The following is a 139,161-nucleotide window of genomic DNA, read 5'->3' on the forward strand; positions in this document are numbered from 1 at the left end:
TTTAAGTAAACAGTGCATGGAAAACACATGCTACACTTCTCAAAGTCAGCCAAACACTTATCAGGGCAAAAAAACATCTGTTTTTTATGTGTGTCAAGGAGAATATCCCTATCATTTCATATAACACTGAAATCATAACGTTGCAATTTTTAGACCTGAAGGGAGCAGCCTTACAAAACCAGTCTATCATATTTTGTGTGGCAGGAGAAGGATGAATGGAGGTAATTAAACATAAACAGGTAACACCACCAGCTTCTCCTCAACCACAGCCTCTAATTGTGTTTTCACCAACTATTCTAATACACAATGGTTATGCAGTGACGCACAATCTCAGATATCACAGAGCTATTCCCATCACTTACTGTTTAGTCATCTTTAGTATCTCTTTAAACCAGTAGATGGCAGAAAAGGATCCCCGATGATGAGAAGATGTGTGTGTGTGTGTGTGTGTGTGTGTGTGTGTGTGTGTGTGTGTGTGTCAAGAAAAGCAGTTGGGGCAAAAAGTAGAGGGTCATAGTCAGGGTTAATCGAGAACACAAGTGAATAATAAATAAAAATGCATGTTTGATGAAAGATGATGACGGATCTCAGCGGAGAAATGTCTGAAACACTAAATTTGTGTAAATGATTTGGTGAAAGACAGCCGACCGCCGTGACCAATTAGTCCCTGGTGCTTTTTAAAAGATTAGACACAGTCGGTGCTGGACGCCAGTGTGCGGCTTTAAATTATGTAAATGTCCATCATGCATTTAAACAACTGGCAGACACGCTAACGTGACTGAGGTTGGGCAGCAGCTGCTGGTGGTGGCAGCTCGTGTCAGGTGGCATCGCCGCCTGGGCAGCCTGGCACGGCGGCCGGCGGGGGGCAGGGGGAGATGCCAAAGATAGCTGGGACTGTTCAGATCACCTACCCATGTTTGTTGGCATGCCCGCACTCCTGTGTGTGTGTGTCATCGTTGGCCTCAGTAAGTGATTATTAAAAGGAGCAGCGGCAGATGCCTGCCACGAGACCCCTGGCCTTTACCTCAATGCAGGGGACGTCTCTTGGGCCAAGTCTATGTCCTCATCTCCCTCTCACTTGCCTCCCTTGACGTCAAGATGGGAAGATTTGGATTTTGGTGCCAACTTTTTTTACTAAATTTGGAAAATCCAGGTTTTCCATTATGCACCTGCAGCCCGGAAGAGCAGAACAATCTAATCCTAGAATTTAAGTTTTTAATCTCACCATATTATACTGCTAGCTGTTCTTCTTTCAGTTGATTCGTTAAATATTTGTAGACTTATTTACTTGAATTAAAAGTTTATGTTGTATATTTTTTCCCAAGGCTTTTACTTTTGCTCCTGTTTTTACCATTTTGCTTATTTTACTGTTTCCTATTCTGTAAACTGCTGTATTGCAAATTAGGCTTCTTGTAATCCCAAGTTATAATAAAGGTTGAATGAAGGAACTAATGAATTGTGTGTATCTTGAATTAAAGATTTGAGTTTCTTTCTACCTTAATAAATCCAATGGCTGAGTGATTCTTCCTCTGTCGTCTTCATGCTTAGCGATCTGTATTTTGACGTCAGCTGCAAATGTAACATTATACAGACATTAAAGTTTGATCAATCTTCTAATGAAAAAGGATTCCTTTAATCGTGTAAACTTGCCATTTATATTCACTGATTTTTGTGGAAATTCACCTCAAAAGCCATCGGATGTAACTTTTTTTAAACAAGCCGTTTCCAGCCATGAAATCCAGAAAATGTCCTCATACAAAGTTCAGGAGGCATGTCCTCATCACCGAAAGCTCTTGAATATCTTTCCAAAGTTGAAGCAATCGACTGTGTCTTCTACTCTACTCTAAGATATTTGTTTCTTCGTTTAGTTTTTCAGGTTTTTATCTGACACGTGTCCTGCTGGACATTTTATGCGGGGGTTGGTAGGAAAAGTTACGGAATATGGCGGGAGCAACTGACTAAGACATTTGTGTTCTCATGTACAGCCCTTACAGACAGTTACAGGAAAATGTGGAGACTTCAGTGCATGAAAGCAGCAGTAAATTACTGCAACCGCTAAATGTGTAAAAGTGATGTCACAGCCCGTCTCTCATCGCAGACACATCAAAGCTCAGACAACACGACTCACAAACACCTATATGTCAGGCGGACAAGTAGAACAGATTAATTCTCACTCCACCCTGCCTGGGTGCTGTCATCCATCCTCCTCCTCTTGAGCCAATACAGCACACAGGAGTGAAAAACAATACATTTCACATGCGAAAAACCAAACACAAGCTCAGAGAGGCGTTTGTGTCTCTTGCCTTGAAGTCCACACACAGATTTATGTCGCTTACAGTACTTTAAATTCAGCAGACTGTGAAGGAATTTGACCCCAACAAGGTGGCTGTCAGCTCGGGCCCTGGCGATTATGTTACAATAAATAAAATCAATATCTATGGACTCTGAGATTGCACTTAGAGTGGAGAAGACGTTTTTATCTGATGTCTGGGAGACTAAGGATGGATGGTTGATTTTTATTGCAGCTGCCTGGTTGGTTGTTGGAGCGGCATAAAGAAAAACAGTAAATTCCTTGAAAGCCTTAGACTGGTAGGCGTATAAAATATAGCATTGTAATTGGATGGTTTGGGGCTTAGGGGTGTTAATAGTCCAATGCAATTTGGGATTAAAAAACAAGAAGAGGGCAAAGGAGGTCTCTTACACACACACACACACACACACACACACACACACGTATCCATGCTGTAAGAGCAGTGTTAGTAGAAGGAAGGGGCGCCTGACTAAATGATGTTTTCCCAGGTGGGCACAATTACCTACGTGTGGAGTATGTGTGTTTCCGAGCGTGCGTGCCCAAAAAGCCTCAGTACCTGTGTTTAAGTGTGTAAGTGTGTGTGTGTCTGTGTGTGCACAAGAATTATCCTTGTGTTGTTTTTAGAGGATTCAGGTCTATTACAATTAGGAAGACATGAATCAAAGTCCAGCTCCCGCAGTCCCTCTCCGCAGACCACTCACAGGTAAAGAGAGAAACCGTCTGCGGATCAGCTGAGAGGCAGACGGCTTCCCGATGCCTTTTTCTTAATATTACCACTTAAAATAATACTGCGCAGACAACTGTGATACCCCAGCAGCGTTCTGGGTTTATTTAACAAGTGGCCATTCATTCCTGGTTGGAGCCGAGCACTCACAAAGCCAGAGGGAGCAGGATGATGATGGGTCACTGCATAGGGGAGCAGAACACAAGCTCTCACTGTTGAGTCCTGGAGTTTATGAGAAGCCGTAGCTAATCCTTGGTTGGTGTGTGTGTTTGTGTGTGTGTGTGTGTGTGTGTGTGTGTGTGTGTGTGTGTGTGTGTGAGTATGGGAGTGATAAGAACACCTGCTTTAGTGCTTATCGAATTGGGCCGGTTGAGTTTGTTGAGTGTGTGTGTGTGTGTGTGTGTGTGTGTGTGTGTGTGTGTGTTTGTGTATGTGTGTGTGTGCATGGGCAAGTGGGGGCCTCGTGCGCATGTTCCATCAAGCGAGCATGCGTCTCATTATAAGCTGAAATCATTCACAGGTGACTTTTTGTTTATTTGATCTCAATTAGGCCTCCGCCTCTTCCCACATGGAAATCTGACCAAGACTTAAAAAAGGGAAAAATCCCCCTCTTCTATTAATTCCAAGCAACGATCCAAGGGTTGCGGTGAAGAAAAGAGGAGGAGTAGAAGAAGAGGAGAAGAAGAAGAGGAGGAGGAGAGGCTCAGAAGAGGAGGAGAAGGAGGAGGAAGTAGAAAAAAATGGATTTGAAAAAACTGCGCCTGCCCCAATGGCTGTAACAACATGCCATTTTTTATCCACCAGAATGGGAACACCCCGGAATACCAAGCACACATGGGTTCAATTATTAGCCGATGGAATTCCGCAAAAAAGTAAAGTCGGCAATAAGGAAAATATTCCTCTAATTTGGGGTCTTCCTCAAGCTGGGTGTGAAGGAAATTTAGGGGGTCCCCATTTTAATTGGGACCAGATTTGACCACCCTATTGAAATGGTGCTCGGACAGGTTTTTTTTCAAGCAGGGTTATTTTGATGAAGAAAAGGGACTATTTTGGTTGTAGGTGAATAGATGCCTGATTTTTCGGAGGGGGTTTCTGCGAACCAGATCGGACTGCCTCGGTGTTATAAGAAGCAGATGGACGGGACCGAGTAAAGAAAACATTGGGTCCCAAAAGAGAGGAAGAGAGAGGGTGAAATATTGAAAGAATCAGCCTCAGGAACTTATGGATATGAGAGAGAAGATAACACGTTTTAAGGTTTAACCTGATAGATGAAAATATGTGAATGTGAGAGATTCACAGTATGATCACCCACTGTCTTAATGAGTTGCACACACCAGCGCAGACACACACACACACACACACACACACACTTGTATTTCGACAGGTGTAATTGGTGAGCAGAGTGACGCAGCTCTCATCGGCCCTGACAGCTCTGAGAGGTGGAAACTGCTGCACACAGACAGACTGACAGGTACAGGGACTAGGAACGACTCAAATCTTTGAGTCCCCTGCTTTAAAACGGGGAAATATCGCAGACCACACAACACTAAGGCCTGAAAAACGTGCATGTTCGACGGAGAGCAGAGGGAATTAAGTCCAGTTGAATTTAGTTCAACTCAAACCTTATGTTTCCCATATTCCCCGATATTTATAGCTGCCCACCGACTCCCGTGCCTGCTCCTTTATGACAGAATATCAGCCAGGTTCTCGGCTTTGAGCACAAAGTCGACAGTGCATAGTCATAGTACAAATATTTTTGTTGACTTGGCTCAGACTAAAGGCTCGTGCACGGCATCAGGAAATAGCAGATTCACTTATCACATGACACGTGGAGTTCCACCTTGGTGAATTAAAATCTGAACATTTCTTCCAAGTAACGTCAAGTCAGTTCATTCGGTGGTTTGTAGAGAGTATTAAATCAGGAGGCATGTTAGAAATACGTTTTTGCATAATCTCTGTGATAATAATACACTATTTGAAAAAAAATAACTGAATAGAAAAAGTTTATCCCTGCTTGCTCTGTGCCATTATGTGTGGAAATTACATGTTCCCCCCGTGTCTCTGTGGGTTTTCCGTGGATATTCAGTCGGTGGGTGTGAATGTGATGGTGAATGGTTGATTCTTTGTCTCTGTATGTCGGCCCAGCTAACTCCCGGCAACCCTCAGAGGATAAGCAGTACAGCTAATGGAAAAACTGATGGATAGATATATTGCTGTATAGCCAGGATACATTTCTGCACTCCCAATGATTCTCTATTAAATAAAATGATGAAGAATCATGCAAGAATTCTTCCCTGTCATTACCTGTTGTGACCACGACTAAGAGGACAACTCATTGGTGAGATAGCAGGACAAAAACATGTTTTATGAGAGAGAAACAACCCAAAGGGAATTCCTAACTAAATAAAGTAGCCCAGTGTGACACTTCCTCTATTGTCCGTGCCTTTAATTCAAACTGTGATACGTCTTTCGTTTCAGGGTTTGAATTTATTTGTATCCGCGCGTCATCGGGGAAAGAGAAAGAGGCACTTTCACCAGACCCCGAAAGTTGAGTGTTTCCTCGGCAAGTTTGGAGTGAGTTCCCTGGGTGGGCAGGCCTTACCCACCATGTCCACCCGTTCACCTCACCATCGCTGTGCCTCTCCATCCCGTCCCTTCTTCTCTGGATGCCATTTGTCCACCTTGGTACTCCGATGCCCTTCCGGAGAGAGACGCGGATCGGCTTTCTTCCCCCCGCGGCCCCCAGTTCCCTCCACCATGCATTTTTAATGGACACACTCGTGCAGCGGACAAATGATTTTTATTTTTGACAGGGGAGGGTTGGCTCTGGTTACATAGGGATGGAGAGAAGAGGGAGCCAGCGAGCATGTACCCGGGGTGAGCACGGCTAAGAATGCACACACATACACACACACATACACACAAATACACACTATGGATGCAACTGAGAAAGTCAAGAATGACCCCCTCGTTACCATAAGACCAGATCTGTCCGAGAAATGATATGGACAATCTTGATATATCATGTATTGTATGTTATTTGCCACATGCTTTTCAAAACATACAAACACACACAGAGCACCTCCCTACACACACCCCCTCCACTTATCCTAAAGTGGTTGATTAATTCACCACTTGGATTAGGATGGGCCGCAGTCCAGGACGATGAAAGAGGCAAGCAGCCCACCAAGGCCTTCATTAAACCAGGATTAGAGCCAGTCTAAACCCATTAACTCTGGCTTAAAACCACTTTAATTCCAATCAAATCAGAATTAAAATTCACACTGTGAGACTATGTGCATCCTACACATTGTGATGGCAGCCTGCTGTGTCTAGTCCTGTGTGTGTGTGACTGGTGTCATCCATTAACTGAGGGAAGAGGGGTATTACTGAGTATTCTTAATAGAAAATATAGTATTACCAATAAAGGGATCTTCCCTTTAGTATTAGCAGGGTGGAGGGACAGAGGAGTGATGAGTGAGTGAGTTAAAACTTAGGCTAGATGTATTCATCTCTGTACATAATACTGTACTCGCTCACTGGACTCAGCTGTGGCTCGGGGGGTAGAGAGGGTCATTTATTTATTTATTATTTATTCACCAGGGGTTCAGTGGTTCAATCTCCGAATCCTCCTGCCCACAATCCAAAGTGCCCTTGGGCAAGATGCTTAACCCCCAAACTGCCTCTGGCAGCTGCGCAACAGTCTGGTGTGTGATGGAAAGAAGCTGAGTGGTGTAAGAATGTGTGTTTGACTTAGAGTGTGTATACTCAACCCAATCCTGTCGGGGTCGGACTGGTTTCGGACAAAGAATTTAAATAATGTTCGGGTCAGGTTTGGTCACTTTACTGCAGTATACTGCATGTGCCTGGAAAACCTCAGGCTCTGGTCGGGTTCGTGTTGGGCTTGGTATCATTTCTTCTTAGGATTGGTACAGAAACGTTGTGAGTGTTCCAAAAGGCCTCCACCCCTAAAACAGCATTTAACTGTATTTAAGCTGATTAAACAAACCAAATATAATGTGTTAATTTGTGAGCGCTAGAAATGCTGGTAGCCAGGATCTAATATTTACTTTAATGACTTGGTGGTGTCAATATTCTAATCAAACTCTTGGCAAGAAGTCAAAAACTTTAAAAAAACTAAAACTCATGAGCTTATAATGAGAATCAAATTATGTACAAGGTTTTATTTGAGTAAGTTTTTACTGAAAAGACAAGTGGAATTTCATCTCAAGCTGTCACAGGCATATTTTATGTATGTCCTTCCATTCATTATCTGTAACGATTATCCTTTGAGGGTCGCGAAGGGATAACTGGAGCTAATCCCAGCTGACACAGGCGAGAGGTGGGGTACAGCGTGGACAGGTCACCAGTGGATCACAGGGCCGACACAAAGAGACAAACAACCATTCTGACACTTTAGAGTCTCCATTTAGCTCAAAGCAAAACCCAGAGAAGGGATGAACATGCATTTTCCACACATAAAGGCTCAGGTCAAGCTGGGATGTATCTACACTGTAGATTCTAAAGTGTATCTATTATTATTAAGATTCCTTTATCGAAAACTCTTTATTATTCAAATTGTATTTCTTGGGGGAAATTACTAGTATTTTTTAATTCTATCAAAAAGCTGTCAAAGTTTGCAATCGTGATTTTTGACAAGTCAATTTATTTAAAAATCAACTTACTCAGAAATGACAGGACTCACTCGGTTTGCTCATTCCTGAAGCCAAGCTCTGCCTTAAAGTAAACACCAAGTAAACTCAAGGTAATTTGTTACTTTCCACCTCTGGAGAAAGGAAATGATGAAGAGAGCGAAAACGCTAGGCAGGTCAGCTGAAAGAGCATTCCCAGGTGTGACCACAGCATTCCCTCCATGCACTTCAACAAACCACTGTGTGTACGTACGCATGAGTGTGTGTGTCTGTGTGTGTGTGTGTGTGTGTGTGTTTGTGCGTCTGAGGTTTGCAGCTCGTAGCCAAACTGGAGCTGAACTTGAGTCCCGCAGCCAATAACAACAACCTCCTCCAACTCAAGCACATCGTGGACACACACACTAAGACATGGTTAAACACATTTGCACTGAGAGAGGTGACAAGTGACGATAAAATGATTTTCTTTTGAACGCACAGTTTTCTGATGAAAAGGTCACTTAATCCAGGGTGACAAAATTACTGCGTCCTTCAAATAACTTTGTCAGGGAGCATTGTTGGCAGGCGCGAGTGTGTGTTTTGGGGTTGTGCGAGCAGTGGATGTGTGTGAGGCCTTGCAGCTCTGGTGGACATTAGCTCAGTTTCACTTTTTCCCCCCTTTGCTTAATCCTCTCTCTCAATTTGGAGACGGCAGTGAAGAGGCTTGGCTTAATATCTACTGAGTGTTTGTGTGTGTGACCGTGTGCGTATCATATGAGCGTGTGTTTTTGCATGTCTAAATATCGAGCGTGTGTATCTGTATGGGCCTGTGTGTTTAATATGTGAATGAGTGCATTTGTTTGTGCATGTGTGTGTGCTAGTGTGTGTGTGTGTGTGTGTGTGTGTGTGTAACATGAGCCCCTTTGTGACGAAGCAGTTGGCAGATAGAGGGGACTGAGTTACTCAAGCTCCCTTGGGGCATCCACATTGTGGAGGGCTGTCTGGGGCACCGCAGTGGTATGTATAGGTGGGTGTGTGTGCGTGTGTGTGTGTGTTTGTTAACCGAGGGCATTAAAGAGTGAGGAGATGATGGGGAGGGAGATTAAGAAGGTTAGAGAGAAGGAACAATAACACAATGTGTCAAATAGAAAAAAAGATGAGATGGACACAGAGAAGCTGATGAAAAGAAATAGGAAAACACAAAACTCCAGACTTCAGTAAGACAGTGTTCTAGTCCCTCTGTACATGTGTGCGCCTTTGCAGATGTCAAAATGAATTCACGGTAGGAAAGGTTGCTGGATACGACCAGAGCACCGGCTTCTCTAAAATGCTTTTAAATATTCTGAGCCATTATAAGGAGAGCCAATTCAAACTGTTCACAGAAATGCGGAACGTGAATTTTCTGACCTCCGCGTGCTCCAGCTGCCAAGGTGAAGATTTCTTTTTTTTCATTTGGCAGTTTACGAGCCAAAGAAACCAACTTACTTTATATACACACATTGATTTCTTTGTGAGGATAATTTGAGTTGTTTCAAGAAAACGGATATTTAAAGTATATGATCTTGGAAAAGTGTCCATAAATATAAACCTAATACAGCTATGTATCACTTTTAAGCTGTACCAATCATAACTATTATTATAACAATGGTTAAAATGACTGTGTGCAGTGTGCAAAACGTTTTTCAAAGTGATTTACCCTCAGCATTATCACCTGACTGCAGTTTCCCTCAGCCGTAGCTTTCTTTCAGCACATTGTTTTGGTTTTTGCTGCCCACTAGTCCAATTTCTCTTACCACTTTCATCAATCTCATTTCAAAACAGCAGTGAGCAGCTGTTTTCAGTGGAAAACCAGAGGAACCTGCCACATGCTGTAGCTGCCCAGCACCACACGGAAGAAAGACAGAGCTCGGGAGGAGCTGGAGTCCAGAAAGCATAGAGCAGCTGAAGAGGCACAGAGGAGTTGGTGGGGACCATAAACAGAGTCAAAGGAAACAAAAATTGCCCAAAAAAACTTACTTTCACATCTACCTTGTTTGGTCCGGACCTTTGGACTTTACAGTTTAATTGAACCAATGTAACAAGTGTGAACGGTGCCTCGGACCACGGCTTGGAAAAGCTATCCTGACCAAACTAGGTGGTCTTGACCCAGATCAAATACAAACCATGGTGGATCCGTTTGGTGTGACAACAATTGTTTGGATGGTTCAGACTTTCGTATTAGTTGCAGAAAGTCGAGACAGCGTCAAACAATAGAAGAAGAAAAAAAGCAGAAGCAGCTCACAGAATTTCTCTCTATGTTCGGGCAACTTTTATGTTTACACCGGGAATCAGGGAGAAACAGCCATTCATACCTGGCTATGTCCTGCACATGTGGCAGAATTGACAACAAAGGATGACTTTGACTTGACTTTGACGAGTCTTCAGCACCGACAATGAAATGCTTGCATTACAAGGACGTTCATTTTGCTTGTAGTAAAATAATGAAATTTAAATTACGGAATTAATGTAGTGACAACTTCTTTTGGTGCGCTTTGTTAAAAAAAGTTATCTTATACCTTTTAATACACAATTTACAAAAAGTAAATTGAATTAGAAATGTTGCTTACTGGCGACGCTAAGTAGGACAGCTGCTGGATGTAGCCAAACAGATGGCACAGGTATAGTACTACACACACACACACAAAGACACAGACACACACCACTTGCCTGATGAAATGCATCACATATGTACACCTTACCTATTGGTGGGATATATGAATGGACAGGATTAGATATAATGGCTGCTATACATACACATTACCTCCTCTCCATCCTCTCCCTCAGTCTTGTTCTCTCTCTCTCTCTCTCTCTCTGCCTCCCCTCTCCCTGCCAGCTCCATTCAGCTCGAGCTTGTTGTTTGAATGAGAGGAGCGGACCACCCTGGGGAGAAATGGGGACGATCACATTACCCCCAAAAATGTAGAGGGCCTACAAAAGGGCCATGAGACATCAGGGTGAGGGAGAGAGGGCGGCGGGGAGAGAGGGAGAAATAGGAGAGCACATGAAAGAGTGCATTAGCGGGGGGGAGGGAGAGATTGATTGGGATGGAGAGATGAGGGAATGGATAAAGAGAGGTGGAGGTGAGAGAGGGCAGGGTGGAGCAGGGGAAAACACTTTCTTCTCTTTTTCTAATTATCACGCTCTTGTATTCAGCTTTTTAGCAACAGTTACACCTGCCTCCTCCACCTCTTCCTCTTCTTATCGATTGAAGGGAAATTTCTGTTTCATACAACGTGAGTCTTATTGCTGTGGTTTCATTTCTTTCATTAACATGTATGATGCGCTCGCTAAATGATTTGCTGAGACCTGAGAATGTATATGCGGCTACACCAAAGTCAGACAAGAAATGAAACCCAATAATTCAGACGGTCCAAGTAGCCATGCTGAATCTATTCCCAAAAGTGTCCACTGTAAACCACATTCACAGTTTGCAGATGCTATTTGTGGTCAACCCTGTCTCCTTAAATGATGTTTATCTCAGACATCTACATCTGTTTTACACATTTTAATTGAAACAACCCTTTTCGGTGGATATCTAACAATTGGGGTAAAGGAGACTCGGTGCAGGGGCGGATCCAGGAGTAGGGCTGGGGAGGGCACCAGCCCCAGCTGAAATGTGATTGGCCCCTAGAGTGCTTCTGTTCTGTCCAGAAAGGTCGACAAAGTTCATGATTTGGCCCTAACTTGGTTTTAATTGGGAAAAAGAGAGTGGGTACTGGCTTGAAGTATAAGATAAAAACGTATTTACTTTTAGAGTATCATTTAAAGGTCTTAATCCCTCAGTCTACAAAGTCATTAGCACTTTGTCATTAGCACTTTGTCTGTCCTCCATCCTCCTCGATAGCGTCCGGACAAACTCTGTGAAGCTGGACTGAAAGCCAAACGGTTGGACATAATCTGGGCAGCAGTTCCTCCAGAATGTAATTCTTAGCAGACAGGGTTGTTGTAGTTCAAAATTGACATGACATTTCATTAAGGAATATTGTAGTCCTTAACTGTGGGGTCAGGATAACTTTTGTTAACCACCCTTTTAAAATAAGCATATAACTGTATAATTGAAACACAGCAGAGGCAGATAATGGAAGAGGGGATATGTGGTAAAGTGCCTCTTGTAAATAATTAAGTCAAAAGCGAGTGATGCATTGCTTTTCAGTAACAACATCTTCAATATCTGGCTGAAGTAAATCCTTCCTTCACTTCACTGCAGCTACAGTTTCTAATAGGTGTCCTTAGGGGGCGCTGTGAGTCAGGGCTTTGGGACTTATCTGCAGTGTCCAGCTCTTCCTATTGCCTTCATTGACATTTAATGATAATTATAACTTGGGTCACACCGGGGGCATATGTACGCACACACTCACACACTCACACACACACAGAGAGAGAGACACACACACTGCCTGGTTAAAAACATGAAGACATTAGAGGTAACCTGATGCTGAGTGAGTATTGATCTACTCTCAGGGGGCTTGGCGAGTGAGAGAACACCAGACAGCACTTTATCACAGCACCTGACCATCGAGGATGTGTGTGTGTGTGTGTGTTTGTGTGTGTGTGTGTGTATGTGTGTGTGTGTAGAGTAAAAGGGAGCTGTAACTGCTTTGTTATGTGTAGATATTTGGTCAAAAACTAAAACGGGCCTTACGTGTAAAACCAATCTTTCAAGTTCAGCTTAATTTTTCACATTTTCAACGGCGGGGGTTTCATTCATTTCTAAGAAACACATTTCCTTTTTTCCGTCTTTTCTTTCCTTCATCCATCCATCCTTCCTTCCTTCAACATTTCTCCCAATATCCCAGCATCCTCCTGTGAGGTCCTGACTGACACGTCCAATCTGCATCTATAACTTTATAAAGACCAGACTGAGTGGTAATCAGGCCTCTGTGTGAGTGTGTGTGTATATGTGTGTGTGTGAGAGAGAGAGAGAGAGAGAGAGAGAGAGAGAGAGAGAGAGAGAGAGAGAAAGAGAGAGAGAGAGACAGAGCAGGAGGGATTACTTGATTATGATTGCCGAGGACACGTGTTCCTCAAATTCTTCAATGATTGCCTCCAAACGAAACATAAATGCCAAACAAAATAATAAAGCGAGAGAGAGAATGAGAAAGAGAGAATGACAGAGAGTGAGAGAGAGAGAGAGAGAGAGAGATGACAGCATCATACCCATGGAGTCCTGTTTCTTGAAGATATCCAGACCTCAATAACATGAGCAAAAACTGACCAAAGGGACCAGAAAACAAGGAGCAGATGGAAAAACAACCACATTAAAGTGCATGTGTGTGTTGGTGTGTGTGTCTCAGTGCATGCTCTCTTGTATCTATACATTATGCTGTGTACACTGACGGCACTGATTTGGCAAAAAACTTATAGCGGCCTTGTCTACAATCTGTTATGCTCATTATTCATTCACATTCACGTGTCTGCATTTGCAAATTACAACTCAACACACACACACAAATTAACACTGATACAGATACACACACACACACACACACACACACACACACACACACACACACACACACGTCTTCTCCTCAGAAGCGGAGCCAAGTCATAGGTGCTGGACAGAGTAAACGTACATTATGTCTTGTGTATCAAACCCTCAGGCGATTGGCACCTCTCCCCCTTCCTTCTGTTTGTGTCTTGTTTTCTTTCATTTCTAACTTGATATCGTCCTACTGTTCTGGCTCCACTTCAGAACCATGTTGTCATTCTCCTCCGCTTTTGATCTCCCTTGTCGTGATTCAATCAGTCTCCTCCTTCATGTTGCACACGCATGATTTATGAGTTTCACGCTCCCACACACTCACACACAAGATCCCCCCATGTAAAGAAGATACATACACTCACAATTTGCTTTTGTATTTGGACTTTTAGCTCATTGGAGTGAAATAATTCATGTTCCACGTGATTGATTATCTTTGTAATGTTTTCGGACAAAACTAATTTCCCGCCCAGCAGCAAAAATAGTGCCCAGCTCTTTGAAATTCCTCAGAAATAACGTGTTTATTTCAGCCGATTGGTAGAAAAATGGCACTTAAGAAAAGTAAAAATAACATCTGACGTATTCACCTCTGTGGCTCGCTGGTGCTCTGTGGTCAACAGCCCATGATGGATCATTCAAAGGGGATTGGGCTGGATACACTGGTTTGCTGTCATTCCTTTGCGATAAAGCAACAGTTTAAACAGGAAAGACTGATGATATGCAGGCAGAGGGGTAAATAAATAAAACGGGGGAAAAGCTTTTATTCTACAACCTGAAATCTAACAGATTGTTCCTAAGTTAAACTCAAGTTTCCACATTTATGGAACCCATTAAAGATTCCTACTTATAAAATAATGTATATGTCATTCAGCCAAATTCTCCCTATATGTTCTAGAATTAAATTATGGGTAAAGGAATGAAAAGAAAGTGCAATTCTAAATGTCAAATTGGAAAAATACACTTTGCCTAATTAAACGAATGGGAGAGTAATCACTCAAAGTGACACTTCTTCTCTTCCAGCTTTCTCCTAAGACAGACTTATGAAGTTTGAAATTTATCTTGGGTAATCTGGGGGAGAAAGAAAATCCCCTTAAGACCACATTTGAGCAGATGTTGTGTCAGTCAAGCCCTGATCCCCAACTTTCATTAGCCCTGAGAAAACTGGCCTCAGAAACACTCATCATGTAAAACATGCAGCGGCATACATATTGAACGAGAGGCCGTATGAGGGCCCATGCATGCTCCCTCGATTTCCTCTTCTCCTGCAGTGTTTTCTTGTCTCGACCCCTTTTCTCTTTTAATTTGGCCCCTCTGTTTGTTTTCCTTCATTCTTTCATTAGTAGAAAAAACATAGCAGGCATTCCAGCTGTAATACCACCGAGATTCAGTATCAGTGTGGAGATTCAGACACACACACACACTGCGAGAGAGAGAGAGAGAGAGAGCGGAGATGGCAGTGCACTAGAGACATTATGTATTGCCTCACAATGATTCATCATCATGCTATTTGTGCACGTAGGCAGACACACTGGGACCTTATGGGGATAGTGGGAGATTCCCAAAGAAGACATTCAGACTGGCTCAGAGCTGCATATTGTTTATTTGTTTGATTTTCTCTTTCTTAAACCTATTCAATATTTTTAAGTATATTTTATTTCCAACAGATAGACAACCAACGAGGCAGGAAAACCCAAAGTAAATGAGACATGTACATGATATATGTCATTGGATTAGTCTTCAGACCAAAATAAAAAATGTAAACCAAATGTTACTTCAAAAACTCAAACCTCAAGCAGATTAATATATTTAGCCGTATTTTTCATCACACAGTTGTATGAGGACTAACATACAGTCATTGTCATGTTCATAAAACAGGTTTGAAGCGACTTCTGCTTTGTGACATGCATCATGTTTGAAACATTGACTGTACATTTAAATGGTTCAGGAAGGGAAGCCAACATGCAAGTAACCGAAACTTGTCCACTAGAGGGCGACTCGACTGGTTGCACAAAACGTGTTTCTAAAAAAAAAGTCTATGAGAAAATGACTTTACTTCTCACCTGATATATAGCGTCAGTTAACAATCTCAGAAGGAAGTCAGGGTCTCAAATGCACAGTGGCCAAATGGGCTAAATAGCTAAAACGACACCGAAAATGTTTCCAGGGGACCAAAAAAAGTGATGAACCTGTCTGTAGTTCAAAGCTTTGTGAAATTCCATCACCACTGACCAATATCAGACTTTAATAATGTCACTAATCGAATGCCTTTCTGTATTTTTATAGGTTGTGACCTCTCGGCATCTATACAATTGCTATCTTCATGTCCTCTTCGATGCAGCAAAATGTTCATTCGGTAAAATACTGTCCCCTTTTAGAGTAAAGTAGCCGATAAATCAAAGTATGCATTAAAGCATGGATACTGTATGATTGTCAGCTTGTTGGTGTCCATCCTACACTGACTCACTTTGGGTCCCTCAGGTTCATGCTTTGCCTCAGCAGAAATCCAGATTTATCAGACCGAGCTATGTTATTCAGGTTGTGACCCTAGCATGGTCTTCTTCTGCTGTAGCCAGTCCATCTCAAAGTTGAGATGCTTTCCTCCACACCACACACATATAGAGTGGTTCTCTGAGGTAGCATAGCCTCCTCTGTTAGCTCCAACCAGTCCGACCATCAGAACCGCTGGGTCGAACACCATCTCTGGAGGTTTTTAGTTTTTCGCAGTTTTCTAAGTAAACCCAACACGTGTGTGAAAGTCCAAGGAGATGGGTTTTGGAAATACTCAAACAAGCAGCCTGTCTGGCACCAACAATCACCCCCCAGTCAAGCTCACTGAGATCAGATTTGTTCTGATGTTTGCTGTGAACATAAACTGAAGCTTCTTATTGCAGACTATTATGCACTGCACTGCTGCCACTTGGCTGACTGGACAATTGCGTTATAACGCAGTAAATAAGTTTTATCAATACATACTTATATCACTTTCTTAATGAGCAAAATAAGGGTCTGTATTGACTTCCTGTTTGTCGATTTTGTAGGAGAGGCATCAATCATCAGGGTTGTCCTCACCTCAGCTGGAAGGATTTTCACAGTCCCTTGAAAATATAGAAAAAGCTTCTCTCTGGAAGAGAGCGACATGACGTGTATACATTTTTCCCTGTCAAGGTCGAAAAATGAAACTGTTCTATGGACTAAATCTAGCCTCACTTTGATATTTTTGGGTAATACATCTGTTGAAATGGAATCTATTCTTTTGTCAGTAATAAGGTCAAACAATGGTCCTTCAGGACCATCTGTATAAATGCCCAAGATTGGTTCAAGGGTTGCATGCTTGGTTTTAACAGCCACACCAACAGCCCAACAACCATTCACCTCCACACTCCAGCTGGGTCTCCCAACTGTAAATCCTTCAAAGCCGAGAACAATGCGAGGGCCTTTTCTCTCTGGGTTGTCGGGAAGCTGCTTAGCCGCCTTACTTTCTGACACATGAGTCAGATTCTCTGATAGAATCAGTTGTGTGCCACTGGTGTTTGGGTCCAGAGTTACAGGGGCTGGATGGAAACATGAATACAGACGTTTATGGGACGGATTTTAAGGCATTTCTTTCTCAATAATTTAAAACCTCAAAATATGGTATGCCAGAAACAACAAGGCATTGCTTACTGTATTTGATTATATTCTTCATCTGGTCCCACACTCTGAACAGCAGGTTCCCGACATGTTCAGCCTCATCGATCAGGCCTCCTGGTGGAGTCTCTGGCTCTTGCACGTCGCACTCTGATCTGAAAGAATATTAGGCACCCGGAGAATAACCAGTGAAATATTCTGAAATAATATGTAAAGATAGTATTTTAGTTTGGAGCAATGTACTCATGAAACAACGACAAAAGATGTCACTGTGGTGAGCTGATATTTGCCTCCCAAGGTCAGTTAGGACAAAAGGCGTGGGGACAAAGTGGATAACACAAAATGTATAAATATACAATATATTGCTTGTTGCAGCTTTCTAATATAGATGTCAGAATGATAGTTTTTGGTGCCACGATTATGGTCAGAGGAAATATCAGTTTCACAGATTTCAGGATTATCGATACTATAAAAGGAAAAAGAGACACAACAAGCAATATATAGCTAATAATATAGGTAATGAATAAACAAGGATTTCTCCCCTCGCTTTGAACTCCTCTGACCGACTTTTTTGTAAAGCGCTGGTGGAAATAAGGCTGTTACTTCAGTTCCCTTTTGACAAGTTATTTTTCAGTGGCTCGCGCACACAAGCGCACCGCACGCACACACACAAATCACTGGACACGCGAGAGGCAGGACACCATAGTAAGATATTGTAGCTTTTACAATTATTTCAGTTATGAAACCTAGGTGTTATGAAACCGGTGTTATCGTAAAATCGGTTAATCGCCAAATCCCTACTGTCTACTATGGAGTGAAAAAAGGCTAAGATAGACAAAGAAGCCACTTACCGCTCCAAGGTGGACTTGACATTCTGTCAAAAAGAAAAAAAAAAGACAACACATCAATACCCATAAATTTGTTAGATATTCAATATTACAATCACAAGAAACACATGTGACCACTAATTACCAGCATGAATGCCAGGTTCTCAGGTTTAAGCTCCTGATGAATAGTTTCAATCCTGTCTGTGAGCAAAGCGATCTCTTCATTCACACGAACAATCCTGTTGTGCAGTCTGTCACTTTTGAGCGCCGCCTCCTTGGTACATGGTAATCTGTGGCTCAGTTTGAAGCAATGCAAATTTGGGCATACTGCGCTGATTTTTAACTGTACGTGAACATTGCACTGATGTCATGGTTGTTTCATTCTTGTTTTTACTTGTGATTTGACTTTGGCCCTCGTGAACGAATGAAAGTTGTTTCGAATTTGAATTCAGACATCTTTTGCAGCCTCTAACCTGGACATTTGCTCTCTCACACTCTGGATAATGTCAGGACATTATCCGGAGTTCAGTGCATGTCCGAAAGCAGCATTACCACAAGCCAAGCCAACAGCCCATTCCACACAGGGACGTATAGAATGAGCACTACACTAGTTTTGTAGTGTTTGTACACTTGTTGCTGGCACGATGCACAACATTATAAAAAAATTATATTGGGACAAAATTGTATTATTGCCCCGCCATATAGGGAGAATCATTGATAAACATTTCTTAACAACTTCACACTTTTAAGATAACAAATCAAGCAGTACACAGCTGCTCACCCTGTGCTCCTCTGCTGCTTCATTGATGGGGGCAAAGTTGTGCGTCTCGTGTTTTTGTGCATATCTACAAACCAGACAGATGAGCTGCTGATCGTCCCGACAGAAGAGCTTGAGCTTCTCGTTGTGCACCTTTACACATCCGGAGCTGCTGACGTCGCTCTCTGACTCGCCTCCTGCCTCACGATGTCTGACAGGTCCCTCAGCTCAAAATTACGCGCGGGCCGAGCCATCGTCAAGATCTCCATGCAGACCGGACACCTCTGGACCACGCTCTGTCTCCACCACTCCTGAAGACAGGGCTCACAGAAGCTGTGTCCACACGGCAGGATCACGGGGTCTTGGAATATGTCCCTGCACACCGGGCAAGTGCAAGCCTCCTCAGACTTTGATACGTTAGCAGCCATATTGACTCTGTCTGTCACTTTCCTTTCTGGTGCGCACTCTCAGGCGCTTCACTTTCGTTTTCAGGTCTATTAGTTCAGCCAGTTCTCAGATTAATATCAATAGTCTCCTTTGAACTCTAAACTTTACATGCAACTTACAAACATGCGCGTCAAATTCCTTGATTTCTCCAGAAAGAGGGAGAAGCTTCAAGACGCTGACTTCCACTCACTCTTTCTAATTTGGAAGAATATCTGTATGGAAGATTATCGGTGCCACTCATTAAAAAAAATAAGGGGAGGAAGATTTTATTTTACATTCGTATTTTGAAAATAATGAAGTTGTGAAAGTCTTAATGTTACAAGAATAATTTCGGAAGTTGTAATATTACAAGAAAAAAAGGCGTAATTTTGCAAGAAAAGACTGAACAGTCCTATTATTACAAGCATAACATTGTAATTCATAATCTTCTGGCTGATCAGCACCATATTATCATAATTATCAGGACTTTGAAAATGCATGGCAGATGAAGATGTTTGTAATGTGGATAGTATTTTATCTTTGTAACCGATGGAATATACATTTAACTATTATTTCCATGTAGTTGTCTTTGTAATTAATGAATAACACCAGACTAACAACTTTCTCTCTCCCTCTCTCTCTCCATCTCTCTCTCTAGCACATGTGCACACAAGCTCCGTGCATCAGATTCTCAGCAGTGAAAATCACAAACGATTTGCCCCTTGACCGCCGCAGCAATAGCTATCAAAGGCTAACTGTTTTAACATGACAGGACACATGTGGCCAGCTCCCTCTCTCTTCTCTCTCTCTTCTCTCTCTCTCTCTCTCTCTCTCTCTCTCTCTCTCTCTCTCTCTCTCTCTCTCCCTTGCCTTTTCTAAACCAGATTTAGTTAATCTGTTAAATCTGGATCAACTGTTTCTCCAGTTCCGTGCAAAGTATTTTGACAGATTAGGATACAACTGTTGGCTGAATAAGTACTTATAAGAAAAATTCTAGGATATTTACCTTGAGAGAGAGCAAAAGGTTTTGCAGTTTTTCTGCAAAGTTGTCATTTTTCAGACGTGTGCTCTCGAAGTACATTAAAAACAGTAAAATATTAAAGTGTTTTTTGGCCAAACGCTTTAACTATAGGTTGCCAAACTTCTGCCTCAGTCATTTTTGCTTCAGTTTGGTTTGATATGATTTGTCACTGTCTGAAAACCTCCACCGTCAGTATAGGGGTCAGTGATCAGCCCATCCATCTTTCTCACAGAGGAAACAGTGAATAGTGTGCGCTCGGTTACATAACCTCGCGATAATGTCTCTCACACGGCCATATGCCCTTTTCCCACTGCCTCTCCTCGGCTGGTGTAATTATTAGGCCTGAGGATAGTGGGGCGGGGGTGGATTCTTGCGAGACTGTTCCTATACTTAATATTATGTCTATAACCATAAAACATTCAATCCACATAAAGCCAAGTGTTCTGGATCTGGCCACAGTAGCTTCCCCAGGGTGGCGCAGTAAAAACCGCCCCGAGCTGCCATTAGGTGGAGGGAGCTGGAAGAAATAGTGGACAGAGGCTGGGACCAAGAGCACAGCTGATGGTAAACTAATTTGCCCCCCCCCCCCCCCCACACACACACAAACACACACACAGTGCATCTTGCATTCTTACACACGTACACATTTATTTGGCACACACACTCTGTATTGTATTATACTCTCTCTAAGGAATCTCGAAATGGGACAAAATCGCACACACTCTCTCTCTCTTTCTCTCTCTCTCTCTCTCTCTTTCTCTTCTCTCTGGCTCTTTCCATTTTTCCCCCTCCACCGCTCTCAAACACACTTTTGATCACCATCTCGCCGAGTTAGACATATGCTCCATCATTTGCCTTGAGGGATAAAAGGCCGGGAAGGAATTCAGCGAGACGCTGCAGCGCCGCTCGGCAGACTCTTGGAGAGAAGTGCCATATTTGTGTGTATTAACAGAATTCACCCACGCAGCTTTCCTGTCTGTGTAACACTATACACGTCTAAATCTGGACTTGATATTCAACGTACACTATTTTCGAATGAGGAGAAGAAGACATTACTCATGTCCTTAAGATAATATGTAGTTCCAATTATGGCTGGAGCTGCATGTTAATACCAGCAATCATTCTGCAAGGGCATATGTCTTCATTCAAATGTTTTATGTCTCCATTTAGGATTGAAACTGCTTTTCCTTCCACATGGAAGTGAAAAGCTTGTGAGACAATCTGCTGCTATGATGCAAATTGAAAATTAATTGTTTACAGGAGACCACACACACGATTAAACAATTGCAGAAAGAGCCGAATTGATATCTTGTTTTCATTTACCGCCCAAAGTGTGTCTCTGTTTGTGACTGGACACTCGTAAAGAGAGGGTGAAAAATAAAACAAGATGTAGACCAAGCGTAAACGTCATGGCCGAACATTAGAGGAATTTACGATGTGTTAACTGTTCCCTTTGTTCCTCCCCGTGGCAGCTCGCTCCGGCAATTATGGAAGGCAGCGGCCTGTGATGAGCTCATTACATGCCTTCACCCCTCGTTCTCTTCCTCCCACTCATCTAACATCCTTTTTGAGTGGAAGTAATTGATTGATTGAGTGATTGATTGACACCTCCTGCAATAAGTCATGATGTATTTCCAGCCAATCTGCATCACGTTTTCATGGTCATAAAAAATAAAGCTTTCACTCGCATCTTTGTCACATTGTCAGAAACATTAAACCAACATGCATTTGTCCTCACGCACCACCATCTTCGTATTAATTCAATATTGCGCCTGTTTTCTTTCAATGTCAACGTCAAATCTGAAATCCAACTATGGTTCTGTGCCAAAGTCTCCCCCCCCCCCTCCCCATGTACTCGGCCCCCTGAAATAAACCCCATGCACCATTACATTTAGAAAACCAATTTAGGATGGAGGGTGGGGGCAGGAAAGGGAGATGTATAGGTTAGCTGTAGTAATAATCATAAATCACCTCTGAAATGCTGCCATGTCACATGCCAGACTGCGCCACTAATGACCAGCCCCATCTTTCACCGGGTATTTTTATCTGTGTGCCCTGACACTCGACTTCTGGAAGCGTCCTCTCGTTTTACTTCGTCAGCACCTCGGCCCGGGCTGAGCACAAGTTCCTTGCATATCTATAAATACCAGCCAGCTAAATGGCATTTTCTCTCACCCACCCCCAGCTTGGCAAGAACCCGGAGCTCTGTGACTTGGCAAAGGGCCCCGCAGTCCTACGCCACTAAACATCTTGGGGCTAAGCCCCCCCACCCACCCAAGCGTCACCCTCCGGAGAACAGCTGGACAAAAAAATAGATCCATCTGCCACTGTCTTCAAATTCCAAAGTGGTTTCAGTGTAATTAAACAAGTAGAAACTGGTTTTCACTTGATCTAGTACGAAGTAATAAACATTAATGCATGTGGATCTGTTAAAAGAAATACATGTAGGACGGAGTTTTTGCATTAGATGTAGTTAAAGCATTAACATACAACAGAGCTGGTCGACTCATAGCAATATGCTCACACACACAATATACAGGCCAGAAAAACAAACACACACACCTGTACATGCTTCCTCTGTGCAGAATGTTCTGCCAAGTTTTTTAAGCTCGCTGACATGTGGCACTAGAGACTGCAGGTCAGCGACAGCTTCCTGCTATTTTGGGCTCTGTCAGAGCTTGAGGTTTTAATTTATTCTGCCAGAATGTGTCGATCACTGAGTTGGGTTCAGGCCTGTGTCTGCTGCGGGGAAGGAGGAGGAGGAGGAGGAGGAGGAGGACGAGGAGGAGGAGGAGGAGGAGGAGGAGGAGGAGGAGGAGGAGGAGGAGGAGGAGGAGGAGGAGGAGGAGGAGAAGGACAGAGGAGGAGGCGGACACCAGGGGTTAGGCCTTACTTTTACTGAAGGATTACACTGATATTAATATCATATCATTCCAACCCTTACTCACCATGCCCACTCTCAACACACACACAACATGTCATAAGGTTTTTGGTTTAGTGTATATATTCACAAGCAAGAAATTAGTTATTTTAAATAAGGTGGGAAGCACGGGAAGGATCTTCTGCTTCACACTGTTTTTGCTCTACCTACTATTTGGAATGGGCACCTGTGGAGCGAGGTGTATTCCATGTCATTTTTCCTAGGGAAGCTCATCAATGTAATTGCAGGAGAAAAGTAATGACTGAGGTATCATGTGTCTGCAGCCCTAAAAACAGACTAACGGCACAGGGAGATATACTGTATATACTATAAAAACACTATTTATACTATATATATTCCAAAGCAGACGCAGACTAAGACAGCAGATTTACTGCATAGACGGTTTTAGTTACATGCATTTCACTGTGCATGTAAAATCAAGTGCCAATAGGTTGCCAGAGGTAGGCCATTAAGTGCATATGAATATGTGTATTGAGCCTAGGAGTTAAAGGACTGCAGAGATTAAGTTTTGGTCTTTGTTTCATGATATATTCCTGAACATATCTGTAAGCGTGGACACACATACATGCACAATGAGCATCTGAGGCCATTAACCACGTGCAATGCTTACAATGTATAATGAACATTGCACTAATGTGCAAGATGGCTGTGTTCCTATCAGTGACATTTTGGCTTCTTTCTGTAAAGTGGAAGGAAGTGAAGACACCTGCTCCATCTTAATATACCGTCTATGGTTAGAGTGATTAGTTGCATTGGAAAATAGATGCCACGATTTTCATAATGGAAGTTGTTCATCTTGAGGTTGATCATTATAGATTAACGTTCACCTGAATTTCATGGATTCCTGAACACTCTGTGTCCCTACAAACCCATAGTGAAGAGAAACTTACTTCCAATGGGGTGGGAAGCCAGTTTGGGATTATGCCCTGGTCACTGCACTCTTTCGAGAAACATTGCAGTTGAACGCGAGAGACCTCTGTTCCCCTTCCCGTTTCCAACCGACAGTCCATACTTCTCTTTTTTAAAGCGTGACCACAATCAATCCTGGAACTCAACCACATATTCATTTAATTGCAACCATGATGACGAAGCTCGACTAAAGCTAACCACAATGTTTCCCTGACCTTAACAAAGTAATTATTCTAACCAAAGTATGATCTTTCCCTTAACACAACCAAGTCGTTTCATGGCATCGTCACTTCATAAATTTGATTTATTCTTCAACAGTTATTTGCCGTGGTTTGGACGGGCACAGACTCATGATGTCTGCCTGATGTACAGAGGTGTTGTAACAGAATCATCATCTATGCATAGTCCTACAGACAGCACGGACTAACAAGGTATTTATTGTTTCTTATGGAGGAGATCCAAGCACAATGGAATTTATTCCCTTCTCACAATTGACAAGACAGTGAAGAGGGATTAATCCGAAGCTTGGTTTTCAACCATTGACGTGTGGGTCACGTCGCTAATACTGAATCCATGTTCTCCTGCGGCCTGCTGCCGGGACCCGCTCCAGGGACCAGTGAAACAGACAAATGGAAAAGGAAAATGAAGGGATGAAAAGGATGAAAAGTGGTGAGGATAAACAGAAAATGAACAAGTCAGCTGCCTCTTCTCTCTGCTCCCTCTGTTTTTTATTTTGCTTTGGAAATGCAAAGCGAGGGACTTTCTATTTCTCTCTCTAGGCCTGCCAGCCAATGCCACAAAGGACATCAGTCTTTTTTCTCTGTGTTTGTGTACAGAGGACGATGCCAGGGAAACTTAAGCTCTTTTCATTCTCCACAATATTACATTGAAAAGTCTTTGCATAAACAAATAAATTGCATTTGTGTGCATGAGAGAGACAGAGAAATGTACTTGTGTGTGTGTGTGTGTGTCAGAATCATCTATAAAACAACAATCGCGGATCAGTCAGAGACACTGCTGACATCATCATCCCAAATAAATGACAGCATGGTGAAAGAGCGCTGGGCCGAGGCCAGCGGGATCCGAAAGTCACAGAATCCACAAGCCATAACAAACATACAATTTTTTCAAATAAACTTAACTCTGAGGCCAAACCCGTCATCTGCTTTTTGGAGGGGGTGACACGGAGGAGCAGTGGTGTCTGATCTTCCCCTCATAAGATTTATGTTTTGTACATTCAGCATGTTTTCTGGATGGTGTGTAATTGTTTCCTGTTTAATCTGTAAACATATTATCTGTATGGTCTCTCTCTGTCTGTGGGATTGTCATGTCTCCCCTTATATTGAGTCTTTCAGTGGCTGTCTCATCCCTTCAACTCAGAAGCCGTCCGTGTCACAAGCTGTACATTCAGATGGACGACACGTCCCCACTTCCTCACATTATCCAAAGATGAAGCCTAAATATTATGGATTTGAACGCTGCCATAGAGTCCATAGGGAAGAAGCCACAGTAGCGACGTCCTGTGGAAGCATACGCTTGACCAATCAGAATCAGTTTCGGCTGTCAATCATGACATTTCCCCCTGTTTTTACAGCATCAAATGACAAATTTTCTTACTTGAAAAATGAACACTTGGACAAACAGAAGCGTGATAAAGAACTACATAAAACCATCTGACTTTTTAGTTTGGTTCCATCCACTAACATGGAGGAGGCAGGGATTATAACCTGCGATGCAGCCGGCCACCAGGGGGAGATTGACACGATTTGGCTTCACTCTTGGGGAGCTGGTCCATCCCTGTAATCAGTCTATGGTCTGCATCCACCACAGTGCAGTGTTGTATTAGTAGGACACACACCCTAGTGTTTATTAAACATCTAAAGACTGTACATATATTTTCTACATTAGATATAATATAACCTAAAAAGTAATAAATATTCTGACTTGATCGTTTATTTCATTTTCATTTTTAATAGGCCATTCTTAGGAAAAACATAAACTAAATTGAATCAAATATCTAAATCAAATTAAAAACATTTATATAGACATGAGAGGCGGTGGTCTAGTGGCAGAAACTTGGACTATGGGCAGAGAAGGTCTCTGGTTCGTCTCTGGTTCGACTCCATGGAGAGACAACAAAAAGACAAACCTGGATTGATCTGTCCAAACATCCAAGAGTCTCCCTACCCTGTCTAGTGCCCCTGAGCAAGGCACCTTACTCCCCCAACATCTGCTCCCTGAGCCGTACATGGTCGCTCACTGCTCTGTGTGTCCTGCACCAGATGGGTCAAAAGCAGAGATTAAATTTCCCTACCTGCATGAGTGTGCCTTTGCATGTTTGTGCATGTGTTTGGGACTAATAAAATGCATCTTAATCTTAATATATGCTGATATTCATACACAATCCTTAAATACATCTGCATACATGCACAAGCCTCTGAAGAATGAATCTACTGACTCTTAATTGACATTAACTTAAACGTTACTAAGTGAGTATGGGAGTAGGAAAAAGCAACATGCTTATCCTGCCCACATCTTGTCTATACCACTTATATCAATGTGGTATGCTCCAGTGTGTATTATACCCAACAGAAATAATTGCATGTACATAGAAATAAACGATAGATAGAAAGATAGATAGATAGATAGATAAATCACCCTCCCTCCACCCCTTCCCATCCTTTGGTCACTTGCCCAATAGCGTCCACATGGCAGCTGTGCGCATGCGCAGCGCCTCCGGTCTCCAGTAATGAAGTTGAGTGTAATGCCTGTGAACAGCCTGCTGCTCCAACTTGGCCGCGGACTGAAAATAATGGTGTTCCCAGCAGTAGTGAGCGGATCTCGGTTCACCGACACCGAGGCCCGGGACGTGCGCGTATTGACTTTGTAATTTTTGTTTTGTTTAGACAAGTTCGAGTTGCTGCTCCGGCTCGTGAGTGTGTGTGTTTTTATACATATTTGAGTGTGTTTGTGTCTGGCCGGTCATGGGCAGCAGTGCGTGAGGCGCCTCGGTCCAGTCAGTGACAGGCTGCAGACAGCAGGGAGAGCTGTGCGCGCACACACACACACGCGCACACACACAGACGAACACGCACACGCACACACACACACGCGCACACACTGCATTTGATCATGATAGCGTCCAAGAAGTGAAGGAAATCTGGGAGCTGGTTTCTCGCTGGGACGGACGTCATTTGGATACAGGTACAGTCACTTCTCTTTTTATTTATTTTCTCTTTAATTATTTATTTACACTCCTGTAGTTCTACTCGGACAAATATCAGGTCCGTGTCTGAGCTTTGTGGATGATAACTTGACAACTGACACAGGGATTGCCTATTTTATTTATTTTTTAATATGGCTCTTATATTAAAATTTTAAATATGGCATAGAATAACAAATACATTAATGTCCAAACAACGAAATTGCAAATAGTTAAAATTTCACAATGATAATGTTATTATATATTTCTTTAGGTGAGTTGTTGTTTTAATAAAGTGACATACCTGGTAATAAATCAAAGGATGTGTTATTTAATGGAGTCGATAGGATGGAGCCCATAGCCTGCTTCATCCAGGTTAAACACGCTTCAGGTGATATATAATTTTTAATTTCAGATAAACCTCTTTTAACATTAACACTACATCAATCAGAATTGTATCAACCTCATTACACCTGTAGAAACTTTTATTATAAGGTAAACATTTTAAAATCCATTGATAAACAAATTGAATAGCTTTTTAATATGATAATTATTTTCCAGCTGAAGGTCAGTGTCACTGCGTCATCATCTTGTCCAGATTTCATCAGTGGACTGATAGAGGGCTTCACTCTTCCCACTGGGTCCAGTCCACTGGGTCTTTTCTCCCCATCGTCCCCGTGCACCTCTGCTCCCACGTGGAGTTTGTGTTTATATTTGATATGTGGGAAATAGGAATCTTATACCTACTTGGCGCTCGGGGGCTTGAGTTGCCTCTGGCCATTGGCCGGTCCCTAACAACATGACAAGTTACGCGTTGACTCAAAATCTGATAGGGCCTGCTGCGCCGTAATCCACACAGGTCGGGTTTCACATTAAGGACTCATACTTAATCAACGCGCAATAATGCGTGAGAGGAGGAGAGGTGGAGATTTGGAGAAATTCATAAAAGTCCGGCAGACGTAGAGCACAACAAATAAAAATGAATATCAGGCCTTTTTTAATTTAAATTCAATTACTATTTAGTATAAAGTTTTAACAAGAAACTGTGCGTGATTTTTTGCTGAACAAAACTACTGTGGACTGTCCTATTAGAACATGTTTAAAAATGTTCGAAAACAATATTGTAAATTTATGATTTTTCGATCCAAAATCATTTGTCTTTATGTCATATTTATTTTACACTTTTTTTGCTTCTTTTTGCTATTTACTTATATTATTTTATTATCGCTGTTATACACCTCCACTTCATTAATTTAAAAATAATTTCAATATAAGACTTGATAAACATCTCTGTACAATTTGACGCATTAACACTGCATTTAACCAATTCAAAAAATGTCTCTTGATTTATTTTGCCATGTTTCTGGCATTTTATAGTTTTCCTGTAGTAACCTAGTAATAAGACATATATTTTTTAACGACAGGCACAATTGCTCCCACAGCTCTTTCTAATTAAAGATGTGAGTGAAGAAGTGTGTCTACATCCTTCATGTTAACTGTAAAGACATTTGTGATGATTATTCCTCTGACCGTGCCATATTAAAAATAATGAAAAAGAAGCGATTGGTGCGTAAAAAGCGATGAAGTCAATAAACGTTGAGTCGAATGTGATACGTGGCTGACTCTCCACTCCAACCTGTCCGTGCAGCCGGCAGCAGGCTGCGGTCTGTCCTGCATGCGCCTCTCCTCGGCTTTTACGGCGTGAAATTACCGCAGTACAGGCCCGTTCCAGTGCAGAACATTCTAGCCCCCCCCCCCCCCCCCCCCCCCCCCTCTGCTCCTGCGCACTCCCCATGCGTGTCTCTTAAGTCGCTGTCAATAACCATAGTGAGAAATATAATTCTCTCTGCTGGGACCCAGAAGGAAATGGCAGGCATTATTGATTCCCTGTGCAGTGTCAGGTAACCGCTGGCTGGTTGTACAGGGCCGTGTGAGGCATTCGTGTGCAGTGGGACACATGCACTTATACAAGGTGGTGGGCATCAAACCATGGAGGCTGTCAGCAACTCACACTAGTTCATTTTTTAAAAGCACCAGCTATTATATACGTGTTTTTTTTATTTAAGAAGGGCAATCAAAATCTGCTCACTCCTTTATATGGCCCAGGCGTGTTACATTTAATTTATAGTATGTGAATTAAACTTGCCTATAAATTTATAGTAGCCTGTATAAGTTAAACACTTTAATGTTCCTCTGGGTGGTTTACGTGCGCTCACGGTTCACTACCCGCTCCAGGAGAATATAAGGGGAGAGTGAAAGGCGACCAGATAGAGAGCTGATTCTGCCCTCCACAAAGGTGAGAGAGAGAGGGATGGAGAGAGAGAGAGAGGGAGGGGGGGGTAGGAGAGGAGGAAGAGGAGGGAGGGGGTGAGGTTGGTGGGTCAAGGGAGGCTTGGGCGCAAATCAATTCACCTGAGAGACGCATTATTGTCTTCGGTTTCAGGCGAGGAGGAGCTGAACGCTATGAAAAATTAAAAGGATGCCAGTGAGTTTAAAGGATCGAGCCAGAAAAGTCCACACAGGCGCACACACATACACAGACACACACACAAACACACACACACACACGCGCACACACACACAGACACTAAAGTAACTGAAAAAAGTCAAATAATCCTCGGATTTAATGTTTGCAACCCATGTTTTTAGAGACAAGCCATCCTTACCAGTGATTATTAAAGAGTAAAACATTCCTTTATCCCTCATGTTCTTTTAGTGTGAATGCAACATCATACACATACTAGTGGTTTGAATTGTATGATATATAGTTTCATTATACCTGCACCCGCTGAGCACACCTCATAGCACTTTTCAGTCTGTGAAAGTGCAGGTGCAGAAAAAATATTTATTCACTTTAGCTGAGGTGAAATAGATCAAATGCATAAAGATGTGGTTTTCTTAGGGGGGAAAACTGGAAATGGTTCAGTCCCGCTCTTACCACACTTTGTGGGAACCGCAGCTCTAATGACAGGGAAGGACTTTTGTGTTTTCATGCGAGTGTGTGTATTTGCAGCCCACTCTTTTGTTTGACCGTCAAACGCTCCTTGCGGCCTTTGCACGATTAAGCCGAGAGGAGCCATTTTGGGCCGATCTGTTGGGATGATTGTTTTCCCATTGTTTTCAGGCTTTTGTTGCAACGTCACAATGTCACTTCGGCAAAAAAAAATTCTCATTGCAACATCTGACCCTGGCAGAAAACGATCACCTCGGCCCCTGTGTCGCTCCAGACTCAGGCACCAACCTGTCTGTTGTCTAGTATTAATAGGGTCACCCGCCGTCTATGTACACTAACCAGCCACTGTGTCTGTGGTCCTGAGCCAGCCAGGCAGCCGTATCGTTTACACTTCTCCATTTTCATTGTTGATATTTACTTCTGCAATTATCTCTCCACTTCACCCTCGGCCGAAGATGATATGCTGAAGTTATAGCTGCTGCTTCCCTCCTCCAGTCTCCTGTTGCTCACACATAAACACACTGACAGACGGCCTGACCGACAGATGCTCACAGACGTGAAAACAAATATATGCAGTATGATTGGTTTTGACATCCAAAATGGGAGGATGAGTGACCAAATTTGACAGTGAGACCCAGCCGGTTGTTTTTAAAATCCTCTTTTCACCAGAGTCCCTGCAGAGCAGTTAGTACAGGTGCTCATATAGGCGTGTGCATCAGTAAATAAAATATGCTACTTGTGATTTCTATCCACTCACCAACATTACATTTCTTCATCTCGGCCCCTCAGGTCTGCAGTGGATCACAACCAGAGGAGCCATGGAGGCCTCACAGGACCTCAACGAACAGATGGTGAGTTAAAGGCTACTGTATGCATGTGAGTGTGTGTGTGTGGGGGGGGGGGGGTGGTTGAGTTTACCTTGTATCGGCCACACAAGTCTGAGGAATGAGTGCAGTGGAGGGATGCATGTCTGTCCATGTGTGTGTGTGTGTGTGTGTGTGTGTGTGTGTGTGTGTGTGTGTGTGTGTGTGTGTGTGTGTGTGTGCGCTAACAAACAGCAGATGTGGTTCACCGAGGCCACAGTAACCATATGGCAGCAGTCGGTGTGAGTGAGACTCGGACATATACATCAATTTAGGAACCTTGGGTGAGCTTGCACAAACGTGTGCGTGTAATTCAAGACAATTCGTGATTACAACATTTTCAAAAGTTGGGTTTATTTTGTGTCACTCCCATATCTTTTTAAAACTCAATCATTCACACGCGCACACATGCAAACAAACACACATGGCCCGGGGCTTGGTTAGTGTCACAGCTCAGCACGCCGTCTCTGCGTCAGCACAGCGTCCCAGTTCTGCTTGTTTAAAGATCAGGCCGTATTGTTGGGAAAATGATTTTGGCGGCGAGCGAGGTCCACTCGCATTTCAAAGTCGTTAGTCAGCCACCAGAACAGGTGTAATTTCATCTCCTCCTCCTCCTCCTCCTCCATCAAGCCTGGTTCTCTCTCTCTCTCTCTCTCTCTCCCTCACTCCCTCTCTCCGCTCTCTCTGACCTGCCAGCCTCGGCAGTAATAATAGCACGAAGTGGGACAGAGCACATGAAGTATGTTGTTTTTCTCCAACTTTTTTTGTGTTGCTCCGTCAGACTCGCCCCGGGTTGGATTACGTGCTGACCCCGGTGGAGAACTGTCACTCACACGGAACTGTACAATGCACGAGCGCGGCAACGCAAACACTAGCAGTGAATTATTAAGACACAAAGCCGGAGAGAAAGAAGATGAGGAGAGGAGCATCCATCTTGTCCTGCTGCCATCCACAGATCAAATATTGATGTCCATATTCCACAATTACTTCACCTGCTTTAAATAGGGCAGTGATATCATTTATAATGTGAATCTGAGCTGCGGCTCAAAGACATTGATTAATTGTTCAGGTTGGAAATGAGACCTCAGAGCAAGGGCAGATTTTAATCATATACCCCACAGGCCTATACGATGATCGAGCTGAGATTTCTGTCTGGTAAAAATATTCAAATTTACCACATAAAGCCGATATTTAGTCGGTTAAATTTGATAAGTTGTTGTGAATTAATCTTTAAATCAGTATCATCAGTACAATAAACCCACAGTTTCCAGTTTTTCATTCGTAAACAAAAAGTTGTTTTAGAACGATAATAAGATATATTTCAATAATAAACAAAACCACAATGTAAACACTGGGGAGGTCATCATTGTGTGTAAAGTTATGCAAAGCAGGGAGATGAAGTGTATAAGAAAACTAGACGGGCAGTGCCAAGATCCAACAGTGAGAAACCACACTTAAATTCTCTGGATCTGGATTTAAATTTTGATCTGCTCCAAATTGCAATACAAATATTATTCATCAACATCCATCAATTATTCTCTGAGAAATCAACAAAAAAGAGAAACAATGAAAAACACCCTATATCACAATGTTAAAGAATGTTACTTCATCCTTCCACCAAGGTTCACAGTGATCCGGCCAGTAGCTTTTGCACAATCTATAAACAAACAGACAGACAGACAGGAGAGAAAACTCATTGGCCGAGGTAATAAAGCAGTCATGATGACAGCTGCTATGTAAGGCTGCATCTAACAATTTTGATGATCAATTTGCAGAATGGTCAGACAGTAGTAAAACATGCACATAACTCATTCCTCAAGCCTGAGCTGATAAATTGAAATGTCTTGTTTTGTCCCATTGACACTCCACAACACAGAGCATCTGAGCTCCAAAGTCGACTTTAACTGATTAACTATATCAGAGAAGTTGACAGTCAATCGTCATACGGAATTATACGACAGCTTACACTCATTCACTTCAACCTCAACTGAAAATGAATGTTGTAATTTGTAAATTAATTCCTGCGGTTTCAATTAATTTCCTTTCAGTGTTTCCCTCTTGTCAAATATTTAAACTGAAAGTAGTCCATTCTCTGCCACTTCATTGAAGCAGGCGTCTCTCGAGTGACAAAGAAAACCGCGCAGACCTCACACACCAAGTTTCGGGGAGTTGTCTGTTGATACCTGATACCCCCCTACCCCTCCCCTCTACCCTTTATAGTCAACCCCGTCCGTATATTTCCTCCACCCCGCCCTTTTCCCCCACCCCATCCGTCGCACATCATCTGGGTTACGGTCAGGCGTCCTATCTGGCCGCCTGCTTGCCGAAGGCCAGCCTGCCGTCTGGGGTCCTAGGGGAGCTCTTGGAAGAAGCCCAGGGCAGGGCCAACGGTGGTTAACCCTGTAATGCTACTTTTAGCCCCTTTAAGTGTCTCACTCCACCTGTTGTCACATACTTGTTTAGCTTCGGAGGAAAAGTGATAACTGTTTTGTTGACGTCGTTGTATTGGGGTGATGCTCGGCGGGTTCAGACGAGAGTGATTCAGCTTGGATCAAATGTTCGATTATGAAGTTAAGTGAAATCATTGGTATTCATTTCTAGCAGAAGAAACATAGAGCAGCAGAAGTCCAAATACCCACGAACTCCAAACACGGTCCCTCAATGACTCTTGATCCCGACAGAGGCCTGATTGAAGTCACCAGTCTCTTGGCTTGTGGAGGAAGCAGTGAAAGATGGGGTGGGGGGAGAGGCAGCGTATGTTGATCCCGGGGAGCCTTGCAGGATTTAAACGTATGACCATCAGAGGAAAAAAAGAGAGCGAGAGATGAAGCAAGGGGGGGTGATATGATGAAAAAAAGGGGGAAAAGGGCCCTTTTAGGTCATAGCCTTTTTCCTCTGGTGGACTGGGAGAGGCCCTGAGTATGGCAGCTGTCCCAGTGTGTGTGTTTGCGTGCATGTGTGTGTATGTATGTGTGTGTATGTGTGTGTGTGTATGACGGAAAGAGAGCGAGAGGGAGAGTTAGAGGAGGAAAAGGGGTCGGGTTGCACCCCTCTTTCACCCCTACAACCCCATACAGACACATTCACACAAAGTTACATGCAGCAGCAGTAGCTAAATACGAGCACAGCCCAACCCCGATTGCCAAGATTGCATTGGCGTCATGGACAGTCTGCCCGGCGACAAGGCATGTGCACGGACCACAGGAGTGTGGAGTGTAACAGCTACCCACTGGCATCCCTCTAGTAGGCTGGCATCCTGGTTGTGGCACCGAGGCGCACTTCAATTTCAGCTTAGTGTACAGTGATTCTTTTAAGATTTATGTTTAGTTGACAGCTGAGCGTTGCTGGGAGGGCCTGACGTTCAGACTCCTGGTCACCTCCGTCTGAGCCGCAGCACGGGAAGGAAATATATAGGACATTTAATATTGTCATGAAATAAAAGCTATGATTCTTGATTTTTTTATAGGGCAAAGCAGGAGATGAAGTCAAAGAGAAGCGTGTAAAAAAAGAGAAAAGCGGAGTGTTTAAAAACTGTTTATCCTATGATATCCCTTGTTTTTTTTTCCTCTGACATACTTACAGACGGCTGTTCATGCAGATCCCCAACTGTATTTATACTGTTTGTACCGAAGTTATTTACAGTATCTGTAATATTTAATCAAGTCATATAGTGACAAATGGAATCTAAAACTGAATAAAGTGAAATCACTGAAATTTCAAAATAAATGCTGATGCCTCTGCTGTCAAGACTCGAGCTGATGTTGACAGGATGCTGTGTTGGTTTTTGAGGATGGAGAACCTAACTCATATCGCATCCTTTCACCAAGACTCGTAAAAAGCCTTTCGGTAGTTTAAGCTAGCGTTAAGAATAAAATCAGGGTCGAACAGCTAGCATGGTTCTGTGAAATGCTGACAAATCCACCACTTATTCGCACCTCTAAACCTCAGCACTCAACATTTGTACATTTGTTTTCATTCGCTAGAGTATCTCTCGGCAGAGGCTGTAGTAACTCAATTAAAAAGGCTATAGAGGTGGTGGTCGGATGGTTTTATTACCTTTGGATAGAACCAGTGGCTAAAAGTTTCCCCATGCTTCTGCTCTTTATGCTAAGCTAAGCTAAACAGCTGCTGATTGTAGGAGCTTTCTATAACATTCATTAGGACAGCTTTTGAACGCATTTCCCAACTTGATTCATTATTTCTTCAATATTTCTATATATTTATATTCCATACACAATATTCTAATACAGTGTATGTTCTCTGGTTTATTAGAATTTCAAAAAAAAGTATTAAATTCACCCATGTAGGGAACTGGTGAATGTTAGAGTTTTGTGACAGCCCAGGTGAATACCATAGATAAATAATCCCACTTTCATGAAAAGCCTTTATTTTGACATTACGTTTATTGAAGGTGCATGAAACAGTTGAAACATCTGTCTTCCACTGGGAACTATTCTGTCTCGTCTAGGTTCAGGTCATCTATAACTCATATTTGAGAGTTGAGAGCGAGTCTGGTCGTCCTGGGAAAGCCAGCTAGGTGTGAGGTCAGCGGGTCACAGACGGCCTGTGAGCCGATCACCGTCTGACAGAGTCCAAACCCCCCCAAACAGACTGGAGAATCCATCTAGGAAGCCAGAGCAACCGGCGTGGGCTTTCTAGAGGAACGCACCAGACAGGAAACCACATGATATGTGTGCTTGAGTGTCTGCGGTGTGTTTGTGTGAGAGCATATATGTGTGTGTGTGTGTGCGTGTGTGTGTGTGTGTAGGTGTTTCTTGCTCTGTTTTACACATATTCTTTCTGTGGTGTGGGACAGCTGAGGTCATCTGAGTGGAGAGTGCAGGTTGTCTCATATCGTGACCCCGCTTGCTTAACGGCAGCCAATCAGAGCTCATCGTTTCACGCCAACATTCCTAGCTTTATTGATCACATTATTGCCAGATGTTCCACTTCTCTCGGTTTTAACACGATGAAGTCGATTCTTAAAGAGCGTGATGACACTGATTTCCGACCGTTGAAAAAATTAGATGAGCAGAAGTTGTTCCTCGTAAAAACATTTCAATCTCCGTTCCCAGTAACTTCCACTAATAGAGCCCCTGATAGCACAGCCCACCTTTTGTTCACTCGCTCTACTCATCTGCCAGTGGTTACCAAAAAAAAGGAGCATATTTCCTCATTTTGCTGGGAAGGAAATGAAATTGCAACAATTGTGCTTTGGTTACGGAGGAACCTGCCTGCTACGCCTGCCGCGAGAACTTCCTCTGCCGCTGTGCTGGGAGATTGGATTTCTCTCTCAGCATCTGAGAGGTAGCGGAGGGTTCGCTGAGGCCAGATGGGCTGTAACCGGGTCTCTGTAAGGACTGACCTAATACCATCAGTTTTAAACTAATTTGAGCTTTTAATTATTTCTGTTCTACATACATATACTTTATTTTTTCAAATGTATGTATTTGCCTTATCAAGCAAAATGGTCTTCTGGATGATGAAATTACAGAATTTCAATTAAATTTCTTGTTTTGTCTCAAATTGAATTGATTAATTTACAATTAGTACCGTAGACCTATATAAAATCTCACTACCGGAGAAATGACTTGGTTGAATTTGTCACGAATCTGCTTGTTCATGCACCAATCCAACTGTTATTCTTTCTATAAAAACATCAATTTATGATAGCATCTGATCCCCATGCTCTCTTCTCCCCAAATTTGTAATCTTTATTTTTACATATTGTCATATGAGGCCATGGACTGCTGTGGTACCAAAAAGAAGAGCCATTATGTGGTTCATTGTATCCTGTAAATCAGATCAATGCATTGCTAATCTGACATGTAACATTAACCCATAAAGGTAGAGGGTTGTTAATTAGGTTCAATCTTGTTTGCTGAAGTACTCTGCACATCCCAAAAGTCCTCAATATATAATGTTGAGGACAAATCCAGTGTCTGCAGGCGTCTCAGGACTGAAATAAACAGACCAAACCAATCATTCAAAATGTGTGCAATAATTTGTGCAGCCAAAACTCCCAGTCCCGCTATAGACAAAGACTTCCACTGCAAAACAAAGCAAGAAAAGAAAGACCGGTTTCTGTTCGGCCTGTTTTGGGGGCACAGTTTTGCTCCGAGGGCCAACGGGAGGGGGGTGGGATGTATCAGTTGCGTATTTTCAAAGTTCAGCCTTCTCTTCTCGGGGATTACCAACCCTGGCTTTAGAAAAAATCATTAGACCCTTAAGAAGAAATTGCTGAATCATTTGATGATGATTATTTTGGAATTAAGTCTGTAGGACAGTTAAGCATGAACGGGAAGAAGACATTATATTTTTATTTCAATGCTCTGCTGTGCTTTGTATCTGGCTTGATTTTTCAACTGCAACTGGAACCATAGTTGGTAAAAGGTGAAGATCTACAGGACAGTCTGAGGTGTCACAGAGAGAACAACCTTTTAAAGCTTATTAGTCGATTAAGACTAGCAGGATTTTTGTTTTCATGTTTTCATGAGTTCCTCATGAATCACCTTCTTCCTTGTGACCATGTTTGAACTGGATCTATCAGCATCAATGTCCAGAGAGACACATTCTACCTTCCCTGTCCCGGATTCCTTCTTTTTGTCCGTCTCCCTGTCTCTCTGTCTACCCGTCCCCACCTTCCTCTCCTTCTCCGCCGGCCCCGCCCGCCTCGTCGTCTCTCCCTGCGCGTCTCTCGCTGGAGTGATGATTCAGGGCCTATTGTGAAGTCGGCAATCCGATACAGAGCCAGGCCCGAGAGCAGGGGGGAGGGAGGGAGGGAGGGAGGGATGGAGCGACAGGGAGAGCAGAGCGGAGGGAGGGGGGGGGGGAAGTGAGAAACAGAAGGGATTATGAGTTTTCTCATAGCCAGGTCCACACTGTCTGGAGGCCCGGGGCGCTTTGGCACCCTTTACCTGTCCTCTGCTTTACCTGTTGCTCTCATTCTCGAATTTGGCCCATGGTCTCCCTCTCTTTGTCTTTGTCCTTTATCTTTATCTCTCTCACAGCCCCGAGCTCTTCGCTGTCCCCGTCATGGACTCCCGCGCCCCTTGCCTGCCTTTTCTTTGCCACTGCTCTCCCTCTTCGAAGACATATGGTATTGTGAGTGATTTTATTAGGAAGACGATATGAAGTGTTTCGGGGCCTGGTATGACCGAACAGCTTGCGACTTCTCAGACACTCAACTCCGGCCTGCTCTCGTCGGCGCGCGGGGCAGCGGCGACTTCTAACAATCGGCTGCATATTGGATCTGAGAGCAGATGGCATGTGTGTGATGGGAGAGCGCACCTCTCTGTCTCTGTCTTAATGTGTCTCCCTATGTGTTTTGTCTTAAGGACATCTACCTTATGTTGTAGCCCTCGCATGCACACATACACACACACTCTGTGATGTCATGAGCAGCATTATTTAACAGGCAGCTGGGAGGCCATTCATCATTTAATTAAAAGCGTCTGAAAGGGATCTGAGGCCCTAATGAGATTAGCTTTAATTATTGATGCTGCTGCTGCTGCCATAGACACGCACTTACACACACAGGCTCACAAACACACACACACATTTTGACCACCATGTACACTCAGACTTTCTTAGACCCGATCTTAACACACAAAACGCTCGCAAGCGCACTTTTTGCTTTTTAGTCCTCTGCTCTCTTACATGATTCTTTTCCTGATGCACACACACACACACACTAACACACACCAGCACACACACCTCATTGATTTCTCTCCACGATGGGATGTAGAGGTGCCCAGGGGTCGGTGCATTCAGAGGGGGAAGGCTGCGGTATGGATGGGGGACCGAGCCGGGGGGGGGGTGGGTGGGGTGCGGTAGCTGCGGTCGGGTTCGGGGACGGGGACAGGGGTGGGTGGGGGCGGGGGGGGCTGCAGGAGGACGGTGTTGTGTTTCTTCAGGTCTCACACAGCAGCAGCAGAGAGGAGCTCCCACTGTTCTAGTAAGAGGACATGGAGTCCACATGAATACCAGTGGATGTATTTCGAAACCCTTCTGTTTCAGTGTGAGTTCTTACTCAACCCTTCAACATCCTGTTTTAATTCACCTTCAGAATTTGTCCTTGTCCTGTGATTAATAGATACAACAAAATGAAGCTCATGGTAGTGTATACAGCATGTCGCTCAGGACAGACTGTAATTCCTAAACTTGTATATATAGAGCAGAGCACATTGGAGGCCTGAAAAGATACAAAACATCCTTTTCTACCTAAGCCAAGGAGATAAATCAGAAATCAGAAAAACTGATACAACGTTAGTGTGGATCCGGGTCAGTTGGCGGATTCAGTGATCTCACTTCCTTTAACATTGCAAGAACATTTCCCCTGATTTATTATTCTAATTGATGGATATAGGATTACAAAATTTGACTATGTTAAGGGGGAATGGTATTTATGAGTGCAATATGTGCAAATCCAAATCCAGATCTAGTGAATTTAAATGTGGTTTCATAAGGGTGACAGATGGGCCTTTGGCAGAGGTACAGTATGTCCTCCACTGAGAGCCATAGTGTCCCAAGTGTTTTGTTGCTGGGCCAGATGATAAAGACACAGGCCAGAAAAGATGTTTAACCTTCTTTTCAAACTTGAAGTTTCACTAAAAAGTAGAACATCCATTTCCCCCCCTTTAAATAGCTGGAAGATTTCTAACACTAGCTTCTTCCGGTTGCAATATTTCATCATTTTATCAAATATAAAACCTCCATATGTCTTATTTATCATTTTATATCAATTTCCCCAGAATTCTGTCTGACATCTTTATTTGCGACCCTCGTGAGCTGCGCTACTATTAGAAAAAAAGTTTGGCTTCACAGCAAGAATTTGTACTGACTCCCCTCTCAGTGAGCTACTTTAAAATAGATTAAAGATAGATTTGTTCAGTGGCACCGGTGCTACCAGGTGAGCTTGTGGGTGCGTGTTTAATGCGTGTCTCCCCAAATGTTCACACTTGCTTGTCAATCAAGGTGAGCCTGTAGGAAAAAAACACCTTAACTTAAATTACCACTGTGACCAAACAGGTATGAGTCAATTGAATGAGGATGTATATGTAAGGTTATATCTTTTAGACTGTGACAGCTTCTACCTTTGAGACTAATCCCTGCCCTGACTGCTGTGACTCATACACATGCCACATGGAGTCATCTATTGACCTGTGCATTGAGTCATTCAGATCAATTATTTAGTGCAGCTGAGGTCATTGATTCATTATTTTGTCAATAAAGAAAATGAACAGGTAATCAACTTATTATTACAGTTGTTCACTCTACACCAAGACGTTCTACTCATGTGCATTGTGTCTTTAGACATTGCACGTTGTGTGTTCTTGAGTGTGTTTCTGTACAACTGCGTGATGGCCAGTGTGTGTGCTTGCGTGCGTGTGTGTGTGTGCGTGTGTGTGTGTGTGTCTGGTCAGCCGTGGACTGGTTTAGGTTTCCCCCAGTTGTTTTTTTAATCACTCTCATCAGATTAGCTGAGCAGGGGCAGTCGAGGCCAAACGCTTCACAATTAACAGTGCAGAACCGGCCTGCACGCTCGCATGCACACGCACGTGCACGTACACACAAACACACACCATACACACACACACACACACACACACACACACACACACACACATACACACACATCCATCAGTGACTTTTCATTTGTCTCCTCGGAGTAAAGCTGCATTAAATCATGTCTGTGATCCCCTCACTCTTCTAGACAATGAGGAGCCAATTTAAAGGGCAGCTATGAAGACCACCAGGATGGAGAGGAGGCTTTTACTTACTGTTCTCCTTTACTGCTTCTCCTCCCTGAACGTGTATTCACAGCATGTCCGTTGAATAAAGAATAGAAAATGTCTCTGGGGCTAAGGTGCACTGACCCCCCCTGCTCTGTTTTACTTTATCATTTTCATTATTATTTACAAGCTTGTAATTTCGCCAGAGGAAATTCGTCACGTAGTGCAAAGAGCTGAAAGTTTAAATTTGGAAATTCATCCACGAACAATATTCTGTAGTTACCATGGTAGCATATGTAGGATAGTGGCTGACCATTGGTCCAGTGTAGACAGCCCACGCGTTTTTATTAGTCCATACACTGTCTTGTGTCGGCAGCGTGGGGAAGCGACGCATTCCTCGTTAATGCATTCGAGTAATATGATTATTTTTTCAGGGGGAAGTAGTGTAATGAGTGATTAGTAGAATAATATAGGCCTAATTACCTATTTGTATGACTAATGTGTAATTGATTACAGTGTACAGAGTAACTTGCTCAGCAATGGTCATCAGCAAGTTTTCTTTAGAGATTCTAAAATTGATTTCATGAAGAAGAGGCTTCAGGATTTTTACTTTCTTTTCCCCCCTAATGTCTCAGTTTGTATGTAGCCTTTACATTATCTATTTGTATCTATAAATTCAACATAGACCGCTCTCTTGACAAAGGCTCTGACAGGGGTACATGCTTGCAAAGATTGTTACACAAGGGTTCACAAGTAAGGTTTAACTGAGAAACCATTGTCTTTTCTGAACAGGAGACTGCACATGGGCACAAGCACAGGAAAAAGAGGAAACAGTCAATCAAATGCAAATTATGAAATGCAAAAATGACACATGGGGGTTTTATATGTCTATTTAAATATGTCCATTTCTCGGCAGTTCCATCCCCAGTCACTCCACCTTTAACACGATGAGTGTGATTGGAGAATGTTGAGAGATATTTTTCTTGATTGATCTTTGCAGTTAGATTTATTCACTTATTTATTTATTTGAGATGATTTCAAAGTTATTTTAGACTGAAAACTCATTTCTTGTTTTCGACGCGGGCCATGTTAACTGGAAAGAACGTGGTCCTGTTTTTAAGCTGCATGAGCTCACGTTCCCAATAAGCCTTTCTTGAATGATATAACATCTCTGTGCTGTATAGCTCGGAGCGCTGCATGTTGTTCCCTCACTTCTCAGATTGTTCATATGGTCTCCTGGGTTCAACGTAGAGGCGCAGCGTGTAGCTTTTGCTCTATTTTCGTCCTGTTTCTTTACCCCCCCCTCCCAGGCGAAGGTTCAAATCCACGTGATACCTGAGGTACAGAAACTTTCATTTCCGTGTCATCAAATCATGAGCAACAACAAGTCTGGCTCTTGGCAATTTCATGTGAGCATAGGTAGAGATACTGCTAGAAAAAGAGGCAGAGCGAGGGAGAGAGAGAGATCGAGATAGAGAGAGAGAGAGAGGGAGAGAGAGAGACAGAGAGAGAGAGAGAGAGAAGGGTAGATGTTTTTGGAGAGTACCTTCTCAACCAAACACCTCCCTCCTCCCTCTCCTCCTCCCCCACCTCTTCCCTGCTCCACAGACTCACCCTGTTCTTCCCTTTCACTCCCTCACTTCTTCTTTTTTCCCCTTTCTTTTATAACTTCCTACTACACCTGAAAAAGGGGCATTTTTGGAGGCATAAAGAGAGGGATAGTTTTACACCTCCCCGGGCTGGGGGGGGGGGGGGGGGACCGGGGGTGGAGGTGGAGGAGGAGTGGTGGAGGGTGGGAGGAGGCTCAGCACAATGTATTTTACATGAAAGGAAGGGGATTGAGTTACCACACCGATAACCACTCATACAAATGGGTAGAGAGGAGAGCTTTGAACAGGGAGGGAGGGGGGATGCAGGTAATCGGGTGAGACTAGGTGCGCGTGTGTGTGTGTGTGTGTGTGTGTGTGTGTGTGTGAAAGAGAGAAAGAGGGAGAGAGAGAAAAAAAATGAGAGAATGTGGAGAAGAGAAAGAGATGGAGGATGTGTTTGTGTGGTGAGTACCATCCTTCATGAGTGTGTTCTGTGGTCGACACATAGCAGCCGATGTCAGTGGCCGGAAGAGGGTTGGGGGGGGGGCTGGATGATCACATTGCACAGGTGTGTGTGTGGCTGACTATGTACGTGTGTGTGTGGTTTGTTTATGTGGCTGTAAATTGGATTTTGTACAGGTTAACATTTTTAGAAAATAGTTTTTTAATGACCAAAGATCATTAACACTCTTGTGTATGATCAGACTTGAAGCCACAGCCAGCAGCTACTTAGCTTAGCATAATACATGGAAGAATCTTGAATTATCTAGACATAAAAAAAAAATTGAAATTAGTGAGTGTGAAGAACCTCATACTCGAGAATCGTATGTCCTAACGTAGATATGATTTTTCTTCCCTATGGCGTCAAAATAATCCTAAAAAGGAGTTCCTGACTGGGAAAATTCACAAGGACGCCATCTCAGCTTTTTAGTAGACAAGTTGCTGATACAGGCTTTAAAAGGTAGCTCTTAATATCACGTATCTCTCCCAAGAAACAATCGTTTTTTTTGCTTAATTTTCAAAATTAAATTTGCACTTAAAGAATGGAATGAAATACATTCAAACCACATGAGTATGAGACGAAGTGGATCGGAGTGTGTCCCGCTGTCCATTGACGGGAAGAAGAAGTGCTGTTGTTGCTGTTAAAGAACAAAGTTGTTCTCGAGGGCCTCTTAAAGGGGAGCGAGGCCCCTCTGTCAGACACTTTTAAAACACTCCTAAAGTCAACAAAAACCAAAGCCGGCCCCTGTCATTTAGCTGTCTAATATACTACCTGCTTTCTTGGCACACTTCACTGCTCTGCTGTGCCCATACCACGCTACGGTTTTGTTTTCCTTTTCTCCCCTTTTCTTTTTTTTTGTGTATTTCATCAGGCGTTCTTCGGGACGCCTCCCTCGCTCCCCGTCTCCGCTTGCTGTGAAAATATTTCATCGGGGGGATGTTTTTGGACGACCCCCTCCCGACGGGGTCCTGCCTGGCTAATAATAAAGTGCTTGAGTTGTCAAGCGCTTCGGCAACACCCTAATCTGTTCTGACAGCTCGTCCTGCGCGTGCACCCAGACGTCCGGCGCACGCACACGGACGCATGTGGACATGCACGTACGGCAACAGATAGATGTGTGCGCCGGTCCACAGGCAGTCTATCAATCAACGTCTTTATTGAGAGTTTGGGGGATACGTGCTGTGGGGCGGGGCCCGCTCGCTGCCACCCTGGTGACCGAGCTAAAGGTGGCCGGTTCACAGTTGGAGACAGTGGCCCTGTTCCAAATTGGTCTCTGGGCCTGTTTTCATTTGTCACCCCTCTCAGCTGTTTTTTTTCTGTTGCCTTGTACATGTACAGTAACATTAACAAGGGTCACTTCACCCACATTCAAATCCCCACCTAATTACAGTTTTGTGAGCAGAGGCTGTAAATTATAGCTGCACAACCCCTGCTGTCTGTTAGAATTCATTCATACATATTTAGTGTATTTTCAGATGGTAGGTTTTAAACCCTAAACCCATATTTTCCTCTCCACTCATTATACGTGACTTTTCATCTGGTTGACACACGGCAGTTGGATAAGATTTCAATCATCCGAGGCGTTAGTCGTCCTGCTGCTACCACAGGCTCTGCTCCCACCCGGCCCTTTCCTGCATCTGTCTCCATTTCACGGTTACTGTCCAGGCAGCAGAGGGAAATTTTTACTTTTAAAAATTACTAAGTTTAACTCAGTGGGATTACCGCAGCCACTAAATGGAATAGAGACAACCAAGTTGGACCAAGAGTACCTGAGTGCTGCATTTAAAAAGATACAATAAACTAACCTTATTAGACTATGAAGCACTGCCAAGTAAAAATTTGCTGAATCACACGTAAAATGTTTATTCTAATGTACATTTAAAATCAGAAAATCTTAGAGTAGAGTCAGCTGTAAGACACTAACCGTACACAGGGGGATTCTCTTTAACATTATGATCCACCCACCCTATAAAGACACAATACAAATGCTATGTTACGCATTTGTGAAAGTCTGACTGAAAGCTGTTTTCATAGGCGAGGGGTAGCTCCAGTGACAACTGTTCATAGGTCATAGAGAGCTCTGTAGATTTACTTGATCAACTCTGACTATTCTTGTTAAGACTTGCTGCTGCTCATTACTTTAATGCTAAGTTTTAATGTATGAGTCCAACAAGTGAAAATGAAGTCATTACTACTCGTATTGGGTGGAGGCAGAAATGCTCTGCCTGAATTAATGGAACGCAAGATGAGCCAACTGACACTTTGAAATGTTTTTAGTGAGGTGAAGTTCTGGTGAAGTTTTGAAGAGGAGGCAGAATTTGACGCATAAGTGTGTGGTTGTTTCACATCGTTTCCCATAGTGTGTGTGTATATGTTGGTGTGTGTTTGTTTGTGTGCGCGACTGTATGTGTGTACGTGTGTGTGTGTGTGTGTGTACTTAAGTACCTTTTCCAGGACCAGTAACTGACCTCAAAAGATCATAATGAGGAAAAACATCTTTTCTTCTGGTTAAGTTTAGGGGTCCGATGTGACTTGGGGTTAGGTGAAAGTTAGGGTTAGGGAATTCTTCATGTTTAAGGTAATAGATGAGGTTTTGGTTATAGCCAAACAATAAATGGAAGTCAATGCAAAGTCCTAATAAGCATAACTGTGCTAACTTATGTGTGTGTGTTTGACCTTATAGATAGATAGATAGATAGACGGATACTTTATTAATCCCGTTGGAAATTCAGAAACCTCCCCTGATGAACACGTCGACAGCGATAGTGAAAGAGTGCCATCTTCAGAGCAAGTCAGCTGGGAAAATTGAGTGTGTTTGTGCACCTAGTTGACGCTGCACCCCCCAGTTTCACACTTCCACCCCCTCCTGTCCCTCCGAACACGGCTAACCTTCCCATATGACCCACACGTGCAGCCCGTGTGGTTCCAATTAACACAGATTGGATGTGTATGTTAAGGTTTACGTGTGCGATGACTTGAGGGTGTGTGTGTGTGAGTGTGTTTGTGTGGAGGGGGGGGGGGGGTCAGTTGCATGGTGTGAAGTTTATGGTGTGGCATGTACTTTCTACTGCACAGCCAGACGTCAACATTACATCCTCCCCACGTGGCTGTTTACCGTTCAAACTCGGTGGAGGTAACCACGCGAGAGCAGCATACACACGCGTGTTTTTGATTTTAGGGGCCCCCAGCTTGTTTCAGCCTTCCATGTGAAATTCATCATTGTTTTATTTCTCATACACAATCTACAATCACAAAGTGGAGTGGAGTTTATTTGTGTCTATTTGAGGATTGACTCACACAAACACACAAAGCAATGAGTCACATTTTACATATTTAAACAGGGCTTTGGTTTTAGCGCGAGTGAGTGTGTAGTGAGTGACAGCCGAGAGAGGGAGAGAGAGAGAGAGAGAGAGAGAGAGAGAGAGGGGGGAGGAGGAGAAGAGAAAAAGAAGGGGAGGAGGCAGAGGTGGAAGGAAACAGGACGAGTGAAATGTTCCCCATTACTCGAAGAAGACAGGAGCTGTGTGTAGATTGACCTCAGAGGCAGAGAATCAGACGCAGAGGAGGAGTGTTGTTAAAATGCCGTCTCTCTCTTTTTCCTAAACCCTGCAGAGTGAAGGAGACAGAGAGAAAAGAATAGATTAGAGCAAAAAAACAAAACAAAACAAGAGGAACGTGGCACCATAAGTGCAAAGTGAGAGGCAGGTAGATAGAGAGGAGCAGAGGTGTGTTTGTGTTGGAGACGCACGCGTGTGTCTGTGTGTGTGAGACCAGGGGGACTGTGTGTGACGGGAAGCTGGTGGGATCGTACAGCTCTGTAATGCTTTGTGGAAGTATAGGACTCCTAATTGACCCGATTACACCCTGAGGTAAGAATGGATCTTTAACTCTGTATGTGTGTTTGTCTGTGTGTGTGTGTGTGTGAGAGAGAGCTTAAGAGAGAGAGAAAGAGAGATAGTGTGTGTGAATGGGTTTTATACTCAAACTCATTTTATTTTTTAAATAAGGCATTTGTAGTGTTTTCTGTACTTTGAGTGTATTTAATATTATATTTTTATGCCACCTGACTGAATAAATACTCCTATATGTAAAGAATGACACATAATGTTATTGATTTCTGTTTTAATATTATTTTGGAAAAAAATGGTTTAGTAGATTATGGTGACAGCACTGTCATTGTACTATTATTAATTCAAGTTAAATTAATTAACACTTCTTTTTATTTTTTAAAAGAATATATATTTGTTTTGCCTTTATCCGATAGAGGTAAGGTTCTGAATACTATACATTGTTATAACTAGTATTATTCATGAGATGTTTGTAATTAATTAATATTCTTAATTTACGTTTTCCGAATTTTTGAAGTTATGTAGGATTATAGGAACGTATCTTATTTATCTGGCGTCTTTTTTTTTTTTTTTCCTGATCGTGTAAATTGGTTCACGATTCATGTCCAAGCGCGACGATTTTAAATGACAGTATTTTTTTATATAACTCAAGATTATTTGGAGAAAAAAATGATTTGGTTATGAAACAAGCAGAGTGAAACTAATACAACAGACTGTCTTCAAGCCGACATATTTCAATTGTGTGTGCGTCTCTCGCTCTCTCTCTCACTCTCTCTATTTCTTTGTGTGTGTGCAACTCTATGCATGGTATCAGATGTCCCGTTGCAGATGGGTTGGGTTATTACCAGAAACACATCGCACTTTTCGCAGTTTGCCAGAAACAATGACACAAACGGTGTCGATGCACTTTTTTTATTTTCGCTACTAAACTTACTAAAAACTAAAAAAAGGGGGACAACAAGGAACCTAGAGCTAGAACTGCTTTTGCTTATCTCTGACCCACACCTACTGTTTTCCACCGCCTTTTAGGGTCACATTATTTCAACATCCATTAGATGATAAATGTCATTAGCAAGTAACAACACAAACATATCAGTGTGTAGGTCCCTTGAATAAATCATTGTTATTAGTGCTAATTACCGCGGGTACCTGTATTTATCCCTCAGGGAGTCCCAGTGGCAGGCGGGCTGTGTTCTAGTCCGGTCACCCGGCCAACCAGGTCAAAGGTCGCCTATTTAAATGGCTCGGGTGACACAAGTGGGTACTTCAGGCATTGTGGCCACCTCAGAGCATACTAAGAGGCCCTTCATTTTGTTGCTGGAGATGAAATTGCGCTTGTTTGACTGAGAGATATTGAAAGAGGAATATAAACGCTGAGCATATGAATGCAGAGCTCCTTCTTTTCTAAAGCTCCAGTAGGAAGAGTTGGATTTGTGTAGCTTTATCATTGGACGACAGGTTTTTCCTGTAGCTCAATCCGTGTGGTGCAGATCGAATAGGTCCCAACTGGATCATAAACACAATGTAGCGGATGAAGTAAAAGTTTTGTTTAATGAAATGAAAAACAGGTTTAGGTGCATGACAGAATATTTATTTTTTAAATAATATGTTATACAGAAGTTCTCCAGCAAAAAGAAAAAGTTAAATGAATTAAATGTATATATATTCTCTTTTTGAAAATGCGGAACAAGTATTTGTGATAGGGACAAAAGAGGTGAGACGCTCCGAGATGTCATCAGTGAGAGAAAGTGTGCAAAGGATGAAGCACAATGATAAAAGCTTTTCAGGATCAAAGCCTGCGTGTGCTTGTGTTTTCACAGAGCATGTTGAGACAGAAACAGCCGGGCATGTGTGTTTCTGTGTGTGTGTGTGTGTGTGCGAACATGCGGGCTGTGCACACACACACGCGTTTTGTACGCAGCTCTCTGTGCGCGTTACATGTGGATTGCTGTTTCTCACGGCCATGCTGTTGATGCCGTGACTGACAGCCCTGTTAAATTTCGGCAAAGCATGAAACATGACATGAAAGTGGCTTTTGTGTGTGTCTGTGACTTTGTGTGTGCGTACGTGTATGTGTGTGTGTGTAAAGTGATCCATACAAGGGCACCGACTAACCTTTGAACCCTGTCTTAAACAGCTAAGTGCTGCTTCTTATTCGCTCTCAGCAGGATCCTCTAATCAGAACCATAACTCCATACACACACACACATATGCACACGCACAGACACACACACACACACACACTCACACAAAAATGTCCTAGTTTCCACCAACCTGCAGTTAAGTGTCTGCTTGGCAGTGCACTTTCTCTGTATACTTACCTGTGATTGCGATAATGTGTAGATGGCTTGAATATATGCCGCCTGGGTGAATTGGACCGTGTGTGTGTGTGTGTGTGTGTGTGTGTGTGTGTTTGTATGTGGGTTTTCATGTGTGGTGTGTGTGTGTTTGGCACCTCGCGCGTGCCCTACACCTCGACAGTGTGTTGACACAGTGATTACGGGGCAGCTGGTACACATTGGCCCTCGCTCCGCCCTGCATTTACTGTTCTAATTAGTTCCTGTTCCAAATAAGAGAGAGGAATTTTAATAGGGAACCGCTGGTCCGTTGTCTCGCTCCGCGTACCCTCACATGCAGCCACACACCGTTAATGTTTGAAAAAAAGAAGCCTGTGTGTCAGTGTGGCCCGCGCACTCCGGGGTGGTGAGGCACCGGGGCTGAAGGCTGAAGTGTGTTTTCTCAATTCTTTTTTTCCTCGTGTGTGAGTGTGATGAAGGAAAAGCCCCGGCGCTCGAGTGATTGACACGACCAAATGTCTCGGTTACCCCCCCAAAGTCGAGGCTCGATTTAGTGTCGACGTTGACCCGTTTAAGGGTGAAGAGTGAGCACGGTGACCTGACGTGACCCCGCCGTGACCTCCCGACTCTTTGAGGGTTGAGGAAGGGGCTGGGGCTCGGGGTGGAGCAGGGTCAGAGTTGAACAAGGGAAAGTTAATATCTGTCGTTTAGATGCCCGTTAGCACTTCAGCGGTGGGTCCTGAGTTGTGGTGTGTTTCCAAAGTCGAGTCCGACCTGCTCTGATGTGTCCTCTATTGATGTGTTTCAAGATCGGATTTTAGTTTGATCCATTATTTCTCCTTTCTTTCTAAGAAGTGTTCACAGCGATATATTAAAATAATTTGTCATAAATACTTGTTATATGAAGCCAGTGTATGACCCACTAACACTGCATGTTATTGTGTGTATGTAATACGTGGGGTGGTGTGCGTGTGTGTGTGTGCATGTTTCGTAACATTTCCTCTGCTTTGGTTTCTCTGCAGGTGAAGAAATCACACAGTGAATCTCATGTTCCAGACCCTTCAGACGCCAGGTACGCTCACATGTGGTCGTTTACGTAATACGACAATATCAGGAGTTTTAAGAAAGTCACGTGTGTATGGATACACAATATGTATGTGTGTGTGTGTGTGTGTGCTTGGGTACGGTGTGTGTGTACCAGCTCTCTCTGCTCATGGTGCAGAGAGGTGAGGTTTCACTGCAGTTGCGACTAGTGATGAGGTCATCAACACTTTCCCAAGACTTCAGTGCACACACACATACACACACACACACACACACACACACGCACACACATACACACACACACACACATATATACTGATCGAATATAAGGACAAGATGAGGTAGTATGGAGCACATGCAGTAATTCATTTATATTGATTATTTACTGCTGAATTGATAAATTGATCATCAGAGAAATAATACCTGCAGCTATTTTATTATATTTATTTTTAGAAAGAAAATTACAAATTTATAATTATTAAAACTTGTAATTAATAATAAATAGGATCCAGCCTCTGAAATCAGATGATTTGCAGCCTTACAGTACATGACTGTAAAATGATTATCTTACGGTTTTGGACACATTTTATTTGACATTTCATATATTAAAAGATGTATTGATTATTTGACACAGATTAACCAGTATTGACAATAAGGCTTATTTACGGGTGCATCACAATTTATTCATACACGATCAATAGTTAATTCTTATGGGGTGCCGCATACTTTTTCAATGAGCAGACATGATGTGAAAACCAGAGACGAGTTTATGAAACACCAACGCCTGCCATCGCCTCCCAAGAGGAGCGAGAGAGTAAAGAGGGGGTGGGGGGGGGGGAAATAGACTAGGAGCAGAGACAGAATCCTTTCCTGCTGTTGACTGATGAAAAAGAAAATGATGGAAGAAGAGTGTTGAAGCACTCGAGCGCGAGGGATGAATAAAAAGGAGGAGTGGAGGCACAATCTGTAAAAGTTCTTAACTTTTATTGCCATGTACGGCCGGGATATTTTAGGACATCATGTTTGAAGTTACAGGGCTTGGCTCGATAATCTCAATAAAGCGCTGTTGATATTAAAACAGGGATCAGTGTTTTTAGTCTACAGCCGAGCACAATGGATGTTTAGCTGTAAATAGAAAAAAAAAAAGAGTGCACGGAGAGAGTTGATTTATAGTGTTTATCTTTTGTGCGTTCCCTCTTTTGCGCCAGCTCGCCTCGTCTCTCGCTCGTCCGCTGAAAGCTATATGTTTATACCTGTCAGTCTGACTGCGGGTTGCAGTCATGTGTGGCGATGCTATCTGCCCATAGCATTTACATGGACCGCTTCCAGACCGCCACACAGATGTGCACTCTCTCTTTTTTGCTCACATACACACACACACAAACACACACACAAACACATGTGTACACGCACACAGTGGTGAGACCGGCAGCCCGCATTTGTTTAATTCACCCTCAATCTCTGTCATTTCTCGCTTTGATGTCTCACACAAGAGCAAGAGTGTGACCAACCTGTGGGCAGCCTGAGTCAGGGCCCTCACACACAAACACACACAAACACACACACACACGAGGCACTGTTCGTACACAGACACACATACACACACACTGACTCAACATTAAACTGTCTTTCACCAAAGAACACGTCAGAGTGTGGGTTTGCGGCAGCAGTGATGAAGAGTCATGAGCGGGTGTTTTAGGTGGATTTTTTTTTCCCTGTGCACATGCATGAAAATGAATTGAAAACATTCACACCTCTCGCTGGCCATTAGTTGTTGCCACGGTCATAACCAAGAGAGATCGAATCAACAGCAAACATAGATATATAAAAAGGTAGAGTACTACATGAACACTTTAAACACGTACCTTCATCCTGTTCCTTTCTATATTTACTTTGACTTGCGGCCAATCACCCTCACACACTCTCAGGTTATTACACACTCACTCTCACTTTATCATTACCACCTTGTGTGCTGGTTGGTCCCAGTCATGCATGTGGAACACATTGTAAAAGTAAAGCATGCTGGCAGGCTGTGTGTTTGTATTGGAGCCCAGAAGTGACACACACACTCACAAACACACGTATACATATACAGACACACACTCTATAAAAGTGCAAACAGGCCCGCAGACAATGTCTAGCCGCCCCTGAGCACATGCCCATGTAAGCTAAGTGGCACGGAGAAGCTTGAAGTTTATGACTCAGTGTGTGTGTTTGTCACAGTGTCAGCGCGTGTCACCCAATGTGTTCATCCTCACGTCATAAATGGAGGTGGGACATTCCCAGCTGTGTGGGCGTATCGCTGTTGATCTGTTATCCATTCAAAAATCCCAGTTCATCCCATCTTCTCCCTCCTCTTCCTCCCTCCTGCAGGTCTATGGAAATGCAGGACCTAGCCAGTCCTCATAACCGCGTGGGAGTTGTGGATTCGACGGGCTCCAAGCTCGACAAGAACAGCCTCGGCAGCCCTTCCATCACCACCAATGGAACAGGAGGTGAGAAGGCAGGACGTGTTTGCTGCCACATTAATACAGTTGTTACAGTTTTACGGTTCAAAATAAAGTTTTACCGTCATGTTGCTCCTTTAAACTTACAGTATTTAGTTGGGGTTATTGGGTTGAGTCAATCAAAGTCAACCACTGAATAAGGTTGCATTCATTAAACAAAGATTTATACCACTTTCCGGTCTGTATAAATATGAAACCCCAGAGAGCAACAATACACGGACAGAAATACTTTAAAATAAGTTGTGGTTTTCGTTGACGAAAGTTGTTATTTCTGGAGTGGGACCCAGCAGAGCCCCCAGGAAGTCACAGGACACAGATAAGAAATAGTTTGGCACATAATCTTCCATAAACAAGCAGAGTGTATACAAAGATGGAAGACATGAAGGTTCCACAAAAGTGAAGCCAAATCATTCTGATAGCCCCCTGGTGGCTTGCTGCAGTACAGGTCATAAATTCAGCTTCCGCCATGTTAGTGGGTGGGACAGTGACAAAGTACAGGTCAAATCGATTTTTCTCAAAGACGGTTTCTGCCCTGATTGACAGCTGAGACTGACTCACGATTGGTCGAGCGCGTGTTTTCGGCGGGACCTCTGCGGCTCCACCCCCCTACCCCTCCCAACCCCCACCCCAATCGCTTCCGCACAGACTCTGTCTTTAAATGTGCAAGATGGACGTGTTCAATCTTTATATAGAGTCGTAAACAGCAACTTTTTACTTTTTAACTTTTTACTTAGCTCCTGGAAAGCGGATCAGCTCTCTGCAAGTGTTATTTGGACAAATCCACGTCTTCAACTGAAATAGCAACTCACTTTGGGCAAAGTATTAGATGAGTGTAATGTAACGAATTGAAACCAATTGCAAGAATCATCAGCCAGAACTTTTCCAACATGCAGAGATAAGAACTTTTCACATTCAAATGCACACACTTACACACATGTGTGCTGGCATGAACACTCGAGTTAACCACTGGAGAATGTGTGCAAACACACAGTGGAGCCCTCCTCCGCTAACACTTGCAAACTGTGTGTGTGTGTGTGCGTGTGTGTGTACGTGTGTGTATCTGTATATATGTTTGGGTGCGAGCCTAAAATCCCCCTGGAAACTATTTCCTCTACAAGAGCATTAAAGCCTCACCGCTCTCTTAGATGTCAACACCATCGATCCCTCTCCTCTCTTTTTCTTCCCTTTGTCCCACTCTCTCTCGCTCCGTTTCTCCTTTCTTTCCTCCGTCCGTCAGTCTCTTTCCTTCTTCTCATCTATCCCCCCCCTCCTGTCACCCGTGATGTGCCCCTCTCTCATTCTCTGTACTGGGGGTTTGTTCTTGATGGGGCGGTTTGATGTAACAGCGCTGGATGTAAGTGCTTTTGTTGAGGGCAGGGCTTTGATCTACTGCTGATTTAACAGGCTACGGGGGCCACTTTTAATAGTAATGGAATGGAAAAAGTGAGATTGCTGCATTCGGTCAACTTGATTTGTCAAAACAGAGTCGCGCACAGAAATAGCCGCGCTCGGAGAGGAGTTAACGGTGCATTCAGACCATATTAGAGCATGTTAAATCATTTCTTGATGAGCTCACAGTTAATGGTTAAAGCAGACAGTGCAGGATCTGCAAGCTCGCAGCCAAAACAAACGACATACCCAACATTCCCCTCACCTGACATCAGCCGGCTCTCCAGCCAGTGGGCCATCTCCATAGCAACTCATTTGTCTTCGTTAGGGCTCGTCCGATGGGTTGTATTGCTCCCCGGGAAGATTAATGAAGTTGTCCCGAATTAAACGGCGCCCTCTGATCGTAATGACGAGTCTTTATCATGTGCAGCAAGTGACGAGAAAATGAAATCAGATGTTGGATGTTAAAGGTGGTCGACAGATGTGTCATCTCTCATGTGTGATGAGAGATGACTGTTCTTTAAAGGACTAGTTTTGACGTTTTGGCAAATACTCTCATTCACTTCATTTGGATGAGAACTTTGATATCACTTTTATAACTGTTTGTTAAAGTAGCTTTAACCAGTAAACTATATTTACAGTGGATCCCTTGACTACTTCTAAGCTATTTATGCCACTTAAAGTCACTGACCATGGATTGTATGTAAAGATGGACGACATTATTTGAGGCTATAAAAACGGGGGGGGGGGGGGGGGGGGGACTCTGGTCCAAATGTGCAAAATGGCAGCCCTCGTATCTGGGGTATCTTAGCTTCATTTGGGTCATGGGAGAAAGTGGAGACGTGTCGTCCATCTTTGTGTACAGTTTATGTTAATGACCGACAGACAATTATCACCAGACGCTTTCAATAACCTCCCTGCTAAAGTTCCCTCTCACTACTCGTTCAGCAAAGGTTCAGCAGCATCAAGCTGTTGTTTTGAGCAAAAGAGTTAGCGACCAGCTGGTGAACATAGCAAAGCATTTAGCTGCTAAAGAACCAGATATTTCCCTCAGGAGCTGGTGGAGGGCAAAACGGGATTTTCCACCTTTCCTTTGGAAAACCAATGCAAAAATACAGCAAGTTGTGTTTTTTATATTTCAAGGTTAGGTATAGTGACTTTCTTTAGTATCTGCTAGTTCCTCATGTTGATGATGCTTAAATTCATGACCTTCTGAGTGAGTTGTCATATTTAGCTTCTCATCCGACCTTCAGCAAAAAGCGAATAAGTGTATTTTCCAAAATGTGAAACTGTTCAGTTAAAAACACCTTTCACGATACAAATATACTACGAGTGTTGAAAATGATCACCATGTCACATTTACCTGAGACACGCCAGGTCCTCGGTGTGTCGTATCCTCACAACCTTCCCACCTTGCACCCCTTTAGGTGAAAGTATGACCGTTCTAAACACGGCTGATTGGCTGTTGGGCTGCAGCAGCCCGCCCCTCGCCCCGGGCTCCAAGGACTATGGTACAGAGGAGCATGTGTGTGTGTAAATCCCAGGCCAGAAGTCAAATAAGCTGAATGCAAAAAAGTGATGGGTTCATACAGTTTAGGCTCGTCATACACGGGACGTTCTTGTGTCAGAATTGCTGTGATTTCTTTCGTTTGCTGTGCCGTGTTCTATTGTCTTTGGATTACAGTGTGAATTCATCACAATGGAGGTTTTTTTTTTTATAGATTCGCAGGGTTCCCACCAGTCAACACATTGGAGGGGATTTGACAAATTAGCTGGGGAGGTTACCTTGAATGATGACATTTTTAAAACTTACAATTTCAAATCTTTTTGGGATAAAAACAGACAAAAACAATAAAAAACCTTACAGGGATTGTGATGTTTGGACTTGGTTACACAAAGTCATTTGGAAACTGTGGGAACCCTGCACACAACATTTGCACCCGTACTTGAACTGCATGGTAGTTTCCTGCTCTGGACTCAATAAGGCTTTCTTTGTGTGTGATGGTACTTCCTTACCCGCCTCCCCTAACACCGATCCTTTCCCTCTTCCTTAAGTGAAAACAGAGCCTATGAACAACAACGATACAGTCACCACAACAGGCGACACAGCACTGGACACATACGCCGGCTCAGGTAACACACATATATAAACCTATTTGCTGCATACACACAAAGAGATTCCCACGTGTCAGACCTGTCGTCTCTGGGCTTTCTCGCTCTGTTTTCTCAGTCACACAAAACACACACAAACACCACCATCCGCTGCGGATCAGCGGTCGGCCCGCTGAAAGCTTTAATCCCATGAAGCATTGCCTGTCCTTGGATTGCGTCATCAAAGGCTGGCAGAGGGATGAAGGAGCGGGAGGGACAATTTTGCACTTGCCGTTTTTTTATAGACTCACACACGACCCCGTGATCCTTTCCACTGCGAGACACACACACAAACACACACACACACACACACACACACGCAGACACTGATCCGTGAAAACCATTAGGAAACACACAGCGAGGGTTAGAAAGCAGCGGGGTGTTTGTCAGCGTTGAGCTCTGACATCTCAATGACCACAAACAGACATTGTGTTTTACCATGAGGCCCACTCTGAGGGTTGCATGCACTACAGTGCTCTCTAAAGAGAAATAACTTGGCTCCCCGCCATTCAAAATGATTCAAATTGTGTTTACTGGAACAGGGTCTCAGCCCCGGCGAGCAGAGGGCCTTGAATTGTGCTGTTCAGGAGAGTTTTTTTGTGAAATGTGAAAGAAAACAGAGGATTGGAGTCGACACCATCCGTAACTCTGTTTTCTCCTTGTTGTTTCTGATCATTCTGCTGTTTTCAGTAATCACCAGCAGCGGATACAGCCCTCGCTCAGCCCACCAGTACTCGCCTCCCCTCTACCCGTCAAAGTAAGTCTGACTTACATACAACGGAGGGTTGCTTTCCGAGAATCCTTATCGGATATCTCGATTCAAATTTCACCCATTCACCCGCTAAAGCTCCTGTGTGCTATAATCTGCCCAGCACCTTCATCACCTCTCTGTCTCTCCGTCCTTCCCAGGCCCTACCCTCACATCCTCTCCACGCCCGCGGCCCCTCCTATGCCGACGTACGCCGGCCAACCCCAGTTCAGCAGCATGCAGCAGTCCTCCGTCTACACCGCTTACTCCCAGTCAGGCCAGGCCTATGGACTGTCCAGCTACGGTACCAACAAACACACACATGCACTGACTCACAGGGATATAGCTGAGCTAAACCCATTTTAGAAAATATAACTTGTTTTTTTAATCTATGTTAAATAGAAAAATATTTAAAGTGTCAGTATGTCTTTTTAAAACAACTTAATACAATAACAGAGACTTTACCTTTTTTCCTTATGCAGACAAAAACTATTTACATCTTTTATTCACATCCAAAGACAAAAACATAGCCTCCTCACACTTTTTTGTACAATATTCAATGTTTCTCCCTCGTCTTAGACCTCGGGGTGATGCTGCCGGGCATCAAGACGGAGAGCGGCCTGGCCCAGAGTCAGTCTCCTCTGCAGACAGGCCTCAGCTACAGCCCCGGCTTCACCACGCCCCAGCCTGGACAGACGGCATACTCGCCCTATCAGATGCCAGGTCTGTCGGCAACAACAAACCTGCACCACTTGTCACCTCAACTCAGAAAACACATGCATTCTGATGTTAATAAAGAAATTGGGGGGAATCGTCCAAGTTTTGAACTCCTGATGAAAAACGATCCGAACTTTTATTGTGCCGTGACTTTTACTCTCTTATCCCGCTCCAGGTTCCAGTTTCACCCCCTCCTCAGGCCTCTACACAACCAACAACTCAGTGTCCAACCCCGCCAACTACACTGCCACACAGCAGGTACGAGTCTGTGTGTGTGCGTGTGTCACTTTGCGTGCACGCAGGCTAGTCCATCAGCTTAAACCCTCAGCGTTCACTTTCCCAGGCCAATAAGAGCAGCTCATTTCCTAGGGGAGCTCTTGCCATAGCGGATCAACCACGTCACATGTTTGGTCTGAGTGGTCAAGCGGACGTCATTTTCCTCATTACGCCGGCTCACACAAAGGACCGGGGGTTTTGTGCCGAAGCAGTTGCGATAGCATTTCGAGACCAGAAGTGGTTTTGCAGTTGCACAAAACCCACACAACTTTCCTCGCTCGCGGCGGCTCTTAGAAATGAAATGTAATTACACTGTGACGTCGCAACGGGGGGAAAAACTAAGGAGAGAAACAGAGAATTAGTTCTTTGTGAAAGAGCATTTTGTTCTGAGTATTTCTCTTCGTCCTTATGATGAATTGTATTGTGGTAGTAAAATGCTTATAGGGGGATTTCAGTGTCCCACCATGATAGATGTGGCTGTTTACAGGAAGAAAGTCAAGCTTTGGCCCGTGTGGGTGGATTAAGGGGAATGGGATGTGTGTGTGTGTGTGTGTGTGTGTGTGTGTGTGTGTGTGTGTGTGTGTGTGTGTGTGTGTGTGTGTGTGTGTGTGTGTGTGTGTGTGTGTGTGTGTGTGTGTGTGTGTGTGTGCAAGTGTATGAGTTTAACAGAAAAAGAGAAAGCAAGCGTGACAGAAACTTTGAGTGACTGATTTAAAGCAAGTATGTGTACAGTTTGTTTGAAAAATGTACGTTTGCACACACACTTTGCTGACTACACACCAACTGTTTGTGTGTGTGTGTGTGTGTTTGTGCATTCATGTGGTGTGCTCCAGTTTATGGACTTTAAGGACTCGTACAGATGGACGTAGTGACAGGTTTAGAGAGCTGACTCGTAAAAGCGCCCATCTCCACTGGGTCTGTAAAAAGCAGCAACACAAGGATTTAATTGTTATAAAAAGATATAAAAATACAGAATGGAGGGAATAAAAGATTAGAGAAATGCGAGGGAACACTTGTAAAATCTTCAAAAGTCAGTCTGAACCTTTCCAGAAAAGTGAAACATCTCAGTTTCCCTGTTTCTTTCCTTCTTTGCTTCTAACTGATGTTATTCTCTGCAGGATTACCCCTCATATACGACGTTTGGCCAAAACCAGTACGCCCAGTATTATTCCGCCTCCACTTACGGGACCTATATGAGCTCCAACAGCGTGGACGGCACAGGCTCCACGGCGGCCTACCAGCTGCAGGATCCCGCCCCCGCCATGACCGGACAGGCCGCTGAACTTCACCCAGGTTTGTGCTAAACAGAAACACACAAAGACTAACAACTCTTCCGCCCCGAAATAAGCAAACAAAATCGTCAAAAGCTTTTCTCACCGCTCGCGTTGTGGCCCCAGCATCTTGGAAATAAACACCCCAGTTTTCTCGGTAACTGATTTCAACACCCTCTTTTCCACGCCTATGATGAAGCACAGGAAGTGACTTCAGGCCTGTAGCCACAGTTACCTGGCACCACGCTCGCTAATTGGAGAATCGGCGTGTGTTTACATTAGCCCGAGAGGTTTTTTGATTAGTGCCCAGTAATGTTGAAAATTGCACTTTCATGGACAAGTCGGAGAAAGTGGAGGAAAGAGAAAATAATAAAGAGCTAAAGTGCACCCATATGTGCAGAAATATGGCTTCATATTTTTTTCACATTTTTCTTCGGTTTGTCTTGGCTGTAATTCAGGAGGCCTGATTAAAGGAGCTTATCATTCTTCCTGTCACTGGCGCTCTGCCGCTCTCTGCCTTTCTCACTTTTTCTCTTTCTCTCTCTTTTTTTTTTTTTTTTGTTTTTACGCTCGGTATCTCTCTCTTTCGCTCGCTCACATGCTCCCCGTGTCTTTCTGTGTCTTTAGCCCACCTCCCTCCCTCCCCTGTTTCTCCACCTCCCTCTCTCCCTGATTGAGACATAACAATATGAGAGCTGAAGCTTAGAGTCTGGTTCTGGTTACCACACAGCAGTGGGAGCATATGGCATATGAGGGTGTGTGCGTGTGTTTGTGTGTGTGTGTGTGTAGGAGCAAAATTCTGTGTGTGTGTGTTCGTGCTCTGGCAGAATCTCGTATGTACGGTATCTTTTGCGAGAAGCGTCGGATTACCTCACTTTTTGCGAATCACCGCACAGTTCTGTCTTTCGCGTCCACCGTTAAATCTGCACATGTGCACGTGAATTTGCTCAAGCTCTCTCCCTGTCTGTCTTTACGTGGATCTGTGCTGCCAATTACCTTGAGTTATTAAACCTGACAAGATGGCTTATTAGTGTACAAAGTCTTGAGTTATTGCTTTTTTCCTGAAGTGGATACAACTCCCGAGCACCTGCGGGATCAGCAGCACCCACCGCATCATTACTGTCGCTTTAATGCAGCGAATCCGAGTGTGGTTTGTGATCGCCCGCATGCCCCAAGACAGATTTGTCAGTTTTAAAATGTCTTCAAATGTCCCGTATGTGTTTGCGTTCCCTCTCAGGGGACTTTGAGACGGTGCAGAGCCCCTCGACGCCCATCAAAGAGCTGGACGACCGGGCCTGCCGGAGTGGGGGGTCCAAGTCCCGGGGCAGGGGCCGCAAGAACAACCCGTCCCCTCCCCCTGATAGCGACCTGGAGGTAAAACAACACCCGCTGACAGAGCGTCCCTTACATTACCGACCAACTATTCCATTCATTCTGGGTGGATGTGTGGTATTCCCTCTGGTCCTCGTCCCCTCTGCTCACTAAGTCTCAAAATACGAGAGGGGAGAGGCTGATAAAGAGCGCGACCACCCAGGTCACTGTCCTCTAGAACTCTCGTGTGCATATGGATGTATCATTTCAGGGGAAAAAAAGCCTCCTTTAATGCGTCTGCTTTTCTTTTCTGCTCTCTTAGAGGGTGTTTGTGTGGGATCTGGACGAGACCATCATTGTCTTCCACTCTCTGCTCACCGGCTCCTACGCACAGAAATATGGAAAGGTAAGATCATCAGCGTGCCTTCACTGTCTGTCTGTGTTCACTGTGGAATCGACCCGACGCCGTCTCCATCCGTCGATCCATCTTCCTGTCAACCGTTGAGTCCCGGGTTACTGGTATAATGGGGATTAAATGAAGCTTGGTGAATCTTTCTCCGAGGGGCACAATCGTTGTTTTATAAGTGAAGCATCCAGTTGTCAAAAATCCCAAAAGGCGGTAACATGCCGCTCTACTGGTGCTGGGAGAGGCGATGCATCATCCTGTTACTGACCGGCCCAGGAGAGCATGTTGAGACGAGGGCATATTTCTCACTGGGAATTAGGAGTGACGGGGGCAGGAGTTCATCGCCTTTCACTTAATTTCTTTCTTTAAACGGCTCTCTGTCTGTCCAGCTGCCAAAGTCCGAACAAGACAAGAAGGGAGCAGATTAGAATGTTGCTGATGCACTCGTCCTGCTCGCCTCCAGTTATTGCCATGAGCTCACGACTATGAGCCTCACAATCACTCCTGCAGAGACTGACCTGTGGACTGTTTTCAGCCCCAGGCTTTGACTCACAGGCTGCATATCGTTCGCCGGCAGGAAGAGGTGCAAACATTACTCAGGGCTCTAAGAAGTATTTCCACGTCCTGTTCACACTTTTCAGATGTTTTTTTTTATGATCTCAGTCATATTTATATAACTTTCCTTGAGATATCGAAACAAGATCATCCACTAATGAACAAATATGATTTTGAACAGAGTACATTAATAATACAGTGATTTCTACAGGATCGAATAGAACTCATGTTTAAGTTCAAATACCATTATTATGAGAGCATATTTACCGGTGGGATGTTATGCAGTATATTTACTTCAGTACTGTTTTTAGGTAAATTTTTCATGTATCAGAACTTAAGTAGATGTTTTTTAAGGTACATTTACTCCAGTACATATATCGGCAAATATCTTAAATTTTTACTCCACTACATTTTTACAATGCATTATATTTTTGAAAGTAAAAGCGACAAGGAGATTGGTCCAATGACAACATTAACATTAGATAACCCCCCCGACCCTATCCCGCACAAACACACACACACCTCGGTATATTTTGTTTTAACCTCTTCCTGTTATTCTGGCCTTTATACAACAACCTCACAAAAAGCTTCCTTTTCCTTAGTACATTATTAACATTACATCAACTACCTCATGGAAGTTATGGACAATTTATGACAATGACCACATACATAATAAAATTATTAAAAGTCTTAAAATGTACTACTTATTTACAACTGAATTATTAAGTCCATGAATAATTTGACCATGCTTCCCTTGATTCAATCCCATTTTAACGTGCACATTATTTTACCTGGACTGGTTTTTGTTTCAAACTTCACTGTGGACTTATTAGCTGGTCTCACCTTCACTCATAACATCAACACTGTTTATAGTTTCCTTTATTTTAATGGCTCTTGGCGCTGATCTGGGATCATCCTATGTGGCCGGGGCTTCAGATTTTTATTGGGTGACGTCGTTTCCTGTGGGCCCCAGCATCGCCACCATTCTGCCTGTGCGGGCTTTTGCGTCCGTTCCGACGTGTTGTTTTGGCAGAGGAACAAAAACTGGCCCCGCACACACACACACACACAGAAACACACACACACACACACACACACACACACAATAGCACAATCGGAACATAGGGTTTTTCACAGAAAGGGCTTGTGGGCACTGATGCACAACTGAGTTACTTTGTACTTGGGGGAATTTAATGTTTGGCTGTTCAGATTTAATGGGTTTTATAAAGGCCCTAGTGTATTGTAAAACTGTGTGTGTGTGTGTGTTTGTGTGTGGTCCAGGTAATGGTCCTTATAACGTAGGTGAAGACATATTTTAAGGTTAGGTTGAGATTAGGTTTAGGTTAAGTTTAGGTTTAGGGTTAGGTTAGGAAAAGGTTTGCCCCCTGAAGACATGTCGACACAACGCCGTGTGTATGTGTGAGTGTAGTACTATACACCATAAGTTGTGCGTTTCTTTTTACTTGCAAACTGATTCTAAATAAGTTGTTTTCATTCCTTGAAATATATGTTGGAGCATTTCTTTCTACCTCGTTTGCTGCCGCTGACCTGAAGAAGTGGAGTAGCAGCTGTGTCTGTTCACACCTCTCCAAAAATAGTGTTTACACTGTTGACATAGCAACCACGAGGAGCTATCTGAGGACATGTCTCTTCTCCGTGATGTTCTCCGTGAATACACACATGGACGTGTTTCTTTACCGCACACAGACACAAACTACCCGAGTTGTTGTAACCATTCGCGATAATGTTCACATCAACGTGAAGTGTCGAGTTTCCCGAGCTCGGCTGATAATAGCTGAGGTGGAGAGAGGAATTGTTTTGCAGGGCGACCCTCGCCAGACCAAAGTAATATTTTCAATTCTCCCTATTTGATTTAACTTGTCTGGCAAAGTGTTGCAGTTAAAAGCCACCTCAGCCTTTCTGGAGCCCTGAGCGCGGCCAAGTTCAACCGTGTGGAGGGAGCGAACACATTTCAGCTGCGAGTGTTTTGACAAACGTGGATTTGTCCGTAACTCTCCTCTGGCCGGCCGCCAGCCTAATCATTACCTGAGAGACAAAGCTAAGTGCCTCCTGTCTGTGTGACTGACAGAAAAAGCAGGGAGTGAACCACAGTCACAATTGCTCCTGTCACTATTAGCGGCTGTTAACTTGTGGAGAGCCGTACGCACTTCACAGCTTTCAACTTTATGGTTCAATCACTTTTTTTTGGCACTTTCACTCTCAGGAATGCCGATCATCTCTTTCTCCCCCTCTCTTTCTGTGTGTGTGTGTCTGTGTGTGTGTGTGTGTGCCCTCTTCACTCACTTTCACTCTCCTTCCTGTTAGTGTCTTTCTATTCTGGTCGTCTGATGGCGTCAGCGAATCGCAGGGCTAGCTGTCGACCCTCGCTGACCTATCACAGATGATGGTTTTTGCAGCTGAGCCCCGGGGCTGGCAGAATAGGCCACGTTCTCCCAAACACACACACACACACACACACACACACACACACACACACACACACACACACACACACACACACACACACACACACTAACCACTCACATACCACATATCAGTCCCTTGGAGGGAACCTACTTTCTGCAATACACACAGATGAAGACAGACACTCTTCCTCTCACCCCCCACAAACACAACCCCCTACCAAGCATGAGGAATGTTGATGGGACAGAACAAGTGCAACCTGTCTGTCAGCATCTGCTGTGATGAGTGGAGTGTACCAACTCTGCAAGTTGGGGGGGCGCACAAGGATCGGGAAGTTGAATTGGGAAGACCCGAAATGATTTTGTTGTTATTTTCGCATTTAAGAAATCTATTAAGTCTGGAAGAGGGTCAAAGGATATGGTGAGGATTGGTCATCAAGGTAACGTCATGCTGATGATATCTTCTTCCCCGGACAGGACCCTCCCATGGCTGTCACGTTGGGTTTGAGGATGGAGGAGATGATCTTCAACTTGGCCGACACACACTTATTCTTCAATGACCTGGAGGTGAGAGAGCAGACGTCAGCAGACACACATCAACACACACATTTAGACAGAATCAAGGCTTAAATTATTACATTTTGCCACAAACAACAACAACACCAGTTTCTTAAAACTCGCTGTCGTTCAGTGAAATACTACTGCTGCCCTCTAGTGGTGTGAATGTGGTAACACCCACATGCTGTTATGCAATGGCAATATTATTTATATAAAATATTTTATATTTAAATTTAAGTATGTCTTTGTGTCATTATTCTTATTATATGTGCTCAATTGATCAATAAATCCATCATATGTTTAACTTATGTTTTTTTTGTGTAAACAGGAATGTGATCAGGTACACATTGATGATGTGTCATCAGATGACAATGGCCAGGACTTAAGGTGAGAAATAGAAACAGCTGACTATGTTTATTTATTGTTTTTTATTTTTCTTGGTTTACCTCATTCTTATCTTTTTCTTTGTTTTAAAGATCATGTTGATTTTCCTTATTTTATCCTTCACTATGTAAAGTGCTTTTGAGGGGTTTGAAAAGCGCTATGTAAATGCAATTTATTAATATTATTATAAACTTAGAAATGTCTATATATTTATATTTGCAACTCTTATTTTTGCTGAAGTAATATTTAATCAATTAATTAAATTAAAATGTGAATATTTTACTCAAGCCTTCAAAGTGTAATGCATTCAGAAGTTGTGTTCTTATAATACTGAATCACAAAAACAAAATAACAACTTGAACTTTTTTGTTCTACCAGAGCAGATTTTTCAAATAAAACATATCATTATTATTGACAGTACTTACAGTTTTGCAACTGATGGCTTCCATGCAGCTGCAACCAGCGCTAACCTGTGCCTGGCTACGGGCGTCCGCGGCGGGGTCGACTGGATGAGGAAACTGGCCTTCCGCTACCGACGGGTCAAAGAGATGTATAGCACGTACAAAAACAATGTGGGGGGTAAGACAGTCAGACAGGAGCTCACTGGATACCATGTTTGTTTATGTAGCGTCCGATAAAAGAGAGCAAGTGCCGAAAATACTAAAAAATTGTGTTTTTATTCAGTTGATTCTCACTACAGCTGCTTTGGTTGCAGGTTAAGTGACATTTTAAGACCAAAATGAATGAAATGTAAGACCAATGTCAAGCACTACAAATATGAAGAAATACCAGAGTCTTAGAATTACTTACATTTCCCCATAATTGAAGATAAAGAGAAGTATAGCAGCTAAACATCACATTATCTGTCAAGCAAGAGCCAGAGACAGAAGGTGTCTATAGTCTTTCCCACAGACCAGATAAGAGTACTGAGATACTTTTGACTGAGGGCGAATCAGTTCCACGTTGGCCTGACTTATTTTAAGTTTTATTCCAGCATGCTAATATCTGTATCATTGAGAAAGAACTACAACACAAAGACTAATCTAAGTACTGTTCAAGACTTAATATTTTAACGTATTTAAGATTTTCTAAGACCTAAAATTCAGATATTTGAATTTTAGACTTTTTCGGAGCCCAGATAAAACCCAAGTCATATATCTAATACATAGTATGTACACTATGTACATACAAATGTATTAAATGACAAAATGTTTAAGTTTTAATTCAACCAATTTCCTGAAAGGAAATTTGATCTATATGTATATTGTGTTTCCTCAAGTGATTTACAGTGGAACTGTGACAGAAAACACCAAAGCCAATAGACTCACATCACAAAGTCTTCATGTAGGTCTTACCCTAGTGTATTCCAGTTATAGGACAGGGGAGGACATACATGTTGATAATTTCCTGAACTCTACTGTCCTGCTTTGTGTGCTTTCATTCCTGTTGCTCCGGGGATTAAATGAGTCAGTGCTGTGTTTCAGGGCTGCTCGGCCCCGCCAAGAGAGACGCCTGGCTGCAGCTCAGAGCGGAGGTGGAGGCTCTGACCGACTCCTGGCTCACCCACGCACTCAAGTCCTTGTCCATCATCAGCTCCAGGTGCCAGTTCGCGTTGCATTTGCTGTATTCTTTCAACTGTGCAACTGTACACAGAGTGTGAAACCGTCCGTCAGCATCAGACGTTGATTAATGATCCATTTATCCGTTATCTATCCTTTCTTTACGCGGCCTGTTCCCTCTGTTCCTCTCTGTCCCGCAGGAGTAACTGTGTAAACGTGCTGGTGACCACGACGCAGCTCATACCAGCTCTGGCTAAAGTTCTCTTATATAGTCTGGGATCTGTTTTCCCTGTCGAGAATATTTACAGCGCAACCAAAATAGGTAAGACTATAGCGCACAACCACACCATCAATCATAAGCCAATAATCAAATGCATAAATATACATTCCAAACATCAGTGGAAATAACACAGTAATAACGTGGAAAGGAGCTATTAGATTGTATTTGTGTTTATATATTTAATTGTATGATATGTTAACGCTTCTAGAGTCAGATGTGTTTTGTTGGTTATGCATTATTTTGATGTTTCACCTCATCTACTCCATGTGTGACTGATATCCTGTTGCCCGTCCAGATATTTAACTTATGGCTTTAGATTGGCTCAGGTTCACCGAGCGGTTGGCCGGGGATGTTTCGAGTTATAGTGTGTGTGTGTGTGTGTGTGTGTGTGTGAGCGGGAGAAAGGGGGGAAAGCAAATCTTTGTCTATGCAGTGTCGATTTTCAGATTTGAGTCTATGAAAATTCCCAATGATTTATTTATATTGTATAACTAGAATCTTATTAACTGTTACTCTTTTAATTAACCTAACTTGTTGAGGGCCCAGGGAAGTACAGTGTGGAATTTGATTTGATTTGTATTATATCCGAACTGTGGACTAATTTGATCACCACAGAACTACAGCTGTGGTCGACAACTGGGCCAAACCCTGTGTCAGAAATACCACCAGTTCATTTTGACATTTTGGTTATTTACAGGTGTGGCAGTATTGATCTCTGTCATGGCAGCACCTTTCATATAATCACTTCCTCTGTAGAAAGTTGCCTTCAAGGTAAAAGCACAAAGTCCATTTTTTTGCTGCAAGGCTTTATGCTGTGCTGAATCACAGAGCTTTTATTTCCAGAGGTTGTGAGCTTTAGTCTGTAGTTATGTTGGTTCCTCAACAGATCTCTGAAATAGCCAACATGCAATATATACAAAAATATAAAATAATTATAATTTAAATATTATTACATATAGAAGCCACACGTGTAATGAAGCCATATAAGAAATTGACGTTTGACTATAAAATCTTCATCGCAGATAAACCAGGTAGGATGAACACTAAATTTTCTAACTTGAGAAAGAGGGAGGTTTAGAACAGACACTGCACTACTTTTATTGAAGTAGTGATTGGACAAAATAAGTGGAATTTATGCATGTATATAAAATACTGCTGTTGTCGACCTTGCAAATGAGCACTCAGGGTTTGAGGCCATTCTGAATCTTGCTTCGTCTGATCCAAGACTTAATTCTTACAGCACCTAAACTTAACATCTGCTCACCTCACATAATCCTGACCTGTCCTCGAACAACTCTTTGACACCCATGGGACGGTGAAGGCCGGACGCCCACGTTCTGAACGCACTCTGTGAGCCCGAACCTTAGCCGGTTACGCCAATGTACCGCAGTTGTGGCCAGCTTTAAATTATATTATAACTGAGCATCAAGTCTGAACACAGGAAACAAAACAACACTGGATCAGGGGCTGTGCAGAGCCAAAACATTCAGGGAAGAAAAACTCAAGCCAAGTGTGTATGCGTGTGTGTGTGTCTGTGTGTGTGTGTGTGTGTGTGTGTTTAAACACTTATGTTACACCCAATTCAACCGCACGCTGCCTTGATTCAAACGGACCTGGCGGTGTGGTTGCCATGACAACCACCTGGGGTTTTAGACACAGATGCCGTCTCCCTCACATTCCTGGAAGCATCACTTTGCATATGGAGTTACTTTATCTGCGTTCGATATCATGTGTATTTGTGTTGGGGGGGCGTGGGGGGGGGGGGGGGGCTCTCTGACATCACTCACTGGCCCATCCTCTCCTCGTGTTGTCATGGCAACCAGGCTGATTATATTTACCTGGGATGACAGTGGGGAGGCAGCCCAGTCAGGAGCGATCAAAGTGCTCGATGTGTTGTGGGGATCTGGTGTTGTTGTGTTTTTCTCATGTGTTGCACGCAGCTCTGCCTCTTCCTGTCTTTCATTTCCATCCAAACAACAAAGATCAAAAAAAAAAAAAGAAAAAACTGTGAAAGCCATTTGTTTGTCTCCAGGCAAAGAGAGCTGTTTTGAGCGTATAGTCTCCCGCTTTGGCACTAACATTACATATGTTGTGATTGGCGATGGGAAGGACGAGGAGCATGCAGCCAGCCAGGTAAACAAACCACTTCCTGAACTCTGACCCCTCTGACCATGTGATTCCTCCCCCCCCCTCCTTCCTCCCCCCTTGTTTATTTGTTTTCTTGCAGGAAAAGAGAGTTGCTTTGAACGCATAATGCAAAGGTTTGGCAGGAAAGTAGTGTATGTTGTTATTGGGGACGGTGTGGAAGAGGAGCAGGCGGCCAAAAAGGTAATGGACCCGCAACCTCACCGTGAACCCCCTCCCCCCGCCTTCTCCACACAGTGTGAGCTCTGATTGGACGACGCCTGCCTTTCTTTGCTGTAGCAGTTTTGCTGTTTGATCGTTCACTTTCTTTCGGAAAACTTTTGATCGCAAGTGTTAAAAGTGAAAATGTGAGATTGAAGCCTGGCTTAAACTGGACATTTTGCGCCGGAAGATTTACTGGAAAAAGAAAATCTAAATTAATAGATTCGCATTCTGTGTTTCTAAATTCAGTTTGATTTTCGTCATGCTCGATTGAAGCCGAAAAAATGAATGGACGCACAAATGTACACAGCGATTAAGCTTTGGGCAATCTCACTGGTTTAGAGCCATCACGCTGGTTGGAATCCAGCTGTGTGTGGAGTCTGGGTATTGTAGTTCATGTGGGTGAAAAGTTATATCACGAGAAAGCAGATTACAAGGAGTGATATACTGAGAGATGTCGAATCCTATTTCTTCTCCAGCTTTGTGTTTCATTCATAATGTTGGGTGCTGGGACGGTTAAAGGAATAGTTTGACATTTCTGGAAATACTCTTATTATTAATGAGCGTTTTTCGGACAAATGCCGAGCCGTTCCTTTACGCCTTTAGGATTGCATGGATTTTGTCTGCAGTGCTTCTGCAAAGCAAGCAGCTACAAGCTACTGTAGCGTAGCTTGCATGATATGAGGTGGTGGTGTGCGTTGAATTGTAACGACAGTGCTGCTGGTTTTTAATGATGCGCGTGTGTGTGTGTCTCTCTCCACAGCACAACATGCCTTTCTGGAGGATATCCAGTCACTCTGACCTGCTCGCGTTACACCAAGCACTGGAGTTTGAGTACCTGTAGCTATTATAAGCAATATGGACTCAAGCGATGTCATCATGGACATTGGTCAGCCAGGCAGCAACCCCCCCCCCCCCCCCCCCTTCTTTTGTATAACTATTTAAGAACAAACAATACACTGCAACTGTTGTGAATTTTTTTTTCAACATCTGGATTTACACACTCTGAACGGTCTTAAGAAGCAAAGTAGAGGAGAAAGGAGGTTAATGAGAGGACAGTGGGGTTAAGAGATGACTCGGCTGGAAGCCCTCCTCCGGCCCTGAAGCTGAGGACGGACCTCCGCGTGCACAGGCTGAAGACCTCCCCTGGCCTGGGAGGATGTTTGGTTTGTTCCAGACAACCCAGGCTAGTTTCAGGACTGTCGTGGTCACCTGGGGTTAAACCATCCTCTCTCGATGAGGGTGTCTCTATACAGACAGCAATTTGTGTGCAGGGATAACTGCTTTGTGATTATTTTTTCTTTTTCCCTTTGGTATAATCACAACGCAACAATGCAGTCTGTGCAAGAAAACGTGTAAATTATTAACATTAAAACTTAAAGGGCAGTGGTGGATGCTTTTGTCATGGAATATAAATATGTTTTGGGGTCTTGTTTTTTTTTTTGCCTCTGGATTTTTTGTAATTTTTCCTTTTTTGAGAAACTGAGAATGTGCGTAATGATGTGTTGTGCCTTAATGTGTTTGAATGTCTTTTCTTTATTCACAAATGTCTATGTATGTAGATATAAAGGAGAAACATTATCCAAATGACCTATATGCATCTTGTCTTCCCTAATGAAATGTAACACTGGTGCAGTACTCCATAATGCTGAATCCAGTGCGTTTTTGTAATTACCTTAAAGACAGTACTCTACACACAATCGTCTTATGAGATCCCGCAGAAAAATCCTGTCTCTTCACCCGCATGAAGCACACCCAGTCCGGAGGCTAGACACATTTTCTGTCCGTTTCAAGGATCTCACAGATTTGAAATATTTATATATATTTAATATGAACAAGTGATAAGTGCTATAATAAAAAAAAAAAAAAGGTAGCCCACTTTTATAAACTCTTATGAAACATGACATTGAGAGTATCCATGAACAAGAGTGAGGTGAAATATGAGTCACCTCTTTTGGATATTTTTAAAATAAAAATTGGCAAGTAATGAGTGCTATAATAAAAATGTAGCCTCATTTACCTTTACTTCTCAAATATTCTACAAAAAAAAAAAAAAAAAAAAAAAAAAAAATCGCCTGAAACTTGACATGGTAACAGTTAGGGGAAGAATAGTTGCAGCCAAATCCAACACAATTGAATTAACAGTTGACTTCTTTAAACTAAATACCCCATACTGTTCCTGTAGTTTCATAAGCCCCAACATTCAACTTGAAAGCCATCACCTCCAGAGAACAGCAGGTGTAATGGTGTCAATGAGAGCTTTAAATCAAATGCATCTTTTAAGCATCAAGCGGCGACGAGAGCCGATACACAAGTGATACCAGGAGACAAGTTTAGGTGGGAACACACCAACCATTTGTGATGAGATCTCCATCTGAACAGACTTAAGACCACAATCAATTACTTTAGTGTGATTAACGTCTTAGTGGTCACTTTAATATGTAAAATGATTTATAAAATAGGACAGAGACAACAGCTTCGTTTCAAACGTTTATTAACGGCTCATTTCTTGGCTTTGAAGTATTCTTCAATCACATCCTTGGCTTGAGACTCCTTGCCATAGTCCTGAAGACACACAAAGAATGGATTGTTTCAACCGTGCACACAACTTCCTCTTGTCTTTGAAAAACATTTAAGACATTAGAATGTAAAAACATTCTAACACAACACTGGTGTCAGACTGATTCACATTGAAACACTAATTCTTACCAGTTCATTGTATAAACAATTATCCTCAAACAGGACTTTCTCTTGTTCTTTAATTTGAAACTTGTTGGACCGTGTATCACAGCATCTTTTAATGACATTCAAATTCGTTGATGTTTTCCCCTATTACTTTCTAGACGTACAGACTCAAACAAAGTTATGTGGATTATAAAAAGGTTAATCACAGGATGCCCTAGTATTAAATAATGACAAGTGTTTCCATGTTGTGTATGTAGCCATCTTCAGGGACCCCAGACACCACAGAGAGATGAAGGGGCTCGTACCCGGGCCGTCATATAGCCAGGAGTTAAAAACAGCTGCATGGCACAAGGCCCAGCACCTGGACTTGTCTGGCAAAGAAGGTCTAATCTATTTAACAGCAAGTTTGGACTCGTTACATATAAAGAAAAAAGTATATAAAACTTTAAAAAGCGCTTAAATTACCTTGACCACGACGCAGCTGCAGCCCACCACCTTGCGGGGTTTGCCCTCACGGTCGATCTTGCATAGACCAACCCACTCGCCGAGCTTCTTGTTGTCATCAACCTTAAAATTAAGATAAATGTCAAATTAAATTTCTGCTTGTACTAAATATAGTGCAATGCTTTCATACTGTTTCAGTAGACAATTAGACAGTAGCCATGCTCTGACTGTTGGCTACACATTGCACGACACCTTCAACTCCACTATGATTCACTAGATATTCGAAAAAAATGATATGTCATGTCAAAGGGTTTGTTAACACAGACTGGTGCAATGCCCAGATCCAGGAAGCTGTTTACCTTGATCAGGTTGATCTGATGCTCGGCGCAGAGGGCCTCCACCAGCTTGACGTACATGGGCTCGTCGCAGTTTGCAGCAAGGACGCACAGATGGGCCTGGCGCCTGCGGGACAACACTCGTTCATTCAAGGGCTACACAACACTTTTGTTTTTGGGGAAAAAGAATGTTATTGCACATCTCAGACAAGAATTGGGTAACAATGGCAGTATTCCACATAGAGTTCAGTAGAGGGAGCCAAAATATCAACAGTGACCCACCCATCAATGAGACGGTATTTATCAAGTGAAATAACGTTGGAGTACGTACTTATCCAGAGCCTTGGCGGCTTCACGGATACCACGGGCAAGGCCATCGTGGATTAGTGCGGTCTTGAGCACTTCAGGGAGAGCGGTGTTGACATCCATCACACCTCCAGCGGCAGCGGCAACAGCAACGCTATGGAAAAGGGCAGAGGACAAAGATGAAACAGCTTATTTGACGGAAAATGGCAACGTGAATTCAAGCGCATTTCATTTGAGCTTCCAGCGCGTCAGACTGCGGTTCTCACTCATTGAAGAGTGAAGGGGTATCCGACAAAGAATGTAAAGTCATCATTCAAGCGACAGAAAGCTCATTTCGAGGACAGGTTTGGAATTAACGTTGAAAATTTAAATTAAATTTGTATTCTTAAGGAAGAGGTTTCATTCTTGGTTTACATCTGTTAACAAAGCAACACTAAGCAATATTTCTGATGACAACTGGGCCTCTTACTAATAAAAAACATTCAATGGTTATAAATGATCCCCAGCATCCCAATTAGCCATTTACACATGTTGAATTTGGAATATCTTTTTTTACCCTTTCCCTGGAAGGTCACTACCTCCAGGTACCTCAAACTCCCTCGGTAACCTGCAATTACACTCACATTGACTTTGGGCAATACAGGACCAGGCCACTATGCAAGAATCACCCACACACTCATAATCACACCAGTCAAACACAATGGGGATTAGCAGACAGTGATACACAATAACAAGTCAGATTTAATGAAGCCGGCATCACGAGTTTGACTACATTAGGCCATGTTTTTAAACAGTGACCCGCTACGCCTCACAATTTAGCAAGAATCTACAAGATGCAGTTTTATATCAATCAAATTCGCAAGCATGCGTCTAAACTCTGCTCGTGCTACATTCGCCCGTTATTCAAAAAGGTATCAAACTCTTCCCACAGTCTTTTTAAACTTTAGCTAACACTGACTTTGGGAGTGAAATGATTTCAGGCCACTTCTCTTGATGTTTACAAAGCAGAACAAGCTAACAAGAGCTCAACTCCACAGCATTAGACTGTGTGTAGTAGACGTGTGTAAGATGAACCGCTCACATGTGCACCAAGATGCTAGCTACAACACTCAGCCTGCAGCTAGGCTAGCCACTTAGCTCACGTGAGATGAAGTTGCGCAGGTTCACAGATAAATAACTGAAACTTATCACAAACAATGGAGCCAAGGTCCAAGACAGCGTGAACTACACTTTACACCGTTTCCCTGCCGAGTATCTGGTTCACATTAAAACATTATGGCGGACATTGGGCGTCATGCTCACCCTTCCTCGGCCATAGTAGAATATCGATGGATGGGGGACTAAAAGTTCTGCAATGAAGAACAGAGGAGAGAGGAGAGTCATTATTCATGTCGCACAGGTCACCGCGATGACTTTAAACACGGAGATGTTTGATTAATCCGACGGATTGAGCCGCTGATGAGGAAACGCACCCGTTCCTCCTCTCGGGCAGCTGGTAAAGAGGACGTCATCGGTGCGCGACATTGCTTTATCGGCAGCAGGCCCCTGGAGGCGTCCGGCGCGCTGCCTGATCCGGTTTGCTTGGTTTGCAGAGTTTGGTTGATAAACTGTGGGTGAAGTGAGGTCAATCACACACAAGACTCACACTTCTTGCCTTTTCCTTATATGTCAAATACTTTTTGTGACCTCCCCCCGTAATTGTTTGCTTTATAGGGATGCAACTAACTTTATTCACTTCATTTATTTCGCAACAACAGACTGCAAGAGCCTAATAGATCTACCCACTATTAACCATTTGTTTCAATTAATATACATTTGAAACTGTAACTGATACAGGAGTGTGGAGGGTCAATGGGTTTTTGTGTATTTTTTGTCATCTTAAAACACAAACATACAAGGACAACCACACTGTGGCGTACAATTAATTTACAAAACGAATAAATGGTCATAATAAGAATGCTGTATTTCATCGAAAGTACTTGTGCCTTTTTAAGTACTTTGACAAATGCTTATTATTGTATCGTAATATTATGACTAATAAAAAACGTTGAATTTGAACATTAATATTTTATTTTAGTCTGAAAATCACCATTAATCATCAGAACTTTGTTTAATTCAGAGACTTTCTTAAAATATAACAATTTTCATCCAAGAATATGATCTCAGGTTTTCACAGGCACACTGATTGTTTGCATTGCTGAACATTTTCAGAGGATTATACGCGTAAATATGTGCATTACTTTTCTTAATATATCATCATTTTTTTTTCATGAGATTAAATTGTTTAGGGAAACCTTTAATATGTGTGTGTTGCAATATTCATGTTCTGATAATCATGCTCCATGTTGAGTCTGTTACTGACCTTATTATTTCTGAGGTAAGGTATTAACATGACTGCATTTCTAGTCTAAAATATAAAATTTTAAAGGTTGTGCTGACCTCCTCTCTGTTAAACATGTAGATAGACACCAAACTTAAAAAAAAAGAGACAAAGGCAGATTCTGAGATTTAATTTAATCCCCCAAATTAAAAATGCATTTTTCATTTACATATTCCAAAAACAACATCTGTCCTCATATAAATGTGAATATATGACTTTACGGGTCACGTTTTTCTTTTCTTCAAATTGATTGATAGATATTTAAGTGTGCAAGGTGATGTGGTTGATCCAATAGCCGTCACAGTTTAAGAAATTTATGCAGTTCTTCCATCTCCACTGCTTCTTCAAAAGCTTTGTAGTCCTGAGAGAAAGAACAAGAGGGTGGGACAGAGAGAGAAGCAAAGAGAGAAATAGTTAAACTGTAGATATTTTCTAACATGTTATAGAAAGTGCCTGTTGTGCATGGTTTTCAATCTTCCACAGCTTGTGTCCTGTGTCGAGGCTCGTACAAGCATTGGATGTAATAATTCGCATGCAAATATTATACATTTAAATACATAATTTAAACCAAATGTAGCAGAATCTGATGTTTTATTTTTTCTAGCTATTTGTTGATAAAACAGAGTGAGAATAATAGTTTGATCTGAAAATATATTTAAATTCTTTCTTGAGGAAAGTTGATATATGTCTGTACTGGGTGTTGGCTCAGACCATTAAATAACCCTCAAGGTATTTGTCTCTGAACAAAAACACTCAACCTCTAGGTGGCGCTAAAAGAAAACTCAGAGCAACTTTTCCCGAGTCTGAGCCAAATGTTGATTGTACGTCAAAACACAGTGCTAAAGTTAGTTAGTTAGAGAGTTAGTTAGTAAGTTAATTAGGTGAGTTGATGTGATGATAGTAGTATAAGATGAAGGCCTAGTGGTTATAGTTAGGCTGTGGCAATGTACAGTATGTCTGTGTATGTGTGTGTGTGTTAGTGTGTTTGTCTGTGTGTGCAAGCCTGTAGCTCGCATAATATACTGTAAATAGTAATTCATTTCCTGTGTCTACGCCCTAGTCTACAGGGTGTGAATGAGTGTTGTTGTCAGAGACTTACTCCACAGTAGATATCACCGTTGCATATTTGGGGTGGCAGTGCAGTCGGGTTCCCTGCAATCCTCCTCATTTCATCCTTATCATCCCCATTCTGAGCAATGTCAACACTGTCATAAGGGATCTTCAGGGAGTCGAGGATCATTTCGATTTTCTGCTGATGTTTCTTTATCTGGAGAAAACAGTTGATTCAATCAGTGTTAAATTCATGCATATCACCTTGACATACACATTCAAACCAAGTGCTGTCGAGCAATTACAACTGTTCACAATAAGCAGTAACAAAAGGTGCACAAGGATTAACAAAGAATATGATGTTCAACACGTTTCATGAGATTCTGGTTAACGTCTCAAGTATATGGCCTCAAGAAAAAGAAGGGAGCAAGTTACTGTACCTCCAAGTTGCTGCTCACGCTGGTAACAAACACTTTGACAGGCATATCTGCTATTTGAACAGTAACACCTAAATGTCAACACAACGCGTTTGTAAAGAGACACAGTCAGAGAGAGGTGCAGCGAGAAGAGGAGCCAGACGGAGAATGTTCTAGTGTAGGTATGTGCTGCTGGTTTGATGCTGCAACAGCAGACAGGGTAAGCAGGTTTGGACACGGCTTACCTGTCTGCATTGGGCACACCCACTCGTCTGACCTACCATTCCAGTCGCAGCCTGTCTAACTGCACCAATTGTGAAATTACAAACATTCACATTCACAAGTGGTGGAAAGTATTTTCCGGACTTTGTATTTGACTTGACGATATCCTGTTTGTTCTTCTTTAGTGTCGTAAATAAATGATCTTCTCTCTCCACTACATAAACCTTTATAATGACTGACATTTCAGAACATGAAGAACACATGTGGATGATTACAATTTTCATACTGGCTCACTGTTACATTGTCAGGACTTATTGGGACACTTTCATCGCGATCAACAATTTTAATGTAGAACTGACAGGACATTACAAACAACAACAACAGCAACAACAGGTCACGACACAAAACAGGAATTTAATAAAGGGAGGAAATTTTTTCAAAATAAATGTAGGAGGAATATTGTTATATTGTCTTAATTTGTCTTAAATTATACTGAGAAGACGTATACTTTAAGTTGTAGCTTTTGGATATTTGGAATATCCAAATATTTTAGAAAGTTTACAATATTTCATCTTATACCTTAGGGTGAAAAATACACATTCTTCGTTGAGCAGGGTTTTTTCTTTATTCGTGTGTGACCTGCATCAAAGACTGCAGATGAAATCTTAAAACACAGAAGAACGCAGAAAGTGTTGCAAGAAATATACATTTATCTATCAGCATCTACACAAAAACAAATAAGAATACAGGGGAGAATTTCCTTGCAGTGAAAAAGACATGAAACTGATTTGTAATTAGCAGCATCTACTGAAAAAATCTAAATCGCCTCAGGAGGAAATATGAAATTGGTACAATTCTAAATAATTTGTATTCGTAAAAAGAGGATTCAAAACAGAATTAACCCAGGTTGCTAATGTTCCTATGTTCTGACTGTAAGAGCAAAATAACACCTGCTGATTGTTTTTTTTCGGAAAAACATCTAAATTTTGTTGCTGTGATGTAGACGTGTACCCCAGAGTGTATCAGTACACTATAACATCACTGTGAGCTCTGGTTACAGGTGCAACAGAAGTACAACCTGCACAGAGTAACACTTTTTTTAGAATGACATTGTGTGTTCAAATCTATCGAAACCACACAACGCAGGTTTCCCCTCAAGTAATTTTGTTATCAAGAGCTGACGAGTGGTTCGAGCTCGTAACACACTCTCCCAGCCAGGTCTTCAGGGACTCTTTCCACAGAGTTATCGAAATCCACATCCACACTCTTGTCCTCTGGGCTGTGAGGGCGTGGAGCAGGTCCATCATTCACCAGGGTATTTTGGCCCCTGGCAGAGACAGGGAGGATGGCAATGGTTGTTAGATCTCAAATAAAATGTAGCCGACTGTGTATGTTTTGGCACTTTCCTCACCTGTCACTGAGTGCTCCGTTGCTTCTGTCATCTGCATCTTGTTTTATCGCTCCACCAAACCTGTTACTAAACTGAACCGTAGTGCCTGGAAAGGGAGTGTAACGTTCACCATGACACAGGCAGTCAATCTGCGTTTGACATGAATTAAATACAGAATGTATTCGTTTTTTGGGCCCATTTGATAGCATCAAGTCATTTAAACCAAACTTATCAGAAACAGAAAATACAGGGTCATACATAAACCATCTATCGGGGGGGAAAAACATTGTGCCATGGCCTATGTCTCTGCTGACATTGTGGAGGCGATGTTCCTGATTTATACTTCAACCAGCCACCAGGGGGCAATCAAGATGTTTTGACTTCCAATTTTGGGAGCTGTCATGTCTTCCATATCTATGCAGTCGAAACAGCCAGAGTAAAAGCTCCATAGAGCTCAACTGAGTTAAATTAATCATGGTAATTGACATCAGATCATTTATTTTCTCCATTTTTGGGATTGAAAACTATTATTATTGCAGCTTTAAACAAGGTATACCCACATCAAAACAAAGGTGGCATTGCAGTAGTTTTGTGATATGAAAGTTTGCATCTTACCAGCTCCACGCCTTCTCCTTCTCCAGACCAGGTAGCCTACAAGAGGCACAATTAGCAACACCACTAGACTGACCACAACTCCTGTGACAACCGATGATGATGAAGATGCTGTGGGCAGGAATAGATCATTTAGTCGTAATAGCTAAGGATAAACGTCGCGCCAGTTGTTGTTTAAACACCAATAAATTCTTACCAAGAACAGTAACTTGAAGGGACTTTGATGGCGTGGAAATGAAGGACATAGACGAGAGGTTAACAGCGTACACACAGCTGTAGTCTCCTTGGTTTATAAAATCTATTGCGGGAAATTCAAAGTAGGCCAGGTAGAAGACCGAGTGGCCAAATGCTGGTTTCATCTCAGTGGCATTCCCGTTGGACCTTGCCAGGTAGAAGACACCTTCGGGATATTTGGAATGAATAGAGCAAGTGATGGAGAAGTCGTTGCCTTGGTTGACCGATATTTTGACAGGGCTGTAGATCACCATCGCATGAGGGGAAGTCAGCGAGATGGAAGGTGTCTCCAGTTTCACTAAAGAGCAGAGACGCACTTTTACAACCTCACACTACACACATATCAGACTATAGGGCTGTCACTTTTTATTCGGGGGGTATTCAGCCTGTAACGACTTGTTCGAATTCAAAATATTCATTCTCTAAGCAAATCAATAAGACTGAAGCAGTTTATCTCCTGATCCAGCAGAGAACATTGTCAGCTTGACCTGCTGAATGCCATCTTGAGCTGTAAGTCAAGTAAACCAGTAATGCTACATTGTTGTGCAGGGAAAACGGAGGACTCTACTTCAAATTCGCTGAAACTGGAAAAACTGTCAGCCCTACCTCAAAGAATAATGTTCACAGGGGAAAAATGACTGACCGGTAACAGAGAGCTCTGCAGTAGTTCCTTGAGGATAGTAGATGACTTGCCCGACCAGTTTCTTCTGATATTCACAGAAGTATGACCCCTTCTGGCTGAAGTCCACCGCGGGGAAGACAAAGGTTGCCGCCTCGTTTTCTGAGAATCTTTCCATTTGAAATGATCCTTGAATCGTCTTCAGGATGAATGTCCCACCCATGTGTTCTGTGACGATCGTGCAAGTGATTTCGACTCTGTCACCCCAGTTTACCTCTGACCGAGGACTTATGGAGATCTGGGGTTTCTGTAGAGATCCTAAAATTGATAATAAATTGTTATTAGTTTGGTGTGCCGTAACAAATGACTGGATGACATTTGGAGAGAGAGTCTGCACAGTGGTGATCGGGGGATGGAGCAGCGGTGGAAAGGTCCCGTCTATACATGTGGTCAACCAATCGAGAGTCACTCTCAGCTGTCAATCATGATATGTCACCCTGTTTTTATATCCTTAAATAACTTATTAAACCGAACATTCCAGAAACATGAGTGAGATAAGAACTGCGTAAAATGACAGAAAGCGTCTTTGGAAAACTAAGTTTGGCATGATTTGATTTTCTTTTATGGTAACAAGGACAAGGCAGGGTTTCTGACCTTTACTGCAGCCAACCACCAGGGGGTGACTGAGATGTTAAGGCTTCACTTTTTGGTGCTCTCAAGTTGTGCACTTTTATACAGAGTCTATGGTCACAGCCAAAGCAGCTTTACAATGACCCTCTTACCTAAACATATGACACCAGCATCTTCACCGTGGCCACAGTTATTTTCTCCAAACTCATGATGAGTACAGTGCGTCAGAGCCGTCTCTGTGCCTGAACACTCCACGTTATCCAGCCATATTGGACCAGAGCCTCTACCGAAGTGAGCACTTCCTGGACCAGAAATTGCGTGACCGCAGCCGAGCTGTCGACACACCACATCGGCATTGGGCAGTTCCCATTCATCGTCACACACTGTTCCCCATTCGCCTTTATAGAGAACCTCTACTCGGCCCGAGCATTCACCAGAGCCCCCGACAAGACGAATCTGTGCTGCATATGAAAACAGAATTGGAGAGACAAGAAAATCCTGGAGACATACTTTACATACAATTCTGACTGAATATTTAGATTTGAAACCTATTTTTATGCGAGTGCATCCATACACATAAAGAAACTCAAGGTAAATTCATATTACACACTGTCCCACTACAACCACCTCTTGGCTCTAGTTCCAAATTCCACCTATGGATGTGTGTGAGTGATTTTTTTTAATTAATGAAGAAAGTTAATAAAATTATTTCCTGCTCCCTTGCTTTTACCTGGAATCAATTTTCCAACTGCATGTGAGGATATTGAACACCTACCTGCACAGCTAACACCAGCATCATGATCATGCCCACATGTTGCTGCTCTGAAACCATTGTTTGAGCACTGCCGAAGAAATGTCACGTTGTCAAAACACACATTGCTGGCCTCCACTACCGGTCCTCCACCTTGGCCAAAATGGGCGGCACCGTGTATGCTCACGGCATGTCCGCACTCCAGCAGATCACACACCACCTCGGCTTTACTCAGGGTCCAGTCTGCGTCGCACACGGTTTGCCACACAGTCCCGTGACGGACCTCGACTCTGCCAGAGCACTGGTCCTGGGAGTTGGCCAACCGGACCTCCAAACTTCCTTTGCAGTCAAACATATTAAAATAGTGTCATTTTTTGTTCTTTTGCCCTCTATGATGGACTCAACAGTTATGAAGTCAGAGAAGGAAACTAAATGTCATACTGAGAGCTCTGTAAACATGTGTGCTTTGCCTCAGAGGTCACAATCCCTCTCACCCCCTCCACAAAACACTGGACAAGTTAAGGAGCAGCTTCAGCCACAGAGTTATTCAACCCCGCTGCTCTAAGGAACGATATAGGAAATATATAAAGTAATCTATCTATCTATCTATCTATCTATCTATCTATCTATCTATCTATCTATCTATCTATCTATCTATCTATCTATCTATCTATCTATCTATCTATCTATCTATCTATCTATCTATCTATCTATCTATCTATCTATCCATCTATCTATCTATCTATCTATCTTATTGGTCCTTGAAGAGTGATTCAGGTCATTTTATTGTAAATGCTTAGTCTTACCTGTGCATACAACACCGGCAACCGAGCTGATGTTGCAGGGTTTGTCCTGTAATGGCGTTTGTGGGCACTGATTCAGGGTAGACTCGTGTCCATTGCATCCAATTTGATCGGTCCAGGTGTGTCCAGCGCTGTGTCCATATTCAGTGAAGGTGGAAATCTTATGAACCCCGCCACAGTCCAGCTGCCTGCACACCACTGCAGCATCAGCCTTGTCCCAAGACTGACCACACACAGTCCCCCACTGGCCTTTGTAGTAAAATTCCACTTTTCCAACACAACGAGTGGTCCCACCGGTCAATTTGACACTGCCTGGAGAGGAGAGTTTTTATATTAATACGCCTTAGGTCCAACTCTAGGTGTTTTAAGGTCTGACTGAAATTACAATTCATTTGGGCAAAAAAATGTATCATGCTGTACATAAGCTCGCTATTTATCTTGAGTTAAGTCATAACTTAAAAGAAGATATTCAAGCTTATAAACTCTCTGCCATGTTGGTGTCGGGATTATGGACACTTTGTTTGGCTCTAGATTTTTGGACATTTGTCTGCACTGCTGTATTCACGTCGATGGGAGTTCTGTAATTTGATTGGCCCAATGCAATGACTTCAGATAATAGAATATAGTTTGTAACATTGCATCATTCTCTGTTAACAAAAACAGAATTTTCAGTTCCAACTCAAGTCTCACCTGTACATTGGACAGCTGCCTCTTGAATGCTATCATAGCTCGTCCTGACATATTGTCTCTGCGTGCACTGTGTGATAGAGCTCTCTAGACCACCACAGCTGATCTTATACCCTCTTATATCGGTGCCTTGACCAAATGACCCCGTGGCCCTGACAGGATCTCCACAATTCATCTCTCTGCACACCACTGCAGCTTCATTCATTCCCCAGTTAAGGTTATATGCTGGAGCCCAATGGTCACCATGGCTAAACTCCACCCTGCCTGAGCACTGGTCAGTCCCATTGATCAGTCTTATGGTAGCTGTGAAGCAATGCAGAGAGAATCAGCAATTAGTCATTTGATATTTGGACCCATCGGAAAGCAATGTGGATACACACTGGATGTGATGTTCTGATGGAAACACTGTAATGGAAATACATGTGATGTAGCTGTGAAATCCTTAACAGTTATAAACAAAATATTCATCTGAGGTTTAAAAGTTGAGAGATAAATCAAGTCCACCGTGTGGAGGAAGTAACACAGTGGAATAATAACTGAGATGATACCTGAACAAATCACACCAGCATCTTCCTCATGGCCACAGTTATGGTCTCCTACGCTGGCATGTTGACAGTGGAAAAGGGACGTCTCATTCCCAATGCACTTGACATCATCCAGCCAGATTTCTCCATGGCCTGGACCAAAGTAGGCACTGGTTTTGACGGTCAGAGCTGTTCCGCAGTCCACGGCCCTGCACGCCACCTGAGCATTCCTGAGGTCCCACTCGTCATCACACACTGTTCCCCACGCGCCATTTTGCAGGATCTCAACTCTGCCAGAGCATCGGTTAGTGCCATTGACAAGCCTGTATTGTCCGCTACCTGAGGACGGGTTCGCTCATGTTAAAAATATTCACAATATCCACATTTTCCAATCTTTCAATTACCATAAGACCTTTTCTATTCTAGTGCAGTGCTGCCACATATCTCTATTTCTTGTGTCTTACCTGCGCATGAAAGAGAAACACCATCACATGTCCCTGACTCACGAAGGTCGCACTGGTTGATGGAGCTCACATTTCCAGAGCATGAACTTGTGAACCCTCTCATTCCACTCTGACCAAAATTGTCTTCTTGGGATTTTTTGGGAGCTCCACACTGAACTTCCTTGCACGCCATCGTAGCTTCTCTAACGCCCCAGTTATTATTACAAATTGGCCCCCATCGGCCACTGTGGTAGACCTCCACTCGGCCGGAGCATTGGTCCCTCCCATCGACCAATCTGAGATTCTCTAGAAAGTAAGTTGTTAAAGGAAGAAGTATTATATTTGAAATGTTAGGGGAAAAAAATGTTGTTTAAGCAATGGTACATTTTTTGTTGCTTTTTGGGATCATAGGCTTTGTGGCAAAGGGAACAGACTGTACTGTTTAGTTTAGAAGTTATATTACTGCTAGATCTGTTTACAAGCATACATCTTGGCATAGGAAAACTAGCATTCACATTATCAAGAAATGGCTATCTATCACCTTTAGACTTTGTAAATAAAGGAATATCTCTAGGATTTCCATTTCAGTATCAATTTAAGGCACGGGAGGTACAACCTATTATTTCCCATTCTCATTCAAAATTGGGGTGTCATCTGTGTTTTGACTAATCTAAGAATAGCATTTTGTGTTACCTAAGCAGTCAACACCAGCATCTTCAATGTGGGAGCAGTCGTTTTCTCCAAATTCTTTGTGAGTGCACTCAGAGAGCGATTTCTCATGACCGTTGCACTCAACGTCATCCATCCATATGGGATCAGGGCCTCTCCCGTAGAACGCCTTGTACCTGACCCCGAGGGGATTGCCACAGCCCATCTCTCGGCATACAACGAAGGCCTCGTCTATCCCCCATCTGTCATCGCAAACTGTTCCCCACTGTCCGTCATGGAAGACTTCCACTCGGCCAGAGCACCTATGAGTCCCATTCATCAGTCGAATTGGTTTGCTGTCTGTTAGGGGGGAGGTCAGGGTGTCAGATTTCACCAAAGAAGATTTTCGTTGTGCCACCGTTTCCCTCCAACAGTCCAAAGGCATGCAGGTCAGAATTTGCAGCTCAAGATATCCCTATACGTATGAATGTGAGTGTGGGTTGTCCGTTGTTTGTCTGGGTCTGGTGGATGGATAGTCTGAACACAAGTATAACTTACCTGAACATAAAACAGAAGCATCTTCACAGGCTCCCTTGAGTTCTTGAAGTGTGCACTGTGCAATACTGCTCTCATTTCCTAAGCAGGAGGTTTTGACGCCACTCCTGTCATGTGTGTCTTCAAAATGTGGCACAACAGATGGCGTGACAGGAACTCCGCAGTTTATCTCTCTGCACAGAGTGTCAGCTTCGCTCTTGCCCCAGTCACTGCTGCACACTCGACTCCAGTGTCCATCATGGTGGACCTCCACTCTGCCATTACAACGATTGCTTCCATTCAACACTCTCACATTATCTGCAAAACAATGTGGTCAGAAAATGTAAATAAAATGCAAAGATTCCATAATTACGATTTACTATCTCTCAATTTTGACTTTTGAATCTCTGGGTTACTATCTCATAATTAGGACTTTGCATTTAGCAATTTTGCTACAAACTATCTCATCATTTATTTTGTATCTCTTAGTTTTGATTTAGAATAGTTTGCTTTCTTTCACTGGCAGCATTGGTCTTCCATACTTACTCAATATTTAGTTTGTGTTATGGTTTGTACAAAAAGACACAAGACAGACACTAAATAGAGTCTTGAGTCTTTTCAGCTTTTTCAACTATTGCTTTTGAAATTTTGTAAGTGTTTTGTTTGAAAAAGTAAAAGTGGGTCAATTGAAGCAAATTATTACTGAGATGCACAAATGGACTTTGTCTCACCTGAGCAGACAATCCCAACGTCTTCTCTGTGGCCACAGTTACTTTCTCCGAGTTGTCTGTGGGCGCATTTTAGGATGGAACTCTCATGGCCGCCACACTGCACATCATCCAACCAAATTTCATCCTTCCCCTCTCCGAAGAAGGCGCCTTTTTTGACCTCACGAGCCGTCCCACAATCTAACTCTCGACACACCACGACAGCATTGGTAATTTTCCAGTGATCGTCGCACACTGTTCCCCATTTGTCTTGGTGGAAGATCTCCAGTCTGCCAGAGCAGCGTGAGGGCCCAACCAGCCTAATTTGACCACATTCTAGAAATCAGAAATATGAAAGCACACAAAAAAACAGAGGCTGCCTCATCATGAGTTTAAAAGCAAAAAAAGGCAGTTTTATCTATCGTGGTGCAGAAATATCAACATCTAAACAATATGACAAGGGCTTTAAGGCTTGACATAATTAAACTGACTGACCTGTAAGTGGCAGAAGACTCAGGAGAGCTGAAGTAGAAATACAGACATAATCAGTCACTGACATTTGAAGTAGTATTATGCTCTCAATATCCTACATAACGGTCAGTGCAGTCATATTTATCAGGAGGAGCGCCTGTGAGTTCCACAATTTATTTTTCAAAGTGGCACGAAACAAGTGACTCACAATTGTTCAACATCAACGTTTTACACAGTGATCTGAGAGAAAAACAATCCTCTCATACAGATTCTCCCACTTTCACTTCTGTTTATCTGTCTAGTAGTTTTGAATGTACGCAACCCACCAAACAACCCTACAACAGATTAATGACATAAAGACTTACCTATGGACAAATAAAGAGCATAATGGAGCTTGTCAGTGGAAATGAAGACCATTTTGTGTCTACGGAGTAGATCAAATGCTAAATGTAAAAAAATGAAAAAATCAAAAAAGATTGTTAAATGTGTGTCGTAGCCTTTTTTAGTATAGGAAAAACATAACTTACTTTTAAGCCTTACCTTAAAAAAGATATGTGTAACCAGTGTTGGCAGCTCTTACAACAAACTCACAATTTAAAAAATAAATCACATTTGAAACGTCAAGGGGAGAGAAGTCCCCATGTACACTTCCAGTAATTGAATAAAGAGGGAACTGCCTGGACTTGGACTGCAAACTGGATGCTTGTTGACATTTTGATCAATCATTAAAGGCGGAGGATCAGAAGGAGATTTCATTTAGTTTTTGCACAATATCTACATTCGGAGACATATACATATATTCATCAGGAAAACACACCCACGTTGAACATAACACAGGCAATAGCTTTCATATAAAGGTTTAGAAAAATAGTGATTTACAGACGAGGTTGAAGATAAGCTGCGGAAAAACAAAAAGGGTAACACGGATCAAAAGGGGAGTTGTTATGAGCGAATGTCAAGAGGTGAACTTGACCACTGACTTCTAACGCTGCCCCCCCCCCCCCCCCCACCCCACCCCCACACACACACTCTCACCCACTCCTGGTTATTTTTTTGTAACTTTGTATATTGGGTTGGCAGCACGGCCATTTCCTCATTTTATTTGATTCAAAAAAGCTATAGTCTTAATACAATACATATAAACATACAGGGCTTTTGGATTCACAGAATTACACCTCACTTTTGTATTTCCAATCTGTAAAAATGTATTTCCATTGCAGTGTACTGTTAATATGAGCTTTGGCCTGCAGAACAATGGAGATGAGTTGAAACTGACAAAGCGTTAGAATTAAACAACATAAAATAAATGGTCCTCCTGATTAATGTAAATCTTACATTTAGTTTTCACAATGTGATCTCTTCGCTTTATTTGTAAAGTTAAGCATTAATACTGCAAAGTAATCAAGGCCATTATTGTCAATAATTACCATCAGGAATAAGATCCTATCATGAATAGATGCACCAAATGTCAAGCTCAACATCATTATGAATTGACCCAAACCACTAAAATATCATAATTTACAATAGCTTTAATCTTCTTACCTTAAAAAAACTGAGTTGACAGTTTTGTGCTCATCAGAGTAACATTGATCTCTTGTCTTACAAACTGACTGGACACATCCAGCTCTTGGGCCGCACCTAGTTGTCTCAGTGGCCGTGGCAATGAAGCATAACTTCCTCTTGCTAAGTTCTGAGAAACAGTGAGTTTTTTTATTTTATTTTCTTGTCAGGAGTCTCAAGATACATCGTTTTCTGATGGGAGCCACCAGAATTTGCTTATGTTACTTCTACTGCATCTTTGGAGCTGCAGTTGATGCTGAGAGAAAATAAAATGTGGAGCAATCAAATGAAAAATAAAAGATATAAAGTAATGTTTTCATCTTTTCTTGGAATCTATTGGTATCCCTTATCCCCTGTTAACAACTGTTTACCAGCTGATGACAATATATGGGGTTTTAGCGATGCATTATATTGTGGAATTGGTGAACTAATAAATTCATGCAGATGACTTCAAAAGATATATATATATATTTTATCAATAAAAATTGATTAGAAAAAGTTGATTAAAGTCAGCTTGGCTAATTCCCAAACAAGTTGTGCTATTGATTGTTCGTTGAAAAACAATTATTTCCGATTACTTGGAGGTGCCGGGCTTCATTACATTACATTACATGTAATTCATGATGTTGCATTAATGATTTGTCTATTCAGCTTAATATGCTCCAGATGCACATCACCACTTCCTAACAGAAACTAACACATCTGAGACTTCCCTTGATCCAGTGTGTGTCACATTACAGTAAATCCTCATCTGTCTTTGATACTCACTGATTTATATATGCAAAACTGACTGATGTACTTTGTTTTCTTTTTAATTAACTGACAATTAGGCCTGGTATATATTTTTCGTTATGATGATGATATATTTTAATCAACCACATATAAATGTATTTTTTTTCTGACTAGTTTTTAGGATTTAGGGTGTTCTATCAGCAAAAACTGAATTTAATATGATATGTTATAGCGATGTTTCCATTTGTGTATAATCACCTTACCAAACAAGCCTTTAATATCTACGTTCATGTAGGAAGGACTTTTGTGTTTTTACCAAGCGGCAACCCACTGTGACGTCCGCCCATTGTTTGGTGAACTCAAGTTTTGTATTTTTGCAACTACCATTTAGGCTGTTCTGAAACAAAAGTAACCATATATGGAGGAGGAAGGGGAGGAGCCTAAAAGTCACACAGTATTCATGCCCCAATCCGAACCATGGTTTATCGTCTCTTTGGACTCAAATACAGTTTTCAGACACTTCTGCACTGGCTTCACTTTCTGTACTGTATACAGTCTATATGTACTCAGTTAGCTGCAATATGCAACTTCACCACTAGAGAGCACTAAGTCCTACACACTGAACCTTTAAGAGGATGCGTGACTCCCATTAAAAAATTTAACGAGGTTGTCTTTTATTAAATAATCAGATAAACAATGTCCATAGTATAAACGTTACCCACATGCGTACCTGCTGACTCGAACCATAAACTAAAACCATTGTTGACCAGTCTATCAACACTTTAAGTTACACTTGTGATGCTAATTGAAACTTACTTATCCAGTTTTTCCAGCTTTACAGTTCAGTCAGACAGAAAACTACTTTTCAAACCTTACTCGACCCACCCGCCTCTTAAAAACAACAGAGGCTCTAACATTGAGAAGAGCCATAGTAGAAGAGAGCACTGAGGTTTGGAGAGGACAGTGGGTTAAACACATATTGATGTCTGGGTAAATCATTACAGACACAAAGATATGCACGATTGTCTGATGGGAAATGACATTACACCACAGGGCAAGGGCCGCAGGACGATCATGTCGCAAACAAGAGAAACCGTCTCACGTGTTTAATTGCAAGTGTAAACAGGTGAAACTTTCCTCTCGGTAGTAGTTTTGTAGTCCTTCCTTTTTTCCTATTTTTTTTTATTGTCAACCAGCCCTGAAGCGCAAATCCCAACAGCAAATGGGAAAACACCATAGCAAATCACAAAGCGAAAGAAATCACAAAACACAGCGACATTGACTTTTGAGAGAAAAGGACAGTACCTGCTGTCCGTTACCAGGGGTTGTCACCGATTAGACAAATTTACTGTCCGTCATTTTAACAGGAAGGAAATGCTGCTTTTACGTGTAAACATGTGCGCTACCTATGAATCGACATTTATCCGATTATCAGCCATGACTATGCAAACTCATCTTCAGTCTTGTATTCTCTTTAAACAGATTCGTCATGTGAATTTGCAGAATCTGTAAACGAGGGACAAGATTAAGAGTGCAGAGGGTTTTTGGTTTCTGTTTCTACTTTGACCAATCACGTTGAAGCAGGCTTTGGTTGCCTGCAGGTAAACGGTCCGTGTCGAGAGCAATAGAAGTGGTAAACATTGCCAAAAGGGCACTGGCTAACAGCCAATATAACCACATTTATATGTAGATAGTTGTCAATATAGATCAGCCAAAATGTTGTCCGGAACCCAACACACCTTTAGAAACTATCGCTCTTGGTGTTTTGTGCCGAAAAAAGTTCAACTCATGGGATTAAAGAAAATAGTCTTCGCTGAATAAATCCACTGTAATTGGTGTTTTGCTGCTGTTGTATGTTTTGAATTGCTGTGGTAATTCTCCCGTTTGTTGTAGCGAGTAGCACTTCAGGGCCACTGTTGTGTTACCGCTGCTAGCGTCACCACAGCTAGACTTATTGTGTTGCTCCCGGCTTGTGTTCGCATCACTTGATCTCCGCCTCTCAGATCGACAGGATGTAAGTAGTTTAGACGACTAGTCAAATATGCAAAGAAATAACATTGTGTAAACAATTAGACGCACATACAAAAATACTGAGGCTGATAATACTCAAAAGTATTTTAATTGGCTTTGTTGTGCAAAATAACCCACACGGTGAGATGTCAGTGAGTGTGATGCTCTCATGAAACCCGAAAGAAATGCCACAGTCGCAGACAGAGGTGTGACAAATGTTCGTCTCACAAAACTGCAAGAAATTCAAGTCATGATCTGGCAAAAGTAAAAAATAGGAATGCTGTCACGACCTACGGCAACAATGCGATGTCCTGGGTACTCAAAGTTAATCAAAAAGGGCATATCCTCCTTTTTCAGATGGCACAACATTCAGGAGAAACGGTTTGTGGGAGTGTTTTTTCGGCTTGTTTGCACCCGAAACCAACTGAACATGACGATTTCATAGGAGAGAGAGAGCCATGAAGAGACAACGCAACGTGGTGACATCAAAGAAGGACACAGGGTACAGACGACAGGGTTGGAGGTAGAGCACTAGTTTACTCAGAGAGAGGTGGGAGCGCAGAAGAGGAGATCAGAGGCTGGGAGCTTTGCCTATCAATGGTCTTCATAGCAACAACAATCTCTAAGATCTTCCATCGCATATTAACATCGCTACACTTGGAGAAATCTATTACACTTAGGGTTGCATAGGGGCGGACATTTTCCGGCAAATTTCCGGAAACTATCCGGAAATGTTCCATGGGAATATTGAGCTTGGGAATTTGGGGAATTTTGAAAAAAATTATATATTCGCAAATTAATTGTGCGTGATAAAAACATCATTCAAAACTCTATTTTAAAGATGTATGGAATGCAGCACATGCTGCACGTTGAATTTCAACCCTGCACTGTGCATTCTTCCATCACATGCACAGATAATTGCCAGCATCCTGTTCACTACACAGGGCTAATGAGGCCTGCTGGAGTGTGCAGGAATAGTCAGGTAAGTTTCGATGATATAACTGGGGAAAATATATTAACATGCTGATTGAGGATTGTTCATCTGTTCATCTAGCCTATTTCTATTCATTTATCCATCAATTGTAAATATTTTTAAAGACGACTCCAACTGTTCGGCCAACTATTTATATCTCTGGAATTGCATTAGTGTTTTTTTACAAGCTTTTTTTCTCATCTTATTCTACAGAAAACTTCCACGTGCACTATCTTTATGTGTGGAGACATTTCAACCCAACCAATGTAGAAGGAAAGGCTGTGTGCATTTGCAAATACTGTTCAAAGACCTATGTTGAGAATGAAACAAAGATCCAGAAACATATAGTCAAGTGCCCAAAGTTTCCTCAGGGCTCATATCAGCCTATGACAAAACAAAATGTCTATATTTATGTCTGTATATGACAAGGTAAATACAGTGAGTATAAATTACCCACATTTCCATTTTTTCCGTTAATTCCCGTTAATTCCTGTATATTCCCGTATATTCCCGTGGAAAGCGTCCCACTTTGAATATTCCCAGAATTTGCAACCCTAATTACACTTAGTCTATAGTTGTTTTGATGGGAGCCTGAAGCTGGTGATGTCATGTTTTTCATGTTATCAACAAATCCCTGTCTGCGTTTTTCAAAGCCTGATATGGATTAGGGAGCTGCACTGTTGCTCTAAGTGACATGTTCATTCATTATCAGAAACCTGGGCACTGTCTTTGATTTTAAATCAATCCCACAATAACCATTCTGTTGCCTAGCTTGCTCGGTAATAGACCCCAAATATGTGCTCATCTGCAGCTATTATTAATCCCCACGAACGTGCTGTTTAACCCCGTGTAAGTCATGTGTGTGTTGGGTAGAAAAAACAAAATACAGATATTGTTGTGCGGCTTTTGCAGTTGTGTTGTGGCTTTTGCATACGTGCGTTTGTATGTGTAAGACATCTGCGCAAGCGTACTTTAATCACACCGACAGTGGAGTGACAAAAAAACAAGTTGTGTGTTTATTTGATGACAGTAACTACACGGCCATGGACGCTGGCAACGGCATGATGTATAATCAGAATTAGAGAAAGGTTTCATCTGCTTTGTGTTAAGCTGCAGTGTCACTGTCACCTCTGGGAAGGCATCCTGACACGCACACACACACACACACACACACACACACAAAAGACAGACACGCACCCGCACACACACACACCTGCTCGGCCTCGGGTTGTTTTAGGTTGCATGAAGTGCTACATCTCAGCTCCCCTCACCTAACACAGCCTTCATTAACAGCTGCTGATGGAGACAGAAACACACACACACACACACACACACACACAATACACACACACACACACATTAAGGCATGCACCCACAACACAAGAGTGTGTTCAGGTGGCCTCTGCTGCTCTGCTGCACCTCATTATTGAAGTACTGCTGCGTTGTCGTCTTGTTTGCACCGAATTCATGTTACTGTATTTTACTATGACAGTACGTTAAACACATGCAGGACACACAAACGCCTCGAATCCTAAGGTTACTCTTCTTCTGTGGTAACGTTTTAGTGGCATCTTGGGAGTCAGACACGTCTCTGGGACTTCACTGATGACGGAATGTTGTTTAGGAGGGGTCATACAGGGAGGAAAAGATCCCAGGGGTTGGTGAGGTTTGGCAAAATGGTGGCGTCGTATCAGGAGGATCACGGCCAAGGACGCGATGCAACACAGGGAGCGGTGCGGTTTGTGTCCTCGTCTTTGAAGGTCACCTGGACGTGACACCACCAGCAGTTGGATCTATGACTCTGAATCCTGGAAACAGTGACAGGGGGAAATAGCAAAACATCTCAAATCGAATAACTGTATCTGCATTTCATGGAATCAAACTGTGCATCATCAAAGACCAAATGTAATATATGATACAGGAAGATCAGAGCATCCCTGCTGAGCATCACACTTAGGAACATTTCCAGACTATGTGCTGCTGGTTAACACATAATCTTATCTTCTGTAACTGAGTTATCTAATGAACCTCGAGAAGAAATAGGGAGAGAAAGGATGTGACTGTTGGAAAATCGAATTAACGCTCCTGCAGGCTCCTTCGCTGTTTGACAATTGGTTCATCAAAAAGCCCCCTTTATTTTGTCAAAAAGCAACACTATAGTTTCAGCTATAGATACCTTTGTGCCTGTCCACACTGATATTGATATTTTGCTTTCGGCATTCAGTCTCGTCCGCACGCAAACAACGTTTTAAGTCACTAAAACTGAAATTCTAAAGTGCAGATTTTCAAAAACTCCAGTTTCTGTGTATTCCTCCGTATGTGTAGTACAACAATAACAATGGAGGCTATATAATGTTTTTTTTCACTGCTCACTGAGCATGCTCATGTACTTGAGGTCGTGGATGTAGACTTTACCGCCACCTACTGGCCTGGGATGCTTGTTCAAGCGTTTGAAGTCATTTTTGAGTTCTCATCTGGAACAATATTTTTGTTTTTATGGAGGGGAAAAACTCAGTTCAAAAGAATTTCCAAAGAATGGTAGACGAGGCCCTGTTTTCCCTGGATCTTCTGAGATTGCACAGGAAGAATGATTAAGAGGATTTTCATCTCAGCAGATACATCATGCTGTTTGTTAAACAGACTGACGTGAGGAGACAAGGCCGCTGAATGAAGATATACTGACTTCTCCATTTCTCACCACAACAAGCTGATGTGCATGAAACACCGTTATTCACATCAATCAACCGCCTGCTTCAGAGGAATTGTGCAGAATCTGGAGCTGCTGACCCAGCATAGTGGAAAGATGGGGGCAGTGTTTATTGAGGAAGTTGGGGGGGATGTATGACTCACAGCACAGTGACAGTGTGTGTGTGCGTGTGTTTTTGAGTGTGCACGTTCACTCACTTTCACTGAGGGTTTGGAACTGAGGCCAAGGAATGAAAACACAGTGTTGTTCTCCTTCGCTTGGAAGAAGTCTTCGTAATCCTGAGGGAGGGGGAAGAAAGAAAAGGACGTTGAGTGTAACCTAATCTCTGCCAGTTTGAAAAGTGGACGTAAACAACTCTGCTAAATTCTCCATATGCTCCCACTGCTGCTTTGCATATAATTCACTGACCATGACATTGCAGAGTAATGGTGGATTACCTTGGCCAGTGAGAACGACGGCAGGCCGAGCAGATAATCTGCCTCGTCCATGAAACTGGATTACGACGGGATTACAGAGGATCGTGCAATCCCAGTAGAGGACAGGACCTGGCAACCTCCGACTGATCGAACTCATTCACCAGCACATAGATAGCTTAGCCTTGTGCTAACCTCTTTCAACGTAAACCATTTTCTGGCATTCTTTTTCTACATTGAACCATCATCTACGTAAAGCACATGCTATGAGAATGGAAATGCAAATCTCAACACTCTCTATTCTAAACATCATCGAATGGCCCACCGTACCCCACAGTAGCAGTCATCACTGAAGATCTGCGGAGGCAGCGGGTTGCCTTTCTCTGGCTGCTTGTCCTGGGGTATGTTGCGGTACATCCACAGCCTTTGCTCCTCCAGCATGGTGATGTCTATTTCCTGGAAGTTGATGCGATTGCCCTCCAGGAAACCAACGATGGACTGCTGATGCTTTTTCAACTGGGGCGGTCGAAGAAAGGGAATGAAAGGAGAAGACGGATGACCGCAGGGGAGGGATGGTGAAGAAAACGAGGGAGGGGAGGATAAAGATGTAAATTTGAAAGAATTTAACGAAATGACAAAGCCGGCAGAAGCAAACAGACAAAAGGAGGAAGCCCACATTCAACAGTCAACTTTACCAGTTGTAGTCTATGAGATGGATGTAACAGCTCCAAGCTGTGGGGCTGTCCTGATGTACTCTGGGATAACATGGATCTGTGTGTTTGTGTGTGTGTGTGTGTGTGCGTGCGTGCGTGTGTGCGTGTGTGTGTGTGCGTGTGTGTGTGTGTGTGTGTGTGAGTGCGTGTGTGTTTGTGTGATAGTGTTTACGAATTCTGTGGAAAAACAATCCAAGGATAATTTTAGAAAGGCAGAGAATCTCCCACGCTAACTCCACAGTTCAAGTTCCATGTCCAACATCCGTCGCACATCACTGAATATATTTAGAAATATTGTATACAAGTGTACTTAAGAAAGCTTGGATCCATCCCTGTTACAGCATGAATTGATATAAACAAGGGCTTTTATTTTGTTGTGTATTATCCAGCATCGTGACAACTGTTTAATTCTGAATGTCTTCTTTGATGCATGAGATGAAAAATACAGACTTACGTATTTCCTATTTGCTGAGGATTTAGATAGATGCGTCGGCAGTGGGCCCTTTAGTTTACGGATCATGATCGCCCCCAGTGGAGCCATTGTTTTACCTTTAAGACAATAAGGGATTGTTCTGGATAGACAGTTAAGGACAGGGGGGTGTCCTCCCACACACACACACACACACACACCGAGACGAGTTTCTCAAACTGTGATTCTCTGTGTGCGTGGTCTTCAAACTGCTTCTTTTTGTGACTCACAAGTAAAGTTAATCAATTACTGCAAGAATTCTGAGTGTCTTTGAAGAGAAAGATGTCTGTCAGAAGGTAAAACTTTATAAGGATCCATTAGTTTACAGTGTGAGTCTATAGTGTAATGCACATTGCTGGTGATCACCTGCGTCTTCCTGTGACCTGGAAGGCCCTATGCCTCTAAATAATGAAAAAGTTGCCCCAGTGAGTGTGTGTGTGTGTTTGTTTGTGTATATTGAGGGAATGGTACAGATTGTTGTGTCCGCAAGAGTGTGTGCGTGCACCTTGGATTAAAGACATACAAACACAAAAATGTCAATATATGGGAGTAGATTATTTGAGGGCCCTTTCTGATATGCAGGGATTAGTTTAAGGTTGAGGGAGCACGTAATCCTCTAGTCACAGGCAGAAAGAGACAGACAGCAAGGGAGGACTTGCGATAATCAATATCAAATAAACCCAAACGGATCAATTACACTCGTCGTGGACTACAGCAGACAACAATAATGCTGTAATTTCACCATTTGTGTAAAAAAAAAAACATGGCTGTGACTATATACTTAATCATGATGATTACAACCTGACATTTGAAATTAGGACAACAGGAATTACAAAATGTAAAACCTGATGAGGCTGAACCCGACACACATCTAGTGATGACTGGGGGGGGGGGGGTAACCTAATTTGCACTTCCATTCATTCTGTGTTGATCATTTCCGCCCCACTAATCCGCTTGTTGTAAATATGTGTACTGCTCATTTTATGGGGACGCCATTGTCTTTCCATTGTTGATGCTTCTCCCTCGAGTCTGCTTTTTTTTCCGCTCACACATCTCGCATTTTGTTTTTCCAGATTCATTCTCACTTTATTCAGGCTTATCGTCCTCCATCTCTACGTCCCACACTGTGAAAGTGTTTTTTTTCTATATTCTCCACGCACACACACACATCAGATTGAATCAGCGGAAGGACCCGGCCTCACCACTCTTCTTGATTCAATCTATTGTAACTCAATTCACAGTGAATTACATTCACATGAGCTCAACACTCACATAACTGACCCAAATGGTAAACCTCTTCAAGCGTGTATGAATGTGTGTGTGTGTGTGTGTGTGTGTGTGTGTGTGTGTGTGTGTGTGTGTGAGTGTGTGTGAGTGTGTGTGTGTGTCATACAGAGATGGTGTGTGGCTATGTTTTAAATGTATGTGTCATAGGTTTAAAAATAACTCTTCCCCAAACGCTCAAAGATTGCGCAGCCCTCTTCCAACGAAATGATAAAATAAATATATTACTCATTTGTCCCATTACCTAAGAGCCTGAGCATCCGAGCGTGAGTGTTGTTTGATCATTTTCTGCTCAAACTCACTATCAGCTGGACTCTCTCTCTCTGTGGAATGTGGATGTTGCTCTTCACTGCAACTATGGAGATGAAGGATTGTGTTTTTTTTTAATGACGCCATTGCTCTTTAATTCTGTGAAATGTCAGAGAATAGTGATATAAAGTGCAGAGTCTTTGATGGTAAAATGATCATGTTAAATGTCTTTTTTCCAAAACGTCAAACATATTTAACTCATGATATAAATACATGAAACGCACCAGACCCACACGTATGAGAAGCCGACATCAGATAATCCCATATCTGATTCATGCAAACGGCAACACACTTTCTCCTGAGCTTCTTCACGTAGATCTCGTGGTGGCAACTTTTAAATTGATCGAATAGTCTTTCGATAATTTCAAAGAAGTGTGTCGCCCTCCATTCAGGGCCACTGACACAAATCAGTCTTATGGGTCGAGATTGAAACTTGCTGCATTACTCAGAGGTTGAACAAGTTGACTGGAACATCCCTCAAGACTAAAGCCTTGGATTTAGTCCTCTTTCTGCTCCTGATGACAGTCCCAGTGTAAAACACTAAATACAATAACACTTGGGATTTCTTTCTCCAATACATGTTCGATATGGCAAAAATCTGCTCTAAATACAGTTGTGATTTTTGTTTAAACTTGGTCTAATTTGACTAAGTTTGCTTTTATTGTGATTTATGAGGTCAAAGATGATATGTACATACATTAGTCTCCATCCTAGGGGAGTGTACATGAGTCTTCTCACACCAAACACTGTACTTTGCTCTCCATATATTGGCGAAAGAAGGTTTTACGAGGATTTGCTATTTGCTGATGTATTTTTAAAGGTAGTGCAGGTGAGGTGGCTGCCACCCCAGATGGAATATTCAACACAACCCTGTCATTGAAATGCAACAGGCTGAAGGAGCACACATATCTGAAGGGATCGCAACGAGCACTCACCGCCACGGAGCCACTCGAGGACGCAATGTAAACCTTGATGACCATCTTAATCCCAAATATATGTCATGCAGTTCCTCAGCGATCTGACGGCAGGCGGCCGCGACCTCCCTCTGTTCCCTGGATTGAAGCCGGAGACTTTGAGCGAAGAGCCTGTGCATCAGATGAGAGGAAACACGCGTCTGCAACAGGCAAACTGAACCATGATCGCGTAGGAGACAAGGCGCTCAGCTGCTGCAGCTCCAGACTGACGCTCACTGTGCACCCACACACACACGCACACAACACTGGACTTCCGCTCACTACTTTTCACAATAACAAACAACGTGGTTTAAACTTCATTATTCACAGTTGGGAGCTTATCCACGCAGAAAATGAACAAATAGCTCGAGTCAAATTTTGTTTTGTCTTTTGTTTTTTTTACATAAATGATATCGTCGTGCTTTTATTGTGAAAACAAAGAAGTGAAGACTCCATATTATTACCTCCCAAAATATTAACTTGATATAGGTAAACTTTCAGGTGAGGGGGGAAATGTGGTTTTTATGGTTTCTACTCAGATCATGTCATGTTGAATTAGTCCAGTGGAATTAGATTTTTATTTGCAGCGTATCTCAGGAACTGAGAATTGAAGCATTTGTTTGTGGTCTTGTGCGAGATCTACAAATATTGTTTATGAGCATTTTCTCCTTGTAAATAAACTATTGCAATCATATAGTTAAAAATCTGGCTATGTGATCCAGTGAGTGTTGATTGTTCTGCACATTTTGGTACAGATTTGGAGCCAGGAGGAGATTAAAATGTGGATTAAAATATTTATCCTAATTTAGATGATGTGCTGCATTGATGGAGGTTATTGTACAGATTGTGTTCAAATTTGGTCTATATCGTCAATAGGTCCCACAAACTAAGGCCTGTAAAACATTTCAGTTATAATCAAATATAGCCTTAAAAAAGTAATCCTAAGAAACATATTGTCTGAAAGCCAAAACCATAAAAAGCCCAGATTTAGTGAAAGAGAGTGATATTGTAATCACATTTTAGCTACTATATGATGTCAATCATCATTTCCCGTGCCAACACAATCTTTTATTCATTTTGTGCAGCATTGGGAGAGAGCATTTTTTGGATTTTCAATTTTCGCCTATTGCTGCCAATAAGATAATGGCAGGTATGTGTTTGTTTGGGAAACAATAGCATATTTTAATATGTTATTATTGTTATTAGTATATGTACTGTACGTAATTATTAATATCATAGCTGCTATTAAGGCAGACTTATTTTCCTCGATGGAAACATAGCAAAACTTTAAGGGAAATCTTTGAATATTTGTCAAACACAAGCAGGTTTCCCAAGAAGAGGAATGTTAACAGTACAGTGCACTGAACTATTTGATTGGAAAGACAGATTGACACTCCTCAACAACGACGACTTCAGGTGGCCTTACATGCAGAGAATCAAGAATCAAAAATATTACTGTTGTGGCTCATCAAATGAATCACCTTCTTCTCTGTCCTCTAGAGGGCAGTATTGGCCTATCTACTGTTTTGTGTCTCCAACACTTTCACTTGGAACTCTTTATATACAGTCTATGATTTGGACCTGAATAACATCTTGGAGATTATAATATGCTTATCATCAGAACCATAGCAACATAACTAATATATTCAAAGTGCTACACTTGTTTTTTTTAAACGCGGGATGTGGGCGTCTACCCATTTGTCCGAGAAATGCACAGAAGAGAGACTTAAATAAATGAACCCTCCCACAGATATTCATGAAAAGACTGCATTACTACCAGATAATATATGTTGTATGTTCTACATGATAACTTTATACTATCTATAATATTACTAGAGTGTATCAGGTCTATATGTGGAAGTGTAGTATTGCATATACCTGTAACTAATAATAACAAAATATATAATACATAGGAACTTGATAGTATCTATGATGTCATTGGAATGTATTAGGTCTATATATGGAAGTGTTATGTTGTATACTATGTCAATAATAAGAAAACTATATATACTACATAAAAACTGATAGTTTGCATATTACTGTATTATTAAAATGTATTAGTTCCATATATAGAAGCTGTGCATGCGGGCAAGATTAGAGCGCCCCTCTGGTGTTATAGTGTAACTGCAGCTCTGCGGTTGCCATGGTACGGCGTCTGTCGCTCGACTGAAGCAAACCTACAGACGGGGAGTGGGAACAGACAAACCGGTTTCTGACCCACAGACGTCCTCCTGTCTCACTGGGGATACTTTACAGGTTGGTGCGTTTTCAAAATAACCGACATGACCGTTCTCTTCCAAACGAGAAGGGGACGTACCTGCGTCTTATGTAACCACTGCAGAGCTCGCTAAAGTTCATGCTAGTTAGCGTGCTAACAGTCCAAGCTATGTGGCTAACATTAGCCAGTGGAGGCTAAAGTTGACCGGGAACCTTAAAAAAGCTTGAAATGTACGTTTGAACCATAGACTGTATTTTGAACATGTCGCGTTCACGTGTACGTGTCGGAGGCAGCAGATCCTGGACCATAGAGCTCACCCCAACCCACCTGTTGATGCTAGCTCTGTTGTTGCCATGCTAGCAGCATTAGGTAGCTCACCTAGCACCGTTAGCTTGGTGGAAATACTTAAATGATGATGTTTGCTAACACTGAAATGCTCCGGCAATCCTCTCCCATTGTTTGACGTTTGTTCTGGATTGTTTTGCCTATGTCTAATCGTGTTGTTTAATGAGCAACGGGCCGGATGATGCCGTCAGGTGCTGTTGTGTTGATGCTCTTATTTGACAGGCAGTCTGACAACAATGGCAGAGCACCTGTCAGTAGCACACGGCCTTCTTTAATCCAATCTGTCCGTGTCAGAGAGAGCTGGTCAAGTAGAGCTGCCACTTCCGCTGTAGTAAGCCTCTAGTGACCAGCAGCTGTTTGTGCATTTATTTTCACTGCAGAGAGACTGTGAGGAGCCCAGAGAACAGAACAGCAGCCTGGAGACGATCAAATATGGTTTAGAAGACAGAGTCGACTGGGGTGTGATGTACATGGTGAGTTTTAACATCTATCATCCTTTTCTAAGGCTTTTGCGTGAGTTCCTAATGAGAATAAAATGTCTATAACCATTGATCACACTCGATTTTAAACATCAGTAGTGGCATATAAAATCAAAGTCTTGAAACATTTTCCTGATCTTTAATCATACATGTAAAATAAACTCTAACTTCAAAATGATATACAACAAAGTATTAAATTAAGAAACAGGAAGGTTGTTTTCAGGTGTACGACCTATCTACCTGGCTTATAAGGATGCTGCAATATTCATTCAATTCAATTCAAACCACAGATAATTTATATATTAATATTTATCAAATAAACAATTTTCCTGTCAGGATCTTAAGTCCTCCCGTAAAGATAATCTTATTTGAAAAGGGTATACAACTCAATTTAACATTGTGTTTAAGAAATAAGCTTGTTTTCAGGTGTGCAACCTTTCTTCCCTACTTGACTTATAATGATGTTCTTGTCCTTTTATGGTGATGCTGAGGATGTGTGGTGTGGATGTTGCCATAGCAATCACTTGCCCATCAAGTGATTCTATTATTGTCAGAGTTGATGAAGAGGCCAGATAAATGGATGACCTTTACATCCTGTTAAATCAAACAAACACCAAGGAGCATACTCTCTCCACAGTATAAGGTTTGAATAACATATTCATTCTTTAAAATAAATTAAGTAATTTGATATCTAACAGTAAAAAAAGATATGTTTTTAGTGAAAAATTTTAGTTTTGTACCTCATCTTACTGCAGTCAGTAATGCTAATCTGGCTGTTTAATAAGTCACCAGGCAGACAGGGGCAGGCTGGTATTGCTTTCGTAGCAACGGTCGTGTGGAATAGTGATATAATACATCATTCAGCCTCATGGAAAATTCCAGCTCATTTGTATTGTCGCTTAGTGACCAAAACACACAATAAAGACAACCTGAGCGAAAACTAACTGGCCTAACTTCTTATAACACTTCAGGAAGTATTTTGAGGATTTCAGCTTAGTTATGCATGAAAATAATGAGGTTTCATTTTTAATTTAAGTCTGTTAAATTATGTATGGTGTAACCCTTGTAATAAGTATTCCTTTGTTAATTTTAACTTGTAACCCCAGAAAATCCTTATATGACTTAAAGTCTGATTTGTTTCTTTGACGCTTTTTGTGTTTAGACTAAACTCTGCATTTTCTCTTAAAGTGTCAACATGGAGTCTGTAAATGCCACTGACCGATATGAGGACAACAAGGATGGAAGTCGCCAGTCCCTCCGGAGTAGAAGTAAAGATTCCCGAGGATCCTCCATCCAAAAACACAAAAGCAATTCCCGGGATAATATCCAGTATAAGGATGAAAAAGATTCCTGTGCTGAGAGTAGATCCAAAACTAGAACCTGGCGTTCAGATCCTGATCGGGACCAGGTATCAGGTGGTGAGGGTCGGAGAAGTAGTGCCTCCTTTTACTCAGAGGACTATGAGAATGAGTCTCCCTCAGAGCGTTCGCTCTCACCACATTCCCGATCCCGGACGCCATCCCCTACTCCTGTAAAAGGGGTGCGGGATAAGAGGATTTCTGTCAGCCCCCTCTACAAAACAGGTTGGTAAAGTGAGCAAGTGATCAAGTATGGATGGTCAATCAATGAAACTTAATCCTGACTGCTCTGCTGTCGAGTGGATGACAGTGTACAACAGATTTAACACTGTGGCTTCTGTATGAATGAGGACGAGGTGTTTATTAGCAGTTTCGAATGCTTTACTTTTATCCATTTTCTCCATCATGTGTTTCTGTCTCATAGGTGGTGTTGGGCGCAAGGGTTTATCCCGTCCACAGCGTTTAGGTCGCCAACCCCTGACACAGCAGCATCGGAGGGGGGTGCGATCACAAAGCAACGAGTCCACAACCCCAAAGGACCTGGATCTTGTGACCAAGCGGATGCTTTCAGCCCGCCTGCTAAAGATCAATGAATTGCGCAACGCTCTTGCTGAGCTGCAGCAGCGCACTGATGAGCTGCAGAAAGAAAACAGAATCCTCAGACAGGTAGGCCTTATTCTCTAGTTTGAGTGGGGGTGAGTGAGAGATCGTATTTGTTTTCCTTTTTCCTTCAACACCTGTTGCATCCTAAGATGGAATGTCTTCTTATTTTGTCCTGCAGCTTCAGTTTCGTCAAGAGAAAGCCCTGCAGCGCTACGATGACACAGAAAGCGAGATTTCCCAATTGTTGTTGCGCCACTCCAACGAGACCCAGGTGCTGCGCGAACGACTCCGGCGCACTCAAGAGCGCGAGCGTGCGGCCGAGCGGAGGCTGAAAGAAAGCGAGGAGCAGCTGCAGAGAAGTCAGACGACCATCGTCCGGCTGAAGAAGCTGGTCGACCAGCGAGAGTTAGGAGCCAGGGACGAGTTGAGCCGCAAGCTGGAGGAAGAGAAGACACGAGCCCAGGAGGCAGATCGCAAGATTAAGGTAAATGCATTATTTAGTTAAGTTATTTATTGATATTCAATTAATACACATTTATAAGCTATAACTTCTTATAAAGCAGCTGTGATTGAATTTGCAAAACCATCATTCGTCCTCATTTCCGAGTACGAGCTCTCCCATGTCTTCTTGAGATGCAGTTTAGAGATTTGACTTGCATTTTTGCATTTTAAAATCCGTGTGTATCTGAAGGAGCTGGAGCGCAGCATGGAGCTGAGCAGCAGCAGTTACCAGAGGCAGTTGGCTGCAGAGAGGAAGAAGACCATCAGTGCCCAGGAGGAGATCAGGACCCTGCAGGAGGAGCTGGAACGACTGACCAATAGACTTAAGGTGCATATACACAGAAATACACGGAAAATAATAACTGAAACAAAATGTTTTATGATTGTGCATAAAAAGCATGTATGACATTTATATTTTTTTATATTCTCATCAGGAGAAGGAGAGAGAACTAGACGCCACAAACATTTATGCCAACCGCATGGTGAAATCCTCACGTAGAACAGATGCTGACAGCTGCACAAAGCGGAAAGGTAACACCGAGATTATAATCCCTGTTATCCTGTTTTGTTGCTGGTTGGTTGTTTGGTGCTTATTTACAACAATGTTTACCAGGAGAAATACTCAGATTTTATTCCACATCCAGTCCCCGGCAGGAGCAGCAGCAAGGCAGTGCAGACTCAAGATATGGTGTCCAGTCTGGGTTTTCCCACACCCCCCCCTGCCATCACCGATGCCAATGATTACAGTGAGCAGGGACCTGACGAATACCTATCACTCAAGGCAGAGTGTCTCCTCCTCACCTCTCTCACCATCCACATTTCATCTTTTGATGCAGCACACAGTCTGTCATTCACCTGTTGTGACGCTTTCTGTCAACAGGAGCTTGGTGGAGTGGACAGACAGGCAAAGACCGAAGACAGGAATCAAAACCGGGAACGACAGAAGACGGGTGACGAGGAAAAGGAAAGAGACGGGAAGAAAGAGCAAGACAAGCAGCAACTCAAGCAGGAGATGAATGCGCATGAAGAGAAGGCGAAGAGATTAAGAGACGGTAAAGACGAGAGTATCCGCACAGAACATGCACTTATTGTCTCAACATCTCTTTAATTTAACTTTATAACCAACTATGTTCACAGGCGGTGAGAAAGAATCTGAGGAAGAAGACAGAAAGAAGACAAGTGCACTGTTGAACCAGAAGGAGAACGAGATCAATAGGACGCGTGGGCATGTCCAAGAGGAGGTGGAAAAGTGGAACCAAGACGTTCTGACCAATCAGCATGCAGCAGAGGAAGCACGTCTGAAAAAAGAGCAGCTGCTGGCCAGGCTGCGCGATATAGATCGTCAAAACGGGGGCGGCCAGGACTCCATGTTTGCTGAGTCGAGTTTTTCCGAGACCAACAAGAGTTCCAGCGACCATTTTTCTCCTCGCCCGCCAGAGCAGAGGAACCATAACTCCTCGATCTTCAGCCTCACGGCACCAGAGGAGTCAGCCAGCTTGGGTGCTGGTGATGGAAGTGGAGTAGGGGGGAGGAGAATAGCAGGTATAGAGGGTGGAGCAGCGACAACCGGGGTGGGGAGGAGAACACTACGCCCTCAAATCTCCGGTGACGACTTGGCGTTCGGAGCCTACGCGCCATCTTTCGGGCTCTCAACTTCCCGCGGGTCTTTTGGTTTCCCTCCACCTCCGTCCAGAGAGGAAAGGGATTCTGCTTTAGAGGCAATAGGTGTTTTTAGTCTCAGAGGGGTGGAGACAGAGAGAGAGAAGGACACAGAAAAAGGAACGGGCAAGGATAGAAAGTCTAGTCTCATGCAGCAGCTCTTTGGAGCAATAGCCACACCCGCTGGTGACGGTGTGAGCTCCTCCAATAGAATGGGGGTCATCAGTAGTCCTCCGACTACCAATGGGGTACATTCAAGAAAGGAAAGATTCCACAGCTTCAACTCAGGGTCTTCCACTCCTCCTGCATCGTCTTTAAGCATCCTCCATGTAGCTGATAGCCGACCTGCCATCCGAGCCATCCCTTCATTCGACGACGACATCGAAGAACTGACTTTATGAAAGTAATTTAGCGCAGAGGTCTCATAGTCGGCCGTCACGTCTGTTAAACACACGTAGAAAACGACACAGGGTGAAATTAAATGAGGACCATCATCAAGAAAAACAACCAAACATAGAAGGGAAAAACTGCAAAGTGTACAAAGTACTATATTACCATACAAATGATAATATATTTCAGCCTTTTATCAATTTATCATGTAGGAAATATGTTATTTAAAGTGGTTGTACAGAAAATTTGTTTTAATTGTAGTTGCACTCTTTGAATATGTGTTTCACTGGCTGTAGGTCAGATTTCCTGTCAGTTTATCTGGGCAACACAACGACCGCAGAGCCACAACAAAAACACACACACCATCCCTGCATCTTGTCCAATAAACCGAAAGGCCCAACACGAGGAGAACAGACCGTGAATATGTCTCAATACTTTTCACATTTCAGCGCTTTGCCATATTTTGTAGTGCTCATATGTAATTATAGATCTATTTATTTTTGTGGGTACATTTGTGCAACAAGATTTATCTGTTAACTTTCGTTCCTCTCTGAGACTCAGTAATTTACCATCAAGCAATATGACAATCATACTCTACGTGGACTTATTTCGGTCACACAAAATAGGTTGTTTTGGTAGGTTCCTGCAAGTTTATGTTTGTTATTACAATTGTTTAGATACATTTTCTGTGGGAAAATGTCATAAACCGAACAGAAAATATATTATGGTTGAATAATCTGCATATTGGTTGTGTGTAATCTAGCACATTCAAAAGATATTGCTTTCTTTAGGCATATTTATAGGAGTGAATACTCTTAATTCCTGGTGTGTTTCAGGGTAGTATTACACTGAGCCGATAATCAGCACTAATACAAACAATCAAGAGAAGGTACCATGCTCTATTTATATATCTGTTTATATAGTACAAAATGTTGTATTTATAAGATTAAAAGTCAACGTGTAAAAATTTGTATTTTCTCAGTTTCTAGGAGCTTTATGTTATATGGTCGTTTTCATGAGGGAAACATGTAATTAAAACTTTGTCCGTCACTTTTCATATTCTGAATTTTTCATGTTTTCTACTTTCAGTCAAGTGACATTAAATGTTTCAAGTAACACAAAGTTGTACTTGTTGTATTGTTGTGTGAAAGGAAATAAATGATGGTTTCAAAATGGGAAACTGACGCCTGCTGCTCGTCAGACTGTGGTGGCGCACTTGCAGTGATATTCATGAGTCCTGATAGAGATTCCCGGGACGTCTCCAAGCAACCACGACCTGACGCAACCTCCATCCCCGCCCCTCCTCCCTCCTCCCTCCTCCTCCTGCTCAAAAACAAGTGGACCGTGGAGCAGCGCAGCCCTGGTTAGTCGGGCTCAGAGCTGGAGACTATCTGCACTCATCCAGGGAGGCTGAGCACATGTTTCCACCGAGACACTCTTCACAAGGTGAGTGAGCCTCAACGCAGTTTGTGTTCCGTGTATTTCACGCGGTGCTGGTTTGTCTTTCTCACCTTGCAGCAGGGAAACCAGAGGAGGCTGAAGTGGACGTGAACCTGTGTGTTATAGTATATCCCAAAGTATCATCACCTAATTTAAATGAGTAGTTAAATCAAAAACAAATTATTAGAGTAGGATAAGTGAAGAAATTAACGAGGACCAAATGTGCGCCAACGTTATTGTGCTGCATGAAATTACCCATTCATAAATAAACATGGTCACAATGAGGTCAAATTATTATCATAAAAAATATGAAATTGATAATGTACTGTTGTTATGACAGAAGCCTGGTTATGTATATATTACATATTATTTATATAGATTTAAATATAACTTGAAATATTCATATGGACTAGTTATAAATTATAATAATAACTAACTAATAACTATTAATATAGAACTTTTCAAAAAAAGTAACAAAGTGTAAAGTGAAAAGTTCTATATGAATAAGGTTATAACAATAATGTATAACTAGTCCATGTGAATCTTTAAAGTTATATTTAAATTTATATAAATAATGAACGACAAATGAGAAAAAAATAACAGTGAATAAAAACAACAGGGACAATTTTGAATGAAAACTGAACTAACTGAGTTTGATTTGCTTCATACAATGTGCCTGTGTTAGATATGATTTCTGGTTGAATTACACTAATAAAAAATGAAACGAAGACGGAAAGAATTCCGTTACCTGACATTTCCAGATACTGCATCATAGATCTGTGTGATTTTGTGTTTGTTTAATCTAAATTCATCCCTTCTTTTCTACAATCAGAAGAAAGTACCTGTTGATCCAGATCCATGTTTTGTGTCTCCCTCCCTGTGAACTATACACCGTGTCATTAAGTTTCTGTTGCCATAATGCAGGAATCCAATATGCCACAGGAATTTGGTGCTTGTATCTGTTTGAAAAGCTTTAGTGTTAATGTAGGCCATTCATCTCTTTGAGCTGTTACCTGTGGTCCTGCCATTGATTTCTATGGAGGATGCTCATATTCTCAAACGTTACTGTGCATCGACCCCGGCAGTCAGAAACTCAGCACCTCTGAATGGGAGTGACTCACACGCAGGGTTGTGTTATAGATTGGAGAGATACATTCCCACCAGAGGCCGATCCGTTGCTCTGCGATCATGTTTGTTGTGCAGACATTCCTGCATTTTCCAGATCGGAGCGCCAGGCTTCCTGAGCCCTTTCGGCCAGATGAGGTTTTTTGGTGACTTTTATTTCCAACACGGCAAAAATAAATGTCATCGGCGCAGCAACTCTGCAACTGGATGTTCAATCTCTGCAGCTTTGAAACCACTCTGTGTGGGTGATGCTCTAAGCTTTGGATGCAAGTTATTAGAATTTTTGGATTATTGGGAAACATTTTTCTTTTCACCACTTCAGTGTTTCTGCTTGTCCCGGGCTGAATTTGATATTCAGGAAGTACATTTTGGCTTTGCTTGATAAAGATTTCCTGCTGGTCTATTCAAAAGTGGCTCCTTGAACCCAGACACGTTTGAATAGACCTTAAACCCTTTATTTCTTCATAACTGGGACCATAAATCATGATGTAATATTTGCTTACACACACTTTCCGCCTTTCTAATCCTCTGAGCTCTGCTGCTCCTTTTTTTTAGATCAAACGGCTTCCTCGCTGTTCATGCATGATATATACAGGCTCTTTAAAAATGCATAGCGCATGGATTTCCCTTCTCTGTTACAATGTGGTTTCTCTGACTGAGAAATCCTGCACGTTCATGAGTCAGCTACTCTGCACATGAGGACCTATTTTTTTACCTTGCAAAAACAGCCAAAGCCTATCATTAGCTACAAGGGCAATGACTTCACTGCGGCTCTGCTGTACCCATTATGGAATAAGTGAGCGCTAACCACTTATTGAGTGCTGTAAGGGTTTGTAAGGAGACGCTTGGCAGAGGGGCTGCCCTGTTGGCCTGTAAGTGTGTATTTGCTAGATCATTTAAGAGGCTGCATTAAAGATTTAGAGCAGGTCCTTGTAAAACTGTAATGTCACATAACTTTTAAGCCGTGCTATAGCAGCCAGCCTTTTCTTTACGGCTTTTAGCTTAACGTTTTATAGCTATTGGACGTATTCTCTTGAAATTTTGCGCAAAAGTAAATTTCTTCTTATAGGATGGATTGTAGAAAAGATGTGGTCATCCACTGCCTCAGTACTTATACGATAAGAATGCTAACACGCTAAATAAAGATGTAATATACTGTTAACATTATACCTGCACATCTGCATGTGTAATCAATATTGATCTTGCTGAAACTTGACGTGTACTCTGACCTTTTAGTCTGGTCCATGTCCCATGCACTTACATGGATGAAGCAGGGTTTTTCAGGTGGCGATAGAGACAGTTTGGCTGCACTTTTTGGGAAGCAGGCATGTCGTCCATCTTCACAGTCTACATTCCATAAGAGTAAAAGTAAATATCTTATTTAATAATTCGGGAAATCAGTGCTACTTCTCAGCTCTAAACCCAAAGGTGTCTATTAGAGAACAAAACAACCAGCCGTCGCGATCCACTGCCTGTCGTATGTCACTTCAGTTTGTCTCAGGCAATAATCCCTGAGGACAGGATGTTGGAAATTGCTGATTCATTGACAGTGGCTGTGTTGTAGCTATGGAAACAGAGGTGTGTCCTCAGAGTGCTTCCCTTTAATGTTCGATACGTGCCGAGCCAGATGCTCAATCCTGATCCGAATCACAAAATGTCACAATCGTCATTCAGTGACTGAGCCTGTCATGCCAACACCGAGGTGCAGCTTTGTCCGACGTCGTGTCACGTTTGCTGCTCGACATTTGAAGATGGTTCTCAGTGGTATCGTCTGCAAATGTTTCACAATTTGTTTCTTCTCTCCCCTGCAGCTCCCAATATTATCTTCCTCTGAAACACCAATGGATCCGCTGGAAATCTTTTGAAAAAACAAAGTGCAGATGCAAGAAGAAAAAAAAGAAAAAAAGAGTCATATGTCAAATCCAACTACTTTTATTTTCTTAATTTGACACATTTTTGAGAAACCTTAATCTGCACATTTACGATGGACATCCCCACGCCACTTCAGATCACGGTGGAGGGGGTTGGTGTCTCGGAGTGTGGGTCCGGTGAGGACCAGCCAGCCGACGACCATCTCCTGACCCTGAAGGCCTTGACGGAGAAGCTGAGACTGGAGACCAGGAGACCTTCCTACCTGGAGTGGCAAGCCCGGCTGGAGGCGGACACATTCAAAGAGTCGGGAGCCGGGCAGAACCCGATTCTGAAGGAACCTGAAGGGAAACCAGCTGCGCCGATGGAGGGCGCGGTGAACCCCGACGTTATTCAGTGCAAGCCGGCTTCCGGTGTTCTGAAAGGGTTTGGGAATATTGACGAGGCTCTCAGTTGGCTCAGGAGAGAGCTGGTGAGACATTCCTATACATAAACAACACACATGTGCAGATATATATGAATAAATGTCTTTGCATATTGTGGAGTGTATTGTTGTATTATGGTCAAGACGTTTCACACAAGAGCATTGATGGAAAACAAAACCACAACAGAAGTGAGTGGGAACGAGTGTTGTCCATGAAATGAGCAGAGTTATTTATCGCTGCTTAAAATGAGATGCTTGTCTATTTGAGGTGTTACGGTGATTGGAGTCTCCTGAAAGGAAGATTGCACCATATACTGTGGCAAGTAACTCATCATGGTTAACATCCATTCTCTCTCACTTCCGTTGTGGTTGTGTTTCCGTTGTGTTTCGTTTGGATCCATGTTGTGGTATTCCAGTTTTTTCCGTAAATGCTCTTTTGTGAGACATCTTGGCCGACGTATTGTTGAGATTCAATTATTCAAACGTATATGTTTGCTCTTTGCGGAGAGAAACCTGCGCTCACGACCTCCTACTTAACTAATTAGACTTTAACAATCCACATAATTTCCAATTACTCTCCAGAAGAGCCCCATTCAAATGTGTGAAAGAGATTGATTGGGTCTCAGGCAGCAGCATCAGATGTTTGTTACACAAGTTTCCGCGAGTCTAATCATTTCACTTTGCTCAATTAGTCCACACGTTCGCCCGCGCTTCAGAAGCTTGGAGCGAGCACGCAAAGAGGCACCGGCAGAGGAAGCCGACTCGCATTCACACAGTGTGTGGCCACAAACATTCTGCACAAAGACACTGGACAAGAGAGGTGATTGTGATCATCCAAAATGTCAGCGCATGCACAGTGAGCCCGGAAGAGATTCAACCGAGAGGAAGTTGTTTGTGGATTCCCCACTGTGAGTTGTCTTTTTAGATTTTGTCAGACAATAACGACAGAGGCCAAGGACCTCCAGTGAATCGAAAACGTTTTAGATCGTGTTCAATCTGTTTTGGGGACATTACCAATGAATAAAACAGTTAAGCATATGTGTATGTAAACTTCTATATATAGAAGTGCCAAATAATGCTCCTTCACTAATTCACTTCTGAAAATACAGGATCCAAGGATATATCATTCAACTGAAAATAGGAGAATTTGGACTTTTATGTGTGAACATTTAAGTACAACCCCCCCAAAAAAAACAATGGACTCTGAGTTGCAGAAATGAATGCAAAAAGTTCTCAAATGCATTATATCTTGTTCATTCAAAAAATGCAAGCTTCAGAAGTCTGTAAATTAATCCATAAATAGTATTTGTCAATCATCAAACATCACAACAAATGTTCAAATGAAGTGTTTATAATTCTGAAAACATCAGGTTGCAAAACTATTATAAGATATTTCAACCACAGAGTTGTTATCACCTGCTATCAAGGGTTAGGGTCACCAAATTATTAAGATGATAACTAATCTATTTCCATGGCAACTGAGCAACATGACATACATAGTTGAAAGCTGTGGAAACAGTAAGTAAATTAGACTTCATGTGAAGATTATTTAGCATCTGTCGCACTAATATTTTCATTCTATTATTCTGGTTAATTCATTGACAGATCAATTCATTATTTGGATTATATCTTTGAGTCGTTGTGCCCCCCCCCCCCCTCCCCTCTCCTCTCTCTTCTGCAGACTGACATGCGTTTGCAGGACCAGCAGCTGGCCAGGCAGCTCATGCGGCTCCGCAGCGACATCAACAAGCTGAAGATCGAGCAGGCGTGCCACCTCCACCGCAGGATGCTCAACGACGCCACCTTCGGCATGGAGGAGCAGGACGAGCTGTCCGACCTGCTGTTCGAATGCCCGCTGACCCCGGGCCTCGGCCTCTCGGCCCCGCTGAGGCTCATCGGCGTCACCAAGATGAACATTAACTCTCGCCGGTTCTCGCTCTGCTAGTGGCTCCTGAACAGAACAGCCTGTACAACACTATCAGTCCAACATGTCCGCCCTGTTACATGTATTGAATCTCTTAGTGGATTGAGGGCGTGATTGCTTTTTTGGGAGGATGAGGCCAGATCCTTTTAATCAAAGAGATTTAGGGAAAAGAGTTTGACTTAAGTTAGAACATACATAGGTTTATGGCTCTATGCTAAACGGCAGCTATATACAGCAACCTCTCTGTTTTAGAACCTTCTGGCCAGCATGACTTTAAACACAATTTAAAGTTTTTACACTAAATCTCAAGCTTGGTCCCGTCCAATTTTAAGCATTATCAGTTTTATTCTTATCTGTTACTTTATATATTTTTCTCCATTTTCCTTGTTGTTTGCTTCGGTGGTTTCTATCTTTAAATCAATATCAAGCAATATCAAGCACATTCAACTGATGTCTCCTGCATACAGACTTTTGTATGAGTATTATTTGTCCCGGATCTTAATCTAAATGTTTTTGCTTGTAAAAAGATGCCTTGTTATGGATTTCAAACTGTACACTATATACATAATGAAAGATTGATTTAGCAAGTAGAGCCAATTATTTAGGGAGCCGCATATTTCTACAGAATGAAGGAAATCATATGTTCTATATAATGATCATGATGAATAGAAAATTGCACTAGAGTAACTTAAGTCATGATGGTTTCCAGTCCTTATAAATAAGGATGTCTTGCAAAATCATTAGCTTTTCCTTTTTAATAGTTGAGCTTCAGCCAGGAAGTAATGATCTATGTTGGCATTTGCTGTATAATTGGAAATAACATCAGATGTATGCCCATTTTCATAACAAGGAGGGGGGGGGGGGGGCTTGCATTTGAAATGTAAGCATATGAGATTCGAGTCAGCTAGGAAAATGAAAATGAGTTCAGGGTTTGAGATGCTCCTCCATCTGCTGTAATACAATCTGATCAGAGCTGTACTAGTTTGCAGTACAGACAGAACAGACATGTCATGTATCAACCTCTGTAATGATGATGATGATGCTGACGTGTGTTGCTCGAATATTATCCGATCAATTGTCCCTCCCATCACAACACGTAGGCCTCGGTCTCCGTTTACTTTTATCTGTTGACTTGATCGTGCGTCGATAATCCTGTAATCTAATGGAACAAACTGTACCTTAAAAAACAGTTTGGGATGAACCTGATACCGTGAGTGGGTCGCTGTTAGTTTTAACTTGTTTGTACAAATGAACCGGAAATAAATGATCCATCAGGAGAGTGGATATGTTCTGCTTTAAGTTCTATCAATGGATCTTTTGTGTTTCCTTTGTGTTTCCGTTTCTGTCACCCGAGCACATTAATCTGTTATCAGCACACTATGTATTAAAGTGCTCACTGAACCACGGAAAGATCTCAGAGATTATCTGCAGTGGAGTCTCTTAGATCCACTGAGCCAGCAATCTCCTCCACCAGTGATACTGTGGGACTAAAGCACCTTAAGTTACTAATGAGCTTCTTCGTGGTGTTGAGGGGTTTTGACAAAATGTCTGAACAGATTATATTTGTATATCCCCCATGTCATACTGTTCCCCAAGTTTTGCTTTTAGATTCCTCCTGGAAGGCAGAGACATTATTAATAGATATCCAGGAATATTTTAACTTTTGGGTAAGGATTTGAAGATGAATGACTTTACACTAAATATGAAGCTACAGCCACTGATCATCAAAACCTGTGTATAAACAGTACAACAGGCGAGATAAGAGGAAACCAAATGAGAATTGATGAGATAAGATGAGAGATCAAATTAGGTATGAGTTTAGATGAGGTAGGAGATACGAGATTAAATGAGATAAGATTAGATGAAATAACAGATGAGGTAAGAGGAGATCAAATAATATCAGATTAGTTGAGATATGGAATATAATTATATAATATGAGATGAGAAGGCCCTTAATATAAGTATTTGCAAACAGGATATTACAACAGCAAAACTGTAAAAAACAAATAAATAAAGCAGCTCTTTCCATTCTTGTTATTTTCCACTTCGTTTTGTAAAGATTAACCAAACCCAGGCTTCCCTCTGTATCCAATCTCTATGTGAACAGGACACTGGCTGTAGCGAACATGTACGGTGCCCGGGGAGCAGATGTTGGGGGAGTAAGGTGCCTTGCTCAGGGGTACTAGACAGGGTAGGGAGAATCCTCTCGGATTTTTTGACAGATCAATCCAGGTTCGTCTTTTTGTTGTTTCTCCGTGGAGTCGAACCAGAGACGAACCAGAGACCTTTTTCTGCCCATAGTCCAAGTTTCTGCCACTCGTCCACCACATCTCCTCTCAGTTTTGCTCCGATGCCTTTGTTCTGCATGTGCACACTAAACAAGAAGAACTGCTGTAAACAGTTGGGGCTCAGGCTCCCACCGATCTGTGTACGTGTGAAGACATGAGCACGGGGGGTCATGGGTTTGTGCATGTGAGCGTCAGTGTACCCCCCCCCCCCACCCCCTACCGCACTCGCTGATCCCCGTGTCCCTCTCCAACCAAATAGCCCGAAGTGGCATGTAATGAATGACTTTGTTGAGCCTGAGATTTTCATGCATGAGCTCCAGCTTTATGGAGGCTTATTGCCGCTGAAAGCCACAACGCCTCTCGACTGAAAAGCTGCCAAAGAGGCCTGTACGTTTCCTAACATGCTGCGGGGTAATCAAGATGGTTTTTGATGAGTTGTTTTGCTGATCTGGAGACCATCATAATGAATTTAGTGCCATGAAGCGTTCCCTTTTTTTTTGTTTGATTATTCGAGAAACAGTTTGTTCCACAGAAAAGGAAAAACAAAAAGCTCTTTTGTGTGGTTTGTACACTCCAGTTCTGCCCAACAGCTGTCCCCGGAGTTTACTGTTTTATTAATTTCATGCCCAGATCATCTCATTTGCATGACAAAATTACTTGACAGGCATGAAATCAAGCGCTATCTCTGCTGTGGAGGCATGAAGACCATACTGTACCAGTGGCCGCAGCCCTGGAGCCAGAATTAGGTCATGTTGGGAGTTCAAATAAGAAGCATGCTTTAGGGTAATGCAAGGGCTTTCCTCCTGAGATGAATTCACTGAAATGCTATCTTTACCTGTAGTCTTCCCAAGAGGTTATTTTTCTTCTTATTTTCCAAAATGTAGGTGTTATTCTGTTCCAGGAATATAACAGATGTGACACCACAGAGAGGCACTTCTCACCATGACTGCGCTGAGCTGCACACTGAGGCAGGATTGGCTGACTGGAACCTCGGAAAGGTGAACTGGCGAGAATCCCAGACTGCATCTCAGACCGCGTCTTTGTGTGGGAGTGTCTCGGTACATCGCACCTCAGCAAATATTGACTTTAAGCATGAAGCTGTCAGAAAAGAAAACGCCACCGTCCAGAGAAAGAGTAAATAAATAGACGCCGGAGGTTGAAAATGCAGTAATTGATGCATTTAGATGTCCATCTAGACGATGTGATGACAACATTCCCTCGTTTCTGACACTTTGCCAAGTGAGAATTTTCCTTGACCCACCAATTTCCTTGGAAACATCTCACAAGCAATGATTTTTAATGGTGTGGAAATAAGAGCTGAATCAGACTGTTTTTGTTGGAGGGATAAGGTGCAGACCCACAAGGATTTAGGCTTGACCACACAATTACACCCCTGGAGTATTGAGGCAGATTTATAGGGTCGGAGGAACACTTGGCCCGGCTCCTGGACACATATTAAGCATATCCAGAAGCTGAAAATAGCTTTTAAACCACGATGTGGACATTTCATTTAGGGAAAAGCCCCTTGCTTGCAGATTTTGTAAGAAGCCGCCCTGTGTATGAAGAAAAGGGGTCTTAGCTGAATTATAGGTCACTCGTTTTGGTTTGAATTTATTTTTAACATTTAATAATTTTTCTTAGCCTTTGCCAAAAAGGGTATCGAGCTGATATTGCAAGTTTGATAGCAAACAGTTCAGTGTGTTGTGCAGACACGCAGCAACTCACTTTGGAGTAGTGTTTCTGTCCGTCTTTTTAATACGTCGGATATTTATTCTCCTTTCAGCTCAAGTTTAGTCTCAACCAACTCCTGAAGGTGTGTGTCTCTTTAGCTGCCTCGTGCTCCACTGTGTTCAGCCTATTGCGCATCCAGCAAGCTGAAAACTTTCGCTTTATCCTACAGATAGTTGTGTTATCTGCGCTAACCTCCGCCAAGAAAGTTATGTCTTTCTATGTTTTGTTTGGTGGTTACTTAGTATGCTGGTCATCAGGAATACTTCCACAAGACTTTGGATAAAAAGAGAACCCACAACCTTTTGGTGTTGACTCAGACAAAAGGGGCAGATTCTGATATAATTTGTCACTTTTCTTTAACATTGAGTTAAGCCCGAGAAATAATCGAAAGAGTTTGATGAAGTTATATTTAATCTTGTAACTATTAAATAAACCTAAGGATTGTTTTGACTTTATCCTTATTCCTATGAAACTAAAACAAAACTTACTTGAAAACTTGAAACAATCAGACAATTCTCTATATCGATCTATCCAACTGAAACAAGTAAAGAAATGCACACATCGGATTTAGAGTCACCATAGAAGGAATCAAGGGGGCTCTAGGCGTAAAGATTATTGATTACCTCATTATAAAACAGCATGGGAACTTTTAATGACTTAATTAAACCCACTGATCTATTTAATAATTATTTGCTTTGAGTGAGGCAGTGTAATGAGCGGTTCAAATTGGATTAAGATGACAAATTACCGGAGGCCAATTAGGAGTCCTCCACACACGGTGAGTAAACACAGGTCAATTATACTGACAGCGAGTCAAAAACAATCATTTACACTCCTGAGTCATTCAGTGAGAAAGAGATTACAGGCTTTTAGATTATCTCAATCCTTTGTTCCAGACAGGCAGCATCTCAGGGCCGATAGGCTATTTGAGCCCAGGTGTTGTGTTCCAGTCTGTACCTGCACTGCCATACCTCAGCTTCAGCCCCACAACAAGCAAGGCACAACCCAGACAATCAGCTTTTTGATTCCCGTGTGTGCACTTTAGTGGGGAAAGTCAAAAACACAATCGCTAGATCTGCGATGAAATGATTTAAACGCCTGTTGAGTGGCTTCGCAGAGCGGAATGTTTTCCACCCCGGCTGTCCTGCCAGCTTCTTCTCCCTCGGACTCAACAAAACTAATCCCACCCCCACAAACTTTGAGGGTAATTTGGCTTTGATGAAACTCAGGCTGAAGTTCCACAGCAGCTTAGGTGCATCCAAGCAGATGATCAGTCAAAGGGGATCATACTCAAGACTTAAAAATCTTCACCTCTGATCAGTTTTGCTGTACGAGAGTCAAACTGAATTGAAAGTCAAACTGCTGATAATACAGCGGACAGGTGTAAATGAAAGCCATGCATTGCACTTGGACATTGTAATGCTTTTAATCAAACAACACGCGAGCAGTGTTAAGTATGTTATTTAATAACTATGATTCGCTCAACAACTGGAGGTACAGTTCATAATGAGCTGTCTGCATGTGACAGACAGTTGGCAACAGTACTGCAGTGTAAAGGCACAATGACAGATGGGATGTCACACACACACACAACAAGATGACCTGCATGAGGAACAAATATGTAAAATCAAGAAGTTACATCAGCCATCAGCCATCAGCTAACTGGCTTTGTCCAATACCATCCCCACTCAGTCACGTACTGAATGAATTTGTCTTTACAGCATTTCGTTGGTCAGTTTGAATAAGGCAAAATTATATAAATGAGTAAACACTTATAACAAGTGATAGTGTAAAACAAAAAAAAGGTACACAAATATTATATATATATTTATATAGCAAAATGTTACTCTCACAGCAAACGCACAAATGTGAAATCTCATCAACAAAAACCAACGTTCTTCTGATGCATGAAGCTGATTGACCAATCGTAATACAAAAGCACAAAACCAGTTCAGCTTCACCCAAACACATTTACACAGTCCTCAGATGGATCCTCCAGTGTCTTTGAGGGGATTCGAAACAGAACCGTTCTCAAAGACTGCCGAGGTTTTTTTCGCTACATTGCTAACAGCAGTGGCAGATACTGCCAATAACAGGAGTACAAAAATCAAAATTTTTAACAACATACCATCGGTGGCGTGATAATCCCTCTGAAAAGCAAAAATAGCGAAGTGACTGAACATCATCTACAGGTTCCTCATAAGTGCGTTTGTTGACTTCATGTGTTTGTGGTAATAAGTCGAGGTTTTTCCTTGAGTGCTTCGGGACTATGGAACATCCTCTTGACAATTAGAGGAAAATACAAGTAATCACATCTTAGGTCAGTGCTAAGGACCACCTTCATCTGATCCCTTCAGCTCATGCCTACTGTTTAATTGAGGAGTGGCCGTCAGTTCGAGTCCTCAGCTCTTGCCGGTACAGCACATGATCGTTGACCCGTGTCAGGGAGTCACTCCCTCCTGGTCCATACTGCAGCCTAGGGCTTCAATGTCATTACTGATGTCGGTGATCATGCGGTCCCATTCATCGCCCTCGGAGGCCTCCTGCCCCTCGTCCGAGGCCACGCTGTCCCCGCTTCCTCCCACTGCTCCGTTGCCATTGGTGGTGGAATCGGAGGCGGAGCTTACCGTGCGCCGATAGCGGCCAAAGCTGTCTGTGATGATTCCTCTGCCGTCTTTGACACCAATGGTTTCAAGGAAGTTCTCAAAGTGCTGGCTGTCTTTCTCTGGTATGAAGGGACGCAGGCCTGCAAGGGGGAGCAAACACAATACTGTCAAAACTAGTTCCTCCCATGTGACAAAGGGATGTGACAACAGCCTTTTTAGCACATGTGTGTAAAGTGGAACCAGCAGCATAGATGTCTCACTTCATGTGTGGAGACATGAAAGTGAATCTGAAACAGTTGTGATCGTGAGAAAATTGGAACAGATTCTAATGTGTGGCTCTACTGACATAACCTGTTGATTGTCATCATTTCCCACCATCCACTTATAAAGCTGAATACAACTACACATACATGCATTTCAAGGGTTCAGACAGGTTCAGTACAAAGAAAGCAGGGCAAGGGATTACCACACACACAGTTATGTTAAAGGTGGTCGTACCAAGTAGGAGGAACTTTCTGCTGTCCCCGTAGAGTTGTCGAAGGTTTATGCAGAACTCATGAATGGATGCACCATTGCGGTATTCATGCAGCAGTGTGGCAAATTGCTGGATCTCCTGCGATGAGAGTTTTGTCCGCAGCTGTGAGACGGCAAAAAGGAAAGGGGAAAAAATCAAAATGAGGATCAATAGAGCTTGTTCTCAAAAGAAAGGGACAAAGGATGAGAAGGTGAGTCATCGTACTGTGGTCATGTAGTCCTGCAGCAGCTCTGCAGCAGTGGTGCTGAGCTCTCCTTCACTCGCTGTCTTCGTCTGAGGTGATGCCGGGGTGGACGTTGTGGGCGAGTTTCCATCTGCCTCCGCCGGGACCTGGAAAGGACTGATAGAAGAGAGCATCTCTTGTTAGTGACGAGCCTGAGCAACCAACTCTCAGCCTGTGCATCAAAGTCTTTCTTGACCACAAATGGAAAGCTTGTGTACTTACAATGTGCTGCCTTCTGCTTCAAAGGCCTCTTTAACATCGACTTTACTTGAAGAGTCATCTGAAAAAAAAAAAAAAAAAAAAGATTATTCACACGTTCACATGTTGAGTGCTGAAGTGTTAAAAGCTTAAAAAGCCGGCAAGTTCTCTGTAGTGCAAGGAACAAAACAGCATGACGGTTAACTATTGAACAAAATATGATTTAACAAGACAGAGGTGTGATACTTGCGAATAAATGTTGCCAATGCCTGTGAAATGTGTTTGTTTCTGTCTAGGGAGCCGATCTGTTCCTTTTCCTTACCGCTGTACAGAGAGAGATGTCTCGTCGGGGTGGTTGCTCCATCAAATATGGCTCGGTCCAAGAAGTCGATGGTTGATTCTGTGTAAACGATCTGGAAGACCTGGTTTAGCAAGAGACACAATTCCTCTGCTGCTGCCTTAAAGAGAAGACGAAGTCAACCCCTTATACTGCCATTTATTTCCACTTGGCAACATAACTTCACATGCAAAACATTACCTTGTTATCAACAGCCAGCACAAGCAGACAGCAGACTTCCACAAGCACAGCTCCACTTTCTGATAAGGAGCTCAGGGTCTGAGACTTGTTGAGATCGGGACACGAGCTGGGACAGGGAGAACCTCCCGACTCCTGGGCTGAAAACAAAATCACAAAATACATACCGTTAAATGTGATAACACTGCATTGTAAAAGAAAGTAGACATTTACTACTTTGAATATTTCTGAAAAATCTGAATTAAAACTCTCTATTATCAGGTCACATTTATTCAACCCAATTCAAATTATTGCTTCTTACTCTCCCAGACTGATGGTAATAGAACTGTTTTTTATTAATTTCACGTTATCAGATTCCTATTATTCACTCTAATTAATTAGTCTTTGGGCAATCAAATAAGGACAGTACTAAACAAAGAACCAAAGGGATCTGAAAAGATAGACAACTCTTAAAACTGTGTCACAAGAGTGGGTGTAATTGTGTTCCTACATTTATGTATTCTTGCACCTTTCAACAGTCTGACAATTTTTAAAGCTTCATTTTATTATGTCCACTATCTGCATTTCTACCTGTTTTGATCACCACAAGGTGCAACGAGTCGTCTCTGATGTATGAGACAGCAGCAATATCATGGATGGGCACCCTCAGGATGATGTCCTCTCCATCGCGCCACACAAGCTTAATGTTGTACGCCGACAAGCTCACCACTGCATCTTGCTCTGACGTCAGCTGGCCCGCCAACTGATGTGACTTCTGAGAATCACACAGACACAAACACCCTGTGTAAATATCCCTCTTATGATAGAAATTACACAATTTTTTGAAATTATAATTATCTGGCAACAAAAATATTCCACTTCATTATGAATAAGTATAAGCATTAAAGCTTTTATCACGAACGATTAAGGATTAGATGAATTCCAAATACTATTATTAGTTATCTTAGTAATGTAAAAGTAGAGAGAGAAAGAAAGAGACCAACAAACGGTTGAATCTCCTTGTGCAGATATTCTTACCCTTGCATTATCAATGAGCTGTAGCACTTCTGTGCGACTTGATGGGTTCAAGTATCCTGGAACTGATGTGAGCTGCCCCAGGTACTGGAAAAAAACACAACATACATATGAAAGTGTTTAATAAAGTCAATATAATAAAAACAAATGATTCCTCCATCTTTTCCTTCTGACTGAATAGCACGCCAGTGTTTTAATAAACAAGTGAGGATTTTGTTTCTCTGCTTATATCTCACACTCACTTTGATCTCCTTCTCAATGTAGTCGTTAAGCAGGATGTCAGGGTCGATGCGGTGATCAGGCTGAGAGAGCGGAAAGGTGTGTAGGGCCCTGCGCTCTGTGGCCTTCTCCTGCGCCTTCTTGTCCCTCCCCTTCTCTCCTTTCAGGAAGACTCTCTTGAATGGAGACACGATACCAGGCTAGTGAAGAAAGACAAAGAGAACGAGGAGAAATTAGAGGACAGACGGTCTGTGTGGGGATGCATCAGCATTTGTGTGCACTTTTGTTGCCAAGTTACCTTCCCAATTTGAATATTCAGTTAATGGGGATATACCATCGTAGGCCATGCATGTTAAATTATAAGCCAGTGGCCATCCAACAGTGTATCATTAATAATTACAGGACTTTTTATGTCAAAAATACACACATGGTGCAGATAGAACAAGCTGTCAACACAGTTAAGCCCTTCTAACGCAGCTACAAGATATATGTCCAAAAGAAACCCAGGAGGAAGCTGTATCAAACTTCTGTTGACTGTGGTACTTGCGTGCCTTGTAATTCCTGCTGAGTCTGCTTCCCTTGACTGTGCTGGATGGACTCTTTGACAAAGCCTCTGTAAAGCCATTTGCATTTCTCAGTGTGTTGCACAAACGTCAACAGCAGTGCGTGCAACCACTCCATATTTTACAATAATCGAACAACGGAATAAAACCTTGACATTTCAAATCATAAAAATCAACCTAAGACCATCAACAACAGATGTGTCACAAGGGAAAAAGATAAACCTTTTTCAAAAATGTTTCTGTAGAAGCTGTGCTGTTCTTCGATTGCATCTATTTCAACAAAATATCAACTAGCGCCATGTGAACAGTGTTGATCTATTTAAGATCATAGTAACGAGGATGTAACAACAATCTTGAGAAACCTTTCATGATGCCAAGCCTGTGCACAAAGCGAATTCAAAGCATGTTTCTAGATTCACCGAATTTTAGAAACCCTACCTCGTAATCCATGAAAGATTCAACAGTCGCCTACTCGACGTCAAGCACACAGCCTGGACACGGATGCTGCCTGCCTGCCAACGTCTAAAGAGTCACCTGCTGCCTCCACTCACGCAGTCACAGCCGCCAACTGTCACTGAGAACAAACTCTCCCTGAGCATGTATGAGAGGGGTATTACACCCCACAAAGGAAGTGAAGTGACTGTCTCTATACGCATGCACAAGAACAGGAAGGGAACATGCCACAACTTCCTGCGATGACACGCTTCTGTTCGTGTTGAATGTCGAAATGGTGCAAATTCACATTACTGCTAGACCACGGAAACACTCTCTCTCGTTGTGTAGTGACGTATATAGTCTACTCTGCTAACCACATATATCTTATTTGCAATGCTGTTCGCACTACAGACTTAATATGCCGAACATCTTTAACATGTATTCAACTCATACTCTCTTTATCTGACTGCTGCGCTGACACTTGATCACGGACTTCATAGAGCAACACAAACTACAGTGCATTATTTAACAGTATGTAGCTCCTGAAGATAAGTACATTAACATTTTATAGCTTATGATTGAGAAATGTGAGACAAGAGCTACCACGTGACCCCAGAGGATGTCCTCAGCAAGTGTCATTTATGGGGAAAGTGTGTGTACAAATAAATTATAAGAAAGGATGCTGCATTTCTAATTTGTGCTGTTAAGGTCAGGGTCACAACAGGTGGAAGAGGAGTATTACACTTTGTCACTTAATAAGAACAATACGATAATACATGCTGCTGCTTTTATATTGTTTCAACCATATTCACAGTAAAAAGCATGGTATAAGGTTAGCAATCCAATCCTATAATTAATGACTTTAATATCACATGAACATGTGTGATCACATAATGCTCCATACAGTGAGTATTCAAATACAGCTGGGCCAAAGGCTATTCAATGTCACCACCAAGTGGCACAAACGAGAAGTGTACATACAATTGACCATGGTGCCTAAAAGTTAATGTTGCACCAATGTGACATGAACAAGCAAAATATTGAGAGAATATACTTTTCAAAAAACTCAAACTCCAAAAGATCATCTGTTAACTCAAATCTGTGCAAACACCTATTTGGTCACAGACCTTGGTGGCATTAATTGGCAACAAGCAAATGAAGCCTAAAACAGAGCTAGAGAAATGTACTTTATTTGCCTCAATGCAGAAACCTTGTGCCAATGAGTAAAACCTTCGTTGCTAGACATCAAGGGAACTGCAGAACTGGATATAGTGGAATACAAATTAAAGACTTGTAAACATAGACACCATTTACATCAACTTAACAATATCCATAACAAAATAAAATTGATAGAGATAACTGCTGTGTGAGCTTCAGGTATAGCCTTCAAAGGACGTATAGTGAATTCAGAGCATTACACTTGTAAAAATCTTCATTAAGGATCCAAAAAGCGCTCTGTCGGCTCAATCTCCAGTCACATCAACACGTTCACATTGTGGTAATTGTTGATGCAGTGTCTCCTCAACCTGAACAGCACACGTTGGTTATGTGGACATGCTGGAAACTAACATTTCTGTGCCACTGCAAACCTTCTTGACACTAGGATATTACTTGATTTCCCCTCAAATCAAGAGGAACTGGGTTATTGTTATTATAATAGAAAGATGATGAGAGGCACAATCAAACAAATACGTTAACTTCAGAGTTCAGACATTTCACTTCTCTCTATTATTATGCAGCTTTCTCCTGTGCAAACCTGACAAACTGAGGGAGTCACTTTTAACAGCAGGAAGAGAAGATAAAGGCCAAAAGAAATGTCTAAACATGAAGATCTACATTAAAAATCCAGGCGGATCAGCATGTTTATGTGACGTATGTGTGTGGGAGGGGGCTGGATGGTGTAAACGAGGCTTGGTGGGTCGGTTCAGCCGGACCTCAGCTCCAAGGTCTGCACTGAACCACACCTGAACAACAACAACACCTGCACGAGTAAAAGTGGTAAACTCACTAGCAACACAATGGTCCATAGTTTCCTCTGAAGCCGATTCGCCACAAAACCAATCAAATTTATACACATTTAACTACGACGTGTGGAAGATGACGTTGACATTGTGTTAAAAAAAAAATATTTTAAATAATGTAAGTCGTCCTTAAACTTAACTTGAACAACTTCTCTCGCTCCATCAAGTTAAATCTGTGACGCTTCTCTTGAAGTTAATGCCCGGCAGTAAGTTCCATTCTCATTTGCATTAACACAAGTTGAGGAGAAAAGACAGTAAACATGTCGGTGTGTTCAAACGAGTATCTCCACAGGTTGGCTAACACACGCTGCTTTATGTTTGACTCCACTTAGCCGGCTAACAGCTAAGCTAGCTAGCCCCGGTTTAACTAGCTACCAAGTTAGCATGCTAGCCGGGCAACTTCCACTAAGTGGCGTCACCTTAAAACAATGTGACCTACCTTTTTCACTTTTTTCACATCATCCTCCATCTCTACGTACAGGTCCTCTTCTTCATATTCATCTCAGCGAGGAGGTCCGGGTGAGACAAGACATAGTCAACGAAGCTTTTCCTCAACACTCATCTGACAGCAGTCAGCTTGCTAGCCTAGCCTAGCACTGGTAAAGTGATGCCCGAATTGGTGCTGGTTTCGAAACGCCATTCCGCTGTATGCCGCGCTCGTCAACCCTCAGGAGAAACACCGACGCGTCACCAAATGTGAAAACTGTGTGTTGCGGTGCGGCTAAAACAGCAGAGGGGGAAATCTGAGGAGGAGACAAACTCGGACAAGACAGGCAAAACTTTTCAATCGTGCCGCCATTTTGGGCGTTGAGCAGCGGTCCAGCATGCTTTGCTCCGCACAAACCAAAACAGCTGCTGGAGCACGACAACACCACCTGGGGAGGAGGGCGACCAGCCCCAGCTACTGGCCCTTCGAGTTATAAACCATCCAATACACATCATTCTTTTGCATTATAACCACAACATACAGACATCAGGTGGTTATTAGTTGTTTTATTGCTACTTCTGATGTTTGTTTTGTTGTTGTCTTGATCCAGGCTCATCTCTGTTTTGTTCTAATAAGTGATGGATTGCAGTGAGATGTTGTGCCTTCAAAAAGAGAAGTTATCTCTTCGAGAATAATCATTGTGATATATTATTGTTATTTGTGTTAAAGCTATGCTTTCCTGTTAAGATAAGTATTTATTCCCTGCACTGAATAATATGAAAACTTACAGGATGTTAAAATGCAGCTGTTTTCATGTGTTATTAGAGACTATTTCAATTTCCAATCCAAACAATATCTCAATGACACTCTGTTTAGGATGACTGTTTCCTATCCAGGTTTTACTAGGACAAGAATACAAACTGACGTTCAAGACAATCAACAGAGAGAAAGAAAGACGGATGAAACAAGTGGAGAAAGACAGAAATGATGTACAGATACAGTGAGAGGAAAAAAAGAGACCAGTCACTGTTGATTGTCTGCGCATAGAAGGAAGGGTGAGCTCTGCACACTTACTGTAACAGCAATTTATCTTTAATTGTGAGCTAATTTTCTTATTCCTCTACGTTCTTGGTTGTGTGGGTGGAGGTTTTTTTTCGATATCCAATTACCCTTGAACTTCTATATTTTACCTGTTTCTTCAATGCTCTACAGGAATTCCTTTGGTAGTGGTTTGTAAAATGAATAGCAAGATGATGTGACCCAGTGCACCCATATAAGCAAGCCCTACACAGGCTGGTTCAACCACATAGCTGTTTCTATTTAAATATAAAAAATGGAATGAAAACTCCCGTGTGACTATCCTGAGCTTTAACAGGGTTTTAAGAAGCAAAACTAAAGGTGTACTAATCTCAAGCTGTTAAGGACACAGTTCCCCCCCCCCCCATGAATGTAAACACTCATCACTAAGCATGTGACATATTCCATCTTTTTTCAACTGTCAGAACGTGAGACGTGCAGGTGAATACAGTACTGATATATTGCACTTTCAAATACTATATTTATTTTTCTCTTCTGGGATGAACAGTCTGATATATGAATCTACAGTAAGGCTTAACATCACATTTTCAGCATAATATTTCTCTTTTCTTCTAAAAACCAAAACATACAAAAAGAACTTTAGCACCATATGTTATTAATAATATTCATATTGTTCCCAAAAATTGGGCGTAGGTACAATACTGGACATCAGTTTTGCTTTTTTAAAGTATGGGGATTCCATGGAACAATTTACGTACATTTTTATATTTAACAATAACAAAGAAATCATTCCTTATAGGTTCTCAATCACAACATTGGTTGTATGAGTACACTTTCATATAAAGGCTACAGCCTGTAGCGAATTTGCCCACTGATATTGTGCCAACTTTTGTAATACCCCGGGTAAATCATAAAGCCTAGGGAGTATACCGATTGAAATACACCAACAGCTAACACAATCTAGAAATTGATAGAATATAAACAAAGTAATATTTCCCAACACCTTTTTATAACAATAATTAAAAAAATGAGCAGCAATTAATATGACAACCATAGTCGCTTCATTGGAATATCAAATCCATTTTTAAATGAAATATTACAGCCAATTCTACAATAACAACAAAAATAGATACACATAGATTAAGGACATATAGATGACAGGAATTTACAACACAACAATCACGTTCTATATACTTTTTTTACTCAGATTCCAGTAGCAGAAGTACATTTGTGCTCCTGTGCATTTGCACATTTCCAAAAAATGCGTGTTATTATCTGCCAGCTTCATTCTCTCAGAGAAAAAAAAGAAAAACAAAATCATTGTGCAGATTGAATCATTATAAAACAAAAACATACTCTATGTTGAAGCCATCATAATAAACACATGAACACTAGTGTTCCTTTTTTTGTGCAAATTTGGAAATTAAAATGGCACCATTAAGATTTGATTTCTGCTGTAAACTGTGTGGAGTTGAGGTGCTAGCTCTTGAGCATGTTGAGTTTGCAGGTTTGTGTGGTGCGCGTTCTCTCAGTCAACCAGTCAACAGCTCTTAGAAAGCCATAGAGTGGACTCTGCTGTCCACAGTGGTAGCACCTTTTAAATGTATTTATTCAGCACCAGGTTATAAACAAAACATAAACAAAGGATTGAATCTAAGAGAAGAAAATGCACCAAATGTATCATCTGCTTCAACTAAACAGATGATCGTGACACAAAGATACAGACTTGGACTAAGTCAAATGTTACAATGGCCTGCTGCTACACATTAATGCAGAAATCAGGGTTTGTTGTACAGTCAAGAGCACTTACATGCTAAATGCTGCGGGTCACCTCACAATGAATTCTAGAGGCATGCTGGGAGGTGGCACGGAAACCAGGAAATTAAGTTATTCAAAAGTGAATCAGTGGTCGGGCTTCCATTGTATGAAAATGTAACTGATCTTTGCTCGTTGCGTCATCATCGACTTGTTCCATGTGCAGGCCTTATTCCGACTGCAGGCATTATTGTTTTGGCTAGAGGATGTACTGTTCACACGAGACAAACGACACAGAAAGTTCACGTCTTGGCACTGCAAATCATTCATCATTTGCAAGACAGAAGAAGATGTCAAGGCATAGACAAAAGTACAAAACAATCATTGACCAAATCTTTGAGTGTAATGGCTGGCCCCTTTTTATGACTCCCCATCCAGCAGTGTAAAACGAATGTGTTTCAGTTCAGTCCTAACTGCTAGTTGTAGCTTGCTTTATCAGCTGGGCTGTAGCGATTCAGCGTACTCAAACACAATGAAGATGAGGAACCCTAAGTTCAAGTAAAGAAGATGTTCAGTATTGCCTTACTATTTCTCTGAAAGAACCAGTAGTTGGTTTGGAGACGGTACCCACATGACTTGGTGCAGACCTGTCGATGACAACGTGGATGAAATTATAGACCACATATGAGGTGTGAGCTGACAGGATTGTGAACTTGGCTCGATTTTGTTTTTGTGGAGACACACAGGGAATATTGTTTGGTGTCGTCGTGTCGGTGAGCGTGCTGGCACATGTAACGAGTAAAGAAAGACACTGGCATTGTTGTTTTTGCGTACCTGGCTGCCATGGCTGGATTGAAGCACCCAAAAGTGACAAGGCACAACAAGGACTGAGAAGAACAAGCTTGCTGTTCAAACGCTCTTGCTGTGTGTTGTGGCTGTCGAGGGATGTGGAAGTTGGGCAGGTAACCGGACAGAAACAGATCTCTGTCGGTTAAATCTCTGTGACCTTGTTCATGGTATAAAGCGCGGCTGCCCGAAAAACTACACTGAACCGTATAGGAACGGCTGCCAAGTGCACTCTTGTTTAGCGTAGCTCTTGAAACCCGTGTATAATTTAAAGAATGCAAGAAAAATATAAGAAAAGTAAAACCCACTTATTTTCCGGCTTCTACCTCATCCTTTCTACCATAGATACACTGTGGCAAAATGGTGATTTCTCTGTAGAAATATGTAAAATATAGCGTATGTTTCATAAAAATCCAGACTTGTACATATAGACTCTTTGTAGACTTGATTAAATTCATTTCTAATACTCCAATGACACACTTGCGCAAGCATAAATACTCTGCATTTTATACGACATTAAGCACCACTGATGAAATGCAACCTATTGTACATAATCTTGTCTATGGCGCTTTGTAACACTGTTGTCCTACACACACAAATAAATCGATGAATCACAGTGTATTTGCACCTGATTTGGACACGCGTCCATTTCTGGAAAAGTTCTGCAGTGTTTTTAATACGGATGCCAGGCAGCCAACTACCACAATAATATGAATGACTTAGCCGTTACCAAAAAAACTAAATGTGCAAACCATAATTTAGTCGTACAATCCCAGCCGAGGAGTGGTCCAGGATGCAATAATGTTAAGGAAAAAAATGGAGACCCTTGAGGACATGCCTGGGGATGAGAACTGCATTGAGACACCCCTGAGTCAGCTGGTTCAGTGGTCTGTTTGTTGGTCCTGAGGAACCCCTGTATTTTGCTTAGTTTTTTTTTTCAGTTTAACAATAATTCATTATTCATTTATTGACTAACTATTAACATGGCTGTTCATTCACTACAACAGAGATGCATTACTCTGGCTACTATGGTAAACAATGAACGAGTTGGTAGTTTGCATACACATGTATTTCTATACATATAGTCTGTTGGATGTTTGCTCCACCCTAGCTGACCCAACAGTTCTCAATTACTCAGGGCTGAACATCGCTTTTTAAGCTGAAGGGTGGCCGACCCTGGATGTTGAAGCTCTTGGTTATGGCAGTGTACCTCATTGCATGTTCTCATGTCAGGATCTCCAGTTGTTCAGCCTCAACCCCGTTGTTCAGTTACCAGAGAGTGTGAGAGTGTTTCACAGGAGCGTGCCAAGGCCCAGCACCATAGAGATGGGGGAGAGGGCGGAGCAGCAACCAAGGATGGAGTCGAACAACCGGCGAGAGAACAGAACCATGGGAAAGGGCTGAGGAGACACACAAACAAGCGTGTGCACACACTCGCCCCCATACAAGTGTACTTAGATCCTCTAACAGTACTGACTGCTGGTTGTTCAATACACGCAACACACGCATACAGTCTCACATGACCACACAGGGAATCACACACCACACTCCAGTCAGGCCCTTTGCCACGATTTGTCCTTGTGTTCTCTTCCAACCCTGGCAAAAAACCCCTCTCACCTTTATCCTGGACTTACTTGGCGTCTGCTTTTTTACAGTACGATGTTAGCAGGCAAACACGGCCACAGCAAAGCAGTGAGCCAGTGAGCCAGGAAAAAGGAATCTCTGTGTTGTGAAGGGCTCTTGGGCCTCCGCTATGTGTGCATTTGTACTAATGCCACATACCAAAGTCATGCCAAACAGTACAATGTAAAAAACACATAATATATATTCAGATGAACCAATAAGTTAATCGATAACACTAGAGTGTGAAATGCATTCATTTTTCTCCTGAATTGTTAATTTGCCCTCTCTGGCAATGTGAGTCAAGCTCCTTTTGACGTGGAAGGCATTTTAGTATTTTTTTTTGTTTGAACTGTGGTCTTCTCGTCGGGTGTCAGAGGGGGAGAGCTCCCGTCGGTTCAGCAGGCAGATGTATATCAGTGTGTAACTGCGGCACAGCGAGCCTATGGATGGCACACATTTTGCAGGGACTCATTCTACTGGTGGAAGGGGGCGGATAAATTGGAAATACAGCTCTGTAAGATGTGATTTGGCTTTGTTTCAACTGCACTTGCAGGTGCCAGAACAGTTCGCCCTGTACACCCATGTATACCTATAAGAGTATCACTTCTGTGAGGGCACACTAATGTTGAGGAGTATATACCTTTTAACACTGCAACATGTTCAGTTATGTAAAAAAGTGTGTGCGCTGGCAAAATATAGTTATGTCAATGACTATAAATGTGGACACAAATACGCACTGAAGTATAATAGCATAGAAATATCTTCTCAGATTTGTCATATTTTTTCCTAAGTCTTTTTGCACCCAAAAAGCATATATCAATCAACCTTAAAACAATTGTTGGTAAGACGACAAAACAAGGGAGGTCGGAAAAGGGAGAATTTTCTAGTATTCAGAAGGGAATGGTGGAGGATTACTTGAAGGCTGTCTTTGCACTTAAGAAAAGTGCGTGTTAACATACATGTGTACCCTTCTACCCTTTACTAAACCTACAATCTTTACAAAAGTCTTTGGAATGTTTTGAACTATGATTTTAACACCCACCAATTGACAAGACATTGTGCTCATTTCAACTTTCTCTACATTCCTTTCATTGTGTTCTTTGTCCACCTCAAGTTGATGTTTTAATATTTTGTGCTGTCTCAACTGGGCAACACTGGCCAATTAAGGCTTGCTGTTACAGCCTGCTTCCACTGGAGGGCAGTCTGCACTGTGAAAATTGAAAGTGGGTGGAACTGATTGAAGGTCAGTGTGCTTCTCTTTTTTCCATACATGATGTGATTACCATTTAGGATTTTGAGCAAAAATAGCACAGCCAGGATAGACTTGAGCCACGTGGGCTCACAGAGTGAAAAGCCATTTTGAATTGCTTCTCTTAGACTCATATGTGCTCTTTATGAAATGTACAGTTTCATTATGGAACTGTCGGTGCTTTTTGTTTCACGGGCTCCGGACTCAGTAAACATTAATATACATTTCGATGATGTACATAAAGAATGGCAGTTAATGTGAGAATGTGCAAAGACCTGCCTCCTCTGAGATTCTCCTCCATCATTCCCATCAGGCTTTGAGTCAGTCCCATGTCACAGGGACATACAATTTGCCCTTCACAAGTATTCACAGGTAGAATCACCAATACAGTATAATGCATTAAACACATTTCATAATGAAACATTCATATGTTATCTACACACTCATACAGAAGTTCCTGTATGCAGAGGGATTTATATGAGACTTCTGTATATATCACATAAGATACTGTAGGTTCAAAAATTTCTCTCTGTACTGTGTTTTTTCCCAAAAATAAATCATAAATAGAGGAGAGAAGGAGAGAGCCAAATGTCAAATGGAAAGAGATGGTGTCTGAAGAGGTGGAAGAGCAGAGTGAATGAACGGAAACGCATGTGCACCGTTGTGTGTAAGAGGAAGTGACAGAGCTGTGGGAGACGATGCCTTCAGAGAGAAGATTCATACTGCAGGAGTTCATAAAGAAGCGGACCGTCCCTATACCTGATGCCCACTGCATTTGGGCTAATGTACTGCAGCACATTTATGGTCCTGCGCAGGCGCCGATCCACAAAGTGTGCATCCCAGGCTGGGTATCGCTTTCTGGGCATGTCTATCTTGATGAGAGGACCCTCAGGTTGGATGGGCCTGCCGGCTGCATCCACAGGCTCTGTGGACCTCACCTGGAAAACCGGAAGGCAGGTGTCCGTGGCTGTTTCATCTGACTCAACATACTCTCCTGCCAGACCTCGTGTTGGGGTGGCCTGAGAGCCTCGGGGGCCTGGTGTGGGAGCCATGGGCTCAGCCTCGGGGGGTAACGGGAGGCCCCACAGCAGCTCAGCACAGCAGGAGCTGGCCAGCACCCTCAGCCGGGGGCCCATGGGGTGTAGGACCCCGTAATAGACAACCATGCAGGCCACACCTGAAGCAAAGCACAGGAACACACCACAAAGGGCAAAAGAGGCATAGGCGTCAGTGGTGGCTGGGTCGCGGTATGCATACCAGAGGAAGCTGAGGATGGCATTCTCCAACAGTACTACTGTGTAATAGGCCACCATTCTGCACCGCGTCTGGCCCTCACGTACATTGAACCAGCAGAAGACATAGACCACTCCCACCACCATGTTGAACAGTACCTCCTCCCACTTGGACATGCAGAAGTCGGTGCCGCCATGGATGACCCAGAAAGCCATGGCACACCAGTGGAGCACCACAAAAATGCCAAAGTAGATGTGGAAAACGGAGGCAAACAGGGCCAGGGAGAGCACCCTTGAGGAGATGGTGAAGAGACGCCAGAAGAGGTGCACCAGGGCACCTCGGTAACTCATACTCTTCTTGTCATCACGTGAATCTCGCAGGAGTTTGTGGTAAGAGGCTAGCACCCAGGCTAGGGAGAAGAGGGAGGACATGGCAGAACAACCTGCGAATATAGACGGAGAGTAAGTGTAAAAAGTAGAGAAAGACTAAGAGTGAGAGGCAGATATTTGAAACTAGATCAGAAATTGTAATACAAATCTAGTCTCATCTTAAGCTTAAAGCATAACCCGAAGAATTGTGGTTTTATCTTCACTAGGCGGCCAAACCATCACATCTTTCAAAAGCATATTATTACCAAGAGCATCACAGGTCATTCAGTCAACACAATTTGTATTAAGCACACCAATTCAGTTTCCATAAGACATGTATAATAATAGAGACGGCAGATATGTCAGAGAAGTAACCTGCTGCACGATAGAGGATTATCTGCAGAGCAGCGGCATGGTGTCTCAGGACACGTATTGATGGCATTTCTATAGACACTCCAACAGAGAGGGGTATCCCTTTTTATGATTGAATTGCCTTCCTTGGGTAACCACTTCCTGAAGAAACTAGAACGGTGAAATAGGTTTCAATAGAAAGAGTGATAAGTATTGGAAATTGGTTACAATGATGGTGAATATTGCACGCTGTGACTAAAGTAATATGTGAACTTCCACAGATTGTCAGGTGTAAAATATGGAATAATGCGATAACCAAAAAGTGATGACATGTTATTCAAAAAAAGGGAGACACGAGACATGTTTTGAACTACACAACAAACCAAATCAGACTTGTGTGAGGCCTTAGGAAAGTGCTTACACTGCAGCCACTCAGCCTTGTTGCTCTGGATCATGATGCAGAGCTGCAGCACCAGCTGAGGGGCACTTTCCAAGAAGGTCTCCAGCAGTCGCAGCATGTTGACATCGGCATACTCGTACATCATGGCCCAGTAAAAACGTCTCTGGTTCTCCTTCTGCCGGTGACTTTGTATGCCGAGGTACATCGTGCGTATGTACCTGTGGACGAAGAACAAGGACGGAGGGTTAGGCAATCCCAATATTCTGCTGTTCTCAATTAAATACTATAAACTGTGGTAATTTATAGAAAGAGTGATGTTTTGCTGCCCAAAGTCATGCAGTGTAAAGTCAAAGTTCACCTGCACATGCCTGACTTTTGACAACACTAGAGGGCATGCGTTGCTACAATTTGAATACATTATTTATCCAAATATATTCCTCTGCATTACTCAGAATACAACCTACAAACGAAAGCAGAATAAAGACTGATAAACAAGAATCATAAACATACAAACATTTAAAGAAAAAAATAATCCTCAAACAAACACGCAAAAAGCTTGAATATTGACTTTTCTGACTTATACCCAGTCACCACTAGATGTCACTTAATTCTACACATTGAACCTTTAAGGGAAATTAACTCCACAGTAGCACAATATGCCCTCTGTAAAACCATACTGGGAGAAACTGCTCTGGCATTGCCTAATTAAAAAGATTTGATAATCGTCCCTCTGGCCTCTCAAGGTGTGGTTATTGAACTTGTGATAGAATGCATGCAATAAACAAGGCAATAATCATTCTCTTAAGTGCAACACATGACCCATATTGTCCACTGCAGCAGCAGCAGGTATTTTTCCTTTTCATAATGGTGGAGTGAAACCAGGGAGATGATAATTCAGGCAAAAATGGCAGCTAATTGAATCAAGCTCCTTTTGCAATCTCATCTGTAGCACTGCTTCTTTTTTCATTTTTAAAAGGGTCATGACAGAGAGTTATTGAGTACGGCTGAGTAAAAATGTAATATGTTGAGGGCTGTGATATAGCTAATTAAGATGATTATCTTCTTTTAATATGGATTTGTTTAGAAATGTAAAGCTCTAGTTAAATCCATTCAAGACTTAAGCAAAACAGCAGTTGAGCAGGATTTTAACCTCGTCAAACATGTTAACCCGAGTCTGGCTGCAGAGAAAAAACAATCACTGTAACCAGTTTTGCAATTACAGCGGCTTATAGTTATCTTAACCGTGACTCCAGTCATTGCATATTGGGTAGTAGCCGCAGGCTCTATCTGCCTGAGCTGGCAGAGTGGCCAAATAAATCCTGCACTTGATGTGAAGTCAGTCAAGCGAGGACAATAGTGTAGCACGGACAGAAATAGACTAGACAGTAGCACTCACCAAAACCAATTGAGAGGCCATGGATCTAAATTCAGTTCCTAAAAGTGTGATGCAAATTCACTGCAGCATGACAAACAAAAGGCAGAAAGTGCTTATGAGTGGTTTTCAACATAATTAGCTTCTGCATTAGCTGTCGGGAAGGAGATTACTGTTTAATTTGAAATGAGGTTGAGAACATAGCGCTGTAAAGAATGCTCCATTTTGTAGTGTCTGATAGCTCGGTCATTGTTTTTCAATGATTTTTAAGCATGAACTAATTTGTATTGCAGACAAAACAAAAATTCAAGACTTCACGTTAAATGTTATAAAGCCGGGGACCATTTGGTAAATGAGGAAGCCCAGAGGGAAAACTGATCATCTCCAAATACACTTTATTTGCTAGGTATGACAATTTTTTTTTCTTCAAGCCATTAGAAAATGCTTTATTTATTTTGAAATATATGCTCAGACCTTGGATTTGAGGTTGCTATTTTTGCAGGAAAACAGAATTCATTATTCCTTGGTCAATAATTATTTCTTTCTAATTATTAATTATTTATTGTCCAAGAAAATAATAGCTGAGGCTGAAAAAAAGATATAAAAACTTGATATTTTAAGGAACAAAATAGTTAAATTGATTGGTCCTTCGTTTTTCTTACAACAAATCTCCTTCCTACAGTTACAGTAGGATTTATATTGAGTCACAGACATGAAACATGAAAAGAAAACCAAATGTGAAGATGTGTCTGGCTGTGGCTGGAATGTTATCATCAAGATTAACATGTCATAGAAAAGAATGAATTTGAAATGAAATAAGAGTAACTATCCATACTGTAACAAATTCCTCCCCATGGAAGATCTATTCTTCATTCAGCGCTGTTATATAATCCTTTCCCCTCTGAGCCAAGTCTGCTAATGCACAGGGTGATCAGAAACAGACAGGTATGCAGTCTTTCTCGGGACAGTGTACAGGGCGAACAAGAGAGGGGCCCAAAAAAAATTGGGGGGGGATCAATAGCTCTGGGCTGAAAGATGCACCATTGTATCCAGAGGTAAAGGCTGGCATTCCGTGACATTTTCAGTTCGACTGGTAAATGTCAGATAGAACAAGTCAACCGCCTCTCCCTCACTAATGACATGCCACAGAGACCTACACAGGCCCTTTGTCTCCATCCCCCCCAATTCCCATTAGTCTGTGTTCCACTGATACGTCCGACTGGTCGGTGGTGCCACCGTCAGAGGTGCGGAGATCTTCATGGACTCCGTAGATGTCTCACTTTAAAAAAAGAAGACCCCACTGCCGTGCTAGTAGCTCTGTGACGCCTTAAAACCAATCGATATGAACCTCACATTAGCACTAAAATAAAAGTGAGGGGATCATAAAAATCTTTAGGATATATGGACAAGGACTAGGTATGTTAATTATTTGATATTTCCTAAATTAAGTGAAGACTTTGACACTTTAAAGCTAGAGGGGGATGTTGGAGAGCCACCAAACTCATTAGGATTTGTATCCTTGTCATCATGTGTGTCTGGTCCCATTTTCATGGCAAAATAGTATCAATAGAAATAATACAAAAAGCCCAAAATATCAAACATTGTGGTGGTGCTAATGTACAATATTTCATAGCATAATTGAAAACGGTGGACCAACGACTTGTCAAACCAGCATTGACATTCTTTGAGGCTAAGAAAATGTAATGAACAAGGAACCTGGTTTATATTTCATCTTTGTTGAGTATCAGCAGTGTCAACACTGCAGCTAAGCATTGATTTTAAAGCAATATTCATTGAAGTAATTAACACTTCAGCTCTTATTTCCAACCTTGTAAAGGTAATTGAGAGGGTTTCACATTCGCATCTGTCGCTTTCCTCACCGGTCATAGTCTGTTTCCTCATATTTCCTTTTTTTTCAGCAGAAAAAAAAAGACATGTACAGTTAAACACTTTGGGTTTCACGGCTGTCAGAAAAATCTGAACTTACTCCATCACATCTCCAACACACACACAGCACACATTCACAAGAGTCTCACACACATCCCGCGATTGTGATGCACACTGTTAACACTCCCACTGTGCTTTTTGAGATGTAGTAACACAAATGGCACCCTGAAAATATCCACACGCATACGCACGCTTTAATACACAAGCGCACACACTTGTCAGTGCTGTAGGTAATGGGGGATTTCCTTTCTATTCCAGACACATTTGTCAGGTGGATCTCTCTCTCTCTCTCTCTCTCTCTCTCTCTCTCTCTCTTCCTCCCCCCCCCCCACGCCTCCCGCCCTTCACTCCACTTAGGCTGCGGTCCTCTCCTTGATGCTTCCCTCTCCCCACTTCCCTTTTAGCTCCATAGCTCCTCTACAGGGCTGCTCATGAATTATTTCAAGCGAGATCATAGCGATCGCTCATGGCTCGTTAAACATCGTACACATGGCCTAACAGCCCGACACCGTGCCGGGGTCGTGTTCCAAGCCCGGCCGTCTGCCATTGCTGTCGAGACATAGGCAACTATTAACCACCCTCCTGCCCAGCCACCCACCCACCCAACCACCTGTACTACCTCATTACACACACATGCATGTACAGAAGTCCCAACGCACCCTCTTCTGGTGGATTTAACAACATCTCAAATTGATGAACTAAATATGAAGCCCGGATATAGATATATAATTACAATGTTTGCGTGAGTACACATCTTGAGCATGAGCCACAGTGAGGGGCAGGTGGAATGACACACACACACACACACACACACACACCATTGCACCCACAGATTTGCGCCCTCTCCTCCAAAGTCACTGACCGATGAGTCATCCAACCATACTTACAGTAGTCCCTTGAGTGGGTAGTTAGATGGATCTCTCACACACACACACACACACACACACACACACACACACGCCTAGCCAAGTTTAACAGCATCCGTTCTCCATGTCATTCTCGTGTAAAGACTCAGGAGCTCAGACTGCAATCATATCTTGTCATAAGCTGATTCATAAGAAGATCACTTGTACTATCACAGGAGCATGAAGCACAGCTTAATGCATAATCTGTTAACAGGTGGGTTCTGGCAGAGTTTCGGAGGACATGTATCATACACAAGACGTGTGTGTGGGTGTGTGTGTGTGTGTGTGTAAGGTGGAGGCAATGCCAGCTGCAGTGAGTCACACCCTGAGTCACTGAGGGGCTGCACATCGACTCTCAATAAGGTTTAAACCTCCCTTATCGAGGAGATTTAAATTTCTCGTCACTTCCCAGTGTCTTTCTTCCACAGCTCTCCCGAGCGCCCCACCCTGAGTCCAACAGGGAATTCAGTTTCCTATTTTTTTTCCATAAACTGATTTAGTGTGTGTGTGTGGCTGAGAGTTGCTGTCACAGCAGTTAGTGCCTATTTGCTGCCATTCTGTGTCCTCTCTCTCACCATGTATGTTTTCTTATGGAACATTTTGTCTTGTTGAAAGGAATCATCAACTGGTGTGACAACATTGCTTTTCAGGATTTATTATTCTGTTCTATTTAAGGGCACAGACGAAACCTGTGTGTTGCTGTAATCTAAGTGTGAGTATTTCCTTCTTGTCTGTGTTTGGGTTAGGGTTAGGGCCCCATGCTATCACTGCTCATGAAGGGAGTCTTCAGCTGGGGAGACATACGCCGCTGAGGCAGAGACGATGGATGACAGAAGTTGGCAGGCAAGTCACAGAAGAGTTGTCATGCTGTGTGTTGTCTGTTTGGTTTGGGGGGCGTAGCTTTGACGAGAGGGCTGTTGGGGGGGGGGGGGGGGGGGGGGGGGGGCAGCAGTCAGAACATACAGGCAGCTTACTGAGTATGGATGGCCGACAGCGTTTCAAGTGATCATCTCTTCACGCGCCAATAGAGAGGTCAGCAGTAACAGGTCAGCAAAAGAAAAAACTGGCATCCAGTCAGTGTCTTGCTCAAGGACACTTCAACAGACTGTCTCAGAAATCCTTTCTGCCCTTTACAGTGAATTAAAGTATCAAAGCTCTGGCAGCAGCTTAACAGTGATGTCACTGTTGTGTTATTCATCATTTGCCAATGTGTGCAGTGCCAAAGGAAACTGTTATAGCATATATCTCCTCAGCTTAGCATCCAAGCCTCTATGGAGAAAAATTGTAGGGAAATAAAAGAACAACATGGGTGTTTTCAAAAACAGTTT

At 42.5% G+C, this 139,161-nt stretch overlaps 9 protein-coding genes, 2 non-coding genes and 1 pseudogene across 23 annotated transcripts in view; 3 read left to right on the forward strand and 9 right to left on the reverse strand.

The window, feature by feature from the left end:
• Positions 1-14,799: 14,799 nt before the first annotated feature.
• On the reverse strand, positions 14,800-20,661 carry LOC133973924 (zinc-binding protein A33-like; annotated as a pseudogene).
• A 5,831-nt stretch (positions 20,662-26,492) lies between these two features.
• On the forward strand, positions 26,493-70,192 carry eya4 (EYA transcriptional coactivator and phosphatase 4). Of its 8 annotated transcripts, none has more exons than XM_062411870.1 (20): positions 26,496-26,893; positions 30,634-30,695; positions 49,700-49,749; positions 52,095-52,216; positions 55,045-55,128; positions 55,673-55,750; positions 56,459-56,525; positions 56,678-56,820; positions 57,096-57,239; positions 57,409-57,491; positions 58,628-58,802; positions 60,018-60,154; positions 60,414-60,497; positions 63,953-64,042; positions 64,362-64,420; positions 64,836-64,996; positions 65,902-66,016; positions 66,177-66,298; positions 68,289-68,389; positions 69,366-70,192. In XM_062411870.1, the coding sequence occupies exons 2-20, from the start codon at positions 30,663-30,665 to the stop codon at positions 69,444-69,446; spliced, it is 1,929 nt and encodes a 642-aa protein (XP_062267854.1). In that variant the 5' UTR covers positions 26,496-26,893; positions 30,634-30,662; the 3' UTR covers positions 69,447-70,192. The 8 variants fall into 8 exon arrangements, 7 of the variants coding, with proteins under 7 accessions (XP_062267854.1, XP_062267860.1, XP_062267853.1 ...); XM_062411869.1 differs by lacking the exon at positions 68,289-68,389 and adding an exon at positions 68,484-68,584 and having other exon boundaries at positions 26,498-26,893; XM_062411871.1 differs by lacking the exons at positions 55,673-55,750; positions 68,289-68,389 and adding an exon at positions 68,484-68,584 and having other exon boundaries at positions 26,498-26,893.
• An 887-nt stretch (positions 70,193-71,079) lies between these two features.
• Positions 71,080-73,936, reverse strand: rps12 (ribosomal protein S12). Of its 2 annotated transcripts, XM_062411431.1 has the most exons (7): positions 73,845-73,918; positions 73,675-73,721; positions 72,929-72,979; positions 72,398-72,526; positions 72,091-72,193; positions 71,753-71,854; positions 71,080-71,167 (listed from the first exon to the last, which is right to left on the reverse strand). In XM_062411431.1, the coding sequence occupies exons 2-7, from the start codon at positions 73,686-73,688 to the stop codon at positions 71,105-71,107; spliced, it is 462 nt and encodes a 153-aa protein (XP_062267415.1). In that variant the 5' UTR covers positions 73,689-73,721; positions 73,845-73,918; the 3' UTR covers positions 71,080-71,104. The 2 variants fall into 2 exon arrangements, with proteins under 2 accessions (XP_062267415.1, XP_062267416.1); XM_062411432.1 differs by lacking the exon at positions 72,929-72,979 and having other exon boundaries at positions 73,845-73,936.
• Positions 72,264-72,347, reverse strand: LOC133974052 (small nucleolar RNA SNORD100). The gene has a single exon (XR_009924645.1). It is a non-coding gene; the product is annotated as a small nucleolar RNA SNORD100 (small nucleolar RNA).
• Positions 72,616-72,691, reverse strand: LOC133974050 (small nucleolar RNA SNORD101). Its single transcript, XR_009924643.1, has one exon. It is a non-coding gene; the product is annotated as a small nucleolar RNA SNORD101 (small nucleolar RNA).
• A 931-nt stretch (positions 73,937-74,867) lies between the features above and the next one.
• zgc:153284 (uncharacterized protein LOC751696 homolog) lies at positions 74,868-76,780 on the reverse strand. The gene is made up of 3 exons (XM_062411663.1): positions 76,243-76,780; positions 75,852-76,019; positions 74,868-75,113 (listed from the first exon to the last, which is right to left on the reverse strand). The coding sequence occupies exons 1-3, from the start codon at positions 76,285-76,287 to the stop codon at positions 75,051-75,053; spliced, it is 276 nt and encodes a 91-aa protein (XP_062267647.1). The 5' UTR covers positions 76,288-76,780; the 3' UTR covers positions 74,868-75,050.
• A 350-nt stretch (positions 76,781-77,130) lies between these two features.
• LOC133973667 (scavenger receptor cysteine-rich type 1 protein M130-like) lies at positions 77,131-86,177 on the reverse strand. Of its 3 annotated transcripts, none has more exons than XM_062411660.1 (17): positions 86,034-86,177; positions 85,859-85,936; positions 85,518-85,544; positions 85,047-85,358; positions 84,340-84,633; positions 83,827-84,141; positions 83,155-83,439; positions 82,715-83,029; positions 82,170-82,469; positions 81,483-81,791; positions 80,701-81,015; positions 80,078-80,386; positions 79,320-79,613; positions 78,639-78,974; positions 78,446-78,553; positions 77,852-77,936; positions 77,131-77,767 (listed from the first exon to the last, which is right to left on the reverse strand). In XM_062411660.1, the coding sequence occupies exons 2-17, from the start codon at positions 85,908-85,910 to the stop codon at positions 77,611-77,613; spliced, it is 3,813 nt and encodes a 1,270-aa protein (XP_062267644.1). In that variant the 5' UTR covers positions 85,911-85,936; positions 86,034-86,177; the 3' UTR covers positions 77,131-77,610. The 3 variants fall into 3 exon arrangements, with proteins under 3 accessions (XP_062267644.1, XP_062267645.1, XP_062267646.1); XM_062411661.1 differs by having other exon boundaries at positions 85,859-85,917; positions 86,034-86,168; XM_062411662.1 differs by having other exon boundaries at positions 85,859-85,917; positions 86,021-86,168.
• Positions 86,178-89,887: 3,710 nt separating this feature from the next.
• sh3bgrl2 (SH3 domain binding glutamate-rich protein like 2) lies at positions 89,888-97,837 on the reverse strand. Its single transcript, XM_062412110.1, has 4 exons — positions 97,599-97,837; positions 94,219-94,404; positions 93,673-93,753; positions 89,888-92,576 (listed from the first exon to the last, which is right to left on the reverse strand). Exons 1-4 carry the CDS (start codon positions 97,641-97,643, stop codon positions 92,562-92,564), a joined length of 327 nt encoding a protein of 108 aa, XP_062268094.1. The 5' UTR covers positions 97,644-97,837; the 3' UTR covers positions 89,888-92,561.
• Positions 97,838-99,755: 1,918 nt separating this feature from the next.
• lca5 (lebercilin LCA5) lies at positions 99,756-106,311 on the forward strand. Of its 2 annotated transcripts, XM_062412010.1 has the most exons (10): positions 99,756-99,872; positions 100,560-100,652; positions 101,847-102,241; positions 102,441-102,682; positions 102,798-103,103; positions 103,311-103,448; positions 103,555-103,651; positions 103,765-103,901; positions 104,001-104,172; positions 104,258-106,311. In XM_062412010.1, the coding sequence occupies exons 3-10, from the start codon at positions 101,854-101,856 to the stop codon at positions 105,178-105,180; spliced, it is 2,403 nt and encodes an 800-aa protein (XP_062267994.1). In that variant the 5' UTR covers positions 99,756-99,872; positions 100,560-100,652; positions 101,847-101,853; the 3' UTR covers positions 105,181-106,311. The 2 variants fall into 2 exon arrangements, with proteins under 2 accessions (XP_062267994.1, XP_062267993.1); XM_062412009.1 differs by having other exon boundaries at positions 103,765-104,172.
• Positions 106,312-106,508: 197 nt separating this feature from the next.
• fam167ab (family with sequence similarity 167 member Ab) lies at positions 106,509-112,424 on the forward strand. The gene is made up of 3 exons (XM_062411515.1): positions 106,509-106,615; positions 109,546-110,075; positions 111,709-112,424. Exons 2-3 carry the CDS (start codon positions 109,719-109,721, stop codon positions 111,970-111,972), a joined length of 621 nt encoding a protein of 206 aa, XP_062267499.1. The 5' UTR covers positions 106,509-106,615; positions 109,546-109,718; the 3' UTR covers positions 111,973-112,424.
• Positions 112,425-117,415: 4,991 nt separating this feature from the next.
• On the reverse strand, positions 117,416-125,148 carry ccm2 (CCM2 scaffold protein). Of its 2 annotated transcripts, none has more exons than XM_062411743.1 (10): positions 124,759-125,148; positions 121,324-121,500; positions 121,085-121,168; positions 120,638-120,821; positions 120,071-120,207; positions 119,855-119,990; positions 119,557-119,614; positions 119,316-119,451; positions 119,075-119,213; positions 117,416-118,716 (listed from the first exon to the last, which is right to left on the reverse strand). In XM_062411743.1, the coding sequence occupies exons 1-10, from the start codon at positions 124,786-124,788 to the stop codon at positions 118,412-118,414; spliced, it is 1,386 nt and encodes a 461-aa protein (XP_062267727.1). In that variant the 5' UTR covers positions 124,789-125,148; the 3' UTR covers positions 117,416-118,411. The 2 variants fall into 2 exon arrangements, with proteins under 2 accessions (XP_062267727.1, XP_062267728.1); XM_062411744.1 differs by lacking the exon at positions 124,759-125,148 and adding an exon at positions 122,302-122,609.
• Positions 125,149-131,961: 6,813 nt separating this feature from the next.
• xkr6b (XK, Kell blood group complex subunit-related family, member 6b) overlaps positions 131,962-139,161 on the reverse strand; it is a 39,192-nt gene continuing 31,992 nt past the window's right edge. The window contains exons 2-3 of the mRNA XM_062411491.1: positions 133,631-133,827; positions 131,962-132,932 (exon numbers count right to left, since the gene is read on the reverse strand). Coding sequence (XP_062267475.1) covers positions 131,962-132,932; positions 133,631-133,827 — 1,168 coding nt within the window. The remainder of the gene's footprint in view (positions 132,933-133,630; positions 133,828-139,161) is intronic.

This window comes from Platichthys flesus, chromosome 18, assembly GCF_949316205.1.
Source record: "Platichthys flesus chromosome 18, fPlaFle2.1, whole genome shotgun sequence".
Taxonomy (NCBI): Eukaryota; Metazoa; Chordata; class Actinopteri; order Pleuronectiformes; family Pleuronectidae; genus Platichthys; species Platichthys flesus.

Bases quoted from the DNA above. Each gene is read 5' to 3' on its own strand.
- ccm2 (XM_062411743.1), bottom strand. From the start codon at position 124,788: ATGGAGGATGATGTGAAAAAAGTGAAAAAG. The intron at 121,501-124,758 runs GTAGGTCACATT...TTTCTTCACTAG, and splicing joins ATGTGAAAAAAGTGAAAAAG to CCTGGTATCGTGTCTCCATT. The intron at 118,717-119,074 runs GTACGACCACCT...TCCCCCTTGCAG, and splicing joins CAGAAAGTTCCTCCTACTTG to GCCTGCGTCCCTTCATACCA.
- LOC133973667 (XM_062411660.1), bottom strand. From the start codon at position 85,910: ATGGTCTTCATTTCCACTGACAAGCTCCATTATGCTCTTTATTTGTCC. The intron at 79,614-80,077 runs GTAAGAGGGTCA...TATCAATTTTAG, and splicing joins TGCTGGTGTCATATGTTTAG to GATCTCTACAGAAACCCCAG. The intron at 77,768-77,851 runs GTGAGGAAAGTG...TGTCTCTGCCAG, and splicing joins AACGGAGCACTCAGTGACAG to GGGCCAAAATACCCTGGTGA.
- sh3bgrl2 (XM_062412110.1), bottom strand. From the start codon at position 97,643: ATGGTCATCAAGGTTTACATTGCGTCCTCGAGTGGCTCCGTGGCG. The intron at 94,405-97,598 runs GTGAGTGCTCGT...CGACCGCCCCAG, and splicing joins CCTCGAGTGGCTCCGTGGCG to TTGAAAAAGCATCAGCAGTC. The intron at 93,754-94,218 runs GTACGGTGGGCC...CCCCTCCCTCAG, and splicing joins GTGATGACTGCTACTGTGGG to GATTACGAAGACTTCTTCCA.
- zgc:153284 (XM_062411663.1), bottom strand. From the start codon at position 76,287: ATGCCTGTCAAAGTGTTTGTTACCAGCGTGAGCAGCAACTTGGAG. The intron at 76,020-76,242 runs GTACAGTAACTT...TGTTTTCTCCAG, and splicing joins GCGTGAGCAGCAACTTGGAG to ATAAAGAAACATCAGCAGAA. The intron at 75,114-75,851 runs GTAAGTCTCTGA...TCTTTCTCTCAG, and splicing joins ACGGTGATATCTACTGTGGA to GACTACAAAGCTTTTGAAGA.
- lca5 (XM_062412009.1), top strand. From the start codon at position 101,854: ATGGAGTCTGTAAATGCCACTGACCGATATGAGGACAACAAGGATGGA. The intron at 102,242-102,440 runs GTTGGTAAAGTG...TCTGTCTCATAG, and splicing joins CAGCCCCCTCTACAAAACAG to GTGGTGTTGGGCGCAAGGGT. The intron at 103,449-103,554 runs GTGCATATACAC...TATTCTCATCAG, and splicing joins GACTGACCAATAGACTTAAG to GAGAAGGAGAGAGAACTAGA.
- eya4 (XM_062411870.1), top strand. From the start codon at position 30,663: ATGGAGGCCTCACAGGACCTCAACGAACAGATG. The intron at 57,240-57,408 runs GTCTGTCGGCAA...ATCCCGCTCCAG, and splicing joins CTCGCCCTATCAGATGCCAG to GTTCCAGTTTCACCCCCTCC. The intron at 66,017-66,176 runs GTGCCAGTTCGC...TCTGTCCCGCAG, and splicing joins TTGTCCATCATCAGCTCCAG to GAGTAACTGTGTAAACGTGC.
- rps12 (XM_062411431.1), bottom strand. The intron at 72,194-72,397 runs GTACGTACTCCA...GTTGTCCCGCAG, and splicing joins GCCGCCAAGGCTCTGGATAA to GCGCCAGGCCCATCTGTGCG. The intron at 71,168-71,752 runs GTAATTTAAGCG...GTGTGTCTTCAG, and splicing joins GCAGCTGCGTCGTGGTCAAG to GACTATGGCAAGGAGTCTCA.
- fam167ab (XM_062411515.1), top strand. From the start codon at position 109,719: ATGGACATCCCCACGCCACTTCAGATCACGGTGGAGGGGGTTGGTGTC. The intron at 110,076-111,708 runs GTGAGACATTCC...TCTCTTCTGCAG, and splicing joins GTTGGCTCAGGAGAGAGCTG to ACTGACATGCGTTTGCAGGA.